Below are 141,393 nucleotides of genomic sequence, written 5' to 3' on the forward strand. Positions count from 1 at the left end.
GTTACTGTTAGTTACTCACTTAGTTAACGAGAACCCATTAAATAAACTCGACACGTTTCAGAAATATATTGACTTATCAGGGAATATTTCAATACTTCTTAAGGAAAATCCACGACGAAGCATTAAAGTAAGCATTGACACATTACAACTACGATCAGTATAATTGCTACCTAGAGTCTTCATCCTCATTTCCCGACTTCCCATAATAACCAGTGAGGTGTGCCAGGGGCTCACCTGTGCAGGTGTACCAGGTCTGGATGAGGCCCCATATGATGGCGCTGCACTTGTCGCAGGTCTGCTTCACGCTCTTGCTCTTCTCCTTGGAGAAGCGGTGCTCCAGCAGCACCCGGAGGTTAGGCTCCTCCTCCTCTGGCTCCTAGAGAGGGCCAGGCCACCGCCCACACAAGTCAGACACGCGGGAGACTAGCCTGGAGACCGCCCGGATCACGCCACCCCACACATGTTTCTTTGGCTACGCGGTTCAGTCTGGACCGCTGGCTGGAGCCGATGTCAGTGGGCGGGAGTACTTGCATTGACAGACAAGCCCCTTAGCCAATCAGCGTAAGATTACAGGTCAGAAGAAGAGCCAAAAGGTATTTTCCACAGAGAAACTCTGCTTGTGCTGCTCTTGATTCTGTTTAATAAATAATAGCTTGGTTTACTCTACTAAAGGTTTTGTTTCGGGAGCCGCCGTTACTGTTTTGTCAGATCAACTACGATGCTGTCCCTGATTGTCCCAGTTAAGTCATCAACTACCACTCAGTCCTTGCTTGGCCCCGATTACATTGTTATTTCAGGAAATAGATGAGTGTCTCGAGAACCATAGTGGTTCGTGGGGCAGAACAGAATGTGATGTCACGTGATCAGATGGTCTCCTGTCATTCCTAAGACACCCATTGGCCAGAACCAAAAAGTATAGTCCCAGTTTCAAAGATGATGCCTTCGTACATGCAGCATTTTGTCATTATTCTGTATCCGTTTTCTTTGAACTTTGGAGGCAATAAGATCACGTTCTTTAACTTTGGCCTTGGGCAGTTTGACTATTTCACGTGATATCTGTGTATGGTTAAACTGTTAACAAGTTCCATGAAGAGATTTGGGATGAAGGAACAAATAACGGCCAAAGAAGGACTATCAAGACCAGTGATCAATTTAGTGTACTCGCATTATTACAGTGAGCTTCAGAACCAAGAACAAACCCTTGTTTCGTTCATTTAGACCACATAGGATGATGGGCTCATATAACAGGCTTTTTGAACGTTTCCCCAGGGCCTGCAGGTGGAGCCGACATTTGCCTGGTCCGACAAATGCATAAATAACATTGCTTTGAAGCATAGCCAAGAGCTATTAAAAGGCTCCTAGACTCAACATCTCACTAGCAAAGTGGATCCGATAGCACTAAACTCGATTTCCCCCAGCAATAAAAATGTGCTTCAAAAAATAAATGTTTAAACCCTGCTCTACCTACATATCATTTCTTGATTCACAGCTTCTCCTATTCGGTTACTCTTTAACCGAGGAGCTGCGAGTTCCCCCAGGTGGGGGGCGTGTGAGGAACAAGAGGTTCCTCACATGGGCATCACAGCTCAGTCACCCGTACTACTCCTCCTTCTCCTCCGCACCTTGAGCTCCTGAAGCTTGAGCCGCAGGTGGATGAGCTTGACCACCGTGTCCTTCTGTCGCTCGGAGTGCTCGGGCAGCTCCAGGATCAGCCGCTTGCACTCCTCGATGGCCTGCTCTAGGTGCTCCACGTCGCAGGCCACCAAGGAACCCTGGGAACAGGGTGGGGGGGGGGGGGGGGGGGTCAGCTGGTCACACACGCAGTTAGACTGGGTACCCCCAGCCCATTCTGCCGGCGATTTGAATTCGCCCTGTAGAAGGGTCTGCAGAGGTGCAATACATTTCTTTCCGCCTCCGATACGCTTTTGCGGAAGCCAATCACCAAGCTGGCTTTTCCCCTTGGCACTCCTTTGGCTGGTTCATTACGGCAAGCAGCCAATTTGCATACAGAGTCGTTTGTACAAGACCAATGACAACAGCCTCCCCACACCAACCTGCAATCGACGATTGAGCTTGGTCTGGCAACAGCCAGGCTCACACGCAGTCACTCAAGCACCGCTTTATACGTTCACCGCGCTCAGTAGAGGACAATGAACGGCACTGCTTACCACGGGCCTGGAGAAGTGGTCCTCGGCTAAGCCCAGGTCCATGGCGCGCTCCGAGCCGTGCGTCCGAGCCTCAGAGCAGTACAGCTCCGACTTGGCCTCTGAAAGTGGAGCAGAACGCAAGCCTCACGCACCGCTCTCAGGAGGCACAACTGGGGAGAGCGGTCGGCCGGGCAAAGTGTAACTCCTGCCACGTGACTGCGGTTGCTCAAGAGTGGACTGCGACAAATCACAGAGGAGGTTGGAGAGGAAGGCCACTAATTACATAAGGCTGTTGGGGGAGGGATTAGAGGTGCTTAATGCACACCCATAAGGAAGGACGACCCACAGGTTCCTCTCTGTGCTTTGTTTTCCGACTGCATTACCGGTAGGATCTGCTGCTAGGCAAGGCAAGGCAACTTTATTTATATAGCAGTTTTCATACACAAGGCAGACTCAAAGTGCTTCCCATATAAACATTGTCATACAATAAAATAATAGATAAGTAAAAGAAAACGCATGCAAAGAAATGGGTCAAATAGAAAGTTAAAAAGGCATTTTAGTATTAAAATAGAAAATAAAGGCAAAGTTAAAAAAGCTTTTTAGAAAGTGCAATGTATTTAAGATTTAGCAGAAAGCTAAAGCAAACATAAAAGTCTTCAGTCTTGTTTTAAAGGTGCTCAGAGTTGCGGCAAGTCTTAAATCCTCTGGGAGTATATTCCAGCTATTTGTTGCATAGTAACTAAATCCTGCTTTCCCATGTTTTGTGTTTACTCTGGGGATAATGAACAGATTGGTCTCAGAGGATCTTAGTGGTCTAGAAGGCTTATGTAGTGGAAGCATATCAGTTAAATATTTTGGGCCTAAACCATGTAGGGATTTATAAGTTAGCAACATGATTTTAAAATCAATTCTCTGACCTACAGGAAGCCAATGTAACGATTTCAGAATTGGTGTAATATGTTCAATTTTTTTGGATTTTGTTAGAACTCTAGCAGCAGCATTCTGAACAAGCTGAAGATTCCTCTGAGTTTGTTTTCAGAGACCTGTAGTTTAAAATGATGTAGGACTACTTTCAGTTGTATGTAAACTATTTACCTTAAGATCTTTTCTGCCTTAATCTTAAACACATTATGTTTAAAATATTATCAGGAATACACAAAAAAGGCACCTCTCTCTCTCTTCTTAGACCTCTCCAAGAAAGATTGCTTGAACCAATCAGAGGAGAGAAGCCCTTATTGGTCAGTAATGAGTCGGGAGCAAAGCGGCAAAACAAAATCTGTTTCACACAGATAGGCACAGTCAAGCAGAACAGATAGCATCTCCGATAGCCAACAGATTCAATAGTGCTATTGAAAGTGCAATTTTAGATTTCCAACTGTATTGATTTCGCTCTATAATGCCATAAAGTGAATACTTCCGAGTCCACTACAAGCCAATCAAATAAAGAATAATAAAAGTATAAAAGTATCTTACTTTGAAAAGGTATACAATTGTGTGTCGCTATACCTGTATACAGCTCTACAGAAAACATGTCGAGAGATTACAGTTCCTCAGTGATACTCCAGCCGACTGACAAGTAGAGCGAGAGATTCAGACCTTTTCATCTCTTTCACTTCCCCCCCTCGCAACATTCCACTTCTGCCTCCAATTTGTTGCCACAAACACGAGTCAACAGATGATCGCTAGACATTAGCTCTAAGGTCGAATCCAAGTCTATATTTTTAGATCAGATCCACCATTTTAGCAATAAATATGCTGATGCACGGAAAGGGCAATTAACAATAATCACCAAATATATGGAGTATTCTCCATTCAGCTATTCAGCAATGTATATTGCAATGAGAAAATCTGGATTCATGGTATGAAAAGTGCTTGGACAAATTTAAATAATGTAACATCTATTTCACATCCCGTTTAGCATTTATCTCGCTAATTGTGTTGTGTTGAGAGATAGTCCGAGTTAACCCAGGGGGACTTCTTTCGATAAGTAGAACTACAATTTCAGAGCAGCACAAAGTAAAGCTGAAACCATGGTTGAAGCCATCTTAAATGGGTTAATCATGGTCTGACTTAATCGGGGCGCAACATCAGTTGAAACCATGGTTCAAACACAGGACAACTGGGTCCAATGACAATGTCAGGTTTTCACAGAAGAAAAGACAGGAAGAGCAGGATAGGATAATTAGGCTTATTTTATCTAAATTCCCCATTAAGATGCTTTTCATAAAAGCGGCTTCCAAATAGTGAAAGTAAAATGAACACTCAGAGTAAAAGTGGAGGCTTGCTTGATTTAAAGGGCATGATTCAGGCCCGGTTCACATGAAGGCGTAGGCAGTATTAAAGCTGGAGGGTGCTTCTCCCTGTGCTTCCCACTAGAGGGCGCTAACGAGTCTCACCCAGGCGTGGAGGTATCTTGCCGTCCTCGGCTCCATCCTCTTCCTCACCACGGTCAAAGGGGTTGAGGCGGGCTTGTCGAAAACTGGCGAGTTTCTCGTCATACGCCATCTCAATGACTACATCTTGAAGAGAAACACAGACAAACAGTTATAGATGTAGGGCTGCGACCGTTACTGTTGATCAATGGAGGTTATTATCAGGTTGTCGGCCACTAAAGGGCTCCCGCATCTATCCAGGAAACCCCTTCACAGACTGTATAGTTGGATGACAGTGGAATAACAGTTTTGTATAATGTAAGTCCTTGTTTGTAATGTCTGCAACACAAAATAAAACTATGATATTAAAGTATGATTACATTAGGTTATCCATTTGAGGTGTGTGTGCCCCATGACCCTGGTCTTCTCTCTGTTCCAGGATCCCTGTTCCATAGTGTGTGAAAGAATTCGCCACCTCTGCAGCCAGTGAAATGCCTCGCTCTGCACTTGTCTTGAACAGCTGACCCACTTATTTAGACAGGTTTATATATATGTCTGACTGTGCAGCGTTTGTGGTCAGTTTTAATGTACGGTTGCCCGGGCGCATGTCCAGGGGTTGGTTTGGTCCAAATCGTTATTAATAAGGTATCAACCTTAAGCAAGTTACTTCTTATATTTAAAGGTTAGCAGGGTTAGTTATTATCAACGCCATTGGAATTAGACTAATATCTATCTAGGTGTATTGATTAAGCTTGCTTTGATGGAAGACCATTTTCTTATCACTCTTTTGATTAAGCCTCTTGATGCTTTATGATCCAAATTGTTATTGGATTGGTTTAATTTAAATCAATCCCTTAACCCGTTGCTGGTATCTCCTAACTCGTTCAACAACCTCAATTAACCACCCAAGTGGGAATATTAGGTAATCATCAGGTCATATCTAACCTATAGATCAGGTCCAGATGTTGATAATCTAATACGCCAAGAGGTTTCCCTTCACGAGTCTCACCAACTAACAAATGTCCCACTATTGAATAACAGGACCCTGCCTTATCGATCCAGCAGGCTGCCTTATCGATCCAGCAGGCTTGAGTCTCGGCCATCGAACCACTGACCTCAACCAATCAGATCCCAGGGTTCTCCGGCGATGCTGGACTTTGTCATGCTAGTGCTACTAGCATTTAGCACCGAACATCACCAATTAATGCTTGCCATTGCATACCAATGTTACACTTAGATTTCCCCAAAAAATAACCGCATGATAGGCGGTAGAAAAATCAGAAGCGAGATAAAAACAGACAGCAGCTAACGCTAACTAGCCGGGGCTAGCCGTGGCTCTGTGTTGATAACGTTGGGAGCTAACGTGACCACTGGTTCACCACAGCAGTCCCATCTTACCGTAGGGTGGCTCTCACTCAGCACAAAGCATGTCGACGGTGTCCTTTCGGATATGTTTCCGTGTGGACTACACCAGTGTACCAACAGCGAGCACTGTCAAGACGGCGTTTTGTCATTTGACATCTGCAACATCACTATCTTCTCGACCACGGTTTGTTTTTCCTTCGGGAAAGAAGATGGCGAACCAGCGCCATCTGGTGGACATGAGGCGCAAGGAGAAATGGAGATGTGGACATGAGGCCGTACTTGATCACTTTAGCAAACAAATATGCATTGGTACTTATGTGCCACAATTCGGAATGAATAGTACTGCATAAAAGGCGTAAACCATATGCCTTTGGAGGAGGTGCGTGTGAGCATTTGGATGTGAGTGCAGATTTTCAAGTAGGCTATAGTTAGTGTGTTAGAAAAAGGACTATTTTGTGGAACAGGTTGAAACATTGGCACACAACGCAATGTTTCCTGTGGCTATACAAAAGGATTTCTTATCGACACCCTGTCAATCCCTCTAGGTCTAGGAAACAGAAATGATTCTGTTTGTTCCTATGTCATTCTGCCAAACTCTCAACGTGCTTCTTGTTTGCTGAAGTCTACAGTGCAGTGCCTCTATGGGCCTATTCTGCATAGCCTAGTACAAGAGGATGCACCTAAGACAACTTGATTGAAAGATGCCGTCGCATCTTATTAGATTTAATAAAAAGAATAACGATCTATTAAACAAATTAACATGAGGATGACAACGTCCTATGTCCAAATACTGGGGAAAGATATCGAGTAAGTAACGTAGGACCACTTCGAAGTCAATACGGTCTAACAATATATCCTAAGGCAGGAAGATAAGGGGAAATGAACACTGAGGTTAAGTTCACATGTTTATATTTGTAGAAACAAGAATTGAAAAAGGGGTGTCATGTAAGCTTTGATACAGAGCAAATACTTTTACACATGTGAGTCTGTGAAAGGGATGGTGTGTTGAGCTCCATAAAGGCCTTCTGTTCCGTTGTGTTCTCGCTCTGCTCTCGGTCGGTCCCGCAGCAGCATGTGACTGATCTCCTAGCCCGAGGGGAGCGCATGATAATAACTTGTATTTTGAAAGCATTTCCTACGCTGTCATATCCGAACCGGGCCCTGGTATAAGGGTGTCTTTGAGCGCAAAGGCGATTGCTTGCTCCTTTATCGTCCTTATTTTGAGACTGCGGATATTCATCAAGAATAGCTCTACCAAGTCATCTTTCCGGGGTTATGTTTACAACTTCACGGGGGTCCAGTGTTTATCCTGGCGTCCGGGAATATTATACCTGTCCCGGGATAGAGTGATGTCCAGGTTTCTTCACAGCAATTCACTTGCCGTAGCGAGACCTGCCATATAAAAATAACACACACGAGTTTCTAATACCTCAGATACAGAAGTTTGGCCTTTCGGATGTAGATTCAGTTAGATCACTTGCCTTTGAGTTTACAGTCTTGGCATCACAACCTCTTTATCCAGGGGTTGGTGCTGTTTCACATACGTAGAACACCTCACATGAGGTCGTAAATCACCAGGCCTACAATGTTGTCCATAGATGCTGCCTTGAAAGCATGCATACTTAAGTTAAGGTATTGGCTGTGTCTAAATAGTAAAGGCCTTATTGTGGGAGTGGAATGCGTTTAACATAGCTGACCTGCACATCATAACACGCTCATCCAGAACGCATCCCTGACATGGCCTTCAGGGAGAAAATCATTGTTTTAAAATAGTCTAGACCATTAGTAATAAATCTTGTTTCAAAATAAGGCTTAGCAACTGCTGCAAAGTATTTAGGCCCATCAGGCTTTTTGCAATATTTAACCTATTCCAAATATTGATGTTGGTGTTATAGTCCTAAACCAAAATATGTTTCCTAGGTAACAACATAATAACAACCCATTTGCCTGGTCCGGACCTAAGCTACGACTTGGCAATGGGAGGTATTCTAGTCCGCTCAGCTATGAGCCAGAGAGCTAACGTCAGGCATTATACATATTTATAATTCGAAATCCGTCCCAGCCTTTATACCTTAGATACCAGAGGGACTATAGCATTTAGCCGCGTTTTCGGATTACAGTTGCATTTTTCACAATATACGAGCTCTCGTTTTGAAGGCTGAACAGACAATTTGACTGGAACTACTTAGCAGGTGTCCGTATATCAGGGGTTAATGCACACCCTGCAGCCAATCAGAATCGAGTATTCCCCCAGACCATGGAATAATTGGGGGTATCTGATGTTAGTGCTTTGACCGCACTAGTCTGTGCCGCTTTAAATAAGTCACAGCGTGCTATGGTTTGAGTTGCTTTACGAAAGTCAGAGTGAATAGCATGCTATGATCTGTTCTGCTTTACATAAGTCACAGTGCATGTCTGTTGCTTATCAAGTAACCTGATGGAAATAGTGGTGTGGAGGAATTCTCAATTTCTCCAAATCTGTAAAATTGAAAATCAGGATAAATGATGTACAGTGTACATTACACAAATAAGTAGGCCTAGGCCTATACACATAAGTACACCCATGAAATACCGAAATATATCGGCATATATTCCAAAGTAATCGAAAAAATAAAATAAATTATAGAATATAATTATTTTTTGCTGAATGTAATGTACTGTTTCATTTACCTAGAATGGTAACCATTCTATGTAATGAAGTTATTAAGCCTTTTCAAAATGTATATCACACATTTCTATCAATCTTTATTATATTGACATGAATTATTGCCAATCTGTAATGCAATGAATGCTCAATTAAATAATAATTGACTAAATTATAGGGGGAAATGTTGCGTGATAACGTTATAAAATACATAATTGTGTTTGATTACATAAGGGACTTTATTACATTTCCTCACTGGTCCAAAATTACATTTTGGGCCATGACAGGGGATCTATTTGAAGCAGAAAGAGGCCGATAGGTTTTAGAAAACAGACCTTTTTATAAACACACACACATACACACACGTGGAAAAAATAGTGTGTGTGTGTGTGTGTGTGTGTGTGTGTGTGTGTGTGTGTGTGTGTGTGTGTGTGTGTGTGTGTGTGTGTGTGTGTGTGTGTGTGTGTGTGTGTGTGTGTGTGTAGTTGTGTGTGTGTGTGTAGTTGTGTGTGTGTAGTTGTGAATGATTTGTTCTTAGTGCAGAGATAAGGATCCAAGATGCCTCGAAGCATTGTCTAGGTCTAAAAACAGTTCAACTAGTGCCCCTGTTTCATAGAATCAAAGATGCTTCTGTTTTGCAACTCAAATTTGCTACAGCTAGTTTAAGTCTCATGACCGGATTCATCATTCCATTTTTTCTTTCAAGCAGACCTAAGGCATTTAATTAAGCCATAATTAAGTGCAACTGCCAAACGGTTTTGATTGCAGGGCTTTTGCTTGAGTGAGGGAAGGAGGAATGCAATTCCTCCTTCAAACAACATATACAGTAGCAATAAATTCATATCCCATCACATTTTCCTCTTCTACACTTTGCTTTTCCCTTTCTTATTTCCCTTTCCATATGCTATGCCTGACATATTATCAATTGAAAATAAAATGATTACAACTTCAGCTTATCTTGATGAGCTTTATTATCTATACCACCCCATAAAAGATATGGGGGGGTAGTGAGTTGTTATAAAGGTTTTGTTATAGGTATTAATCCTTTAGGTTTCAACAGATAAAACGTGAGAAACTAACATTTATTGTTTAGATGCTATAAACAGGCTAATCCATCCTTGTATATGATCATCCAATCATTGAGCATGACACAAAATAAGACTGTTCCATTGATATTATAGCAAACAGCAAACACAACAGTGATTCATACAGTATTAGGCTCGTCATATTGTCTCATCAATAAATATCAGACCATTCCTGCGTACTTCAAATATACAGTTACTGTACAGAAGATATGCCTACTTTACAGGGAGTCACAACAAAAACAATATGCTCCTGTTAGTCATGTCAACGTTGTTTGGTTTAAAAAGCAGCTTATGGAAAACTGGCTGGGGACGGTGAAACGAGAACAATAACAGTCTTGTTCATCGTTCTATATTGTACACATTTATTATTTGATCCTTAAATCGCATTTTGGAATTAAATTACAGTTGCCACCTAATAACGATCATTGCTGTGCAGTTCTACAAGTGTTTTACACTCTGATATATATATATATATATGTATGTATATATATATATATATATATATATATATATATATATATATATATATATATATATAGATAGATTGACTGATAGAATGAAAGATAGACAAAGATGTATCTATCTATATATCTGTCTGTAGATCTACATTTCTATACAGACAGATCTTTCTTTTAGTGGTTAGATAGATGCATATATATAGGGATGGATGGATGGATAGATAGATTGATTAACAGACAGACAGACAGACAGACAGACAGACAGACAGACAGACAGACAGACAGACAGACAGACAGACAGACAGACAGACAGACGGAGAGGTTGGTGTTTAATTTACACTGCCATTTGCATTAATTTGCAAATGGCAGTGACAGCTTTGCCTCAACTGGTGATCATTGAACAGTGTTCATACGAGTGTTTACAAAAGAAGGGATTCGAAATAGTATGGTGCTTTATGCAAATAAATGTTGTTACACGCCAAAATACCAAGAACAGAGAACCAGCTCTTTTAACGTTTTCCTAAGCTCTTGGCTCCGATAGGCGTATATAAGGGGGTCGATGAGAGAATTGCATATTATAAGAATGAGGAAAAGATTAAAATTTCTAAAGAAGCAATTGCAGAAGGGGCGCGTGGGGCAGGTTAGGATGAGGATGAGGTGGAGGAAGAAAGGGCCCCAGCACAGGAGAAACACCCCGAGCAGGATGGTGAGCGTGATCGCTCCCTTCATGCTCGTGGCCTGCCGGCGACTCTTGTGGAAGGTCACGATGCGGCGCGAGTGGAAGTAGGCCAGGATGAACATGTGCAGGTAGAGCCCCGCCGTGAACACCAAGGTGATGCAGAAGAACGTGATGAGGCACACGATCACGGCGTTGTCCGTGTGGTACACGATGAAGAGGATGCTCGAGGTGATGCTGGCCAGCCACACCAGCACGATGATGGCCACCGCGCGCTGACTGGTCATGATGCTGTGGTAGCGCAGCGCGTAGAAGATGGTGATGTAACGGTCCGCCGCGATGGCGCACAGGAACGACAGCGAGGACACCACCGAGCTGCAGATCATGACGTCGATGACGTTGTCCAGGTGTCGCAGCATGCCCGGGTGGACGTCCAGCAGCCCGTGGTCGTTAAGTAGCATGAAGATTGTCTCCACCACGTTGCTGACGCTCACGAGCATGTCGGACACGGCGAGGCAGCAGATGAAGTAGTACATGGGCGAGTGCAGGTTGCGGTTCTTGAAGATGGCCAGCACCACCAGGATGTTCTCGACTAGGCTGATGAGCCCGAGGGTGAGGAACAGTTCCTGGGGGATGCGGATCTGCACGCAGCCCAGGGAGTTGGACTCCGCGTCCGTGGCGTTGGTGAAGTTGCCGTTCTCCATGTACGTGGACTGGCTCAGCTCAATGTGGTGCAGAGTCAGGAGATTGTGCGAATGGTTGCCCATGATTGTCTCCGAAATCTTGTTGGTGACTGCCTGCTTTCTTTGACTGGATACAACTTATTTTCTTTCCAGTCCGAGATAGTGCGCCTCTGAACTGGTCAAATGTACACGATCAGTTGTGCCACACGGGCTAATTTGTTAATTAGAGGATGGCTCCGTATAGAACACTCAACTGAGAACATAGAATATAAGCAACACACTGTACCTTAAGGCTCCGCAAAGAGATAGGCTGTGTAGAATAAATACATGATGTCTCATATGGTGAAGGAATCAGTCCTGATATGAGTTGGTTGAGGAGCAGTTTGGGCTCCTGGGGTGTCAACAAGCTTCTCGCAGATCAATTAACACTAAAAACATGAACATAGTCAGTCCAAAATGTGGCCAAATAAGTCCCCTCAGGGTGCATCCACTAGGAAAAAAGGTAAATCCCATCCAACCCCATAACTCCTTTAGAGGGTATTCTTCATTGAGGTGGGGATGTGTGAATAGTCTCGTATCAAAGGAAGCGTCCGTTTCCATGTACTTGTTCTAAAGCGGACAAAGTAGCAGTTTCTGCTTTAGTACTTTATATGGCCCCTCCTCTCAAGCGCACAGCCAACTTATTGCTTTGCAGACCGATTACTGCAAACATTGTAATTAATTTACGAAGCCCAGAGTCTCCGTATCAAACTTAGACCATGAAACCGTAGCCCGATAGGCTTAATGTGTGTGTGGTGATTAATCTGGAATAGTCTGCGCTCTCAAGGCATTGTGACCGATTGTTTTACGCAAGGTTTGGCGCAACGCATTCTGAAACCAGACTGTTCAAAAAGGACATAGTTCGCTAGATCATTTTCCCATTAATTAACAGAGCAATATAATGTTGCATCATTATTGACACAATGTCATTTCTTAAGCCCTTTAGAATCCAAAATGAGGGGGACATGTTCGTGACAAGGGCTGCATAGCAATTCGATTAATGAAGTGAAATAATAGGTTGAATATAAAATGTATACAATATTTTCCCCACCCCCAAATTATGATAAACGTCTATGAAATGCGCCATTTGCTTTCAGGCCTATTTATAATTTTTTTGCAAGATTGTCTGAGACTAAGAAATGAATAGGCGTGTGCGTTTGTTCTTTTTTCATTTATTTGTTGTGTGTGTGTGTGTGTGTGTGTGTGTGTGTGTGTGTGTGTGTGTGTGTGTGTGTGTGTGTGTGTGTGTGTGTGTGTGTGTGTGTGTGTGTGTGTGTGTGTGTGTGGGTGTGGGTGTGGGTGTGTGTGCGTGTGTGGCTTTGCTTATCTCATCAGCATTTTGAACCCTGTGACTTTGTTATTCATATTACCAAATTAAAAGAGTAAACCAAACATGTGATAGCCTTAATATAAAGGAATTGAATCAGATATTATCTGAATAAAGTTATTATACATTTGGCGGTTTTGAAGGCGAAATACCAAAACAGAGATGTAAACTCAGTAAGAACATCATAAGACCACTGAAAAGGTACCGCAGTCTCCCCGCCTGACAGGTAAGCTACACATCATCCAATAAGCCTTTCACTATAAAACTGCAGTCGAATAACTTAACATTTACATTTGCATTTACTTTTAACTGACGCTTTTATCCAAAGCGACTTACAATAAGTACATTTGTCAGAAGAATCAGGATTCGTGTTTCAATTCCGAAGTGAGTTTAGGTCAAGTTTTTTCAGGTGGCATGAACGTGGTCCAGGCCGGGCCCAATCTCCCAGAGGCGGTCCCCCAGAGGCGGTCCCCCAGAGGCGGTCCCCCAGAGGCGGTCCCCCAGAGGCCGGTCCCTCAGAGGCGGTCCCCAAGAGGCGGTCCCCCAGAGGCGGTCCCCAAGAGGCGGTCCCCCAGAGGCGGGCCCCCAGAGGCGGTCCCCCAGAGGCGGTCCCCCAGAGGCCGGTCCCTCAGAGGCGGTCCCCCAGAGGCGGGCCCCCAGAGGCGGGCCCCCAGAGGCGGTCCCCCAGAGGCGGTCCCCCAGAGGCGGGCCCCCAGAGGCGGGCCCCCAGAGGCGGTCCCCCAGAGGCGGGCCCCCAGAGGCCGGTCCCCCAGAGAAGGGCCCCCAGAGGCCAGTCCCTCAGAGGCGGTCCCCCAGAGGCGGTCCTTCAGAGGCGGGCCCCCAGAGGCCGGTCCCTCAGAGGCGGGCCCCCAGAGGCGGTCCCCCAGAGGCCGGTCCCTCAGAGGCGGGCCCCCAGAGGCGGTCCCCCAGAGGCTGGTCCCTCAGAGGCGGGCCTTCAGAGGCGGTCCCCCAGAGGGTGGTCCCCAAGAGGCGGGCCCCCAGAGGCGGTCCCCCAGAGGGCGGTCCCCAAGAGGCGGGCCCCCAGAGGCCGGTCCTTCAGAGGCCGGTCCCCGAAAGGCGGTCCTTCAGAGGCGGTCCCCCAGAGGGCGGTCCCCCAGAGGCTGGTCCCTCAGAGGCCGGCCCCCCAGAGGGCGGTCCCCAAGAGGGCGGTCCTTCAGAGGCCGGTCCCCCAGAGGCGGGGCCCCCAGTTAACATGTACCTCAGAGTGCTGCTGCTGCCTCTGGGTTACTTTGAGGCGTTGTTCCTCCGGTTGTCTCTATTCTAGGGCAGTGATATGTCTTATGTTATCTGGGCTGAACGACATGCATTTGAGCTTTCAACAGCAGATGTGATATTGGCATTGAGAACACATCACACCTGTACTCCCTGAACTCCATTGGCTTCATATCAAACGAATCAACTTCAAAATCTTACTCATCACCTACAAGGCCCTCAACAGCCTAGCCCCCCACTACCTTGCTGACCTCCTCCATCACCACGCCCCCTCCCGATTCCTGGAGGTCCATCTCTGCAAACCTGCTACAAGTTCCACGGACTGAGCGCCGGACTTGGGGTGATCGGGCCTTCTCAGCTGCTGCCCCCACCCTTTGGAATTCACTCCCCTCCCACATCAAAGTCTCTCCAACCCTCTCTTCTTTCAAATCTGCCCTCAAAACATACCTTTTTCGTTTTTACACTAGCCTTCCCCACCTAACTCCCACCTTATTCTTCATGTTTAACCTGTTTTTCTTTATCCTAGTCTGTCTTATTAAATGTCTGTTACATAGTTTTGATAGGGCAATATGTAAAGCGTCTTAGAGTACCATATTAAGCGCTATATCAATTTAATTTATTATTATTATTATTGTTAGATTGACATAGTGCTGAATGTTGACGTATTGTTGACACTGTGCGACCTCATACCGATCCACCCCCATCAACCTAAAATCACAGATGTTGAAGACCTGTTCTTAAAAGTATTTTTCATCTTAACCCTCATGTCCACCACTTTCCACACCAAGTGATTGTGTGTTTTTGTCTTTGTGTGCGTGTCCCCGTGACGTGTCTGCAGCTGGTCAGCATCTCAGTTGTCACTGCGCTTGAAAGGCACTTGGAATTCACCTTGACTGAAAATGAGTTGCCAGGGAGAGTGGCTTTCGAGGAGTCTGTAGGACGCCTTTACAAGGAAACCCAGCTGTGTGCTTTCTTTGTGATGCGTAAAATGCGTAAAGCATAGGTGTACATAAGGAGCTGGTAAACCCATGGCAGCATCACTCTGGATTGTGACGTGAATGAAGGCGCGTAGACCAGAACTATAGCCGAAAGCTTCATAAAGCACTCATGACCTGGAAAATTGCTTCAGCTAGTAAAACAGTCCAAAAAAAACAAAACAGTGGTCTAAAATACATAATCACACAATAATCACATCACAACCGAGACCCCATATTCATCAGAAAAACAAAAACCACCACGGAGAACGTTGAGAGCGCAGTTTTATTTATTTTGCTTTTTGATACGTGTGATGATTAGAGGGAAAACAAAACAACACCCCATCGCGGTGCTCATAATTAGGTCTGTTCTATATAAAAGCTTGATCGGTTCCCCTTCATCCAGGTGTAGTGCCCTCCTCCTTCCTCGCCCCTTATTGCAGGTCAGTTCCACTCCTCCTCGTCCCGGTCGGGGTGGTCGTCCCGGGGCGGCTCCTGGAACTGGATGTTGGCCAGCACGTCCCTCATGGCCACCATGAGGCGGTTCACCTCTGGGTACAGCTCCCGGCCCGCCTGGGCCACCTCCTGCTCCTCCTCGGGCCTGGGCCCACCCTACTCACGCACACACGCACGCACGCACGCACACACGCACAATCACACAACATTACATGCATGAACATGCACGCATAATCACATGCATGACCATGAACATGCACACACACACACACACGATCACATGCTCCAGATGAACATGCACACACACACACACACACACACACACAATCACATGCATGAACATGTACATGCATGCACGCACACACGCACACACGTCGCGCGCACACACACACACACACACACACACACACACACACACACACCAACGCTTGAATGCATTCGAATACAACCGCCATCGTTATTCTGTCATTTTATGACTCTTTTGTGAGAAATGCAATACAGATATACAAAAACAAAAATATGACCAATTTGTCCATCTAACCGAATTCTCCTGAGCCATATTGGCGTGGGGGAGAAACGTTTAAGGCTGAAACACTGCTGCTTAGTGTTTGGGTTGAATCAAACTCTCACAACATGGATCATATCAGCCGCCTAATTTCACTTGCTTGGACTCAAAATCCCAGAGAATTGGATCATTGTATCTGATGAAAAAACATCAAGACATCTCTTCCGTTACATAAAGTTATTTGCTACATCTTCCTCCCTATAATTGGATAACGAAATGAAGAGGCCGGTCAGAACGCTGGTGCATTATGGACCGCCCGTGGGTCTCCTACATACTGGGCATCCAGAAGAACACTGGCTCTGGGATTGTGGGGCACCAATGAGTGGCCTTGCTGGCTCAGTGAATCAGTGCACAGCTGGAATTGTTATTGCATCAGATTTGCCAGGTGCCTTTGCAATGAATCACATGAATAAGTAAGGCATGCTCCGAGTTTTAACGTGATTCTGAGATAAAGATAGTCTACACTTTTGTAACCTTTAATAAAACTCTACATTTAGAGCACAAGACAGTCAGTAACACTGGCAAGTACACAACCAGCCTATGCATTTTCATTCTGTTGGGCCCTTTGCTATGCCACTGGCAGATCCAAAGTAAGCCTGTATCCCACATGGTTCTGTGTGTCGGGATGAGTCGAGGTCATAATGCTAACGGCTGCTAGTTAAACATAGATTTAAACAGTCACGCTGATGTGTGATGTTTTCCTTCGCTTGTGTTGTGCTTTTGTTATATTTCTACCACACATTCACAGTTTTGTCATAGCAACAAGTGGAGTACGGTAATCGGTTTCTTTAACTATTAAAGAGGGGAATGGAGCGCTGGACGTCTTTAGAGGTCCTTTGCACTTCACCATATGTGCCTGTGCTCTGTGGAGCCGGTCCCCTCGACAGGATAGGAGGTGACACGCAGTGTTGGAATGACGTGGGGTAATGGTGCGCACACTGCAAAGAAAATTCATTTGTTGCCCAGGAGGTGCCCTTTCTGTTTCTTCAGGAACACGCTGGTCCGATTCGAGAGAGAGCAGTACACGTTTAATCCACAGAGAGCGCCAGATAAGAGCAGTGATCAGAAGGCTACCTGAGAAAAGGTGTGACCCTTGACGATTTAAAATAACCTTATTTTACCCAGGCTGTTGCATTCTCGGTAGTTTGAGCTTTACAGTTGGTTATTGTTCCCTACAGTTGGTTATTGTTTTTCCTGATCAAAATTGAGACTGTAGATTAATTTCTTCATGGGCCATGAATGTTATCATTGTCTGCCTGGGCTATGTATAAGGAGATCACGTTGCTTCAAAGCTCCGCTATTCACCATTTTGACGCCGCCTGGGGGAAACCGAGGGGGATTCGGAGCAAACATCTCTTGGCAAAACAGAAAAGCCTCAACGCCCTAATTAGCATTATCCCTTATTCATTAAGTAAATAATCGGAATGTCGTATCCAACCTCGAATCAGTTCTACAGCCTCTGTGATTAACCACAACAACCACCGGATAAACATCTGCCCTAAATCAAGCGGTCGATCTCAGTCCTGTGTGTATCCACGGCAACCTCGCAAACGTAATCTCCTTTATCTTCTTCACTAGGCGCTTTATTGCATCTCTTTTTCTTCACAAGAGCCCCTTCTAGGGACGGTTGTTGCAAATTAGCATCCGCTATTAGCACTATGATCCTTACATTGGACATCTGTTCTCGGTGTGTCTGTGTACACTGTATCAGTCTACATCAAATTAACCCGAAATAAATACATCAGACGATCAATGATAACATTTGATAAAGGAGAAGAAAAACAAAATCTGGAGAATGTCACAACGCAACATGACTTGACGCAGGGATCACAGCGCTGGCTTTGTGCGAGGAGTACCTTCAAAGCCTTCCCCTGGGATCTCTACACACCATGCGCCCCCCCCCTCCCTCCCTCCCTCCCCGCCACTCACCTGGAGGTTGAAGCTGGGCAGCAGAGAGCGGAAGAAGAGCGACAGCGTGCTCGTGTCTGTAGCGCCCACCTGAGGCCTGGAGCCGCATGGACCACACACGCAGACGCACGCACGCACACACACACACACACACACACACACACACACACACACACACACACACACACACACACACACACACACACACACACACACACACACACACACACACACACACACACACACACACACACACACAGAAAAAGTAAAAAATACTGTAGAGAGGGACTAGACACACTTACAATTGTATTCTTCTTTTTCAGGATTAATAAAGAGAAGTCAAACATTGATGTAACTAATATAAACACACATATACAAACATATATATACTGTATATATGAAATGTATATTTTGTAGGACCTACCTTTCCGGGCGTGTGTACGAGGTGACCGAGTCCAGGGGAGGCAGAGGGTCGAAGCCCATCCCAGGCTGCGTGGTCACGTCCTGAGGGACAAGGGGAGAAGCGTGAGGAGCCCCTCTCCTACTGTACCATGCTCCTTGGGAGACAACCTTGAGGCAAATGTGAATCCATCCCTCAGGATCTAATAGGACCGGGCCAAAGTGACAGATCACACGATGCATACCAATGTTGGACAGCATGGAACATGCTGACATGGAAACATGTTGATATTATGGTTGAGACAAATTCAAAGGCTCCCTTTTTAAAACATTGACCACTAATGTGGCTTTATGTAGTTTTCAGGTACATATGAACAGTTTATAGGGAGTATATATCAACGAGAAATGCATCAGTGGTGCTGGTCGGAGGACGAGAAGAATAATACTTCCCCCTCCTTCAACACATGATACAATGCATGGAATCGATTAGGAGTTTCATTCCACGTTATCTCACAAATGATGGTTAATGATACCAGTGCCATGATTGCACTACCACATTACTACACAACAATAAAGCCATTGTAAAAATATATGGGCGCTCTTCAAAGGGGTAGTTGTAAAAACATAGAGACACTGTTGAAGAGCACCCGTGGGACAAAGGACATGCCAAGAGCAGAGTGAGCTCATTAAATGACTCCAATGAACCAATGTAATCCGGACAACACTACCTCAGTCATAAGCAGCGTCATAAATTGAGTCATTAAGGCATTAAAACCATGAAAATACTTTTTTTGTAGACCCACAGAAGAATTCAAGGAGAGCGGTTTCACCAACAATCAAAACCCCTTTGGTGGTGTTTTAGTGTGAGCGGTGGAATGAAGGTTTGAACGCGGTGGTGGACCATGAGGACAGCGAGTTCGACTCCCTGCCCAGAGGTTGCAGGGTCCGACCGGTGGGCCCGGTGACCAGCAGCAGAGGCAGGAGCGCTCACCAGAGGCAGGAAGGAGGTGGCTTCCTTGATCTCAGACAGCAGAACATGGCGATGGATCGCCCGTGGAGCACTCTGGTATCGTTGCTTTCTCCTGGCGAAACAAAGCCAATATATACATCACTATTTAGTCACACATATCGAGGCTATGAACATAACGGAAACTATTTAGATTTAGACTCCTCTCGTCATTAAGATTCTAAAATACGTTATTAAATAATAATGAAATGATAATAATGATAATAAAAACGATTGAATGGATTTTCCGTGCAATGCCTTTGATATTCAACTCAAGGAGAAGGGTAGACGAATCAATTGAGACACAAGGGGGATTCAAACTCAGAAACCAGCGGCACGGAATATCTGGAGACACGCGACGCACAGCACTTCTCCTTTCATCTTCAAATGATGCTGTGCTTTATCACACGCAACGAAGGTCTTTCATAAGTACTGAGAAGTGAAAAGCCTGAACTGTTTTGCTTTGAACAATAAAGTGTGATGTAACAATATATGACTATGTGTGAAAATATGCCTATGCCCCCCCCCCTGTCTGTCAATGGATGTATACATGTTTTTCCTCTCTGTTGTCATCTATGTGAAATGTATTAAGTGTTTGTTAAGTGTTGTAAGTGTTTTTGTCTTTGTATGTTCTTTATTTGCCTATGACTATGAATATGAAATGACAAAAAGGAAAATGTGAAAAGGAATCTCCCTAAGTGGACAACTAATACAACTAAATAACTAACTAACCCACCAAGCTCGAAGATAGTGTGACGGCTCACGGCAAGAATAGACTTCCGTTGCCTTGCGGTTGAGTTTGTATACAACTGGCCGGATGCCCAGCGAAGTCACATGAAGCTACAAAGAATCTCATTCAAATAATACCCAGTAAAGACACCCTGCATAGTCTCCCCCCCCCCCCACACACACCTAAGAACCCCCTTCTTGAGGGCTGATTATGGATCCACGTTCATGCAACGCATTGACCGCGCAGACGTGAACCTGTTTTCGTTCTGCATCGGGTTTTCGTAAGGGAACCAATCACAGCCATTGCTGCTGCGTCGCCTCGACAGAAGGTTACAATATTTGGGAGTCGCACATCAGGAACTTGCGGTAGACGCCAGGAGGGCCCGCAAGGACGTAAATGGTCTGTAACCCCTTTGCGTTGCGTGAACGTGGGACCAAAATCAGCCCTTGACGTACTTATTGTATGTTGTACGTCATGGCACTGAATGTGTGCACTTATTGTATGTTGTACGTCCTGGGTTTTCCCCTAAATGCATATCCTAGCTTTATATCACCCTAACCCTTATTGTATTACAAAGAAATCCATGACATGGACATAAAACCTATAGGATGCCTTGAGGGAACCCCATGGTGACTGCACATGAGTCTTGTGTGTGAGATGTTCCATGTAGGTCATGCTGTACATGCTGTACAAACATATTTATGACACCAGCCAGAGAAGAACTCTGTGTGTAAATACGTGTTAGAACATCGAGCACTGCACATAAAGTGCTCACACGGTGCGTGAGGCTTAAGGCTGCTCCACACCGGCCCAACTGTTGGCCATCTGAAACGGACGGGGTGACTCGGACGAGTTCGGGATTCAACTTGAAACTAGCGCCAAAACCAATGTCAAGGAGACTTATTGGGGTGGAGGGGGGGGGGGGGTCAGTGGCTCACTTGTTCAGGCCGTCCTCCACCAGAGGGTCTTTGGCATCGACTCGGAGCAACACCTCCTTGACACATTCCTCCAGCCAGAGCAGCACCCCGCCCTCCCTCCACAGCAGGTGGGTCCTCCCCACGTACAGACTGGTCAGCTCCGCCAGCGCCGGGGACTGCCTGTGGACAGACGGGGGGGGGGGGGGGGGGTAACATGTGACATGGTCGCCTCCCATTTGAAGTAGCGCACCAGACCCCGCCGAGGTCATCGTTGTCCCCTTTGTTGTTGTTGTTGTGGTCCTTTGTTATTGTTGTCAATGCCGTTGTATAATGTTGTGTAAGGATTCTTTCGTTGTGCGTTACCCGATTTGGCTTTTAGGGCCGAAGAAGGCGTGTGCCGCGACGGCCGCGTCGGGCTGCACGGTGCACAGGTCCAACAACGGCGTCAGCACTGGAACCAAAGCACACACACGTTCATACCGTCATACAAACACATCAGGCACAAGAGGGACTGCAAGGGGACCCCGTCCCCCAGAGAGTGTGTGTGTTCGGAACGCACGTCCGGGGAACATGATGAGGGCGTGCTGCAGGAGGCGGTCGGCGCTCTGCCGGTGCTTCTCCCTCTCCTCCTGCTTCGTCTCGTCCTCCTGGCTGAGGTGGAAGTGACACAGCGCCGCCGAGAACGCAAAGTTGGGCAGCTGGGACAGGTTCCTGTGCTCCTGCGACACACACGTGGACGGACACAGACACACACACACACACACACAAGGTTTTTTGTTTTGAAGTTTCTCACCGGATGATACACATGATACACATGAACGCAAACAAACATAGCCAAGGCAAGTCACTTGTTCCTGCTCCTTGACAACAAACCTAGAGGGGGAATCCATCCTTCTAGGGAGGGGTTAGGAGTGCAATGGGTGACATAATTGACACCCATAATAGGATCTTCAGAAGCAAACGTTTGAAAACCAACTTGAATAGTATTGTAACAAAAAATTCTCCATGGCGATTACATGCATACATATATCGGAAAATCACACACCGATGTAGATGTGCAAAACAAAGCAGGGAAGACAACCACAACCACTACAACGAAACTCACCTCCCAGTCCTGATACAATCGGATTATGGAATGATATTCCCTGGAGCGCAGTGCCAAAAAGTCGATGAGCAACAGCATGCAGAACGGGTCGGACTCTGGATCCAGGCTGGGTGGCGGAACACAGGAAAGAAAAGAGGAGCAAACCAAGGTTCAGGTGAACACGTTCCACCAATGAGAAGAATGTGGGTGCAACAACCATCCAATATTATGTGACCCCCATCCTTGACCTCTGAGACTTGTATGCGTATAGTGCCGCAGGGGATTCAAGACTTATAATAATAATAAATTGTGTTGTTGTATGGGGCGGCATGTGGCTAAGGAGGTAAAGCGGGTTGGCTGGTGACCGGAAGGTTGCTAGTTCGATCCCCGGACACTCCTAGCCGAGTGTCGATGTGACCCTGAGCGTGAATGTTAGGCAATATTGTAACGTGCTTTGAGTGGCCCCTGGTTAGAAAAGCGCTATACAAATGCAGTTAAATTACCATTTACATTATTGATTATTACACTTTGTGATGACCAAAACGGTAAAAAACAAGCGAAATACCAAATGCCTCAAATTTAAATTTGTAGAGGTGTCTTGCCTCTGTGATTTACACAGATACTCTCAGTAAGGAGACAGCGGTCTTACTTAGCGAGAGCACCAGAACCCAGCTGTCCCTACATGAGGAAGTCAGTGTATGGTATGATGATGACATGCTCTCTCATCATCATCATCAGATAACGTAGAGCGTGATCGCTGCTTAGATAGATAGCATACACTTAAGACAGTGTATGGTACATACAGCAGATGCTGTACAGCGTGATCGCTGATCAGATAGGTACGCTGCGAGCCTTACATATAGGACGGACGTACATGGCCCCTATTAGGTCCACAAGACCTTAGATTTACGATCTCTGATGACATTACAGCCCTGTGATGGGGCGCTTCTGGTGTGCTGACCTATATCAGTGCCGTCTTTGTCGTATTAAATGACGTTTTTACGATACGACGTCCACTTGATGGACTACATATGTTGCCATGACTGGGGGACTTGTTTGTCCTTACAGGGGAAAACAACGTTGTGGGGCTAGTTAGTTTGATTAAGCGTTGTGTTTTGAGAAAGCATTAAACACTGGTTGGATATTTTTATCTTTGAAAGTAACAATGGTCACTCTGTAAATATATATAAACAGTGTTTTTTTGCAGGCTAGAAAATGGTCAATCACTTTTCATTCTATAGTCATTAGCATTAGAACTGGTCAGTGATTTATGTTAATTAAAAAAACAACCTTAATTTTACTTTAATCAGCTTGTTTACTACTGCATTTACTACAGCAGGTGGCTTTTCTGCGAGTTAAAATACTCGCTACAAAGCAGGGCTTCAACATAAGGCCCCCTTCTTTTTGTATGACTTTAAGTATGACTTTTATTTTGGTAGGTTGCTTATCTTCATCCAAGGGGCCTTGTTGTCCTCTGAATGTGAGGACAACAAACTACCAAAATAAAAGTCACACAATGAAAGGATGACCTCATCCTTTCATTGTGTGACTTTTATTTTGGTAGTTTGTTGACCGTGAGCGTCCCTTTGCCGTGAGCCGCTTACCTCAGGATGAGCTTGCAGTACTCCAGTGCGGTCCGTGGGCATCCCCGGTTCTCCAAGAACATCATGTGCTTATAAAGGGCCAAATAAAACGCCCTGTCAACACACAACACAAAACACAACATGCTATGAGAAAAACATGTACATCTCTCCAGAATAACAACCAACAGAAGTGGATGGGCGGAGTGAGGCGGAGTGAGGCGGAGTGAGGTGGAGTGAGGCAGAGTGAGGCAGAGGGAGGTGGAATGAGGTGGACTGAGGTGGAATTTGGTGGACTGAGGTGGAGTGAGGTGGAGTGAGGTGTGAGGTGGAGTGAGGTGGAGTGAGGTGTGAGGTGGAGTGAGGTGTGAGGTGGAATGAGGCTGAATGAGGAGTGAGGCAGACCTACCTGTTCTCCGGCCTGAGGAAGTCGAGCCTGCAGGTCCCTGAGGTCAGGCTGAACAGCGGGTGGAAGGAACATTCAAAGCTGTACAAGGCCCTCTCTGCAAGGGAACCAACACACAGTGCAACATGTGGGACCGGGACCTGGGTAGGATGGGGTTCCCTCAAAAGGGGGTACTAGTTCCCCTAGCGGTGTTTTGGAGGATTGAAGGGGAGTACTTGGAATATTTTCCAGTCGTTTTTATATATTTTATGTAAAATAACGGCAGCATAATACAATTAGTTGAATCTGAAAACCACTGTCATAAAAATTATAATTAAATGACACCAGAGGGTAAGCTAGAAGGGACGTTCATCTTTCTCATTTAAAACATCCATCTATATCAGGCATTGATTGCTTTTTCTTAAGAGACTCTCACTACTGCTACCATCTGGTAGCCCTTTCAACCTTAATGCCCCTGTGGTGAGGGTAAACAACGCCACATGGCCACGTTGTCCTTAACTGACTCTTGATCAAGAAAAGGTCTATTAGATAAGCAGGGACCAGGAAGTGAAGCGACAAATTATTGTATTTAGTTAAGTGGGAAGCCAAGTCACATGTTTGTGGATCAATGCCTTGAGCTTAATGTGATTAAAATCTGTAAATGAAAGGGGTTTATACACAGTAGGGATGGGTCATTGTGATCTCTGAAGAATAGTTGACTAGTTCCAATGATTATTGAATAGTATTTGCGCAGCTCAATCAATCTTTTGTCTTTTTGTGGACCACTCCCATCTTTGAGTTTGTATTTATGCCTTTTAATCCTTGAAAGGGTGACTTTATACGACAAGCGAGCTAACAACCACAGAATTTCCAAGCTACTGCCCACGCACAATGCCAAAATCTGCCTTCTGATGGACTGGTATCCAGTTGGAAACCTTCTAAAATAAATAAATATATATATATTTTGGACACTATTCAGTGTTTCCCCTACCATTGTTCAGGCCTGGCGGGCCGCCAGGCCAACGAGCGCCCCCGCCAGGCCAACAACAGCCCAAAAAAAAAAAATGAAAAAATAAAGAAAATGAAAAAAAAAAAAAAAAATGAAAAAAAAAAAAATGAAAAAATGAAAAAAATAATAATAATGCGGTGTCGCGCGTGCGCAGATTATGCCCCATCATAACGGACAATCTGACACCATTAATATCATCATTAGCATGGCACTGTCACACTAAATTTGTACCGGCTGACAAATTTGTACCGGGCGCGTCATCAATACGTAATCCATTCCAAACCTGCCCGGCAACAGATGATCAGATGATTAGAACCTTTCGAATGACGTGAAAGGTTCACGAACATTTGCGAACCTTCTATCTAGCGATCCGTTATCTGTATTGTGCTATTTCGTCCTTGACCTGCTTTAAACACTCAATTTACTTGCTAAATTTGATTAAACAATGAAATACAATACAAATATAAAGTAAAAACAAGTGTTATCTAGCGATCCGTTTTCTGTATTATGTTATTTCGTCTTTGGCAACATGAGCGCGAATGTTTTTTGAAACCTGCCCGGCAACGGACAACGCGATCATCTGTTGCAGGCAGGTTTGGAATGGATTACATATGGATGACGCGCCCGGTACAAATTTAGTGTGACAGCACCACCAAAAATTGTATTGTAAATAAAATTAGTTTATTGTTAATAACGTGTTTATTGAATCATTATCAACTTGTGATGGCTAAGCAAATGTTTTACATGGAAATAACCAACAAATACTCTGGCATCCCGTGAAAAATGTATAAAAAAATCACACTATCAGCTCTTACCACCGGGCCTAAAAAAAATTCTAGGGGAAACACTGCTATTGGATGGCATCATTCAATTTGGACAATATTTTAATGAAACACAAATGGCCCAACACAAAAGGCTCACCAATAAGTTCCCTGGCCATTTCTGGATCCTCATGTATTCGACACACATCCGAAAGCTGCAGCAGGGAGTCGATGTGATAGGGGTTTGTGAGAAGCAGGGTCTGGAGAGAGAGAGAGAGAGAGAGAGAGAGAGAGAGAGAGAGAGAGAGAGAGAGAGAGAGAGAGAGAGAGAGAGAGAGAGAGAGAGAATATAAAACATACTTTCTAATCAAGTATATTTGAAGATATTTTAGTTGTGAAACTCTTACCAAAATGTTGTTGTTATTCATGGAGTCAACAGCATCCATGAACTTGAACTGTACTTGCTGGTAGTCCCGGCTGTGCTCAAAGGTAAAGTAATGAAGGCCCTCCTTTGATTGGACAAGGGACATGGAAATTCCTGCAGACCGATCACATTAAATCAAATTAATGTAGTAAAGGGCCAAATGCAGGAAATATGATCCCTTCCCTTTCTCCTTAGATAATTCCACAAGTAAAATAAATAAGATATTTAGGTTTCTAAAGCCCAGTTCAGACCAAAGATTCACCTTGCAACGGCTTGCAACTCGCAACTCCTTGCGACTCCTTGCGACGAGACGGGCTGCGACGTTCTAAAACTGGGCCGTTCACACTGGCTGCAACGCGCTGCAACCGGCTGCGACGCTAGGTGGTTTCCCTAGCAACTGTGAACGCTCTGGCACAGCTGAGAGCCGCAACAGCATCATTTGCGTAGGTTAGGTTGGATTAGTTAGGTTTGCGATTAGTTAGGTTTGCAATTAGTTAGGTTTGCAATTAGTTTTATTTTTATTTTGCTTGAGAGTAGGCTAGAGTTACTGTGTTTTGTCATTCTCCGGATATCGGATATTTCAATCGGATATTTTTATGCTGGAGTGGACAGTACGGTACCGGGACGGAGTAAGGCCGTGACGTACAAGTTGTTCTGTGCTGTGATTGGCTGAAGAGAAATAGTTAAATCGCCGCGTTCTAAAACTGGACCTTGCGATTTGACATGTTCAATCTCTGGCGACTCCTTGCGACTCCTTGCAAGGACCCGTTCACACCGCCCCTGCAACGTTCTAAAACCGTCTCGTTGCAAGCCGTTGCAAGGTGAATCTTTGGTCTGAACTGGGCTTTAGGGATGCAATGCACACAATCATTAGTATACATTGGATAGCATCAAGCTCATCCCGATCTAATACTTTTACTGAATGTTATGCACATGATTTGAAAACATAACTTCATAGCCAATGGTATGAAATCTCTTTCCTTCTAAAAATTAACATATCCCCATGTGATAAATCATCAAGAAAGCAATGTACACTGCTCCTCTAGACCTTTCAGCCAATCGAAAGGGAGGACATTATTCAACATTCAGCTGGAATGTTAGCTTAAATAGATTATATGCAGCAATTCTTGGAAAATTATTTCAAATGAATAGGGTTAGAAAAAGGGTAATCTTTCAAAAAATTCCATATTGCTGTGAGTTACATTATCTTTTAACCACCTTCTGGACAGATAACATTGATCCTAAGCAGAACCAAGTATCAAAAGTGTCTTTGAGTTTGTATCAAAGTGCAGAACTTTGCAGAATTTGATCAATTTGATTGTGCCACATTAGCTATCTCATATAGTAAAATATCATGGGACAAATAATACATATTTCCCTGGCACTAGACTTGACCCCATCCACAGCCTTTCTTTGATTTCTCAGAAGTGTTCTTGAATAATTTTGTCTACATATCCATCGCCAAATAAGCAATGAAAGAAGTCCATATTTTTCGGATGTCACATGCGTTATACCCAGAGGGATTTTTGCCAACATAACATTGGCTTGTGTAATAGGAAATCAATTAGCATCATTTTGATTAAACTTTCCTTGCAGCAATAGAGAAAAAATTATATGCCATCAACCACTCACATGCTAGTTGCCCCCCCATCAAAACGGGCAGTATGACTACAAGGAAAGCAGGAGTTACCTGGGCGACTGAAGCGAGGCCATGGTTCTTTAGGAACAGTCATCCAGGTGGTGCGGTGGTACTGCCTCTGTCTCTGTCGAGGCCTGCAATACACAAACGATCAATAAAGAAAATAGAAAAAAAAATATATATATATATATATATATATATATATATATATATATATATATATATATATACACACACACACGTGTACACACACACAGACACACAGACTTAATTGCAAAAAGATTTATGTATATACATACACACGTACTTACGTATGTACACACACACACACATATATATGCATTTGTGTATGTATGCATATATTTATTAGGGCCCGACCGATATAAATAAAACATAGTTTTTGATACCTTAAATATACTTTAAACACTTTTGACGAATATGTGAATTGAATGCAGAACCTTTGAGTGTTTTACAATACATTTACAGTCAAAAATGAATGTAATGTAAAATGTAAAATAAATAACTAACTCCCAATGTGCTGCGCTCGTCAGCAGTGACTAACACGTGCGTGCTGAGCAGTATGGTCTCACCGTTAGAGTCTACAGTATAACAAATTAACATGGCCTGGGACTAAAGAAAAACAGGCACAAAATGCTCAAACAACGCGTCTTGTGTACATTGGTGAGGTGAGCGCGCAGCTGCCTGAGCGAGCGTGCTTTCATGTTGTACGGTAAAATTCAATCTCCTCTTTTTTACTCCAGCTAAAGTTGTTAGTTAGCAAGGCGAGTAGGAGCGCAATCTGCAGGATACTAAGCGCAATAACATTTCTAATAAATTTTTTTTAAAAATTTAAAAAAATCGGTTGTAATCGGCCTCTTTTTGGCAGATGTTGATTATTTTCAAAAAGGCTATAATCGGCCGATTAAATCGGCAGGCCGATGAATCGGTCGGGCCCTAATATTTATATATATGTATACACACACACACACACACACACACACACACACACACACACACACACACACACACACACACACACACACACACACACACACACACACACACACACACACACACACACACACACACGCCACTTTAAAGAAAACCCTTATTTAAGGAAGAGGCGAATACCGTTGATCTCCGAGAACTGCTCGCGCCCCAAAGTATCTCTTCAGCTCCGTTTCTGGATTCAGATTCCTGATGAATAAACAACCATTTTATAATGCACAGTAGTAATAGTACTAGTCTTTCATTATTTGATGAGGCAGAAGTGGGACCATAAAACATCTCCAGCCATGTCTCTCCTTACCTGTGCTCTACATATATGGGGGACCTTCCATCTGAGCCTCCTGAATGCTCACTCTGCAGGGTCTGGCCGTTGGTGTCCTCTATGGTCTTCAGCAGTGCATCGATGTCATCGTCTGCAACATCCTCCTTTAAACAGAGCAAAGCTAACTGTAGTAGTTGTTGTAGTAAGCCAGGTAATCCGTGGAGTATGATGAGATACATGTTTCTAGGAAAGCTAAATATTGATATAACAGGAAATATTAATTGTTTTACTGCCTCAAAAAAAATAACTGCTTGACATTTTCAGTTTGACGAAACAAAGAGGGAATTTGGACTCTACCTGTGTACCTGACGTTGCACCCTTTTTATTTTTCTTCTTTTTCTTCTTCTTTACTCTAGCTCCACTCAGAGACTGGTGAAGAGAGAACATGTCATTATCATCAACATCACTGTCTAGTCAAACGAGCCGCAGGAGAGATCCCGCCTTGTCGATACTTACATTGGCAGAGTTTTGGTCCTGCGGCTGATCATCAATGTGTTCAGTGTCTTTGTCATCATGCGTCTCGTCGGTGTCTTCTGCTTTCTCAGCATCGTCCTCTAGCGAGGACTTCTCCGCATCACATATCTGTCAGGTCGAATCGAATGTTCAACCACACGTTTATCGGACAGTGGAAGGGGCAGTCGATGTTCAAGTCAAGTCAGAAAGGTCATATGAACTAAAAATACATTGTGAATCCAATTATTCTCATGTGTTTATTTGAAGTTGGTCATTCAATTATAAACACCACCATTGCTTTGAGCTAACAGTAGCCATCAGATAGAGAACTTCAGCGTATTGTTTAGCTGACAGGTTGACATGTCGTGCAAAACGTCCACGTATCTTGACAAATATAAACCTTACCAATTCATAAATGTTACTCAGATTCTTCTGAGTCTTGTTCTTCTTTGCCTTGCGATTGACACTATTTTTTGACGGGGGACCAACATCCTCCAGTGGTTCTTCATCCTCGGCAGCCTGGCCAAGCTCTTCACCCAGATCCCCCAGGTCCAGAGCCTCTTGGCCCCGCTGCTTCCCTTTTAACCTCCGCAAAGCCCGGCTTGACATTATTCTTCTTATCCTTCTTCTTGCCCGGACATGGGGCTAGGGTTAGGCTACTTGTTGCCTGGGTGGGAAGCTAGCAGGTACGTACCCAGCACAGTCAGCAGATTAGTGGCTGCCGCCGACGTCAAGTCACACGCAGTAAGCACCGCTCATCCGGTGAAACGCGGGACAGAATCCCCGGTACCTTACGCCACTAAAACCCAACCTGTCACCTTTCTAAGTAGGTAAATACATTGTGTGTATAATTTGTGTATTGGGAATTTAGCATTTTGGGAATTTACAATAGATTTTCACATGGGCTTACATAAATGTGTAACACATTTGGGTTCCTATTTTCTACGATTTAGTTCTGTAATTCAGAAGCTCAAGCAAAAAATAATAAAAAACGATAGTGTAATTTTAGGCTTTTATTTTGATGGGAACTTGGTGGATCCAGGGCTTTCTGGCCACTGTCTGCACCTTGATGACGTTCGGCTGCGCCTGAATGTTGACATAACATAAGTGATTCTAATTGGTGCAGAGCGCTTCTTCTACAGATCATGTTTTTGTTATTTTTCTATCTCTTGGTTCGTTGAGGAACAGCGTCCTCAAAGGGTATAACACAGGTACTACTGTACAAAAGGCACATGCATACTGCATGTCCTGTAATGTAAACATGAGTGAAAACTCTCATATATACGTCTCACTCTCATATATGTTATTTTCGACAGAAAGACAGAGATAGATAGATGGATATACAACATTTAGTAACATAACATACAGCTCAACATATAATTAAGTTGTTGAAAAATGTACTATCATAAAATATAATAAAAATGTACGATAGAAAGAAAAAATTGATTTCTGCCAATTAGAGTCATCAAAACTACAATAGTTAAAAGTCATCTGCTGTAACAATTGCTTGTATAATTATACGGATATGAGGAAATCAAGACAAAGGTCGTCTCTTCAGGAAGCAACAGGATATTTCAAAAGGTCAAGATTTCATCAGTCCGTTCTTGAGATTGACAACCACGCTAGATATAGTTTATCATGTTTATAATCGGGATAACAAGTATTACAACTTTCAAGTAATTCCAAATCTTCATCCCTTATATGCATTATAACATCTTTATTTTGTGCCATAATTCATAGTAACAATATGTCTCACCTTCATGTGAGACGTTATTTAATAGTGCATGGGTCTGGGCTAAGCAAGAAGGGGTATAACGTTATTAACTTAAGAAGATTAAATGTACCTTGGAATTTCTCTACAGTTTATATATTTAGAACTCAAGTACTCTTTGGCATAATAACTATCATTACTACCCATTATAGATAGTAATCATTTTAAGGTGTGGAGGGTACATTACAGAGGTTTATTTAACCTAAATAAATTATTCAGAATATAGCTGATACCACCAACTCCTATTTGTTCTGTATGATTGTGCAACGTAAAAAGCACAGAAAATGCAATTGAAAGCGATCAAACTTAACCCTTGAAAGTGCTTCATTCAAATTACCACAGCTAGTGCGAAAGACATAATTTCCCCATGTCTCTTCTTACCCAATTAACCACAAACAGCAGCAAATAATGAAGCAACAGGCAGTAACATTCAGTTCACCTGATCTGATCTACCTGTAAGATAAGGTCCTATCCATGTCCACAAAGATACATCCCTCATTTAAACCCTCTTTACAAATACGTATTCATGTGGTGTCGGTAACCACATTTTGATTTTCTAGCTTCCGGAAATATAAAATATAACCAAACTATAAAATTTCAACTGTACAAGAGTAGGTAAATAGTTCCTCAAAAATTAAACAGCTGAAGGGTAAATATTCCTCATCCCAACACATTCCCTCATTAAAGCAACGATCCCGGTTAGAGTTCCGATCCCAGAAGGAATAGACAGTAGACCCGTCGTTGTGGTGGTGTACAGCACATGGACGCTCTGGGGGAGGGGGGGGGAGGCCAGAGGAAGAGACGGATGGAAAGCTTTTCATTCATCATTGGTGGACACTTTGATGGGGTTATCATAGGCCGCTCCCTCCAGGTCCTCAGCCCGTTTCCTGCGCATCTCTGCTGGTGGTCTCGGAGGGGGGTTCTGAGGGGGCTGCTTGATGCTTTCTCCGACTGCCTTCCGAGTCTCCGTCCGGGGCAGAATGGGCTCCCATTTTTCCCCGCTTATGGCAGCCTGGAGTACGAAAAACGCGGCTCACAAGTTAGTGCTTGTGTTGGCGGGTCTCACTGAATGACATTCAATTAACCTCATATTGAATACGAATTCTACCACCATAATCCCAGGCTTTCTAAAAACATGACAATCTTAATTACTTTCCAAATTATCTTTTTGGTTGGTTTATAATCCAACAATAGCACAATACACCTTCATACCCATGTCGGTGTAGTTTACCAACACCTGACCAATGTCTCAATCATTTCCACTGAAAGATTACAAAGTCCTCTTTACCATTTCCTCGTTTCCATTTCCTTGTTGGTCACTGTTTACTTCATGCCCGGTCTTACGAAACAGCTGACATACGGTTGACCCATCCCATTTCCCGATTCGAGAAGGTGTGTGTTTAAAGTAGATTATCACCCAGGTGTACGTACCCCCAGGTAGATCAGACTGGCGATCCCCAGACACACACAGCCAAGGACGGTAGCGAGCATGAATCCCGCCGGCACAGCTATTCTAAAACAGAGAGGAGGATAGACAGAGAGATCAGAGGAGAAGACAGAGAGACAGTCGACTACCATCGAGCACTGTCAGTGGACTGCACCTAACCTGTGGCCCCTCTGGGCGCTCCGGCCCTCAGGGTAAGGGCCCTTCCCTGGGACTCCTCAACATTTATCTAGGGAGGAGCCGGGGATCAAACCAGACAACCAGCTCTACCACTTGAGCAACACCCAATTCACTAATAATTATCCTTAGCAAACCCATAATCTATGTTAGTTCATATTCAAATACTTGCGAGTGAAACCAAGGTATGGCAGCACGACGGCGACAAAAGAAAAAAGCCTACAAGCCTAAAGATATTCGCACTTAGGGTGGCGGCTCGGGCACATCTGGAGGTGAACAGAAACACAGGGAAACCCCGTGAAACAAATAGTGGAACTCACGCTGCATGTATGAACGCTCTGACATAGTAGTTCCTTGTCAGTGGACCAAACGCTTTCACACATACTGTAAAGCAGTACTGACCCCTGGAAGACAAAAAGTACACATATACATATACGAGTCCTTGAATCATTATTTAAATTGCTCACTTACCATATTAAATTAATTGTGAATATAAATAGACAGCACCACTTACGTTCGCTCCACACTAGTGCCTTTGTTCTTTTTGCCTCTTGGGTATTCTAGCAGGCATACAAACACCCCTGCAGCTCTGACTGTCTGTCAAGGTTATTACCATTCTGGTTGTAGATCATATATATGCATACGTTATATTCCTGGATCTATGTAGTATTATTTATTTAATATTATTATTATTAGCTTATATACCTTTTTATTCCTACGTCTAAAATGCCTAGTCCCATCTGGTACTCTAGTCATTTAGATTATTATCTCAGGATAGGGTCATCTTAGTGCATAGGAAATAGTTCTTCAACTTCTAACCTAGGTCGTTTTTTGGCAATCAATATTTCGGTCGGCCTTTTATCTCCTACACAATTCTTAATGGGATAGGCGGATATGCTCTGATTCCTTGCCTTGCGAAACACAGAAAAATGTTTAGAAAAAAATATTCGTTACAACTTATAAAGGGTACATTCGTTAGGTCTATCAAAGGATACATTGAATAGGCAGCAAACTCCCATCCTCTAAACATTCCGCCCACCCCCACTATACCACCGGTAAGTAGAACTGAAACAAGGAAACAGGAAGAAACAATTATTTGATTAATCTGAAACAAACCCACTCGTATCAATTCAAAAGTGAAACATTGGACATTGTATCGAATCTTCTAAAAATGCAATACTCTAATTACAAAAAAAACGGCTTTAAAGGCTTGACCACTTGGTCATGGAGACATGTCTGCCAATCACTATTAGCATCACTACTGGTTCACAATAATAATTTACTATAATAAAATAAAATGTAAAATATTAAGGCAAAAAATGTACTCACTGAGTCCCGCTGCGAGAGCTTGTTCGTTGGCCCACATGGCCCATTCTATTTTCCCCATCGTTTTCTAAACACTGCGAACCCTGTCAAGCGTCAAGCAGCAACAGTACTCTATTCACGACAAACCAGAAAGTTTGGCCATGCAATGAGGAAGTTTCTCATTTAACAACAATAGCAAGGTATGGTTGGGCGGACCAATGAGTTCGCCACCCCTTCTTTAGCTACGCGTCATTTCCGAATAGGTTGATGATCGCTGTCGAGATAGGAAAAAGAGTTTCATGCCATGGAATTTGTTGGATTTTAACTTAAAGAGCAGAACACACCGTACTGTCATGTTATTTATTTGCGTGGGTGAGAGACCATGCCATACCTTTATGGCAAACGATAAAGGTATGTCTACATGAATGAGTTTTACACAGTTTAAGTGTTACAATACATTATAAAACACTATTCAGATATAATACAAGCATCCACCAACGCAACACATCAGGCAGATTAAATAGAGGACTTAGAAGATGTGGTTTTATTATGCAACAAAATTATTAAAACCTTTTAAAAATGTAAAATGGTTCTACACATTTTTATATCAAAACAAATCCAGAACAATCACTTATTAGACAATTGTGTACAGACTAGTGTTGTAATCATACCATATCTCTATATATTGCTATTGAAGATATAGTTTCTCTTTCAGATCCACAATAAAAGCCAATATCAAAAATCCCTGTCTTTTAAATGTGACTCTAGCTATAGCAGCTTGTGGCCTGGACTCCCAGCTAGGCGTCGGGCTTCGGTAGCCCGTCAGGTCCAAGCAGATGCTGCCCGGGGTCCTCCAAGACACGAGGGCCGGGCCCCGCCTTCGACACACACACAAACAAACAGAGCCCATTACACTTCTGATTTTGAAACAGTGCAGTCCGTGAATACAGACACTAGAACACACGCATTACGTAATTCCAATTCTGTTGAGGGTGTGTCTCTACCTGGGTGCTGATAATGTAGCTGATTCCCTTTGGCATCGGCTCCAGGCAAATGGCATTCTTCAGCTCCTCGGAAATCTCTACTGGTTCTACCTGTAGACCAGTTAAAAACCTGTGGAGGGAGGTCACAGACCAGTATCATTTATTGCTCAGTTATGGTACCACGTCGATGCAACACAATGACCACGTTTTGGTTCTGCGTCCGTTTTTAGTGAGTGGACCAATCACAGCCCTTAATGCTGCGTCATCTTGACACAAAGTTTTTTTGGGAGTCGTACGTCCGGCCCTTGCGGTGGACGCAAGGAGGGTCCGCAAGAACGTAATGGGTCCGTAAATGGGTCCCTTGTGTTGCATCGACGGGATCCATAATTAAGCCTTAACACACGAGGGACGACCTTGTACTAAAGCCAGGTTTAGGTTTTGTGACGGCCTGCTCACGTTTTCCCATTGTTGTTGTCTGGAGGGAAGACGAGGCGAACCACCTGGAGGAACTCGGCCACGTGTTGCTGCAGAGTGTAGATGACCGCGTTCGGGCCAGCATCAAACGTGTAGGCCACCTAGGGAAGTGCACACACACACACACACAAAATATGAAACACTACACTACAATTAATTAAGAGAAACCCCATAAAACAGACATTAGACTTAAAACTGCAAATTTCCTAAAGACATTATTCTCACCCTTGCTTCACCGTAGTGCCGGTTGTACTGATGCACCAAACTGATGACGTGCCGGGACACCGTGTTGAGGTAGAAGATGGGAGGAAAGGTGTCCAGGCAGGTGGCGTGGAACTGATTACTGTCTCTCATGGTCAGCTCCGCAAAGGTAGCAAAGTCCTTCTTATGCACCGCCTCAATCATCTGCTTCATTCTGTCGGGGACCACAGACTCAGCCCGGTGCTACAGAGACACACAAGGGGAAGTGTAACTACACATGGGGGAATTACTGTGTCAAATTGATGGTAATCCTGAAAGTGACTTTTTTTCAGTGGAATGACAGAAGCATTAGTGTTTGAGGGACAATGGAGCACCTTAAGGAGGCTGCTTGTTTCAACGCTGGTTTGCATGCCGGCGGTGCTGCCCACTGGTTTACGTTCAGCACTGGCCTGCAACAAGCAATGTTTTCAGAGAAAAACGTATTGGGTTAACGGGGAGAAATAATCAGTTGTATTGTAATGTATTACGCAGCATGTTCGACATCCTTGCATTTACAACTGCTTGGCCATATGTGCGCACACACACACATACTTACCACCAGTACAAGGACTCTGAGGTCGGGCCAATGGGACTCTGGCTCCACTTGCTGGGCAACACTGTCCTTGCCGTCCTCTCGCTCTCCCATGATCCATTGGACGAATCCTCCGTACATACTCCTACATGCACTGCCAGAGCCCTGTCTGGCGATGCCGGACAACTCCCCATCTACTCCATACACCTTTGCCAATGTGTACACTGGGAGAGAGTAGAGAGAGAGCGATTGAGCGAGAGCGTGGGTAGAATCACATGGGAGGAAGTACATAACATGATAGTTACCATTCAGTCTGGATTGATCATATTGTTAAGTGTGAGTTATCTCTTCAATGTCGTACTGATAACACATTTTCCATGTGTTAAACATACAGATTGTACATCCTACTGTACGAAACCCTCTCTTACCCAGACAGGCGAAGCCAGCGGCAGAGGAGGCCAGGCCAGCAGCCGTGGGAAAGTTGTTGACAGAGCAGATGTGGACTTTATGGGACAAGCAACCCACATCCACACTGGAGTCCCCATCATTGCGCCTCTTCCTTGCTAGCCGTCTAACTGATGAGGAAACACAACAACATTGTAATCATGTTTAGCAGCCAGTCGTTTTTTTGTTTTCATGAAAAGAGGGAACCATCGCCAAGACTTACTTTCCCTTAGACAGGACTGTAGTCTGGGATGGTTAATGTCTTCCTCTTTGCCATTGAGCCAGATACGATCCTCCTGAAATGATCTGCACGATGCTACTGTCGTCGTGGTTTTCAGCTGAAAGAATGGAGGATTAGAATGATCTTCGTTCGCGTTTACCCTACATTTCTACTTCCCAAGAAATGTTTAAGTCACAACTCTACATTTTACACTACACTGAAACTAAACAAAGTTAGTAAGTTGTGGCTTCCATACCTGATCTTGATGAAGTGTGACACTCAGGGATGAATTAATGGGTAAAATCAAGCCCTCATTTCTTTTTCCCCCTGTGTGCAAAAAAAGTGTGATTATTATTATTATGAAGTACAATAATAATCGTTATTTTCTATGAGTGACACAGTTTAAGTTCAAATGCATTTTTACATAAATGCATGGCATCGTTACCATTTCTTTAAAACAGGTTGTATAGAATAGGTTGTTAAGAATACATTTGACACTTACAATATTTGACAACAGCTATATTGACTGGCGCAGTGCAGGTCACGTTTACTGGCTTGACGACAGTGTCCTTAGGCATGGTTATAGATTATTACAGACGATAATAGTTTAACATACAAGTATCTAAAGTAGCCGGTTTAGTCCTCCTCTCATTTAAGCGTTGTAGTACCGAAAAAGTTTAACATCCGCACACAACAGTAGCGCTTTACAAATCTCTCTAACCATTGGTTAGGGTTTGACGTACGGCTTAGCCAAGTACCAATCATTGCAAGGCCGCCTACTTTAGTCGCTGTCTGGGCCAATGGGAGCCATCAGACCACAGTCAGGCGAATGGGGCAAGGTAGAGGACGGTCCAATTTGAGATGTGAATGGTTAACGAAATCTAGTGAGATTTTATCTAAATATAATCTTATACATGAGAAATTCGATTACATTTAAAACATCCAGATGTGAATTATGCTATTTAAAAAAGGAAACAAAAATCGACATTTTAATATTGAAACCCATATTTAAGAAGGCAGCTCACCAATTTTCATTCTCATAGACATCTTCCTATAAGATGAGCAATAGTATCACTGCTTTAATAGCATAGACTGCATCGACGGCAGTAGGCTGTGTTAAACACAAACAATGATTGCATTAGGCTTTTTTATTTATGCAAACCACATGTTACATGAAAAGAAAGAAACAAATATAGGCTATAAAAGTGCTTTATCCATGTTCCATGGAACTGCAGCACTGCTTGACGCACACATGAACAGTATTGACATCCGATCACCATAAATTCTTCAGCAACCGTTTGTTTAAGCATTTCTCGAACTGCGCTGAAAAAAAATAAAAAGAAAGAAAGGCCTAACACAGCAAAATGAACACAAGCAAAAATTGAAGTTCAGGAATCGTTACCAAGAAATATTATGTTCGGTCAAATCAGGAAACAACATATGCTATGGCACTTTTGCTAGCAAGAGACCTCAAAAGGTGAACTTGCCTGTGTTTGCAAAGGTCCTATTTTTGAATCAATCCCACAATATCTCTAGTCCTTCATCTTACTTAGTAATCCATGACCACCCAGCGAAGTGAGAGATCATGATTCAGTGGTGAGAAAATAGTGTGCTAAATAGAACTGCCTATTAACAGAGTCCCACGAAGGCAAAGGTACTCCTGCAAGATGTTCTTCAGAGCTTCTGTCTTCAGTATGGAAAACTCATTAATCTTCCTCCTCGTCGTCAGAATCCATCACCCTCCGCCTGTTGAACTGGAATATGAAAATAGTAAGAACTATTAAAAACAATCAGGTTAAGTCCTGATTTACCTGACCACCATATCGTCCAAAATATTTCAGATCACACCAGGTGTAATTACCGTCACTTTTGTCGTCTTGTCTGTTTGCTGACTGACTTTCTCGAGGATCTCAATCAAGCCCGACTCTGTAATCTGTTATAAGTGGGGATATGCATCATGAGTTACATAGTAACTGGTGAACACCAGGAGGTAAATAACGATAGTTTGTCACTGGTAGGAGTCTGAAGGGGCCTCCCTCTTGATACCAGGTGGGTCAGATAGAGAGTGAACGCTGCAATTGAAAACTCCATCATTGCACTCATAATCACCATTTTTATGACACAATAGCCAAAATAGTTTGTTTAAGAGGAAATGTAAGAATGCTACGAAACCCGGACAGAAGTTTGAACTTTCCACCTTTGACTACTAGGACACCTTTGCAAATTCCAATACAATAAATGCTTCTTCTGCATTGTTCTAAGAAGCAGCTGTCTAAAGCCCCTTTCACACACGCAGTCTTACCCTGCAAAGTTCCGGAACATTTCCTCTATTTGTGAATGGAAACAAAGATCGAGAAATCGGGGAAATCTGCAGCGGCAATTTTTCTGCTCAAGTACAAGACATGCGAGTACTATAGCGACTGGCGTCCGTCAGCGTTGCATTACGGCCGTCTGCTGGAGTAGACGGCCAACGGGCCGTCCAGCAGACGGCCAACGGGCCGTCTGCTGGGCGGCCCGTTGGCCGTCTACTCCGGCATTGCTATGCCATGTGTGAAAGGGCGCAAGACGGAAATCTTCCAGAACGTAGCTGCATGGGTGAATATTGAAAATCACTAGTGGCGCCTTGAAAGAATAACCCAGTAATCTACCGGGAATGTGTAAAAGGGGCTTTAACAGCGCGTGGCAATAACAAACCCACCCATCATCTCACCTTTCCCGCCAACTTGCCATAACGAGCCATTTGGATAAGATAGTTCTCAACCGCTTGGGCCTTGTCCGGCTTCACCATAGCCAGGTTGCTCACTGAAACATAACAATTATAATTCTATTATTTTGTTTCACAAGGATGTTATCACATATCACAAAATTATTTGTGATAATATAAACTGACAATATAAACTGTAAAAATATACATTCATGGAGAATTACAGGTCTTCTGTAAGTCCTTTGAGGCTCATAGATAATTTACATTGAAATATCTTATGTATAAAAAAATATACACATTGAGATGTATACCAATATGACTTAAGACAAGAAGACAAGTAGTTACACCTCACTCAAATTATTCCAGGATATTTTTGAGTTATTGAAGGAAATCATTTACTATATAACACATTACATGACACAAAAAAGCATCTTAACTCTATGATTATCAGACACAACACTAGGTCTAATGAACCTCTGATCTGTTCACCAACTGCGGAAATAACAAAATATCAGCAATTACATCTTCCACGGGCGGCCTGGTCTAGAACTTGGGCCAATATGGAGTTCCTCATCTCTGTATCCCTGTAGGAGAAAGGTGACAACAGCATCATGAAAACAGCCTTTCAGATCTTTCGGGCCCTAATCGAGCATATCAGCACATGCAATCATGGCTTACTGGATGGGATAAAAAAAAAATACCTCTGTTTGGCCTCCTGCTGTCCTTGTTGGTCATTGGAACCATTCTAGAAATAGGTGAAAATAGACGGTCATGATAAAGGTAGATCCAATTAACTATATGATTAAGTGACTTAGTGCATTGTCTGTAGAATGCAGACAGATGTTCAACAATTTAATATAGGCTAGTTACATGCAAATGATACCGTCCACTTAACTTGGGTATGCCAATATGTTGCTGTATCTCTTAACACACGTACGATGCAACAGCAAGGGTATGGGTGATTGATCGAAGTACATATTGAAGATTGGACTAAACCGTCTGAGGGTCAGCAAGTTCATATCTTGCAAAGTAGAAATACTTAACAGTAATGCTGAATAGTTGCATCAAAAAAGGTGTGTCAACGATTTATTACACCAACGCCTTTTCAGCGACATGGATGGATGTGAATACATATATGGACGGATCTGAATACATATAATCGAAGCCCAAAGGCTTAATGCAGGTATTAATGTCGACAAAGAAAATGATCTAACGTTACTATGAGCTAATGCTGTAAGCTGCCCTGCTGGAAGGCGTGTGACTGTGTTCAATGCTTTCATAGCATGAGTCTATCTTCCATGTTTTGGGCAGGACTGGCAGGACTACTAGTGAGTCTACCGGATCTATACGGTATTTAAAACAAGGCACCTAGACACTGCATGACAGCATGGACAACACGGGCATCTCCTTTTATAGGACACGCTAAATGGGGTCGTGTTTCCCTCCTTACCCCGTGTTTCGCCTGCAGCTCGGACATTCTCTGCCTCCTGATTGCTTCCAATTCATCATCTGCCATTTTTAGTTTTAGTTTACACACCGCAGAACAAAAAATGCGTATTGTATAAGGCAATAACTGAACGAAATACACACAGGATGAGTTTGGGATAGGCCCCCTTTCTTCCAGTGATTTCTTTCGTCTGAACAATGGTAGGGTTGTAACAGACGTTCGGGGTACTACCGCCCCCTACTGAGCTGGAGCCAGAAGCACATGCACCATACGAGAACACCAGCATTTGAAATAGATGCGTTTTAATGTTTTTTTGAGGATGTAATGCCATCGTGAATCATCCAAGCAAATGCCTTTTTTTCTTTCATATATTTATTGATCTACCACACTGACAGACACATGATTAACCAACGCATATCTTTGTTTTTCATGTAATCTTCTTATCTTAAGGACATTACATTGACATACAGGCCTACCTCAAACTGACATCCAGTGTAAGTATCACTGTTAGAGTGGAGGCAAAAATAAGCATTGAGGAACAGATTTATGACATGCAACCAAAAAAAGCTGTATCATATCTGGAGTATGTATGTTAATCTTTGCCAATACAATTTGTATCAGAAAGAATAACATAATTGTTTCAATTATTGTTCATATTTGTATTTTATTTCTGCCAGCGTTTAGAAAATTGACCTTTATGCGAATAATATATATATTGTACTCCTATTCAATATACATATGCAACGATACATCGCCTCAGAGAGATTCTTGATGATGAAGAAAGTAGTTGTCCTATAAACATGTCATAATAAATGTAGTATGATCTGCAATTGGGAAAAAACAATATAAGCGGGATTCATCGCAGTTAGCAGAATTGGAAGACTACATCAGAATATATTTCCACCAGCAACCGCATTGAAGTATCCATAACCATAAGAGTCTCTCTGATTCTGATAAGTCAGAGGCATTCACACAGGTCCCTATCGGTGGACTCTAGCTCCCCCTGTAGGTACTGTAGGAGAACCGACTGAGAAGCAGAGGTATATGAAACTTATCCACTGGGTTTCTTATGGTGAAGACAATCTGTAACAAGAAATAAACGGAAATTACATTGATGCCAATCACTCTCAAAATCCACGAGGACATACTGTAAAGCTCGATCAATTATTTGCAATTAATATGATTATAGTTATTTAAATGTCGTAGCACAACCACATGAGAGGTTTTTACCTCGACGTATGGATAAAAGCTTTCTTCACCGAGACAGCCCCAGTACCTATCTGTGTCAAAGTGCAATTTATACACCCCAGGAGTAAACAGTTCCCTGGTAGTGAGACCGGGGCACCGTCCGTCAGAATTAGTTATCCTGTAGGGAAATACATAATTTAGTAGGTTAGGGCCTACTGCTGCTGTATAATGCCGCTCCTGAATGGACTGAGGCCTTTGTTCTTGAGATGTTACCCTGTGGTAATCAGATTCCAGGCAGCAGCAGAAGAGTCCTGTTTATAAAGCAGGATGGTCATGTTGGACCCTGGGACCCCCATCGCAGTGTTCAGCACATGCGTAGTCAAGGGACTGCCAGGTTGTGCCATTGCTCCACACTAAAACAAACAAGGGAAACTAGTTTGGACACTTAAATGATCAGACTATAACTACATCAAGGCTTATAAACCAACCAAATTGCCTATAAGCAAGTATGTTCCCGGTGACCAGACGTCCTATTTAGCCCGGACATGTCTTATTTTTGAGACACTTTAAAAGAAAAAAGTGTCAGGGCGGAATTTCACAATTTTAATTTTAAATTTATTAAAGCCTCATACATGTGTTTACATTATATTTGCGTTAGGTTCCTCTTGGTCGTTCACAAACTAGTTACGCCCATAGTTCCACAATCAGTTCTGTTCGCTTTGCATTGGTGGAAGTGGGTAGCGGGAGTGGTTAAGTAGAGCCTTCAGATTGGACGGCTTGACTTTAGAGTTACCGTCATGTTTTGTATTTTTTTTTTACCATTATTGTTTTAGGGACAAACATTAACACATTTCTCCTACAGGGGATTGATAATGTTCTATCTATTGAACAGAAGTAAACACTTGGTCATACTTTACACACTTTACCACAGCATTGGCCTACTCCTACTGAATGCCACAGATATTTTAAGCTTTGGACTGAATGCCAAAATCCATGTGTTTTCGCACGTTTGCAACGTTTAAAAGTTCAGGGAAAAGTATATGCCTCTACTGTTGTTGCTTAGGCCAATATCCTTTTGAGGCAGTGGTGTTTCTGAATATTAGTGTTAAGGGCCAATAATGCTTACTATCATACTTTAGTCGCCATATCTGTGGACACATATGTGCAGTCACATAGTAGCACTACGCAACGATCCATAGGCCTACTACTAAAAATGTGTGGTACTCAGCGTAGTAGAACTATGAGCACTTCCTTATAATAAAAAATAATAATAATAATTGTGCTTTCAGTTTAATAAAAGCCAGGACTTTTCCCGGCTAAATCTACCGGGTTAACTTCCCACGTCCGTCTGAACTGTACTGTACTCCCAACACACCTCCAACTAACTGGCTTGCATGCCAAAGGAATGCCTCACGAATGTTCTTTCAGTTAACCAGGCATAATAACAATGCTTACCGGATTTGCAGCCACAATCTGATTAGATAAGTTGTGCAGTCTCCGATCAGCGCTCATTTGCACAATTTTAGCTCACGTCAAACCCGCGGAACTGTCTTATCCGAGAGTTGATGGTTCATTTACAACCATTTAGTTTCTGGTCACTAGTGTGCTCTCACGAGTTTGCACTGAGCATGTCATCCAATGGCCACGCCGCTTACCTGCTCTACAAACAACACAATTTTGCGGTTGTGCAAGATCTCAAAGTACGAGTTATTGATTGGTTGGGTAGAAAATGTATAGTTTAGTTTGAGTTACAAGTTTTAAACAACTCCTGCTTCAGGCATCTAGTCGATTCTCCATCTACCAGGTGTCTCTCTATTCTAAATCGCATAGCCTTCAGTATATATTTAACTGGGCCTTTATGTCAAAACTAACCTAATAGTGCCAGCAAAGTAAAACAAATATAAATATATTACACAGGAAGTCATTTTTATGACTGCTCTAAATTAATTGAATAGGTCGTTTTCCATCGATGACAGCTCAGGGCCTCTGCATCCAGCAAACCACCCCTCCATATATATTGAGCATTCGCGGATACTTAATGTCTAGCGTTCAAGCCACCAATGAAATAAATGAAACAGCGTCAATGGTTAATAGTTTATTTTACCAAGGAACAATACAATTGCTTTTTTCATATTTTGAATACACTGTCCTCCATTGCTGTGCTTACCCCCACCCCGCTTTAAAACGATATTTGATGTGCTGATCATCCTGTGTATTTGCCAACATACCATTTACAATTATCTCCACACCTGAACACCAACGTTGATATTTCAAACTATATTTATCCATATTTCACAATTTGTTTCAATGTACATATTGCTAAAAAAAAACATGCTATATTATGTAACTTGATGTACTTATCCTTAATTTGCCTTCATAAGTGTTCGGTATTGCACAAATGTGGAAAGGTTTTTTGTTTTAATAATTAGCAAAGAAAACATGTTGGTCTGATGATCTTATTGATAGCTGTTCTGCCCCCCCAACCAACACCCCCCAAATACAGAAAAAACAACAACGCTTTTTTCTATTTCATTTAGTGTGGCCATTCTACGGTAAGACCCAGTACAAAACACAGGTATGTTGACGTCAGTATGAAAATACCTTTAAGTACTGGTCTATTGAGTGTTTCCTGTGTGTCCGAACACTCACAACACGTGTTACATCTTGATAATTACAATAGAGCATAATGACTTAAAAAAGAGAGAACAAATAAAAACAAACTCCTAAAGCAAACGAGAACACAGCCGAGGAGGTCAGAGGGACGGGTGAAGGGGACAGGAACACACAGGGTAGGATTTGCCCGGAGTGGAAGAGATAATGATATATATATTCAAAGACCTTGAAGCAGGGCTGAAAAAGGTGGAAACGAGGGCCTGGTGTTACTATGAGCCATCTGACGTCAACATGACAGCAAGCAGAAGATGTGATTGTTGTCGATTAATCACCTTCAATCCAATCTCGCGATTCATTCAATATTCAATATGTATGGAGAGAAACACTATTCTATGTTTTTAGAGTAAAACGCACGGTCAAAAAGGTGACCGTGAGTGATGGGTCTAGGGGGGGAAGGGGGATGGGGGGGGGGGTGAAGGTTGTGTGTGAAGGTATGTGGTGTACTTGCACATCCTCCTCTTTATAATAGATTATTTATCACAGCGAGGAACAGAGGAAAGGAGACAGGTTTAACGGGACTATGGGGCTGCACCATAAGAACTTAGTATATTAGGTACGAGAGAGAAGACACTTCCTGGGTGCGTTCTGCTCCGGGTCCGCGTGGTGCACTGGGGAGGCGGGGCCTGTGATGGGGGCGGGGTGGGTGGGGGGGGGGGGCGATGGATGGCAGGATGGCGGTTCTTGCTTCCGGTGTGTTTGGCACACTTGTCTTTCGCTCCAGTCTCACATGTCCTCCTCAAGGTCAGAGCTGTGATTGCTTATCTGTTTTGGGGGGGAGAGACATTTAGAGAGACAGACAGGCATACCATGAGGCAGGCAGGCAGGAAGGTTAGACAGACACACACATCAATTTATTATTACAAGCATTGGATGATATTAAATCCCTCCGCTACTCCAAATGTGATTCACAATGGAGAAGATTAACTACTTTGCAACGATTATTTTCCTCATTATTTACTGTCCTATTTTCACCAATTCATATTTTATAGAACTATTGGAAATCACACAGACAAAGACACACACAGACACTCAGAAGTATATCATGCAGGAACCGGAGATCCTCATATCCCAAAATGCCTCCAGAATCTTGTTATTCAAGTTTAAGTGTTAGTATCTCTTCCGTGATCTTGAACTTTGTAGTCCATGCCATTTTTACTGGTTACCGAAATAAAAACGTAATTTAGAAGAAAACTGGTGGAGAATACAATGCTTTGCCCGTCTCCCCCAACCAGTTTGTTCTACGTTGTCTCGAAACTTAAGTCCCCAAACAAAGGGCCTTTTGGGGGTCCCTTGGCCGTCCCCACGAGGAGACCCCTACGCAGAGAGGTGTGTGCGGAGCTCCGTCTGGCCAGCGGTCGATGTGTCCGAGAGAGAGTTAAACTTCTCGCTCACTTATAGTATAACGCCGCAATCGTTAGACAACATCGCTCCTTTCAAACCTCGCACTAAAGGCTACTCGCATAAAGAAAGGCCTCACAAGACGGCGTTGATCGTAGCCAGGGGCATAACGACTCCCCCGCCAGCTGACATCTCTCAGCCCAAAATTGACCCCTGTAAGTTTGAATTCAACCTGAACCAGGGGAGTCAATTCCAATTTAAGGTGACTGATAATCTGGGGCCCTATGGTGCATGTCCTTCCCTCCATCTCCCATACCTTCCTATCCAACTCATCATAAAGCATGAACATATAATGATAATCCGCCCCTTTTGCCCTCCATGGGTCCCTGAATCAGCAGCCCAGAGGCAGCCCCTGCAGTGTGGAGGCGGGTTTACCGAGTGGTGCTCGTCGTCGGTGGCCTCCCCCAGCTCGGGGCTCTCTCTCTGGACTCTATGGCGGGAGCTGGGGGGAGACAGAGGGGGGAGGGACTGCTCTGGGCTGCTGGCGGAGGGAGGGTACGGGGAGCCGGCCGGACTGTCCTCTCTCAATGGAGACCCTGCAGCGACAAGGGCACACACACACACACACTGTTGGTGAGGTCTGAAGAGCACACACTTACACACACACACGCTGTTGGTGAGGTCTGACGAGCGCACACACACACACACACACACACACACACACACACACACACACACACACACACACACACACACACACACACACACACACACACACACACACACACACACACACACACACACACACACACACACACTGTTGACTGCATAAGGGGGTATATATTTTAGGTAATAAATTGTGTTACTTTTATCATTGGACCTCATGCTACATGGTACATGAAGAAGTGTTGGCGGTCCCAAACAGAGTTTGCGTGCATGCTATGCGTAGGCTGATTCGCAATCGCGTCCAGATTGAAGATAAATTAAATAATTTTAAAACTACTCAAATGATCCCTCTCTGTCAATAAAAAAAAAAATATAAGTATATATATATATATATATATATATATGTTATTATTTTTTTTTTTTATTCAGATTATTAACTCATCTGAATCGAGACGGAATCGTTCTACACAGAATCGCGATGCATCAAGGAATCGATAATTTTTCCCACCCCTAACACACACACGCACTGTCATGATGTCTGAAGGGCACACACACGCACGCTGTTGGGATGTCTGAAGAGCACACACACACACACACACACACACACACACACACACACACACACACACACACACACACACACACACACACACACACACACACACACACACGCAGTCATGATTAGTGATCGACCGATATATCGGTCGATCATCAATTTTATGTGTGTCGTATCGGCCGATATTCTTTTCAGTATCGGACGATATATATATTTTTTATTATATTTTCTTTTTGCCGTGATTTACAGACAGTTCAAGAAATGTTATTTTATTTAAATTGAGACATTGTAACATTTGTTATCATTATCATTGTGTCATTTTTATGATGTAAATTGAGGGATGCTTAGCCTGGAAATCCAGACCCACATCTAGAAAGCTGTAGGGTCTGGCAACGAGTAATGAAAATGGCCCAACTCGAGGGGCGGCACCAAGCATGCATTTGAAAATTTCACTGGATAACACACATTGGATAACACTACGACCAATCAGAAGAATACAAGGGGTGACGTATCCAGACCAGTGGCGAAACCCAATAGATAAGACTCTTGCCGCATCCGGTCGGTAAAACAGCAACGCTTTTGGCCCGCCTATATTGATACATCGATGTGATTGATTAATGTTCTGGGCCAGGGGAGGCCCAGAATATAGACGTGTATATTGCTCGTTCCGACAGTGACTCGCTGAGCAAATTCAAATTGTGCACTCACGAGAACTCTGGATTTCCAGGGTATTATCGGCTCCAAATAACGGCTCAAGAAAATCGGTATCGGCGTATCGGTTAAGGCTGATGAAAAAGAAAAATCTGTATCGGTCCTAGTCATGATGTCTGAAGAGCACACACACACACATACACACACACACACACACACACGATGTCTGAAGAGCTGGCTCCAAAACAATAGCTCACAGTTCGACCATACGCTCCAACAACGGCACAAACAACAGTTATGGTTCTGAGACGACGTGGAACAGATGCAGTGATGAGTAGAAGGACGCAACGAACAGAGTGATGCTGACGATGGATACGGAGAAGAGATTAAGTGAGACTGTGTGGAAAGAAATGGGGGCTTTAAGGATGACTTATCAGTTGGTCAAGGACATTCATTCTAGACATTTATTGTAAATGAGAACCCCCCCACCCCCCACACACACAAATGAGTGGGCAGATGGTGCAGCAGCTTGCATGTTGTCATTTTAATTGTGATCAGTGTGATTAAGAAAGCCAATAAAAGCAGTTTTGTGATGAAGGCCGATAAATCTATCTGGCTCTCGATTCCTCTCTTGGGACTTTTACTTTCTTAACACAGAGGGTGCCACTTCCACATTGGCCACTTGGGGGCAGCACTAGCTCTTGCCACAGAAGTAAATTGAAGATACATATTTTATACCTTACCATCAAAGGTCCAATTCAAGCCTTGGGTTTAATTTTTGTTTTCAGCAAGCCGGTCGTTTCCACCGCATTGTGCATTCAGTATGTTCCCTGCCTTACCGACAACAAGATAGGAGGACAAATACCCCTATTGACCTTATCAGCAATTTGACGTGCTAAAAAAAAATCCCTGAGCAGAGCAAAATAATTGATTTGTCAGGCAGAGCCGTACAGATTGGTTTCTGGCATTTGAAACAGCAAGTGTGGTGCATTACATATTCCAAGTCCCCGGGAGAACAGATTATCCAGAGTCATTGTGACTGCTGAGGCTTATCACGTAGATTTATGAAGGCCTGATGTCACACAGTCTGGGTTTTGGTGTGTTTTGAGGGGTTGGTTAATAGATTATCTATTTTTCCACTCGCGTTGTCTCTCTGTGTGGGAGACGGCTTCCAGAGTTTCCCAGCGAGCATCTCACCTTTGTGGTTGTTTTTCTGGGTGTCCATCTTGTCCAGGCTGTCGAGCAGCCCATCAATTTGTGTCTTAATCAGAGTCAGCTCCCGCTTAATCACCTGCAGCTCCTCCATCCTCACTGCGGGGGCAGGGGAGAGTGACACAGACAGGGGGAGAGGGCGAGGGGGGAGAGGGAAGACAGAGAGAGAGAGAGAGAGAGAGAGAGAGAGAGAGAGAGAGAGAGAGAGAGAGAGAGAGTAGATGGAGAAATACAGAGGAGGAGTGGATGGGGAGAGAGGGAGGTTTCACATCAGAACATTGAAAAGATTTCAGAGATTAAAAAGACTAACTGGGAGACACAACCTCTTTATATTGGTTATCTCTACTCCTAGCTTTTGCAGTGTGGATTCATATATCCAAGTTATAACATAGCGGTTACGTTTCTATATGCTTACGTTTACATTTACATTATTAATGTAGTGTACCATCTCCTGCGTGTGCGCTGCTGTTCATCATTATACCTTCGACTTCACTATTAAAGTACGATTTAAGCATTGGTTCAGAATCAGAATCGCTTTTATTTGCCAAATGCATCATTGGACACAAAGGAATTTAACTTGGCATCCAGCGCGTAACACACACCTAGACAGACCGACAGTAAAATGCACATAGGTCTTCTTTCTTTACGTCGCTACACATGCAGCCTAGAGGGAGGATCTTCCCCACGGGTGAAGCAACGTCCTCGGGGGCGCTTGTCTATACACAAACTGCCCCGCACGCGCGTCCGTCCGTCCGTCCGTGCGTCCGTCCGTGCGTGCGAGTAGTACTCACGCTTGGCCGGGGTTGAACTAGTGGACTTGGCTCTGGAGAGCTTGGAGTGAGTTCTGTCCCGGCTGCGTCTGTGGCCGGAGGAGTGGGAGGAGGAGCGGGGTCTCTTGGCCTGGCTGGGTCCATGGGGGAGCGGGTGCAGGGGGGCGGGCACGCGCTGGTAGTCGTACACCCTACGCAGGACACACACACACACAGATTGGGTTTTGTTATGAGGCTATGCCTCGTTAAGGTTGCAGTGATACCAAGTAATTCTGCATAGATGCTGTTCTTGGTGCTGGATGTCCTTCTGTAACTCAACACAATATTGATATTCAAAACCAAGCTATTTCTAAACATTGCTGGCTCATAGCACACGCTGGCTACATGACCAAAACAGTGCATGGCTGAGGGTTCCATAAACCAAACCTCTATTGCACGGATGGGATGCAAACAAAGGATCTAGACATTAGCTTTATTATGAGATTGATGCGCAGGTTGAAAACATGAGGATTAATAATGAAAAACATGTTTGCCATTGGTGCGCGCCTGGTTTCATAAGAATGCCAAATTAATTATAAAAGAAGTAGCCTGCATTATTATGATTATTATCGTCCATAGTATACTACAGGGGGGTATGTTATTTGTCGGAGATGCAAAGCGAAAGTGAAATAATTTTTTATCTGAATCAGACACACACACAAGGGCAAACAGGCACAAAAACACTATAATTAATAAAAAAAAAAAAAAAAATTGCCGTGACGGGGTCAGAAGAATAGTAAACACAGAAAGCATTCAGAGCAAGACAAAGCCTCAACCACGGAATAGATAAGCACACAAATACCCACTACTAGAAAAAAGAGGGAGAGAATATTTGGTCTTCACAGGGATATAAATATGATTATTTAGACAATAGTTATTTCCATTTCCCCCATTTGGTTTTCATCCTAAATGCCACCCGTTCTTCCATGTGGATAGGGTTCTGTTCTTCCCATCTTCCACAATGTAATTGGTTCTGTCAGGGCCAATCAAAGCTTCTGGGCAGTTCCTCGGGCCTCTGTCCACCCAGAAAAGGCACACTGAGTGAGTGAGTGAGTGAGTGAGTGAGTGAGTGAGTGAGTGCGTGCGTGAAGTTGGGATTGAAAGTGGGTATGATTTTTTCATCACATGGGAAACTAGCGGCGATAGAAAACTACTGCTTGTGAACACAATTATTGTTCAACATTATTTCATTAAATAGATTTATTCTGAACTGAGACGAGTCAACTCTGATATCAACTATTGACATTAAAGGGAATAAATATGCTATATAAAATATACCCAAAAATATAGCAGATAGCACTCTCCCTGATAATCACATTGCACCTTATGACACGTGTAATATTAAATAGACTAAATCTGCAATAACTACTATTAATAATACAAATACTTATGTTAAATAATGGAAGGACAAGCAACACAAAGCCTGGTGCTGAAGCCCTGTCTAAATATGTATGTCCATGTACAGTACAGTATAGTGCAGAAAAACGGTAACCCGTTGACCAAACGTAAACGTAAGAGTGCATTTAGGAGGAACCAGGAGACCACGAAAATGCACAACGTCTCACGAAAGCCAGTGAACGATCTATACGATCCACCAACTGGCCCCGTCTGGTGTTTGTTTGCCTTGTGGATGTAGTTCATAGAATAGAGTGACTACTGGGGATGGAGACGGATGCTTAGAGACACACCCACCAATATGGAGGTGAGTGTGTGCGTGCGTATGTTGGTGTGTGTGTACATCGGTGCGTGCGTGTACATTGGTGAGTGTGTGCGTGCGGGTACGTTGGTTTGTGTGTGTACGTTGGTGTGTGTGTGTATGTGGATGTGTGTGTGCGTGTATGTGCGTGTGTAAGTTGGTGTGTGAACGTGCGCGTGCATTGGCGTGTGTGTGCGCATGTATGTGCGGCCGTGTGTCCGTGTGTGTGGACGTTGGTGTGGTGGGTGGGTGGGTGGCTGGCCATTTGTGTGGACATGCGGGGGCGAGCAGCGCGTGTCCTCTTTCCTAGACAATAATACAAATTCAACATCGCATTCAACTCCTGCCAACTGCATCAGAAAATATTGAACAAGTACTTTGTTCTTTTACTCCTGGCGTCTGTATATATATATATATGTATAAAAAAAAGAAGAAGCAATCTTTTAAAGAATGGCACACGGAGAGACAATGTCTCCCGCCAACTCACAGTCGGCCGTTTGATAGCGGGGATTAGGCGCATTAGCCGGCCATAAACGCGTGAGATTACGGGGGATTTTTACATATTGTAGTGGATGGAGGAGCCGGTCCTTCAGTGACACTGAGGAGTCGGCTCCAAACGTCGCCGCAACAAAGGCTTCCCAGTGGCGGCCAGTGAGAGAGAGGCACTGGAGAGGGCTTAGCAAAGGGTGGACATGATGCAGTGCGTTTGTGTGTGTGTGTACACACCGCAGAGAGAGATAAACTAGAGAAAGAGATACGGCAGGGGGAAGTGGGTGCGCTTGTGCTTATGAGGGAGAAAGTCAGCAGCAGGAAGAGGGGGCGAGGGAGAGTGAGTGAAAGACGGGGAGAGGAAGGGTTTGTCTTTATGGATTAGACCCTGCATGAAAAAGCTTTGTTTTGTCTTGAGCTGTTGCCTGTGTGTTAAGCTACACTTTACCATCCACACACACACACACACACACACACACACACACACACACACACACACACACACACACACACACACACACACACACACACACACACACACACACACACACACACACACACACACACAGCTGAGGGCATAATCATGCAGTGTGTTAAAGGCAAATTGAAAATCACTGGCGTGTTTTCCCCTGAGCACAGACAAAAAAAAAATGCAGAGCAAGGAAAAACAAGACCGAAAGCAGGGAACAGATAACAGCAGAAACTCACGGCCACCGGAGCACTGATATATACGAGGACACGGCACGGAAGGCACATCCAATATTGAGATGTGTTTGTGTGTGTTGTGCTTGTGAAACTGCAGACGGAGACGCGCAGGCTGTAAACCTGGAGGTGGTCCAACTCTGAGCCGATTCTTAGTAATTGGAGACTTTTACGAGTTTAGGTCAGACACCTTACAGAAGAAAACGCAGTGAAGATCACTTAGCATAAATCCATGATGTGCCACATACTGTAGAATATATGTACATTATACAGTAATACATCAATAATACAGGCACGTGTTGGTTTTCTATGTATAAAACTAACCAGCATGTGCCTATGTTATTGACCACATACTTTGATATATATATATATATATATATATATATATATATATATATATAAAGATCAACATGTGCCTGCATTATTGATTGAGTGCATGTGTGTTCTGATGCAGACCAAAGCCTGTCGAGCTGTAACAATGAAGAAAGCATTTGCGTCAGGACGGGTCTGCCACAGGCCAACGCGGAGACAAGCGGCGGTGAGCGCTCTTAGCAGCGGTGCACAGCCAACCTGACAGTACCTGTCATAGTAGTCCTCCTGGTAGCTGTCATACTCCACGTCGAAGTCCGTCCTGCTGGCCCCGCGGATGAGGAAGAGAGGGGGCAGGGGAGAGGAGGGGTGAGAGGGATGGAGGGAGAGAGGGGGGAGGAGAGAGGAGGGGTGAAAGGGATGGAGGGAGAGAGGGGGAAGGAGAGAGGAGGGGTGGAGACGATGGAGAGAAACAGGACAAGAACAGTCAATCAAAATGCATGGCTGTGTGTGCGCTCGCGCTGGTGTATAGTTTTTTGTGTTGAGTGCATTTTTCCTTTTTAAAGATGTTGTTTGACTGTTTTGTTTTAACATTTACGCATGATTAGTTGTTTCGAATATGTTGGTTGGTGATTCAACCGAGAACGAAGGTGTAATAATTGATCGTAGTAAACATATACTAACATTTGATATAATAAAGCCGTAACACAATGGCCGTGTACACGTTTATATATAATGACCTGTTCTGCTTGAATTTATGAAAGCCAACTCGTTTGTACATTAAATATGGCAATGAACATCACTGGGCTGACATTTTGCTATTTGTGTATTAGTGCCTGTCAATTAATAGCAAGAATAATTCACAGCAGTTACTTGGACACAGCCTTCACTTAATGTGCTATAAATGCAACGGCTATAAAGTATTCAACCCCATTTTATACCCTCCACTGTAATTATGTTTATGGGGAGGAATTACATAGACTGGTAAATCTTGGAATATATCCGATCTATCCCATCTCCCCATTATTTTTATTGTAGATCTATATATTTATATAGATGTAAAGATATTCACAATATGCATCAGCACAAACAAGAAATCAGTTGTTACAAAACGTACCGTGCATTAAATATGGTATTACATACATTTCATCAAGGTAAACTACAGCGAATACCACACCCGGAGCCATCCTATCAAGTATTCCTAATAATACATAAATCTAAACACTTATTTATTAATTACACACAGGTCAAACACAGCAATGAGAAATACAACCAAACGTCACCAAGATGATACATCACAATCAATGCATCAGTGTCGGAGACATTAGGGTTTTATCTCATGACATTTGCTCAAACACGTTCACCCTGCCTGTAATGTGATAATTAGCATATAGCTGAATAGCTTTGGTGATATTACGGGCAATGTGCTCATATTCTTCCCATTATTCCGTCGTCAGTGCTGTGGGCATCATTGCCTTTGATTCCATTACATTAGAGGCAGTCATTGTGTTATGGTGGACTATTAACATTTCTGAACCTTTACAATTTCGACCCCCAACAACTCGTAGTGGTGCAGGTGCTCACTTCAAGTCACGCATTAACAAAACTTTACACGAATGGCATTTGATGAAATGCACGGACGATTTAGCACCGCCGCATTTAGTCTTATTTGACATCACAGTTAATCAAGCTTAAATCTCCACCCCCAAAGTGCGAACACACACACAGACAAAAATTCGCAAACACCTGCTCTCGCTTTAATAAATAATGGCCAGCGATCATGTTTAATGCGTAATATTGTGCAACAGCAAAGCGGAGAAGTAATTGTTAATGTCCAGGGAAAACAGAACCAATATACTCTCTAACACAGCAGGCCGTGTACACAACCGTCTAGTCTGCATGTTGACGCGAGTTTGATAGATAAAACGACAGCAGATCTCCCGACATAAGCCCTGATGTGTGTTGACACCTAAGGTTAACGGCCTGTATTTGACTGACTAAATAAAGGCGGCAGAGTGGCACTAATACAGACCATAGGCAGCAGTATGATGTGTCAGACCTCGGCCGCGTTTCTTCCCTAATCCCTGGATGCTAATAATCCTCCTCTGTGGCCCACCGTTCCTATCGCTCCTCTCTTGCTCCCTATTCCTGTCACCGTCTGACACATTGTCTCAGGGCCAGGCCTGCAGTGCAGCAGTTAAAAGAGATATATGCATCCTGGGATTGCACTCTTCCACCATCCCTCAAATGTGGTGCTGCACACGGCAGACGAGCATCTGCTCTCTCTCTCTCTCTCTCCCTCTCTCTCTCTCTCTCACCAGGACTCACACTGCTTCTCTCTCTCACTGTGTATCTCTCCCTCTCTCCCCCACCCCTAGGATGCTTGCTCACTCTCTCTCTGTCTGTCTCAGTGGGACTTGTCACCAGGACCCTCTCTATCTCTCTGTATCTCAGCTGGGAGGAGGAGAAGAATCCATCAGCTAGATAGTGTATTTTAAGGGAACATATGTTTATATATTATGTATATGCTGAGAGCTACACGATGGGGTGCGACAGATTGGATGTGAGAAAAAAAACAGACACACACACACACACACACACGCACACACTTAGTAGTCAAGGCAACAATGAGACAGAAGGAAGAAATCAAGATTTTGTTAAAGTTATTGAAATCAACAGTTTAAAACTACTCAATAAAAACAATTCTTGAACTGCATTCATTGTCGCCCCACCCCACTGCCTCCCCCCCCCCTATTTTCCTCCATCTTTTAATTTCCAGGCTTAAATTTGACTCTGAAGCTTTGTATTTGTCTAGTTGTTATCTGCAACTAACCAGGATTGAAGTTTACAAAAGAGCCAGCCTGTGAAGCCTGTGTGTGTGTGTGTGTGTGTGTGTGTGTGTGTGTGTGTGTGTGTGTGTGTGTGTGTGTGTGTGTGTGTGTGGCAGATAGACAGGAGGGTCAGTAAAGGCTAATTAATTTCTCCTCATAATTTCTCAAGTGCCAAAGCAATCCATTAGATATGGCTAGCTATAAATCATCCCACCATACCACAGCTCATTGCAAGAGCCCTCCTGTGTGTGCGTTTGTGAGCGTGTGAGTGTGTGCGACATTGTAACCGGTATGATTTCAAATGAACATTCTTTCTGTATTTCTTTATCTATATTATATTTCTTCATCAATGTGTAAGTGTTAGGTCCTAGGCTTACGTGAATGAAACATTCATGTGTTTGAAAGGTACAATCCGAGGTTGAAGGGAGTGTGATTCTGATAACTACATTGAGCCTCCATGACCCTTTTTACAGCTGGCATTAACATGCGTTTGGGCTAATGGGATATAAATGTGATATGTTCAGGTGTAACAGGGGTCAATGGTGTGTGTGTGTGTGTGTGTGTGTGTGTGTGTGTGTGTGTGTGTGTGTGTGTGTGTGTGTGTGTGTGTGTGTGTGTGTGTGTGTGTGTGTGTGTGTGTGTGTGTGTGTGTGTGCGCGCACTTAATGCATGCAGTGCTAATAAACATGTTTGCTCTCTCGTACGTAGCTCATCACACACGCACACCTTATTGATTAAATAGTAAAAAATGTTTCAAAGGGACTTTATCCTTAGCACACAAAGAAAACCTGAATGCATAGACCCAAATGAGAGCATATGCTCGACACTTGGCAGTTGGTTTAGTTGGATTTCAAACTCATGCATGGGTAGAATGTCTTCATGTAAAAGCAACCTCCTTTAAAGGAGAAATCCGGTGTAAAATGGATCTGGAATATGATGGAATGTTGGAATGTTCGTTTGGGAGCAATATAGTGCATATAGACGCATTCTTAAATTGGCTGTTTTTAGACGATTCTACCAAAACGCTATAATCTTGGAACGACAGGGGCATGTCTCATGGTATAAGCTAAATCGCTATTTTATACCACTTACAAGGCTAGAAGTAGCCCGACACTTCCTAGGTAGTATAATAAGGGTTTTAAGATATAAAACAAGTCTTAACATATGATAACTTTGCAAGTGTACAGATTGTTTATTAAAAAGGACATTTTATACACACAATACCTTCAGTAGTTCACCCGTCGACGCCATCTTGTCTTTGAGACTCGATAGGTAGATCGGCAAACACAGAGCTTGTGACATCCGTGAACAAGACGCAAGGTCTGGGTTCGCCAATCTACTTATCGAGTCTTAAAGACAAGATGGTGCATGTATCCCGACACACCGTCACAAATCTTGACACATTCAGAGCTTATATGTATGCATTAAGTGAAAATCCCATCGAAAACAGGGCATACAGGAGCATGGGAGAAGGGTTTTTAGTTGTGTACGTCTGCCTCCCCCTGACCACGGTCAACGTGGGCGGGTGTGGGCTGTGCTAATGTGGATTAACAGCCGTCAGAGGACTGATGATGCCTGATGATGCCTGCGCTGTTGGTTTGAATGGAGGGCTCTCTGGTCCGAGGGCCTGATGAGCAGAGCTCCTCAGGCCCAGGGCTGGCAGTAGAAACGGGGACAGAGGGAATGCGTGATTAGGCTTTGGTGACAATGGGGGGGGGGGGCATTTCTTGATTAACTAACAGGCACCTCTTTTCCCCTCGCTCTCCTCTTTGCCTCCCTTTCTGTTTCGTGGCTGTTCTCTAACGACATGACGCATCATGCGCTATTCAATTTAAAGAAGGAATTTCGACGTTCCCATATCCCACGTCGTCGGGATCGCCCCCATTGTTAATAGGTTACCCAGATAACCGAAAAGGATGTGGCTGAAAGCACGGCAGGTAGAAGTACAGCACAGGTTATTAGTGCACAATAAAAACGTTTTATCCGTTTCATCTTACATCTCGCATATAAAATGCAAGAAAAGAGAAACACCTCAACAGGCTTGGCTTTGTGGATCTGCCTGAATTAAAGGCAGAGAGTGGGTCTGAGGGGCGACCGAGATAGAGGGAGCATGGAGTGGCAGAGACAGAGGAAGGGGAGGAGGGCGAGGAGGAGAAGATGGGAAATGAAGGACTGCTGCCAAAGGATGAGGCTTCGACACAGCTTGTTCTTCCTCTCAGACACTCTCTCTAGGGAGCGAGAGCCTCCGAGCTAATCTACTCTCTCGCTCTCCCTCTCTCTCCTTTTCATTTAATCACTGTCGCTCTCATTCTCTCTGTCCTATTCACACTGCCCTCCCCTCCCGCCCCCTGCTTGTTCTCCTTTTTTGGTTTAGCGATGCGTACATCAAGCCGCGCAAACACACACACTTACACACACACACACACACACAGCAGGGGAAATAGCACCGTCTGTCTGCGCCGCACAATCGTAAATGATGAAAATTTGGACACAAAAGAAATGCGTGCTCGGCACGCGTGTAGAGTGCGATAGCCCCTTGTAACCGGTTTGTTAACCGCCGATGGCGAACCACCGACTAAACTACTTGTTTTCGCCCGGTTACGAAAACCTTTACATGGAAGGCGTCTTCATTACGGCCCGTGACAGAAAGGAGTTTAGACCACTTAAAAACACACAGCTCACGCACTTTAAAGATGATTCAATCAATGGCTCCGGGATGGCGCGCGATCGATAACCCATTACCATGTCATTTGGTTTGCAGTCATTGATTACCGTTTGGCTCGCAGGCTGCTCTGTAGGCACCTGCTGCTGACCAGAAGATGGAACGGGGGGGAGCGATGGGACTCACAGAAACTCCATAGACGTATTGCATTCGTGTATCAATGTCGAACCACCGAATCAAGGGCAAATGTGTTCAGGAGTCAGAGAAAGGTTATGGAGCCCTCTCTCACCCCCTCTACCCCTCCCCTTAATTGGCGTTGATGTCCTGCAGACGACAGACTGACAACACCATGGTTTGACTGCAGTCTGGCGGGGTAGAGAGCACGGTATGTCGGAGAGTGCCGCTCCCCCGTGCTACTGCGCCCATGAGGCATGGAGCTCACGGTGGGACCAGGACCACAGCTGGAGCAGAACAACACATGCATCCAGCAGGCGCTTAACTAGAGACTGGAAAAATATGGTGAGCGGGGAATGTAGATCTCTCCCTTTGACCGAGGGCTCCATTTATTCATCCTGGTGCTCAGCCCCGCTCCCCTGCAGATTACCGGGTAAGCGTTGTTCCTGGAGCGGGGCCCGAAATGGCCGGTTAGTGAAATAACTCCCGAGTGGACCCTGGTGTGGAGGAGGACGGGGCGGGCGGGAGAGCGGGAGCGAGAGGCGCTGAAAGCTATCAAGGACAGACATCCACGACGTTAAAAAAAGAATGATGGGGCAGAGAACGAGGTGATGAGTCAGAGTCTCCCCCCAGCTGTCAGCGGGGGGGGGGGGGGGGGGGGGGCATTCCACGTGGACACGCGGCCTTGTGTCCAGTCCACGGGAACGCCACGCGCCCGGAGCGTCTCTATCGTTGGGTTTAGCCAGCTGGGAAAGCGACGACTGAGCCTCGGCTCGAGGTGGCAAGCGTGGCAGGCACTTCTCCAATTTCAGCTCCGAATCAATTTTCATTTTCTGCACCATTGCCAGGGAACAGTCGCCGTACATAAGTGGTGGAAATTGACAATGTCTTTGTTGCGCGCTGAAAGCAAATTATTCGGCAGAACACGTTCCATACTGCTAACCTGTGCCGCGGCGGGCGCTATTAACCGCTCTCACCCCGCAGACAAAGGACGTTTTTGATGAGGCTCTGTAACCGGTAAACTAATGTGTCACCGCGCACAGCCAGGGTTTCAGCGCATGAAGGGCCGGAGGAAAGCGGTTTCATCGCACTCTGGTGAGGCGGGGGGGGGTTGTGGCGGATCCTGAGTAAGGTCAACGGGGGAAAACGGCCGTGTGATACGAGCACGGACGAAAGAACGATGTCCCCTCGCTCTGAAATGTAGCAATGTGTTGTAGAGGTAAGAATCAAAAAGGGGGAGGAGGAGAGGGATGGAAGGAAAGGGGAGGCATGGCAGGGGAGGAAGGAAGAGGGAAGGGGGGGGGGGGGAAGCAGCAGAGCAGGCGTTCTGGCAATGGATGTGAACTGTTTAAACTAAGGATTAGCATAATCTGCCTTTCAAATCAGCCTGGGTTACAGGTGTTGACTGTGATCAGAGGAAAAAAGCTGTTATTCTAATTGCAGCCATAGCCCGAAAGCAGCAGAGAATAGATGAATGAGGTATTGTGCAACGGTGTCAGATCAGATCGCTTATTTAATGTTTCCAACAGAAGACCCAAGGTGAGCATGAGTTAAAGACGCCATTATGAGCCAAACACACACACAATGCTGTGTGTGTGTGTGTGCTTGTGTGTAGAACCGGGAGCAAGGACACATTAACGAAGTATGCCATTATGACAATGTGATCATTCGCAAGGCAAAGCAGGAGTCCGATTTTTCCACATGACCAGAGGTCTTCAGCAGACAACTTTTAGTAGCAGACCAAAACAAACCTAAAAGAGTTTCCCCTCAGGCTAGGATTGTCTTCTGTTTAAAATTGGATAGAATTACCAGCCAGCCACTGTTATAAGAAAGCATTTCCATTTGGCTATATAAAATAATGTGTATATTAAAAAATTCATGTGGACGTTCTTTGTGCATATTCTGATAATCGTTTTTGTGTTGTGTGTTTCTCTCTCTCTCTGTGTGTGTGTGTGTGTGTGTGTGTGTGTGTGTGTGTGTGTGTGTGTGTGTGTGTGTGTGTGTGTGTGTGTGTGTGTGTGTGTGTGTGTGTGTGTGTGTGTGTGTGTGTGTGTGTGTGTGTGTGTGTGTATTTTTCTGTGCAATACATCACACGTTACTTTGCAGAGAAAATAAAGCAGGAGTTTTAGTAGGCGCGGTGTCATCCATTAAATCCGGCCCGCTATAATTAGAAACGTCAGAGATGAAACGTACTCATTAGGATCCTTGCAGCTAATTAACTGCGTGAGCCCGCGTTAAGGTGACAAGCGACGTCCGGGGTGGTCGGCAAAGGTTGCCCCTTCGCCGCCTTTCACAATAGCACCCGGAGCCTCGGCACCAAGACAAGCCCCGCTAACATGGACCTGCGCCTCCCTAAGTCTCCCCTCTGTAGAATGAACATTAAACGCCCACGCTAAGAGGCTGTCAGGGGTGGTGGTGGTGTTGGGAAACACTCAGGGCATTTCCATCCCCTGCTCTTTGGACTGTGTTCTATGGGGAATGATCAAAGAGGTAAATACAAGCCTACCGGAACGGCTCCGGGGTAGCTTACAGTACAGTTTACGCAACCCGCTGAAGACCAAAAGCGGCCACTGAGAGAGAGAGAGAGAGAGAGAGAGAGAGAGAGAGAGAGAGAGAGAGAGAGAGAGAGAGAGAGAGAGAGAGAGAGAGAGAGAGAGAGAGAGAGAGAGAGAGAGAGAGAGAGAGAGAGAGAGAGAGAGAGAGAGAGAGAGAGAGAGAGAGAGAGAGAGAGAGAGAGTGTGTGTGTGTTCCGCCGTTTACAGCTGATTAAGTTGGCCCTACTTTGTTCAGCAGAAGAAAAAAGACAGGGCTGGATATTTGCTTAATGCGTGGCGGGGCCGATAATGAGCTGTCAGAGGGTCCCAGGGGGCCGGCGGGCTAGGGAGGCTGGGCACGGGGGTCCGGTGGTGATGGACAGGACCAGCATTCACAAAGTCAACAGCACACTAGTCTGCTATCCCCACTGGGCAAACACTTGGGTCTACATAAACCCCTCGAGTCCCAGGAGCAACTCCTCTGCAAGCCCTACCAATGGCTTTAACCTCAGTTATACAGAGAGGTTGAGACAGGATACAACCAAGAGGAGGAAGATGGGTGCTTTGGGGAGAAGTGGGGAGATTTCAAACACAGCCATTTTAGCTTTCAAAGGCTGTGTGTGTGTGTGTGTGTGTGTGTGTGTGTGTGTGTGTGTGTGTGTGTGTGTGTGTGTGTGTGTGTGTGTGTGTGTGTGTGTGTGTGTGTGTGTGTGTGTGTGTGTGTGTCGGATCAACCAAGTTATGACACTTATATCTTATATAATTCCACAGCCATTTCTGTTATCAGTACATTTACTTCGCTGCCTTTGAACCCATTTTCTATTTTTACCCCCACAATATGGGGCCGCCGTGTTCAGTCGGTAGGTTGCTGACGTGTTCGCTGCGTGTGCGTTTGTTGCACATGCATGTTCTCTGATCCACCGGACTGGATTGCCTGTTGGCTGTTTGTAACAGCGGCGCGCCAATCTGATGGGGTCAATGATACCCGGGTGCCTGGGGCACACAGTTAATGACACACACACACACACACACACACACACACACACACACACACACACACACACACACACACACACACACACACACACACACACACACACACACACACACACACACACACACACACACACACACACACACACACACACGGCTCCCCTTGCTCACCTCCATTACCGTGGCGCGCTGACGGGGGACTTTCACAGTGCAGGCCAGAAAGTCGCCGCCTCCCGTTCGCTGACAGGCTCAAATGGCCCTCCGCTGTGCTGCTGCTCACACCGTATCCCAACGCCTCCTTGGCGCAAGCCATTTTGCACTTCTTCCCCCGCCACCAGGTTATCAACACACACTCGCTCGCTCTCTGTCTCTGTGTGTCTCTCTGTGTGTGTCTCTCTGTGTGTCTCTCTGTGTGTCTCTCTGTGTGTCTCTGTGTGTCTCGTCCCTGCTTGTGCATTCACATAGCAACCTCCCTCCCCCCCCCCCCCCACCTTCCTCACTTTCAATTGGGTGACCCATAAACGGGGAGATTAGGAAGGAGGGGGGACACTACAAAGTAAACATCTACAGTCCTTCAGAAGGGGGCCTGGGGTGATTGAAAGAGAGAAGGAACAACAGGGTTCACCAAGGGGGGCTAATATGATGAACAGCAGAAGGTTGAAGCTGCCAACGAGCACAGGCAGAGCCTTGAGCAAGTGAAGCAGACAGGCCCAATGCTCTTGTTTTTCTACCCCTGGCCCACCTCCTGCAAGCCTTTTAACGTCCTTCAAAAAGAGTGGGAAATGTCGAATTACAGGTTGTGGCATTGGGCTGATGAATGGAAACAAGCCGCTCAAGGTGTGATGTGGCTGTTCCTGCGTTTCGTAGATGTTCTAGGGTTCCGTAGAGGTTTGTTTTAACATTCCCTATATGTTCTAGTGTTCCGTAGATGTTCTAGCGTTTCGTACACATTCCTGATAGCTGTGCTGGTGCCCGCCTCGTGGGGGGATTCAAGGTGAACGGGCTTTCATCCTGTTGGGAAAGGCTCCCTTTTTTTGATCTAGTGTTATTTTTATTTGTGCAGAGGCTGGTTTACCCCCAAAGCTGTTTGAGTGCAATGCAGTATTAATTGTCCTTCCTTGGGCCTTTTACAGAGCCTCAGTGACAGATTAAATGTGTTATACGTCATGGAAAGCTCCAGGCATCAAATCTCACTTGTCTAACTCTGTATAAAATCAATATCTAGCAATGACTTATTTTCCACACACTGCACACAGATGCCAGGGCTGTGTGTAAGAGCGTCTCTGTGGCTGACAGAAGTTCGACTTTCTTCTGCTGGGACTTTGAGAGTGTGTGTGCGAGTGCGAGTGCGAGTGCGAGTGCGAGTGTGTGTGTGTCTCTCTCTCTCTCTCAGTGCATGGTTATCAAAACAAGCTTCTTTTTTTTTAAGGCAGGTGCATCAGTGTCAACTACAAAGGTTGTATAGTTCCATGTGTGCTGTGTATGTGTATTATGCGTATATAGTGTTTATGTGTATAGTGTGTGTATAGTGTGTGTGTGTGTGTGTGTGTGTGTGTGTGTGTGTGTGTGTGTGTGTGTGTGTGTGTGTGTGTGTGTGTGTGTGTGTACACAGAGCCGACCGGTGCTGGTGAAGCCCTGAAGCCTCAGAGCCTATTTCCCATTGTGTGGCGTGATAAGTTTCCCTGTCAGATCCTCCCAGTACCACTATATTTCTGATAAGCTCCGCTGCTAGTTTTCCAGACCTCTGGCACAGAGATCAATTTGAGATTGATTCAGAATGCCCTGCTGGGCCGAGCTGGAAGATCAGTTTGAGATGGATTGGTCACGCCAGGGGGGCGAGCACCACACAGCGCAGCACCCCTCCCCCTCCCTCTCCCCTTCCTGTCCCCCCCCCCCCCGTCCCCCCGCAAGCTCTGTTCATTCTCTTCTCTCCTTCTGCTTTTATGTCACTATCGGCGCCCGTTTTTTTAAACCGCTGTGAACGTTCTGCGTCCCACCCCCGCGTTTGTTTTACCCTTCTGCAGCGTCTTCCATCCTCCCACCATCTCTCCTCCGGCCCCCCTGGGTTTGTCTCCCTGCTGTCCAGGGGAGAACAGCTCTATCAGCCCAGGTCCAGCCCCTGTAGGGGGGGGGGGGGGGGGGGGGGGGGACCACCATCACATTACACCCCAGTAGTCACACTCACACACACAGCGGACACACCAACACAACACACATTCACAAGCCCAGCTCGGCTCCGAGGTGGGCTAAGAAGATACGCTCCCCCCAGACTCCTGACCTTCATCCGGCCCAGTACATCCAGCCCCCTGACCGCCCTGACCTTTACCTACAGTACAGCCTCCGACCGCCCTGAGAGGAGCGGCCGCCCGGGCAATGAACCGTCCGCACCATCCCCAGCGCAGGCGGTGGGGGCAGATGGCAACGAGCAGAGCAAAAAAATGTCAAATGTGCAGTAACATCGACGCCGGAGCGGTGATGGGATTGACTGATAAAGACTAAAGGACAAAACAAATTAGTTTGCTGTGGGGTTGATTCGAGAGACCGGGGGAATTCACTGACCAGGTTATGCATGAAATGTCTATCGGCCGGAATGCGCCGAGCTGTTACTTCGAGAGGAAAACAAGGTCTATTAGTCAAATGAGCCTGGACCTCTTTTCACACTTCATTTCACTACATCTGAGAGCTCCCCTTCAGCAGAACGCTGCCATTAATCACTGGAAACTAAAAGAGTGGGGGGGGGGGGGGGGGGGGGAATACTCGCCAAGTGTTTACAGTAATGAATGTTTACAGTATGAAATAATTGGACCACGCGATGGGAAGCTAATTGCCTGAACCTTTGCCGATGCATCATTTCCAGTAGCGGCGGGATCAATGCTTCGTTTTACAGCCCTACACGTGTCCTCTGAGGAAGAGTAACCCCGCCGGGAGAACAACCTGCTAGTGTAGGGGCAATTAAGTTAGCCCAGTACTGCGCTGGGGGTTATTGATGACTGGTACTACAAGCTGCCCCTTACTTCCAAGGGAGAACACGCAAAGTCCACCGAATTAGGGACCACCTTGGACAGGCCAGGGGGGACTAAAGAGTAGTTATGTTAATGTTAAGATTTAATACAAGGTGGGGTCAGCGTTCGACACGGACAGAGTTAGCCTGTGATACCCTTTGAGACGAACGGTGATTAAGGGCTATGCCAGGGCTGGGCACTCCGGACGAAAATAAAACCTTCATTTCTTTCATATGAATGGACAATTTCGATTCAAACCTTCGTTCCTTCGGTTTTTCTCTAAACAAACTAAAAATACCAAAATATAGGGTCCATCATTTGCGGCATCTTAATTAACCCCCTTTTCTACTGTTTAAATGGGGAACACATCATTTGCGATGTCATGTCACCGCATCTGTGATCGCCTGCCACCGTGACCCTTTCTTGTCATAAGGAACGACGAAAAAATGTTGCTGCCAAGGTTTGCTGCATTTTGTAGACGCTTTGTTGCTTGAGCTGGCATCTGCTCTCTTGGTGCGACACACACCTGCCTTTCCACCGCATGTCTCTGTCGCAGGGGCTGAAATAATTTGCTTGTAACTGGTCTTACATGATCAACCGGGTAATCTGTGTCATTTTATCGCTGTTCCTGAAATAAGGTCTTAATTTTGCGAAAACAGGAGTAAAGAAAGTTTTTGACAGCCTCCCCAGAACACTATGTGAACGATCCACTCTGCTTTGAACGCAGGTAACGGACTTTGTGTGACGGAAAAGTACCCACTAGTAGCCTATACTCTCGCGAACTAAGAGTTTGTGATGTTTGCGAATGTTTGGAGCTCGTTACTGGAAGCCGTTGATTTTGAAGATCGCGTCCGAGCAAGAGTAGCTTGCTCTTTAAGGCCAAATCTGCGGAGCCGTGAACTTAAAAATAATCTTGTTTATGCGGTACGTACTTGTACAAATGCTAATAAATTAAATCAAAAGCATTTCCGAGCCTTAGGCTATACAAATAACATTGACTGCACTTTAGACCCGTGTCTAAAGCTCTGTGGGAAGAAAAATTAGCAACACGAACACAACACGTGACGGGGAGGGGGGGGTTGATAAATGTTTTGATGGTGCATTGGAGGCTTTTTGTGTGTGTGTGTTATTAGAGTTGGACTCTCGGAGCTGCTTGAGGAGGACGCAGGAGGTTTTCATGAGGCTCAAAGCAAAACATTGCGTTTCAATTTTAACAAGCAGTCTGACTCTAGAACCGGACTTTGAATGAACATCTCTTCGAGTGGTACGGGTTCTAAGCAGGATAACCCGTGAGGTAACCCGGAACCTCCCCCGGTGTGAAATGTAAGCAGTGTTAAGATAGTGGCAATAACTGGGTGTGATGGCCAACTCTGTCTAAATAATTTAATCAGGAAAATGTTTCCGGTGCGTGTTCCTCAAAAATCTTTCAACGGGGGGGCGCCCCGGTGGCTCACCGGATGTGGACCACTAAGGCTCAGTCCTGATCGCAGCGCCCCAGGTTTGAATCCTGCCCGTGGTCATTTGCTGCATGTCCTCCCCTCTATCTGCCACACATTCCTCTCCATCTCTCTCTATAATAAAGCATGAAAATGTAAGTAAATCGTAAAAAATAAATACAATTATTCCATATCCAAAACGAACGGGCAGATTGAATCATGAAAGAAACAAATAACAATATTACGGGCAAAATAAAAACGACATCGGAATGCCCGACCCGACGCAGCCCACCCAATGGTTCCCCTAGCCCGCTCCGAAACTTGGCACCGGCCAGCGCGTGGCCCACCCATTGCTCCTGGCACTTCCCGCCTCATACCATGAAGGCTCCATCGGCCCTGTTGAGCCCATGACAGATGGGTTCACTGTGTTATTACCCCATCGCATGCCAGCCCGGCGGTAATTAAAACAGATGACAGAACACTGGAAGAATGAGGCGCGTGGCTGCCAGCGCGGAAGGCTCCAGATGCCAATCAGAGTCCACACCTAAACCGCCTCTCCGCCCTCCGCCTGCCCCCCCCCCCCTCCCATCTCCCTCCTTCATTACGCCCTCCAATGAGATGTTTAATAGAGTAGACAGTAACAATCGTCATTATGACCTCGACCGACGCAAAGTGGACATTTGCACCGACTCTTAAGACTTCTTGCCCGTGGAGCGAAAGACCCGGAGGCCAATCACGGCAGAGTTAACTCCTCCTCTGCTCCCCCCACCGCCACCCTTGATGGTGGTCAACACGTCAGGGCGGAGGAGACAGGGTTTTGATTAGAATGACGTGACTGCAGAGGCCCACCATCACAAAACATTTTAATTGTGATTGCTTTCTCGTTACATGGGGGTGATTAGGAAGGAGAGGGACAGCGAGAGAGAGAGAGAGAGAGAGAGGGGGACAGCGAGAGGGACACACAGAGAGAGAGAGAGAGAAAGAGATCTTGACAACGTTGTTAACTACAGCTGCCTTTTGTTCGGGTTCACTTCTGCAGATCCATGAGCATCTCGCACACACACACACACACAAACACACACACACACACACACACACACGTACGTACACGCACACACACAGAGAGACAGTCACATCACGTCGTCTGGCGGTGTATTCTTCTGGCACCTGAGTCACGCTCGAAAGACCACACAGTGCACTGAGCTTTTGTAGCGGTGCGATAGAGCACACACAGGGGGTGTGTGGGGGGGGGGGGGGGGGGGGGGGGGGGGGGACAGCAACAGCAGCATCTGTGCTGTCAACGGCCCCCCCCCCCCCCCATCCTCATCCCCATCCCACAGCTGGGCTTTGCCAAACTAGCGTGGGGCCCTGGCAGGCACCGACCGTGGATAACAAATGATGACAAAACTCGTATGCTGTCGGGGGTCAAAACTAAAGCAAATGACCTGGAGGGAAGCGAGGCGAGAGAGTGACGGCGCTCAGGAGGAGGGGAGATGGCGACACGGGGGGCCGGTGTTATTTACAACAGGGAAAAGAAGATTAAAAAAACTCCACTTAAACGATTAATATGTTGACAGAGTCGGACGACAAGGGGGTTTGATTGTACCGCAAATATTTGCCCGGAGAGAGGGAAGGCACAGGGCTGCTCGGTGTACCGAGAATCGATGCATTGAGCTACAGCATCGACTCAAAGTGGCGTTAAACACGCAGAGCCTATACTCATCCCAGCCCCCCGGTTATGATGCACCGCCGGTGGAAGGCTGGAGACGGGGGGGACGCTGTTGTTTTGTGTGTGTGAGCGCCGGTATGGATGGGTTCAGTCGATGGGTTTCAACTGGCTCGGGGCACAGGACAAAAAGCAACCACCCTGGTATTGTGTAATAGAATTCCTTGCAATCTCTATCGTGCGTCAGGCAGACTCTGGCTATATTAAGGTTGATACCGCAGGTGTGATTCGTCCTCAGTCAGGTATGTGTGCTCATGTGTGCCTGTGTGTGCCTGTGTGTGTGCCTGTGTGCGTCTGTGTGTGTGTGTGCGTGTGCCTGTGTCTATGTGTCTGCTTTCGTATCTGCTTGTGTGTCTGCGTCTGTGTGTCTACGCCTGTGTGTGTCTCTGCTTGTTGGGCTGTGTGTGCCTGTGTGTGCGTGTGTGCCTGTGTGTGTGTGTGTGTGCATGACTGTGGGTTCCTGCGTGTGTGCCTTCGTGTGCGTCTTTGTGAGTGCCTGTATGTGTGCCCGAGTGTGACTGCGTGTGTGCCTACGTTTACCTGTGTGTGTCTGTGTATGCCAGAGTGTGCGACTGCGTGTGTGCGACTGCGTGTGTGCGTCTGTGTGTGTCCCTGTGTGTGTGTTCCTCTGTGTGCCTCTGCCTGTGAGCGTGTCTGTGAGTGTTTAATAAACACGTTGTTGCATCGGTGTCTGGCTGTAAGTGCACATGAGTGATTGCATCACAGCGTGTTGGGTGGAGGATTGTGTTTGCATTGACCTGGCTGAAACATCGTAGCACGTTGAAGCGCTACTTGCAGGGTGGAGAGCGAATGCTACTGTGGGTGGGTGGGGGGGTATACAAAAGGAAGGATGCATTTAGTGATACGGGTTCATTTCACCAGAATTGATAGAGCGAAGCTGCTTTGAAAGCGGTTTCAATAGGTGAAACAAAAGATTAGAAAACAGTTTAATAAGAGGAGGGCGGGGGGGGGATTTCAAGCCGTTTCTCCGAAATTTTATGACAATCTGATAATGAAACACATCCATCCGTGTAATCTCTGTCGTCTATTTCACAGAAAATGCAGTTTTACCTTCACCGTAAGCGCTTCATAAAACCCAAGCGTCAACTTTTAGTTTTGCCGAAAACATAAAGTCATCCCCATCATCGATTCACCACGGCAACCCGGTCCACCCAGCCGGTCCCCTGCATCCCAATCGCCTCCCCCCCCCCCCCCCCCCCCCCCCCCCCCCCCCCCCAACTTTGCATCTTTCGGAAAAAAAAATTGACGTGCAGAGAAAAGGCATTTACAGTCCTGTGTCGTGCCGATCTGAAAGGGATGAGACGGGCATACAAAGCACACAGCGGCCCGAAGACTAAACCAAGCCTGTCCGACGCTGGTGTCCCACTCGCTCTGACACACACACACACACACACACACACACACACACAGGTTTGATCGCCATCATGGGAAGATGACGGTTAATCAAAGGAGACGTGGGATGGCTCCCCCACGCTGTAGCGGGCTAGACGGCGTGAGTGGGACCCAGCAGGTGGCCTTAGTAAGAACACGGCTTCCCTTATTATGTTCACGAATGGCCCGAAAGGGGTTATTATAAGTGTTGAATCAACGCTGTGATAAAAGATAACGGTGTTGATGTAGAGGTAGTAGCCCTTGCGTCTAACCTACCACGTCGATATAATTGAACTGCCCGCTTTCACACGCGTCAGCTCTGATCATGTGTGCGCACTACATCAAAAGACAGATGCAAACATTGACAGGTAGAGACAGCGCCGCGGGCTAAAATCAATCGCGGGGTCTATGTACAGCTGGGCCCAGAGCTAATGAAGAATTATACTGCACTGATTGCAATGCAGGGATAATAATAAAGCACATGATTATCTCTCTTTAGTGAAGAGAGGACGGGGGAAGAAGATCAATGAGAAGACAGTGTGTGTGTGTGTGTGTGTGTGTGTGTGTGTGTGTGTGTGTGTGTGTGTGTGTGTGTGTGTGTGTGTGTGTGTGTGTGTGTGTGTGTGTGTGTGTGTGTGTGTGTGTGTGTGAATCTCTATGCTATGGGTCTATGCTTTCAGGTTTTCTTTGTGTCATAAAGTCCCTTTGAAACATGTTTTACTATTTAACCAATAGGGCACAGAGGTGTGTGTGTGTGTGTGTGTGTGTGTGTGTGTGTGTGTGTGTGTGTGTGTGTGTGTGTGTGTGTGTGTGTGTGTGTGTGTGTGTGTGTGTGTGTGTGTGTGTGTGTGTGTGTGTGTGTGTCACTAACCCATAGGAAGTGCTGCTGGCTCGCTTGCCCGCGGTCCTGGGACGAACGGGCTTCAGCTCCCCACTCATGCTCATATCTGAAGTGAAGCAGAACCAGAGTTAAATACAGCAGCAGCACAGCATTAAACATACATACAGGCCTTCGAGTGGGATGCAGTCAGCGATCGGCCCTGCAACATCCAGGCTGTGTTCTTATTTTTCTGTTTCAAACGAGCACCACTAAGCGGTCGGAGTCAATTTGTAGAATTAGCCTTCACCACAGTAGAGGGTTTTAATAAGTATGTAATGTAACTGATTCAGTGCCGGAGGCCGGTCCATCCCTGTGTGTCTTACTGTCAGTACCACCCCCCCTGCCGGTTCTAATCCAGCTGCCAACCTACATTTCTATCATCACACTGCCAGCTTACATCCAAACCCAGCAAAGCTTTAGACTGTAGCCAAGAGCTTACAGATACTTAAACACAATTTAGCTGTCTCAAGCGCGCCCTCTCCCTCCCTTGCCCTCTCCCTCCCCTACATAAGCAAACACAGAGTGGCAGAGGCGAGAGTGACACAAAAGAGGACACACAGAAATTGTAACAATGCTTGAAACTGCAAGGGACAGGGAGGAGGGGACGAGGAGAGAGAGAGGAGAGGGGAGGAGAGGAAGGGGAGGAGAGAAAGGTAGAGGATAGGAAAGTCGAGGAAGGAGAGGCAAGTGACCACTAGAATATGGACAGATAGGGAGGGGTGAATGGAGTGTGACTGGACCAGCTGCATCACACTCACAGTGACTTTTGAATCGCTGGCATCCAAATTAATTAATATGAGTTAATGCAAACTAAACACGAACACACACACACACACACACACACACACACACACACACACACACACACCACACACACACACACACACACACACACACACACACACACACACACACACACACACACACACACACACACACACATTGCTGCTCTACATTTTGACAATCTTGGCAGATCACACTGAAACTAATCCTTTACACTCTTGCGTTTCCCATGCATCACTATCAACATGTAGGTGTTAAATCGGATTCGCTGTCAGTCCCTCATTTTTCCGGTGATCAGTATGCAGCAAATAACTGCAAACAGCCATGAAGGCAGAGCATAACCCAACCGCCTTGTACATGACAGACCTACGTGGAAACAGTTGCTCCGTTGCTATGGACAACCAGATTTGGGCTAGTGGCAACCCGTTTCTTGGGTGTCTGGTTGCGGCGTGGTATCCAGCAGTGAGCCCCCTCAAGAAGGCAGAATGTCAGTTACAATGGTTCTTCAAAAGAACAGACCCCGTTCATATTCAAGTTTATTAGACTGACGGCAATTACAACGGTAGTTATAATCTGTTCAAATAAGGGGACAAGTTTGGCCACTTTGGAACACAGAAGCTGTTATTTTGGTTTGATGCACAGTCAAGATGTAATGAACAGATGAGTTCTTTAAAAGCATAGGGCTCGGTGTTGTTACGGACCCTAACGGTGTTCTCAAGTCGATTCAGAAGCTTGACGCTTCGGTTGAAGTGTCTACAGACGCAACGGTAGGAGGTAGCAGTACAACACTGTGGACAAAAACCAGGTCACGTGAATCCAGCTATAATCATAACCGCCCAGATTATGACAAAGCTCAGACCGCAGCAGTCGGCTACAGTTTGCCATTGTTCTTTGTCTGAAGGAAGGACAGACTGCATGAGAGATTGGGGTTTAGGCTAATGGGCAGCTTTAGTGATTGCCTTAGTGCTGAGCGTCTATCTAAAATCTGACCAGGAGGATTTAATAACCCTCTTCAACAAAATGTTACAACATTCACAGGGCTCATTATTTTAAAATTAATTACATTTAAAAATTGTATTAGATATAATCTTTATATAAATTGGCCCATAAATGTTAGCATTGAAGCGTTAATTAGTTGAGACTCCTTTCTTTTGCAATCTTATCCAAATGAGGCTTCAGCGTCCACACGCAGACTTCCGACAATCTATATGGAAATAGGTTTTATTCAATTTGAAAATACATATAATTTCTAGGTTGCCATGTTTAGTAGGGGTGGGAATCTCTTCGAAGTTCGCACCTCACGATTCGATTCAGATTCAGAGGTCAACAATATAATTTTTTTTTATAGAAATATGTCTGAATTTGCTACTCAGAGTTTGCTAATCCTACTTTTGTGATGATCATTAAAGAAATCAACAGATTAATTACCTTATCTAATACTTCATTTGAGAAAAAGCTTTTGTCACAACTATGACTTTCTATGAACAATGCAATAATCAATGCATCTTGCATTACAACACACTATGGAAGTAGGTAAAAAATAAACAGATTTAGTTTTCTTTTCTTTCTAATCTTTCTTTTCTATGTCATCATAGAAAAAGCTGCTCTTAGTCAATTATAAGAATAATAACTTGTGTGTCGTTCTTGTGTCTGGCTGTGAGTTTGCGTGCATGCTATGCGTAGGCTGATTCGCAATCGCGTCCAGACAAATCGGATTGGCCAATACACATTGAAGATAAATTTAATAATTTTAAAACTACTCAAATTATCCCTCTCTGTCGAACAGAATGTTGCAGGAGGCAAACAAATTTAAATATATATATATATATATATATCATTTTCAAAAAATAATAAATTGATTCAGATTATTAACTTATCTGAATCGAGACGGAATCGTTCTACACAGAATCGCGATGCATTCAAGAATCAATTATTTTTCCCACCCCTAATGTTTAGCTAATCCCTCAAACACATTTCAGAAATGTGCCAGGAATGACTGCCCCCGTCTAATCTAATGGACTTTAACTCACTATCCCAAAACCCCCAAATATCTCTCACCTCCCGGGTTAGGATGATTTATAGGGGTAAAAAAACGATTGCCGATTAGCAGTTTTCCCATTTCTAACATTCTTTCCATTTATAGATATAGAACACATGTATGGATGTCAATACTGTCAACCAAAATACCTTCTGATGTTATCTGGGTGTGCCTCTGACTTGGTGTGCCAAACTAGTTACCTTGCTCCTCCAATGAGGTCACAGGGGTGGATAACTACAGTGGGAGCTGAGCCCAGAGATGCATTTAATTTACCATCCCTGACTCAACTTCTCCTGGGGACGAAGAAGCAGTGGGGGGATCCTACGTCCGAGCTGATAAGATATTGCTGCCTTCCTGCTTACCAGAGTGTGCCCTGCCATATTCCTGCCCCCCACCTTAATGACATTATTATTGGTTATATACATATTTAATAAACACATATTCAGCAGCCCACCTCCCATTTATATTTATACATTTTTGTATTCATATTCTGTGTTGGTTTATATCCACAAGGATAAATATTAGATTTTATTTTTACATTCGCTGGAAAATTGCTAGTGTTTTTTTCTTTGTCCATCAGTGTTTGTGTATGTTTTTTGCTAGTCTTGCCATGTTTCCTGAAATAGTTTTGCACTGTTCAGATTCAGAATGACCCTGTGTTAAACTGTGCTTATGACAAATAAAAAAAATTGACTTTGGGGAGGTAAACTAGCCTGGCACAGCTGGCAACTAAAATAAAAAATAATGAGCACAACCGTCGCCTTGTCAAACACATCAAGATGAGGTTGCAATCCCTGCACTGGCCCTTTAAGATATGATGCTGACTAGTTACCAAACGGCAAAGGCAAACCACTAAACATAGCGGTGGGAGAAGGCGGGGGGTGAATCCCACTTGCTTACATACGCACATTTGCGTGTTCATTGACCAAGGCGGGAGCATTACTGTGCGGAAAGCACAGCATTTTTCTCCAGCTGCGTTAATGTTAAGTCTGCACCTTTGCACAAATCCACCGCTGCCAAATGCGTAGTGAAACTAGCACCTCCGACGGTGTGAAACAGGCTGCTTATTATGAACCATTAGGGGTCGATTCTGCTGTGCATCCTCGATTTCTGCAGCTCTGTGAGGGGCGCCAACTGAGGGGAGGTGGTGACGGACGAGAGGGTATACTAGTGGTTGAACTGTGGGTGTCAAGGGGTGGGAGGATTAGCTCCGTACTGAGGCACAAATTAATTAAAGATAAGGGTCAGCCCCGGTGCACTAAGCAGCTCCGCAGGGACGCGGTCCGGTGGTTTACGGTTCAAAGTCACCGGGTCCACCTTTCCAAGAGGGTTTGACGACCACCATCGGACCGATATAGGGCCTCAGAGTCCCCTACAAATAAACAGGACATACTAAAAATGCAAGTAAAGACCCCCACGGGTTCCTACAGGTGTGTCACTGATAGAAACAGCCTTCTAGCGGACGCAAGACGGCCATTGGGAACAGAGGAGCGGTCCCCTTCCTGAATCAACCCCATCACAGGGATGATGAGGGATCCCAGTCTGTTAACCCCTCCAAGAACATTACCCCAGCACATTGTCCCGGGAACGGGAGGAGACGATGGGAGCCAAGGGGGGAAATTAGCTCATAATTAAAATGAGAAGCGGGGCACTAAGTGGTATGAGAGCGATAAAACCAAATGTTTGTAACATAGCATTGACAGGGGGAGGGGGGGAGGGGGGGCGAGGGCATAACGGCCTCCCCGAGTGGAGCCGCGCTGCAGGGAAACACAGTGCGATTATCAAGTAATGACGAGCCCATACGGTCTTACTACTCATTTATTGAAATCCTTTAAAGCCTCCTCCTGATTGCCTCTACCACACACAGTCCTATACAAATGTGTCTACCCGAACACTAACACTAACACATACACACACACACACACAAACACACTCACTTCCACCCCCATACACAAACACACTTCCACCCCCATACACACATACACAGTATACCTACCCACTATCCTGGAGGCACTTGGCCAGAACATCACAACACAGTGTGATAATACAGAGATAATAGGAGAGCAGCAGTGTAAACTCTCCCAGGTCTCGCCTCAAATGTACCTGCACTCAGGGGCTATTCACTCCATCGCTTTTAACAGCGGCTTGGCGGCACGGCATGCACTGCTGTGTTGCCTCTCAATGACGGGGGTTTCTGTGCGATCCAGAGATGCTGGGTTGTAGCCCTTCCGGCATAAAATTAGGTATTCATCATAAAACTTCAATCTTTTATTTTTACTTTGTGTCCCGGACCGGTGGAAGACACCCCAGTATGTGTGGTGTGATGTGAAACCAATATCCACGACAGGGGTTGCAAAGCATTCATGTAGAATAGGAGGAGAATCTAACCCTGGAGCTTACATTTTAAATGGCTAAGGGAACTGGATCTGAACCAACAGAGCCTCTGTCTGCATCAAACTAGCAGGCTGGAACATGTCCCCCACTCGGACCGCCTGAGGCTGGCCTCTGCTCCAGTGAGAGGTCCGGTGAGAGCCGGCTGGGCCCAGGCTGTTATATTCTGCCCGTGTTGGCGGCAGGTCAAGCTACCAGGGCTGTTGTTACAGACCATTTCACACCTCTCCAGCAATGGCTGAGAAGTTGTCGCCACACATGTCGCCTTACTATATGATTATCTTGGTCACACACAGATAAACACAAAGCACACTTTGCGCTTGTCATCTATATCTGGGCTTCTTCAGAAGTGTCACACTTTGTATTCCGACCCATGAATGTTAATATGGAGAACAACCGGGGAGAGGGAGGGTTTGCCTGAGAGAATTACCAACAGACTGGAAGATGATTGTGGTGGGGGATAATGGCAGGGATAGGGCTAAGTGGACGAGGAGGGAGTGCATAATAATGAGAAGGGGGAAAATACAGACGCTTGAGACAAAAACATGGGGCTCAAAAATGATTTTGTCTGAAACAAAGTGCGACAGGCAAACACCAAGGGGCGCGCGCGCACGCGCACACACACACACACACACACACACACACACACACACACACACACACACACACACACACACACACACACACACACACACACCTGCCCAGGCATACTCACATCTTGGACTGCGGTGTTCACTCTTAAACAGGGTCATATCAGGGACGCCAAACAAAGGAAGGCAACTGGGCGCGGAGAAAACAGCAGCGTAATTCCTTGTTTTTCTCTCTCGTCCGGGCTTTTCCACTACCTATGTGACTGCTTGTTAGTCTCTTTCTATTGTTTGTTTATTTGTAACTCTTCTCGACAGACCTCGTTCAAGCTAATGTTAGGCTGACTGTTATGCTACTACTGAATTGGTGACATACTAGCTACAGCAGCAACAAACGGAATGTACCAAGTCCTCGCTCCGAGCAGGGGGGAGTAAAGGACGGTAATCGGCAGTTCCATTCACAGTACTGGCAGGGGTACTGGATGAGTGTGCAGCTTGTTTTCGCTCAGCAACAGGAGTAGGCTGTGTAAAAAAATATCTATGTTTTAAATAAAAACAATAATACTGTTTTATGTATAAAAAATATAAATATATCTGTTAACAAAATATAAGAATAATTAATGTTTTTTTAAAAAGTAAATATTTTTTTGTATAACATAAATATGAACATACATGACCTGTAATATATATATATATATATACACATAATTGCTGTTCAGTTTAGAGTTTTCTCGTTTGTGTAAGTATGTCAATCGGATTCATAATTTCCAAATCAGTCTGCAATCACTCCAAATAACCTCAAACAAAGACACTTCAAATTGCATCCCGGACTTAAGGAGAGTGTCTGGGCCGGAGCCAGAGAGTGAGAGGGAGACTCACCTTGCTTCAGCACAAGAATCATTAAAGCTTTAATGAACACTTATCTGGAAGAGTGGTACTCAGGAGATAACGCTGCAACCAAAGTGTATATAGAGCTGAAAACACTCAGGGGGCTTTGAAAGCAAATGCCCAATACCGACAAAGTATAGCGTGGGTGATTTTTCAAAACATTTCGGTACTTTATTTCTAGGGCAGATCAAACATGGTCAGGTATTATTGTTCTCCCACTCATGGTGATACTACCCAATAGCCCATACATTCAGATTAAAAAATCCAGTGCTTACAACAACGTAACTTAATTTACGGCATTGACTCAACTAGAATTTAATTGAACTTTACAAATCGCTCCACAATAACCAGCATATGTCCCAAATCCATATTGACCCCTTAATCAAGTCATGATTGATTGTAAGCAAAGTTAGGGCTGCTCTGAAACAGCCCAGAAGGACACCCCGCCACCTGAATATAACATGCAATGCTTTCAGGTTATTGGTAGTTATTTCTATTCATGGTCAGGTCATACAAAGGCCCAATCCCATTTCTACCCCTTACCCCTTCCCTTTACTCCTCCCCCTTGTTTTGAAGGGGTAAGGGGAAGGGGGAAGGGAAGGGGGGGAGGGGAAGGGGGAAGGGGGAAGGGGGGAAGGGCCTTAGGCCCAATGGGATTGGGCCTAAGGCCCAATCCCATTTCTACCCTTACCCCTTCCCCCCCCTTCAAAACAATTGGGCCTAAGGCCCAATCCCATTTCTACCCTTACCCCTTCCCCCCCCTTCAAAACAATGGGGAGGGGTAAGGGGAAGGGGAAGGGGAAGGGGTAAGGGGTAGAAATGGGATTGGGCCAAAGGCAGTGGCGAGGAAGAATAGAACTCCCTGCAGAGCTCAGAGTCACCAGACAGAAGAACACATGAAAACACCTGATATGCACAAGAGGACCTATGGCACACTGGCTGTTGAGAAAAGCACACTTTTAAATTGAAAAGTGTCTACGTGTGCTCACGGAGGAATCTTTGAATCTGGACATGATAATCTTCTTTTCACATGCACCGCTGCTCTTTTTGCCAATATGTAACAGAGAAGACAGGTCATATATCATCATTGAGTGCCTTTTCACTACCAGCATCCGTCTCCAAACCCCTATCTCACTCTCTATAGCTGGAGTGTCTCTATAGCTGGAGTGTCTTCTATAGCTGGAGTGTCTCTATAGCTGGAGTGTCTCTATAGCTGGAGTGTCTCTATAGCTGAGTGTCTCTATAGCTGGAGTGTGTGGAGTGTCCGTGTGGAGTGTCTCTATAGCTGGAGTGTCTGTATAGCTGGAGTATGTGGAGTGTCTCTATAGCTGGGGTGTCTTTATAGCTGTAGTGTCTCCACAGCTGGAGTGTAATGTTTTGATTAGGAGCATGCCATCTCATTCCGACAGGGCACCAAAAACACACACACGTGTGCGTGTGTTGTGTGTGTGTGTGTGTGTGTGTGTGTGTGTGTGTGTGTGTGTCTGTGTGTGTGTATGTTTGAGTGTGTGTGTGTGTGTGTGTGTGTGTGTGTGTGTGTGTGTGTGTGTGTGTGTGTGTGTGTGTGCGTGTGTGTGTGAGTGTGAGTGTGTGTGTGTGTGTGTGTGTGTGTGTGTGTGTGTGTGTGTGTGTGTGTGCGTGTGTGTGTGTGTGTGTATGTATGCGTGAGTGAGTGTGGGTGTGTGTGTGTCATGTGGACTTGTCTGCATGCACGCAGGTGTCTGTGAATGTCAGTAAATGTTTGGCTGTGTGATGGCGTCTCTGTCTGTGTTAGTGGTTGGACCCCCACCTAACCCATGCTGATGGTTCCCAGAAGGGGAAAACGTCCCCTGTTCACTGGGTATCCCTGGCAGCAGTGTGAGATGACAGGATGATGGAAAGAGACCTTAGGCCATCGCGTATTTCAGCGCACTGCAAATAACTGACAACCTCCCAACTACCCCCAGCCATCACACTGAGCACACTCATCTGCCTAGCTCCGTGATGCTCCCCAAAAGCCAACATTCACAGTGGAAACAACACTTCCCCCCGTTCTTGAATGAGCATAATAGTCCTAAATGTGATTATTATTCTGCTAACGAGGTTGAAGATCCAACATGTGTGACCTGGGGCTCAACCAAGTCTTGAATCTGTGAGGGTACAACTTCCACACAGGGTGATCCATAGGAGTGCTATTGAGCAAGCTGTCACTCGCATTGACATCAGCATCCTCGGTGTCTTTGTGGCTGTGATCAGGCATCTTAGATTGGAGTTGGAACAAACATGGTGCTCACTGGCCTGTTTGGTCAGCTCTGTACACGGCAATCAGGGAACTCTCTACCCCAGTTACGCTACTCTTCATTCAGAGTTAAACTTGTCACGGAGAAGAGGGGAAAACACCCAGCCCACCGACAAGACGGTGATATTTATATATTCGATTATTTACCGGCTGGCGTATTTAGACGGACGTCGGACAGCCAACTAAATTATGTTTTGAGGTGCGAGGAAAAATTGAAAAAATAAGGCACAGTTAACTTTACATAAGCAGCTTGCTTATCATCGACGGTGCGGGGTCGGTCAGTGGGTAATAAGACAGATGCATTCGAAATTCTGGTTAAACTCAGAAGCATTCACAAACAAGCCCATTCATCATCGCCGCCGCCTCCCTGTCTCTTTGAGTATCGGGGAGACTTGTTCATTTATGTTGCCTGGCTGCAGTGATAAAGCTCCGCACCAAGACGTTCCTGCATCGGCCTGACAGCACGGCTGGAATCAAAGCGGAAGGCAAAAGCCCAGGAAAGATCTGAATGAGAGAGAGCTGGAGGCAATTTGGTTGGTAAGTCATGAAGGTTTGGGGGCATATGCTCATTTAAAGATAGCGATGAGATTTACATGAATTCATAAACACATACTGCAAAACAGCCCACAAATGCTGACGCACAAGTTTTTTCTTCATCCTTGTGAAGCCGGTATCTCAGACAACATAATCTAACTCAAACTAAAGGTGATACATCGGGATCTGGTTCATCGCCGGGGCTCTCCCCGCGCGGAGACGGAGGTGATGGAAGGAGATTGCACAGTGAGTTATTATTTTTGGTTTAAAGTGCACATTACTTTCAGAGTATTGAACTGGTCTTGGAGATCATGGATCACTTGCTCCTTCTTGGGGGAGTTCTGCTATCCTGGTATCGTTAGAAGGAGATGCTCAATGTTTCCAGAGGAAAAAGAGAAGGAAAAAATCTGTTGCTGGGAAATATAGTTTTTATCAAAGAAACGTTTTCGATTCTTGAAGCAACTGCAAAGTCGTCACATATCGAGACATTTGTTCAAGCAATATGTGGATTCACATTTCATGTGTTTGAGAAATGGTCCTAATTGTGTCACCTCTTTATATTAATACATAGTTGAATTGTTGTGGCAACATGCATACAACTAAGGTGTTATATAAAAATAAAACCAATACCAGGCAATTGAAAAACACTTTATCTGATTGTGGCAAGGGAAGAACCCCATTACAGGAATATAACTAGCAACTCTAAGCAGGTAAAGAGGTGTTTAGTCGTTTCCAAAACAGAGATCACAAGGGATTAATTATGGGCTACGTGCTACAAACACACCGCAGAAACAAAAAGAGCCGACAAGGGACTGAAACGAAGGAAATTTCCATAACAACAACAAAGTTAAACATTATCAGTAATGAACACACAGTTAGTGTCAGGCAACAGACATCTAGAATTCCTCCATCAATATCCTTGAAGGGCAACATTTAAATATGCAAGGTACACAAGGAAAAAGACAAGGTACACAAGGAAAAACACAAGGTATACAAGGAAAAACAAGGTACACAAGGTATACACGGAAAAACCACAAGGTTTAGAAAGAAAAACACAAGGTATACAAGGAAACACAAGGACAAGGGACACAACGTATACAAGGAAAACCACAAGGTTTAAAAGGAAAAACACAAGGTGCCCAAGGAAAAACACAAGGAAAATGACTAGGTAAGCAAAGTAAGTGATGAAAATAGATGCTAACTCATTCACTGCAAGGAAAAAAAGAGTAGGCCAAACATGTACTACATATATAAATACCTATATAAGTGCTCATATACATAAATATATTGTGGCGAGCAGCACGGGAAGGATGAGACGGAAGCCCATGTTCAGCAGTAATACAACTCGGACACAGTAACTGAGTAACAAAAGTACACTACAATGCACATAACACAAAAAACGGAAGAACACAACACAATTACAACCCCCACAACAACCAACCACAAAGTAACCCAGGATGGCCCCGAAAATATTCAAACTCCCAGGATAATTGAACCCCCAGAATCAACTGCGCCTCAGAACCGAACAACCACACCCATGGTCACTCCAATATGTTACATTTGATGTCAACTTGTCGTCAGTTGCCATAAGCCTATAGCCACAGCTAGAATTTGGAAGGAAAACTGCTAACGTAATGGAAGTTCTGCTGTGTTTTCTTAATCAACATTTCAACTTTACTGCCTTGTCCTACGGCCTTCTAAGACTCCATTCCCTCGATAAATGTGACGGAGAGCAGCAGGGTTGGGGGAGTGGGGAGGGGGTATCCGAGCCTTGAAGAGTGTAAACTAGAGCAGTCATACTCAAGTAGCGGCCCGCGGGCCTTTTGTGGCCCGCGGGGTGTCTATTAATGGCCCTCGAGCTGTTTGAAAAGTTTTTTTAATTATTAAAAAAAAAAAAAAAAAAAAAAAAAAAAAAAAATCGTGTTGGGCGCTCTTATTTTGAAACCGCGCGCCGCGATCTCAATACGAGGCTGGGGGTTGCAACGATAAACAGATAGCACTCCAGCCCACAGACCGCTCCAGCCCTCCCAAACTCGAGGCAGACAGTCCATCTCAGCGAGCAGTCAAGGCCGATTTAGGGTCGTTTTAGACGCAGAGACCGTAAGCACGTAATTTACACAAGGGACTTGTTTTAGACAAGTTTTGATTTACGGTTCTTTAGGTTCCTTAAGGATTGCCGCGTGTTGCAAGGGGATTCTCCGCCAGAACAGTAGGGGGAGCAACGAATGAATTCTGTGGGCGTGGAAGTGGAAATCGCTGGCTTGTTTATATTTATAATTATCATAATTCGTTCTTGTGTTTCTTCTTCTCTTCTTCAAAATTCTTCATTCGCTTCTGTCACGGCCTTTTAAAAAATGGCGCTATTATGCTGTAAAACCGGAAATGTGAGACTCCTGAAAGGATGTGGTTAGCTGGCCAATCACAGTCTTTGCGAGCTGCGTAGGGTGTGTTTCAGTCGCATTGTCAGGAATTTTGGCCGACGCACTTAAGCAAGTAAGGGGGATATTTTACTGCGCAAGGGGGGGTTATGTATCTTACGTGCTTACGCGTTACGTCTAAAACTGAGCATATATCGGCCTCAGTCACACGTATACCGACCGGCCCCTTGAGTCACTGAAAAAAATTTTTGTGGCCCCTCATCATTTCTACTTGAGTACCCCTGAACTAGAGGTTTCAATTAACAGGACCATGTAGCAGGCTAATCCAGGAATGAAAATCTCATGAGGTCAGCAAGGCAGCACAATGACTTTAAGCACAAAGCCAATGGCACAAATAATGACTTTAAAACAAAACATTCAGGGGGGGCCAGTGGTAGAGCTCTGGGGACCAGGAATTATTTATAGTAGTTGCTGTGGTTACCCAGCAATTACAGAAGAAAGAACAAAAAATCATCTTGTCTACACAAGATGATGGTGAAGAAGAAGAAGAAGAAGAAGAAGAAGAAGAAGAAGAAGAAGAAGAAGAAGAAGAAGAAGAAGAAGAAGATGATGATGATGATGATGATGATGGTGATGATGATTACATCAAGTCCATTGTAGGCGGCTTCATTCTATTGACTCATCTCCACATAAAGATCTGTTATACTTTAATCACATGGTTTGTGAGCATTAACATTCTCTTTTACTGGAATGATAAGAAAGGGGCTGTAGGTAAGATTTAAGAGCTATGATGTGAGTGCAATTTGTTAGAAATGCCAGAGCCATCCATCAGCTATTAGTGAGTGAGATGCTACGAGACTATGCTTTTCAAGTTGACTGCGTCTGTACGAGACAATTTATATTTTAGACAGCTTGTGAAACGTGTGAGTGAAACCTGACACTTCTCCATGGCGGACAGCCAGAATTTAATTCTTGGTTGTTTACTTTCAAAATTGAGCGCTCTCTCCGTCCAACTCTCCAATCTCACCTACAGCGTTTCTAACTGTGTGTATTTCGGAGGTAGGGTCGATTCAATGTGAACTTGGAGAGAGAGAGAGAGAACACACCAATTCTGAAATTCTCCAGTTGAGTTAAATGCCGTTGGCTAGGATGAAACAGCAAGTCACCAACGAACAGAAAAGCACACAGCCACCATGGAAATAACACCATCAATGGGCTGTAAAAAAGGCATTTAATATGGTGGAAAAGCTTTCTATCTGCCGTTGTCCAGTAACTCCTGATAACACTTGTTTATTCACAGTATTAGTTATCTTAATTCAAATGAATGCCACCCCTGGCTGGGGGATAAAGTTGTTATCTTAATGACTATTTCATCTGCTTTGTTGCTTGATATGTTAAGCGGTTGGGTGTTTGTGCGGCTGTCGACTCAAAATACTTTATATTAAAGTAGAAAGTAAACGATTTTAGCAAGTTTTAGTTTTTTTTTAGTTTTGGTACAACGCCGATAATCACAAAGCCATTTGCCAAGATTGCCACTTGAAAATGTAGACCTCCCCTTTGCTTTAGGCCTAACAGCACTGGCAGTGATAATGAAAAATCTGATTGCTTCTCAGTTAGCCCGGCTTCATCAACCACTCCTCTGCTCATCAAGATACCCGTCCCTCTCCTCTTTCTCCCTCTCTCCCTCTCTCTCTCTCTCTCTCCCCCTTTCTCCCTCTCTCTCTATCTCCCCCCCTCTCTCTCTCTCTCTCTCTCTCTCTCTCTCTCTCTCTCTCTCTCTCTCTCTCTCTCTCTCTCACCCCCTCTCTCTCTCTCTCTCACCCTCTCTCTCCCCCTTTCTCCCTCTCTCCTCTATCGCTTAACTTTCTCTCTCTCTCCCTCTCTCTCCCATTCCTTCTTTCTCTCCATCCCTCTCTCCCTCTCTCTCTCTCTCTCTCTCTCTCTCTCTCCCTCTCTCTCTCTCCGTCCCCCTTTCTCCCACACTCTCACTGAGGCCTAGAGCAGATTTTCCGCCTCGTTCTCTTACAGCAAGTCTTTCCTCCACCTCATTTGCTCCACATTGCTCCTGCGTGTTTCCCCACACCGCTCCGTTCGGCAAACGATAAACTCCGGTCCTGTCAGGCTGTGCCACTCTTTGAAGCTAATGAGCAAAAACTATCAGTCGTTTTGCTTTTAATTAGAAAATGGACTGAATGATTACATTTTTAATTGAAGCTGTCATTTTCAATTAAGATATGGCACCCTCCAAAAAAAAAAAAAAGCCCTCTCACGACTCTCATTATTTATCGGCACGCTTCTCAAGACGCTCTCCCGCTTTGCGCGCCTTTCCCGTTAAAGTCTGGCGTCGCACACACACCATCAATCAATGTAATGGAACGTCCATTCGTTGCAAATGACTTACCTTCCCCGTTACCTTCTTCGATGTATCTTTGAAATCCTCTTCAATAAACACTCCTGTGAAGCCCACTGTCTCTGTCTCCTGGCTCTCTTGAACCCCACAATGTCCTATTATCTAACTTATCTCTTTCGCTCTCCTCCCTGTTTGTCTGTTATCACTCAACCCCCCCCCCCCATCCTCAATCCCCCATTTCCCTCTCTCCCCCCCCCATATCTCACTCCTGTGAAATCCACTTTCCTGACTCTTTATCTTGGTTTCATCTCCTCCTTTCCTTAACACCCCGGTTCCAGGGGGGAACCACTTCCCCTTCCTTTGCCTCTTACCCCTCCCCCCCCCCCCACACACACACCGCCCCCTCTCCCCCGCACTCGTATCCTTTCATCGTCCCACTTACGTCGTCTGAATGCTCCCAATCAGCGTCTTGAAGAGCCGCATAAATATCTCTCATGTTTTAGAGATGAGTGCCACCAATTCACCGCGCCAATTAAACCCAGGCCCGACCAGCCGCAGACTTAGCAGCGATTTGTAGACGCACAGACTCGGAAGGCTTTATAAAACATACGCTGATTGAGAGTCACATGTGAACACCGTCATATGCTAGGCCTGGCTAGACATGGCCCGGTCGTGGAAGGAACTCTGACACTTACCCGGAGACGGTTTTTGACTGTCAATATCACAAACAAAAGAGCTGGTGTTAAAGAATTTACAAAGTAAACGGTTCTGAGGAAAGATTTCAGAGTATCCTTGGAGGAAAAAACCCAATGCCATTTGTAGATTGGTTTGCATTAGGTGACTCCCTCTCTTTGGTGAACACATGCTACTGCAGGGCTTACTTCTTAATGGCGGACATGGTGACCCGGTCACTTGAAAACAGAATCTAAAACAACTTTAAAGGCGTTGATTCTCCCTTTATCTATTTCTAACTGCTTTTGATGATGTGTCACCACGGGTAAACGTCTGTAACGTCGTCCGGAGCGAACAAATGACCACAGCTGAGTAACTAAGGCGCCGGTGAAGCAATCCCTGGGACTTTGTTTCAGCCTTGTATAAACAAGGGTAATAGGAAAAGCCTTCCGGTGTGTGGGAGAGAGTAATGAGCACAGACATCATTTAAACTCAATATTGTGTTTCTCCAAATGATTCAAACTGTTAATTTAAAGCCAGCATAATGCGACCCGACAATGCTGCACTATCCCACGTTTGTCTGCTTCGTTCCCTATCTCTCTTCATCCTTGTCCCCCCCCCCCCCACACACACACACTCCACCTCCTCCTCTCCTCTCCCCCCTCTCCTCTCGTCCTCTGAGTGGGAGTCTGCTCTTTACGGTCCATTTCCTGTTGAGGACGCTCTGAAGTGTAGCCAGGGCCAATTCTTCTCCTGCGCCCCCCCCCCCCCCCCCCCCCCCCCCATACACGCACACACACACACACGCACACACACACACACACGCACACACACATACACACACACACACACACACACATACACCCCCCACACACGCACACACAATGCCACTTTCTCATTAACTCTTATCAAAGTTCATCTTGCATCCAAATGCTCTGGGCTGCTCAATGCAGTGTGTGTGTGTGTGTGTGTGTGTGTGTGTGTGTGTGTGTGTGTGTGTGTGTGTGTGTGTGTGTGTGTGTGTGTGTGTCTGTGTGTGTGTGTGTGTGTGTGTGTGTGTGTGTGTGTGTGTGTGTGTGTGTGTGTGTGTGTGTGTGTGTGTGAGGAGAAAATGAAAGACAAAAGCAAGGAGAGAGAGACAGAGGGAGAGACAGAGAGAGGAAAAGGGATTGCGAGAGAGAGAGAAAGAGAGAGAGAGAGAGAGAGAGAGAGAGAGAGAGAGAGAGAGAGAGAGAGAGAGAGAGAGAGAGAGAGAGAGAGAGAGAGAGAGGGGGGGGGGGGGGGGAGAGAGAGGGGAGGTGAATACAGGGTAAGGCAGAGAGAGAATTGTGAGCAAGACAAAAAGGGAGAAAGGGAGAGACACTTCATTCTGATAAGGGCCCGGGAGTTATTGAGTTCATGGTGTGAAGACTAGTATAATACTAACCATTGCATTGTGTGTATAGGCTGAATATTTGTTTGAAATGAAATTTTGCTTGGTTCACACTGGACAGATATGGCTATCAAGTCATTCTGTTTCTCGGTCTGTGTGTCTAAGAGTTAAATAAATAACTGATAACCTTAAGATCTGTTAAATAAGGTCTAACCTACCCAAAGACTGTCCATCTGGATGCTTCTTTTTCAGTGATTTGAACAGCTGTTAAGTAATAAATCAGACGAACCAAGCCAAATACACAGAATATGTGTGTGGTCTCAAATTATGTTGGACAGGAGGTGATCGAATTTTGCAATACGTATTTTAGATAGTTTTGCTTATATTTGACTTCAGCTCATAGTAACATTCAGCATTCTGAACCATCCTCCCACAATGCAGCAGGGGCCCTGATTTAGAAGTGGAGTGCTTTAGTTTTCTGCTGATTGCAGCCTTGGGCGACAGCTTTAAGGTGGATAAATCCCTTTATGTTGGTTATGTCGAGAGGCAAAAAGATTTGTTTATACGTTTGATAAAAGCGTACACAGATTTCTTTTGCGCTATAAATAGAATGCACCGTTTGGAAATCTGTGTTTTTATAGATGTTCCAAGTATATGATGGAAATAAAGATGTGCAGCAGAGAAATCCTTCAGCATGAGAGAGCCATTCGAGTTTTGGGTTTTCTGTGGGGAGAGAAACGCCACGTAATTGGTGGCATTGTCGTGCGCTATTATCAGCGCGGTGCACTGAACGAACCCATCTTGCTACGGCTCTTCAGCGGAAAGGCCACAGTGCCGCACAGCACAACAGCAACATGCCCGACACTTTTACAAACCTTCCCGTTCACCAAGAGTCAGCCGACAGACGGCAAAATACTGAAGGAGAGTCTGTCCACATCAGTGGTTGGTGTTTTAAAAAGGTTAAAAGAAACCGAGGACTATTAGTAGCATCCCTGAGTCTCCCCAGTGCGGTTCTAGCTCAGCCCGTTCAGTAAAGTGTCTGGGAGCAGCTCTTTAAATAGTGTGCTTAAGATGACTCTTGAGCTTGTTCAAACACACTCAGTGTTTGCTAAAACTGAAGCTGCTCTGTTGCACAAAATATTGTTGGATTTTGTGGGTCTGTGTGTTGTGTGTGTATGTGCATACATATATGTCTGCGTGTAGGTGATTCTGTTCCTAGTGTGAATGTGTTTGAGTTCATGCATGTAGGGTTGTCCATCTAAAGTGTGTGTTCTGTAAGTGCGCGCGTGTGTGTGTGTGTGTGTGTAGCCTGTGTTTGTTCATGCATGTTTGTGTGTGTGCATATGCTTGAGTGTCCGTGTGTACGTGTGCATGTGTATGTAAGCATTTGTCTGTCTGTGTGTGTGTGTGTGTGCATTTGTGTATCCATCCAAGTGTGTGTGTGTCTGTGTATACAAATGCATTTGTATCTAAGCATGTGTCTGATCCATCCGTGTGTGTGTGTGTGTGTGTGTGTGTGTGTGTGTGTGTGTGTGTGTGTGTGTGTGTGTGTGTGTGTGTGTGTGTGTGTGTGTGTGTGTGTGTGTGTGTGTGTGTGAAATCTGTAACGTGTCTATTGAGAGTCCGCCCGGGGCCTTAAGAGGAGCCGCCGTTCAGACCCTCCCCCTTTAATTGGCTGCCGGCCCCTCGGCCCCGACTGAAAGGAGAGTCATTCGGGGTCCGGCCCCTCTTTGCGGGGATTGTCGTGTGGCTTCCATTCGCCGCCGCAAAGGAGAAATTGCATTCCTGTTTGGGCACAATGGCGGGCCTGAGTCGGACGGGGCAGGAGTATCACTGTCATTACCATGACAATGGGAGCTAATTCCACCGGCGCTCCCTCCGTTCTGGAGCCATCAGCGAGGCCGGCTTATCAGAGGGCACCATGAGACCAGCATGGAGCCACACCGCGGGCCGCAGCGGGGCTCTGACGCCCGTGCACGCGGCGCACACACGGTGTGAGTGTGGACGTACATGTGCAGGCACGCGCGTGCACGCAAACACACACTCATGCGGGCACACAGGCGCGCGCACACACACACACACACACACACACACACACACACACACACACACACACACACAAACAAACAAGCGCCTATTGTTGACTGCATAAGGAGATGACTATTAGGTAATATATTGTGTTACTGTTATCATCGGACCTCATGCTACATGGCACACGGACAATAGGTTTGAAAACAATTCACCTGCCAAGATTCCAAAGGTTGGCACACACGTTGATGGAAACCTTCAAACACGTGCACGTGTGTGTGTGACCTGTTCTGGTGAATTTTTGCATACACCGCCTTTTCCTTTAGAGGGATTTGAAGTGAGTCCTGCTTCGCTGAGTTGGCAGCCCGAGAAAGAATTATAAAATCAGCAACCATGTTTTGCCCTGCAATCTCCAAAGAAGCCTATTTGGTACAATCAGTAACACATAATGTCCACAATGAAACTCACACTAACTACATGAAGAGCAGCAATTACGTCACATTCACAGTCCATTTATAACATCTAAAGGGCACAGTGCTGTAGGGGCTCAGCATAGCACAATGCCTGGTTTCTGGGGAGATGAATGGATGGATGTAGTGTTGTCGCGACATTTCTGGCGTATTTCAGCAACAAAGCGGTGCTTTTCTTTTCTTTTTTTACGAAAAGCATTCTTTCCATCAGGACCATTTTGGTTCTGTGGGCAGTGTTGTCTGGGGTCTGGGTTAGATTGCGAGTGACCGGTCACCATGTCAAGACGCATCATTTCAGTGATCCCAGCAAACCGCGGGACTCAAGTCCTGATGCCACTCATCAGCCCCCCCAGCGTGGAGGACTCACACCATCCAAGGGCAAAGCGTACTCAGTGGATGAGCCACTAAGCAATGGAAATATTTGGGGTGGGATATTTGGGGGAAGGATAATGTCGCCACGGCTACGGTTTTCGATGACTCCCAGATAATAGGTACTGGGTTCGATCCCTGATGTCCGCTAAGTCTACCAAGCCACCCTTGAGCAAGACGCCCTAATCCCTAACATACAGTATATCTGTGCAGCTCAAGCCACTATGGAGGAAATCTGAAAGACTAAACATTAAAATGGTCCAACAAATGGATTAAAATGCACGCTTGAGGGGGTTTGAAGGCTCAAAGGACATTTGAACATCTTGAACTGTCCACTAGTGTGACCTTGTGACCCCCGTTCTGGTCCTGCCAAACAGTGAGCTGCTCTTCTTACTAGCCCACCCTTGACCCATTGCAGTCACCCGCCCCCTCACACATCAAAGTGATTGGCTGTGCTTCTGGGTGAACAGGGTGGAGGACCCGGTAAATATATGGCTGCACTGCAGAGAAGAGAGTAATCAACTGGGTCAAATCTCATGCATCCAAATCACAAATCACGTAATTTACAAATCCACAAACATAAAAAATGTCTATATGGTAATTTGTGTACAAATACTAACATCGAAAGAACATCATACGAAGAGTTTTAAACGTTTAACGTCTTTTATTCTTCATGATAAAAAAAGGCATTTTAAACAAGCAATGATTGCTGAATTTCCAACAATATATCTTATTACAATAAGCGCACTCGGTGCACTGATCAGTGATCACTCATCAATAAGTGGTTGAATCTTGGCCGGTATAACAGTGAAAACACAGGTTTAGGAGAAGTTACCGCAGGTGGCTCATGGGTTACGTCACGTGGTTCCAGAGCGTCTCTGCGCCTTGTTTATCCACCAACGTTCCACAGGGTGACATGATGAGGACCTGCACAAGCACACATGCACACACACGTGCAGAAATAATTTAGATGCCTGCTAACCTTCACCAGCAGATTGTGAATAATGTAAGGATAGCAAGGCTTTACATTACACGCATGGAAGTCATTATGTACACATACCCTGATGTACCTGCACAATCTTGCTCACAAACACACACACACACATACACACACAAATGCACACACACACACATACAAAGACACACACAAAAACACACACACACAAAAACACACAGAACAGCACACAGGAGCATATTTATAATAGCGTTCGCCTCAGGCTGTTGACTTTCAACTTAACATTTTATAAATGGTCAGAACACAGCCACGCAGGCTGGAAATGACTCCAGTGAGTTCTGCGTCTGGTGTTGGGGGGGTCTGCTGGTGTCACAAGTTATTTCATGTGATTATTTAGGGGCTGGAAAACACAATGGCTTCAAGACTTTTGCTTTTCTCCCTTGCGCCCTGAAACGATATTTTGGAACTATTTACAAAGAGTGCAATTTTAAACCAAACAAATGAAACAATTTGCACAGAGAGAGTGCTATCCACACTTTTAATCCTGACAATACTGACCACGTTGAGACAGCTATAGGCAATCAATACAAGATGGCACACCTGGGACTAGTTGACACGCACACACACACACACACACACACACACACACACACACACACACACACACACACACACACACACACACACACACACACACACACACACACACACACACACACACACAGACACACACACAGAAACACACAGACTACAAAACAAAGAGCTGCCAGAAATCCAGCCAATCAATCTAAGTAGAAGGTATTTGTCTAAATGCTGCCGAGCGTTCTGAAGCGGACGTTTATTGATCCCTAAAAGGCTTTTTATTGTATGCCCCGTGTGTGCCATTGATTTTGAAAGTGCGATGTTTAAAAGTGTAGGCAGGGTCACACTGAAATAACAAACACAGATGTAAATGATGTTACCATCGCTCCAGGGGTGGATTAGATAAGCATTGGGCACTTTGCCATAGAATCAATGATATATATATATATATATATATAACATTGATTCTACGTGTTGTTCTTCCTTCAGAACCTATTCTGTTTATGTCCAAATAACAAAAATTCGAACACTTTCCTATTGACATTTTCTACTCAAAAAATCCTAACTATGGCCAATGTTCATCTAATTCACCCCTTGACTGATGGTCACATCATTTACATCTGTGTTGGTTATTTCAGTTGAACTATCCTTAACAATGGCAGGAACACCACATTCAAAACCAGCAGCCTTGTTCAGAACATGGCCCCTATGATAACGACGTCATCGCTAATCACATCTGATAATCAGTTGGTAATCGATGAAATGGTCGGCCAATAGCGTCGCAGCGCTGCGCTCCGGGCAGGCTCACCTTTGAATCCTCTTGACCGCCGTGGATCTGGATAGCAGCGAGGCAGCAACACCACCCGGTAACTAAACCCTCTTTCATGGTTTCCTTCCCTCCCTCCCTCCCTCCCTCCCTCCCTCCCTCCCGGAGCTGGTCCTCACCGTATTGACAGATGTAGCGGTTCCGTGTTTTACAGCGCTGGTCGTTCCAGTTGAAGCCGCTGGACACCTGCAGCTCCACACAGTTCCCAAACCTAGGGGGGGGACAGAGGGGCAGGGGTAATGAGAGCAGAGGGGGGAATAGTAGCCGCTTGGGCAGTTCAAAAACATTTGACATGTATGATAGAAGGAAGAAACTGTGTTGCAAAGGTCTATTGATTAAACGTCATACACCGTGAACGAAGGGGTGACATTTATTCGTTCTCAATTCTCTATTTATACATTTCCTCAAGGCCTGCACTTCAATCTGGAACATTCTATTTCTGTTATATGTCGAGAAAGAAAGAAAGTGAAGGAAAGAAAGAAAGAAAGAAAGAAAGAAAGAAAGAAAGAAAGAAAGAAAGAAAGAAAGAAAGAAAGAAAGAAAGAAAGAAAGAAAGAAAGAAAGAAAGAAAGAAAGAAAGAAAGAAAGAAAGAAAGAAAGAAAAAAAAGAAAGAAAGAACGAAAGAAAGAACGAAAGAAAGCAAGCAACTGAGACACCTACTGGCCATCCTTATAAGCGCAACTAAAAGAAAAACATGAAAATAATAATAGAAAAAATAATTAGAAAAAATAGGTTAAATAACGACAAATCAATAAGGAGGAGACAGTGTAAGCCCTGTTACATTTAATAGACCATGGCGCGTAGTATTGGGTGATATTAGGTCATATAATGTTAGCACGTACTTGAGCATGTCCAACAAAGACAGGCTCCTTACCCCTGGTTGTCCGGCTGTCCGAAGGCGAAGCTGTTGAAAACCAGCGGCTCTCCGGTGTCCCAGCGGAAAGAGTCCTTCAGAGATTTATACGTCAGACCTGCAGTGGAAATGGTATTTTTAACGGATGATATACTTCACAATACACGTTTATTCTCCCATTAAACATACTGGCCAGAAAAACGGTACCGCCCATCTTGTTTGTGATAGAGCGCTTTGTGTACAGAGACGAATGACTGCAGCCATCCAGACATTAACAACACCTTGCGATCAGATGGGTGGTGTGTGTATTTTACGTGTCATTTGTGTACTTTGTGTGTTCGGAGATGACATGTACGGACTTATTGTGTGTTGTACATCCTGCACTTAAAAATGGTTCGTCTGCTAAATGCCCTAAATGTAAATGACATGGGACCACACCTATCCAGAAGTTTCGCGTCTCAAAGTCCAAGTGGGTGACGTCATTGCTGGTCTCCAGCTGTTCCAGATAAAAGGCCAGGATATCCTGGACCTTCTGGTTGTGGATCTGAGCGAGCATCCCTCCACGTTCCTGGCAACTCAGAGGAGAACAAACAGGGACACCCGCACACATAAACACCTTCACGGGTAAACGTTAGACGCTTTTGGGGATGTTTTTTACACAATTGTGCATTTGTGTGCGTGAGGGTGTATTTGGCCGGGAAGGGACGGGTAGATGTTAGACAGTCTATGTCTGTGTCCCACATTGTATACCCTGTATGAGATTGTGTATGTGTGAGAGAGAGAGAGAGAGAGAGAGAGAGAGAGAGAGAGAGAGAGAGAGAGAGAGAGAGAGAGAGAGGAGAGAGAGAGAGAGAGAGAGAGAGAGAGAGAGAGAGAGAGAGAGAGAGAGAGAGAGAGAGAGAGAGAGAGAGAGAGAGCGAGAGGTATGCAGGGGAAGTATTTGTACTGTATTTGTTGCATATCTTATACTATATATACTATTTCTTCTTCTTTTTAAAGCACTGATCAGGAGTGGCACCTTCAATTTCGTTGCATTAATACACGGTATTCAATGCAATGACAATAAAGCTTCTATTCTGTTCTATTCTATTCTTTGAGTTGCCCTGTCTCTCGTCTCACCTGGCAGTGGCCTTTGGCAGCGTAGTAGGTGTCTGCCCCTGGGGACACCATGAAGCAGTCTCCGTCTATCCGGACACTGCAGCTGCGCAGAGGGAACTGCAGCTTCTCTGCAGGGACAGCGGCAGCAATACGCGGTGAGGCTCAGACGATAGCGAAGGCAATAACAGTGGACTTTATTTTACCCTGGGTTTTCGCCGGGTCACCAGTTGGATAAATAGATCCTGACAGCATGCTTACAATGTTAATGCGCTGTCGGTGCCTGATGGAATTCGACGACCACAAGCTTATGTTGATAACAAATTCAATCCGTGATATTTTGGGGGAAATATTCTATATGTAATAAACAATATTTAGAAATATGGAAAGGATATGAATAAATGTTTTGATTATAAACCTTTCTATTTTAGAGGTGATCTATTAGATTGGGTTTTTCCAATTTGGGGCTTTCTGCTGGGTCCCCCATCCGGTTGGAATTGCAACGCCTCCAAATTCACATGCACCTTTCAGGTTAGCCTCTCTAGATTTTAAAACATAAACTTCCCAGCCCAATTATTCTAGCTTCATGTAAAAAAAAAAGAGGGCAAACCCACCTGCACACTCGGGGCCGCCGTAGCCCAGGTCGCACTGACATGAGCACTCCTCCTTCCTGTAGCGGCCGTGCACGCACTGAACACTGCAGCGCACTGGAGACACATCGGAGGCGACACCCTCGCATTAAAGGGGACATATTATACCACCGGGCGTGAGTGTGATTAGCCGTTACAAGCCGCTTGCTGCAGTCCACCGGGTAGGCTGGTAGACTGATCTATCCAGCACACATCGAGGCGGACACGTTCGCTTGTGATGTCAAAAGAGGCTGATTTCCAAAACGGCTTGTAACGGCTAATCACCCTCACACCTGGTGGTATAATGGGTCCCCTTTGTGGGTATCGATGGGCCCCCCGCTGGCTCTCCCAGGCTGCTGAGGCGCGCGTTACCCTGGCAGAAGATCCCCGTGAAGCCGGGGTCACAGCGGCACTTGCAGGACGAGACGTTCAGGTGGCCGTGTTGACCGCAGCTCATTCGACACGGGTTCTTAGGGACCTCTGGGAGTAGGACACACACACACACACACACACACACACACACACACACACACACACACACACACACACAGAGCATGAAAGCACACACACACACAAACATGGGCATGAACACACAAAATACATAAACATGCACAGGACCACACACACACAAACATACACATGAACAGACACACACACACACACACACACACATACACATGAACACACACACACACACACACACACACACACACACACACACACACACACACACACACACACACACACACAAATATGGGCATGAAAACACATACAAATACACACACACACAAAAAAAAACATGTGCATGAAACCACACACACACACGATCCCACACATTTCAACTAGAAATGGTATGCCATAGAATACTGTGTTAATTGCGTCTATTAAAATAAGGACAGCTTTGTCCGTCCTTTACCCATCTCTTAACCCTTTTAAACAGATAATAGCGGGCTCATCCCCCCCCCAGTCTTTGTCCTCCAGAGCGAGCTGCGGTGACTCACCACACAGTCCTCCTCCGTGGTCCCACAGCCTGAAGCAGCCTGACATGGGCGAGGTGCAGAGGGAGCAGGGCTCCCCCGCCCTGTAGGGGACCAGCGCCACGCCGTTCACCTCCCAGTTCCCCCTGCGACAAGCATCACCACGCACATGTTCACGCATAAACACACACGGTAGGCAGTGACACACATCACATAAATACACACTAGGCAGTGACACACAACACATAAACACACACTAGGCAGTGACACACAACACATAAACACACAGTAGGCAGTGACACATGTACACCCAGATAAACACATGGTAGGCAGTGACGCACATCACATAAAAACACATTAGGCAGTGACAAGCATGTAAAAACACACATAAACACACAGTACGCAGTGACACACAACACATAAACACACGGTACGCAGTGATACACAACACATAAATACACACTAGACACACATGTTGACACATAAACACACGCTAGGCAGTGACAAACATGTACCCACACATATACACGTGTTAGGCAATGACACACATGTACAGACATAAACACAAAGTAGAAGGTGACACACAACAGATGAACACACACTAGGCAGTGACACATATGTTCACACAAACACAATCAAGGCAGTGCATTTACACACACCAGGCAGTGAAACACAACACATAACGCAGACTAGGCAGTGACACACAACACATAACGCACACTAGTGACACACATGCTAATGTATGGCTGTTCATCAACGACCTTTGCCTTGTGTTGTCACACACAGCCAGGAAGGTGAAGTTTGATAGTGTTACGATGGGCTTGTATGGATTTGGAATTTTGTGTATTTGTAAGGTATTTGTGTATTCAGTTATTCACACAATATTTATTTGTGTTGCACCAAAAAAATTGCACGTTCCTCCACTTCCTCACCCAGGGGAGTATGAGCAGACGTAGAAGTCCCAGCTACGGTCCTGCTCTCTCACACAAACTTGTCTGGCACAGCCCAGCTGACTAGAAGTGGCCCACACCAACTAAACAACACAGACACAGTGACACCAGCAAAAAACGTTATACATATTTCTATTTCACCTTTATAAACCAGAGAGAAAAAAGTGAGATTAAAAATTGCTTTTTCAAACCTCAGCCAACACACACACGTATCAAAGAGCCAACAATCAACATTCAATTTCGCACAATCGATACTAAGTGAACGAGGGCGCCACCTGTTTGTAGTGCTGGCAGGTGGCGTTCTCTCCACACCGTGCCCCCAGGTAGGCATACCGCAGCCCCTCCTCGAACCAGCGGAGGATGACCTCAGAGAAGGAGGTGGCTCCGTGCGCGCTGACGTGCGTGTTCCACCCCGTGTGGTGGAAGGGCGGCGAGACGTAACGGGAGGCGTTGAGTTGGCAGGACGACGCCCTCTGGCTCGCCAATAAGGCCAGCCTCTCGTTCCACTCCTGGATGCGACGATCAAAGCGTTTGTGTTTTTCTTTGGTTACGCAAAAACACTATGCGGGTGCCCCCACTCAGACGCAAGCTGTGTTCAGCAGCACGTGAAATGCATTTTCGATTGCGTGAAGTCAGCTGGGAGCGGCGACAGGAGGCTACGGGGCCTACCGTGGTGCCCAACTCTAACAGCAGACAGACCCGAAGGAAAAGACAGGGCGGAGATGTCAAGCGCATTTAGCCATCAAGCCAGAAACACATTTCACTGTTGTCGATGTTGACTGGGTCTTGAGCATGTGCGTGTGTCTGTGGATGTGCGCGTTTGTCGTTTGTGTGCGTGTGTGTGAGTATGTGTCTTTGTGTCTTTGTGTGTGTGTGCGTGTGTGTGTATGTGTCTGTGTGTGTGCGTGAGTGTGTATATGTGTGCGTGTGTGTCTGTGCGTATGCATGTGAATATGTGTGTCTGTGCCTGCGTGTGTGTGATTCACACTTCTAGGGCGTGACCTGTCAATAAATAATTTGTCTCCTGGCGCGACTGGGAATAAATTGGTGAAAAGAAATGTGATGAATCGTCTCATTATTTACATTGTTCAGCCCACAGCCCTATTTGTCTCTCTCATCAATCCTGTCACCTTTTTTTCCATGTAGTTTGTTTTGCATGGAGCGCTCTCCTTTACGACCAAGAACATAATCGTAGTCAGGGCCGCTGAGAGGGGTCTGCGATCATGTTCGGTGGGGTCAGATGGAAGACATGGTGGAGTGGCCGTGAGCTGACACACACACGAGTCAGACGGAGCTTAGAGGGACAAGCTGTCTCAGACAACACACTAAACCCCCTATTACCCCCACCGCCCCGCCCACCTAGTGTTGTCATCACATCAGAGTCCACCTCGACACTGCATAGCCACCCTCCAGCTTCTGGCCCCCATTGGACACTGTATTGTATTGTGTTGTATTGTATTGTGTTGTATTATAGTACTTAACTGTGTAGCAACTGCAGTAGCTGCTATCATTGCTGCGACACAGGGAATTGGTTAGCCTAGCGATTGCTGTACTTGCACTTGGTTCTATGAACATCCTTTCTGTACCGACAGCGATATATCGATGCACTTCTTATGACAAATGTACTTATTGTAAGTCGCTTTGGATAAAAGCGTCTGCTAAATGCCCTAAATGTAAATGTCATCAACACGCCAGTAAACATCTGGCTGTGGCGCCACCCAGAGGTGCAGGGGGTCGCCAGGCAATGGGGCGTTTTCCGTTGCCATCTTGGTTCTAAACACTAGCTGGGTAGGGGGAACTGGTCCGCATTCAGTTACCCCCCCTACCCAGCAGGTGTTCAGAACCAAACTGGTTGCAAGGTGATAATACCTTACCTTCTCCAACACATCAACACATTCCAGGCGAATACATGTCATGCCTGTTGTGAACTCCCGGCCCGTGTGTTTTAAGTCTTAAATCTATACCTTGGCAATCTTTGTGACAGTTTTTACACAGACATAGTCCACGACAAAGCAATATGGCTCACTGTTTAACACCTATCTAATATCTGGCTGGCTTTTTAAAACAACCTAGGTCTACAGGGAGCATTGAGGATGTGGTGGGAGAAACCTATAGTGATAAATATCAATCTCAAAACATATTTTGATATAAGCATGAGTAGGAAAATTAGGTAGTAGAAGTTCATGATTAAATAATGCATCTGAATGCAGTACGAGAACGCCTTGGTTGACCTTATGACCTCCTGGATTATAAAAAATAAAAGCAGGGAGCTCATTACTTTCAATCCCGTGAAATCAGTATTCATCTCCATCAGTAAGAAACCCTGAATTAGCATATTATAATCATTCCACTACCACCGCAAACACTTACCTTTTTACAGCTGTGCTGGGAAGAAAAGGTGGAGATAATCAAAATCTTAAGCTCTGAGCCGTTTACAGCGTTTATCTGCAAAGCTCTCCCGCGCCTCGAAAGTGCACTAAGGCTTCTAGTGGGGGATTTCACCAAGAAAATTAAAGTAAAACTACCTGTCGCCCCGCAGTTGTTAGCGCGGAATAATTATGCCCCTACTGTCTTTGTAATTACCACCTAATCGACAGAGAGTGAGTTTTTGGCGAGGCGGTTTTAAATTGGAGCGTAGTGAGATTACTTTAGCGATGTTATCTACGAGAAAGATTACAGTATGGTTTGTACAGAGCATCCTATTTTACACTTAAGTCAAATACGCTGAATATATTATACAACAGATAACCCGGTGAGCATATCTCACAAAGATATAAGCGGGAAGAGATCCATTTGGCCAAGCAGAGGAGCAGATGAGCGCTGGAGATTGGTTCTGAATCAAAGCAAGGCATTTGTGTGGTTGAATCCATCTCTGCGTGTTGTTGGACTAATCCGAACAACACACAGTAAACCACCATCAAGGTAGCCTTTATAATCCTGCCTGTTTTTCAACTCTGGGTATATACTATATCATTAATGTGGTATTTTGGAGGAGTTTGCTTTATTTGAGGGAATCAGTTACCAAGGTCACAGAGCTGTTTAAAACACCGGATTGATATACAAGAGGATCTGCTTCTGCTCCCCTTCCAGTGTTTCCCTTAACTGAAAGACTGGCAGAGTAGAAGAATACTGAATGTCTGTACAAAAGGAGGTAACAAAAACAATTGGACAATATTAACCTCTTGACACTCGTGCGCGCACACATACATACACGCGCACACACACACACACAAACACAAAGCAGAGAATAGCCACAAACCATTTTCTGCATGTTAGCTGCCATGGGTTGAACCCTGCTACGTAGCCTATTGTGCTGGGCAACAATCCGAGTGTGCTCCTTCACCTCCAGCCCTGCAAAGAAACACAAGCAGAGGAGTATTTAACCATCTAATGGATCAATGGTAACGAATGATTTGTGCGTGGATGGGAGCAGTGATTGGATGAATAGCTTAAATGGTTTATAATTCAATTGACCGATGAAAAGCGGATCTAAAACTGCATGCTCGTTACATGGGTAAAATGGAAATTAAAACAATAACTTTTTTTTCTTCGTCTAAAACATCTCCATTCGATTTTTCTCTTATATAAATGTGGTTGAAACTGTGATTGGCCACTTCCTTGTCCCTTTTACAAATGTCATGCCAGTAAACCATGCGTCATAAAACATACTATTAGACTGTCAATTGAGCGGCTTACCGTCTGAGGTCGCCTCCATCTCTGCAGCGTTACCACACAGCAGCAGCGTCAGCAGCAGGCCCATTGGGACTGCAACCGGAGGGAAACGTTGGGGACCCGTTAGAGACCTCATGATGAGTGGCTCAAATGGGACCGAGTAACTATACACTTCCCTTTTACTTCCTTCCTCCTCACAAATACGACCCTCGCTCTACCAACCACACCGGGGAGTCTGGGTAGTGGATCTCATGGGTTGATAACGCGGAGATGGAGGGCTTAAGTTTCTCCAAGGTCCATGTGTGTATTACAATGGGCCTTTTCCTCCTCTAGAAACGTCTTGTCATGCTGCTGAATGGGCTGGAGAACTGGGACCTTTATAGTAATTTCCGCGTATGACCTCCCCCCCCCCCCCCCCCTCCCCACCCCTATTAAACTGTTGTACCGGACGAGGGACGTCAGCTCAATGTTTCCTCTCTACTGCGTCTTCAAAGCGTTATTGTCCCGTGGATGACTGGCCATCTCACTGGGTCAACCAGACTGGTGACGGTGGCCCACTGGTTACTCAGCTCCATTGTTTTATTAAGGGAGACACCTCCAAAAAACCTAAACGCTGTATATTATTTAGATCTATTGACATTTATTCGGCATTTTTATCTTGTTGTTTAATAAATCACCAACGTCATGAAAGACTGTCACTTGGTTGAAAAAAAAAAATTCAAATTATATAGGCCTAAGGTGAATTTTGCTGTTTACGTGCAAAACCTCGTCACCCCCCTTCATAGTAGGCCGAGGCAAGAAAAAACACATTCTATAGTAGAACGTTTTTTGTGTTAAGTCCCGTTCCCATTTTCTGCTGAACTAAACCCATCCCAAAAATCAGCTCAACTACACAAACTATCCGTCCAGGATAGTTTATGAGGACCTACTGTGGATATGCCTTGTCTGTCCCCCCAAAGTGCACATGGTCGCTATGTTCTCATGATGATTGATGATGATGATGACGCGCCTGCACATCCATGTTTGCGCAAAGTTACACTTTTGCGTCAAGATTGCAGGGAAATATTATTGTTAATTGTCTGGCACGTCCATTACAAAATAAATACAGACTCAGGCAAGCTGGGTCTTAAGGCTAAAATAGTCCACATAACATAACAGTATACAACGTTGTTTGTTTGTTTTTTCAACTGCGTCTATAACAGACAAACAAGGTGGAGTGAAATTGGGGTACAGCCTCACGCCCAACCTCTCAGCAAACCCTGGTCCCGAATTATAGCACCGTCTAAAATATAAAAAGATTTGGTTATTTTCCTTCCCGAAAGTCTGTGATTGGCTATGGAGGGATAAACCCCCCAGCACTGCAGCCGGGCTTCAGTCGCTGGTCTTCAGCGCATGAAGTTCCCACTCCATAGCCCCAGACCTCTGAGATCTTCTGGAATATTCTTAACCTGCTCTAGGGCTGAACTTTGGAAAATGTTTGTCGTCGTGATCCTATGCTTCTGTCCGATCTTATTTTCGTCTGGACAGGTGAGTGGCTGTTCAATTGATAGTGCGCGCACATGTCATGATTGGCTACTTGTGGTTTGGGGTCCTGCCAATCACAAGAGACGGCGAGACATAAAATGTTTTTTTCCCAGGCTGCTGTAATGGGTAGGCTACAATATGGGGAAGGAAATCGGAAATCGTTCGTGCACATTATCCCTGCCATAATGGTAAATAAGAATTTAAATCAATATATAATCTTGCATAGGCTTGCATAAAATGACTAGATTACTTTTTTTTATGAATATCATTGATCTTCTTTGTTAAATATATTAGGGTAATTCATTTATTGACTACCTGGAATACACAGGGTAGACTACCACACCATCAGATAATTTATGAGTAAAAAATCATAACCTATGTTATGTAGGCACATCTTTATGAGTCACATATCATGAGAAAATGCAGCCATTGCACTGGTCCACATTTTCACTCCATCCTTTCTCTCAGGTAAACATCTCGTCTATGAATAGAGTTCAAGCACATGTCACGTGATTTAACACAAAACTGCCAAATATCTTTTGAAATAGCAAGGCCGTTTGACCTAAAATATGTGTTTGTGTGTTTATGTGTGTGTGTGTGTGTGTGTGTGTGTGTGTGTGTGTGTGTGTGTGTGTGTGTGTGTGTGTGTGTGTGTGTGTGTGTGTGTGTGTGTGTGTGTGTGTGTGTGTGTGTGTGTGTGTGGGTGCATGTGTGTGTTTGTGTGCGCACAAGTGCATGCGTGTGTGTGATTTTAAGTTAGTTTGATAGAAACATGTCCATATATGTATTTTGTTTGTGGCCTCAATAGCCTATTAGAACATAAATAACAACGCCATAAAAACATCTATGAACATCAACAATCACATCCAGACTTAATATTCACCACCAACCATCCAAATAGAAAAGTTGAAAAACTCACATAACATTCTGTTCAGACGCATAAAGATGGCTTTGAGGGCATGGTAAACATCTGTGTTCCCACTTCCCACGCACTGACATAAGCTTCTCCAAAAGCTACTTCGGACCAAATCTGAAACTTTTTTTTCGAAGCCAAATGTTTACTTTTCTTACACAACTCGCAGGATGAAAAAAACACAAATTGGCTGCTCTGAAAGCACGTGTGTGGGAACAGTAAAGGTCGGCTGAATGAAAGAGAGCAAAGAACGTCTGCCCCCCCCCCCCCCCCAAAAAAAAAATAAAAAAAATAACACATATTGGTACCACTCCCTTCTGCTCTCAGCCAATGGGAGCCGTGGCTCTAAAGAGGATTGATGTTTACGCTGCGACTGCGTGTAGTGTACAGGTTAACTCGACCCGCCGGGTTTCTTCAAAGAGCCCGCAGAACTGATCGTTTATCACGGGGGGGATGGGGGGGGGGTAGACGGTGTGGGCGATTCATTCACATCCCCTGAAATATCCACTTTGCGCAATGGTTACTTGAAAACCTGACCACTGGTTCCTCGTATGTGTGTGTGTGTGTGTGTGTGTGTGTGTGTGTGTGTGTGTGTGTGTGTGTGTATGTGTGTGTGTGTGTGTGTGTGTGTGTGTGTGTGTGTGTGTGTGTGTGTGTGTGTGTGTGTGTGTGTGTGTGTGTGCGTGCGTGCGTGCGTGTGTGCGTGTGCGTGTGCGTGTGTGTGTGTGTGTGTGTGTGTTGGTAGACGGATTAGACGATTTCGATTACTGGAAGGCGAATGTAAGAAGACGAAGGCGGGGGGCGTCGTGTGTGCCGCGGCTCAGGGCTACCGTCTCCTACGCAGTTATTAATGCAACGTTTAGCAGAGGCTTTTCATAATACTGACACCGTCGCCCCTAGACTTAAGCTACATGTGTAAACATTTCTTTGCCAGAAAGTTTTTTGCCAAGTAAACATGTATTGGGACTGGAATAGGGCAAATAGTAGGTCAAGCAGTTTTGTTTGTGCAATTCGTTAAACCTCTAATGTTGGTCCACTGTGCATTAATTTAATAACCAGGCATATTTTTCCCGCTCGGGTGGAATGTCAATGCTCATACTTGATTAAAAGGAAGGGAAGAAAAAATATTACATTCAGCAACCTAAATGGCATGACTCATTTAATTAAACTAATTTACCAAACGGAAATTGAGTTTTCTTATCTTTAGATTATTCTAAATATTTGCAACCAATTCTTCTCTCTCTCTCTCTCTCTCTCTCTCTCTCTCTCTCTCTCTCTCTCTCTCTCTCTCTCTCTGCCTGTGCCTCTCCCCCCTCTCGCTATCTCCTCCCCTCTCCCCCCCTCTCTCTCTCCACCCTCCAGGAGTGCTCCACCCGTGCTGAGCTGCAGAGCTCTCTGAAGCAGGTCCACAAGCTGCTCTCCGCCCACGAGGCGTCCTACACCCAGAGCTTGCGTGCCCTCCGCAAGAAGATCAACCTGCTGCAGCAGACCACCGCCAAGCACGCCTCCCGGACCACCAACAGTGAGCCCCCGGCCCACGCAATGCCTGGACCAAGCAGTCCTCTTAAGGCCGATCCATACCTCCGGATCCGGACGGAATTCGTCCGTCGCCCCAAACGTTGCCCCCGGAACTACCCTTCATACCTCCGTCTGGTTTCAGCGTTTTTATGGATGTTACGCAATAAATCCTCTAGAGGGCAGTAACTGTCGTTTCACAAATTAACGGCATCGACAATCGCAAACATGATGATTAGAGATGATTTTGCTTTGGGTCATCCGAAATCGGCAAAAAAAAGTGCAAAAAGTGTGCGGTGGCATGTGACACCCCTCACCAACCAGCAGATTATTTTCTCAAAATGTTGTTAAATTACCAGTTACAACTCATTGCCAAAGCCGGGGAAAAATGAAATAAAAAGGTCAGGTTTATTGTATAATATAAGTATAAATTGTTAAATACAATATATAAATATCAGATATTATACTACTCTATCTGTTTTCGCGAATGGTCTGACTTTTGACTCTATACTGCCGCCTCGATTTCCTGTGGTATTGCTCCGGTTCTCCCGGAGCACTCCGGATTCGTAAGCTCAGAGGCGACGGACCCATTTACGGACGAAACACCTCCGGGACCGGACGAAACGGTCCGTATCCGTATTTACCGTAGGGTGTGAATAGGCCTTTAGGCCCCGTCCACACGAAGCCGAAACGGGCGAAACCGTTTATGGTTTCGATCTATCCGGTTTCGGAGTATCTCCGTAAAGACGGAGTCAAGCGAAACCGAGTAGATCTGTAGAAACGCTGTAGTACACATTCCAGGCCCATAAGAGGCGCTGCTTCTGCTACAGAAATCCAAAAGAAAAGTAAATAAGAATAGGAGGCGAGCATGCGCATAAAGGGTGAGACTCCGCGGGCTCAACAGTCATTTGCTAGAGTGTCGAGGGGTGGGGCGATGACGTTATGGTTTACGGTTTCAGTCGGTTTCAGGCGTCCACATGAATCCAAAACGAAACCGGGTAGCCTCGGAAATAAGCCGATTTCATAGTGAAACCGCAAAGGTCTTGTACGGTTCGGCCTTCCGTCCACACGAAGCCGGCGAATCCGCTGACCGAAACCGTAAACTTCTGAAAACACCCTCGGAGGTGGTTTCAAATCTAACCGGTTTCGTTTTGGATTCGTGTGGACGCCTGAAACCGACTGAAACCGTAAACCATGACGTCATCGCCCCACCCCTCGACCCTCCAGCCAATGACAAAGATGATGGTGGACCACAGGCTTGTAATTGTTCTGCAGCAGATCATGTCCCTTGTTGGGTTGCTAAGCCATTATTTATTGAGACTGTTGACTGACTGTTTGTTTGTGTTGTTAGTGGTTCGGGAAGCAGCCTTTATGCGCATGCTCGCCTCTTCTTCTTATTTAATTTTCTTCTGGATTTCTGTAGCAGAACCAGCGCCCCTTATGGGCCTGGAATGTGTACTACAGATTTCTACAGATCTACCCGGTTTGGCTTGACTCCGTCTTTACGGAGATGCTCCGAAACCGGATAGATCGAAACCGCAACGGTTTCGCCCGTTTCGGCTTCGTGTGGACTAGGGCTGCACGATATGGGCAAAATATGATATCCCGATATTTTTGGGCTGAATGGCGATATACGATATATATCTCGATATTTTCTTTAGAGTGGGTTAGATGTTTTTTTTCTAAGTCAAAAGCCACATGTGAGATGTTGCAAGCACTTTTATTAAAACATAGGTCAGTATGACTGCAACATGTGATTTTGTATCGTTATTTTCAACAGAATTTAATGAACATGTTAAAAAAAAGGGACGTTTTTCACCTTCTTCACAAAATAATCACCTATGCAAAACATTATAAAGCTGTAGGTTACACACATTAGCTACCAATAAGAGCATTGGCTTCGTCGCATTGTCCTGTGTACTACGGTGAGGGTTTCAGTGCGCCGTAACTTTAATCCCCCGCCCCCTCCCTTCTCCGTTCCATTTGGGAACATGTTTGGTTTCATTTCGCTTGTTTCGTATATTTTAATTAATTAATTAAGAGCGTCACCAGAGGGCGCCCCCAACACATTTGCCGAGCGCCGGCCCTGGTTTCGGGGCAGAAGAAACTGTCGCGGCCGGTGATGCAGCAGCACAGCCACGGAGTATTACGCATTCATTATACTGCACTTTGTACCGCTGCTGTAAATGGTGGAACAGATTTGTCGTGCTTCCACTTTTAGTCGCAACGGTTTTGCTACACTCTCTACAGATGACCTGCAGCTGCTGCTCATCTGTTTTTTTTTAAACCCGAACTATTTCCACATTATGGAGCCGTTGTTTCTCCTCTTTGAAACAATTTCGTCTACCGCTGCTGTCTCGTTTTCTTTACGGGTATAATCCATGCTTGTTGTGTTGTGAGGGGGCGGCGGGGGCGGGAATGAGGCGTCTTTGCACACGGCACGTTCGGAAAGACAGAGTGGGAGGGGTCGCGCTCACAGTCTCCAAGGCAAGCGCTGTAGACGCTTGAGGGGGAAACTGACCATTTTAACGCATATCGATATAAACGATATTGTCAAATCTTGTATCCCCATGGAAATTATATCGATATATCGTACATAGCCGATATATCCTGCAGCCCTAGTGTGGACGGGGCCTTAAGGTACGGCCACACCAAGCGCGTTACTCGCGTTAGGGGCGTTGAAAATCGGCATTTTTGCATAGGGAACCTTTACATGATTATTCTGACTGATCTTGCATTTTTGACACATGATTCCCTATTAGTGGGAATTATCATTTTTGCATTAAAAAAATTCTAAGGATTTTTTTTTTTCAAAAACATGATTTGACATTTGTTTGTGGTCATTGCCAAACAAACATTTTTTTCTGAAATCTGGAGAATAACTTCAAATTTGTAGGCCCTACATGTAGGACCCTACTCCCTTTATAAGTTATAACAGTGTAACATATCTGCATCGACCCATTTGACCATTATCACAAAATTGAAAAAGATTTTGATGTTGCACTTGATCCCTTATTTGTATTTTTGTAACGTTGGGATGAACTGTCCCGCCCTACTGTATGTGTTGATGTGTGGCCATGATTCCCCCAGGTTCCTGTCCAAAGCTGGACGTCCCGGTCAACGGCCGGAGGCTGGGCAAGGCCCAGGCGGTGGGCCACGAGGTCCACTTCACCTGCGACCCTGGGTACACCCTGGGGGGCCCGGAGACACGGGTCTGCCAGGAGAACCTGACCTGGAGCGGCCAGGGGGCCGTCTGCCGAGGTGAGCCCCCCTGAACCCTGAGGCCTTAACCGCACGAGGAGAACAGTAAAGAGCCTCCTACTGCAGGAAGTACCCGGTGGTAACCCCCCTGGTGAGAACACTAAAGACCCGCCCACTCCAGGAAGTACCCGGTGGTAAACCCCCTGAAAAACACACTAAAGACCCTCCCACTGCAGGAAGTACCCGGTAGTAACCCCCCTGGTGAGAACACTAAAGACCCGCCCACTCCAGGAAGTACCCGGTGGTAAACCCCCTGAAAAACACACTAAAGACCCTCCCACTCCCGGAAGTTACCTGTTTAATTCCCTGATAAGAAAACTAAACCCTAACCCTAACCCTAACCCTCACACTATCGGTAGTACCCGGTTTCATGATAAGAACACTAACTAGTAGTACCTGGTTTCCAGGTAAGAACATTATAAACCCTCCCACTCCCAGTAGTACTGGTTTCATGATAAGAACACTATAAACCCTCCCACTCCCAGTGCACCCGTCTGAATCCCTCCTGCGGATAAAGCTCACCCCGCCCTGTCTCCTCCTCCCCCATCCTCCTGCCCCGTCTCCTCCTCCCCTCCTCCTCCTCCCTCCCCCCTCCTCTCCCATCAATCATCCCTGTATCTTATCCACTGATTTCTGGAACAACCCTGTCACCGTGCTCTTTAGGTCACCTACGCCTCCTAACCCCTCCATCTCCCCCCACTCTCCCTCTCTCTCTGACTCTCTCTCTCTCTTTCTCTGTCCCCCCCCCCCCTCCCTCTCTCTCTCTCTCTCTGTACGTCTAGATAAGATACATTTCATAAATGTCTCATGATCATGTTTCCTTTTGTGTCATGTGGGGTTTTTTTTTGGGGGGGGGGGTAGGGTTGTGTTGCTGGGGGGGGGAAGGGGGGGGGGGGTTGTTATTGAACACAGTTGATATTTCAGGCAGGGGGTTCCTCTGAATGTCAGCCAACGTTAAGATAATGTTTCAAAGGCTTTCTGATAAAAAGCGGAGCATTCTGTCAACTTAGCCCCTGCTCATTTAAATCCTTTGTATCTCTCTCCCATCTCTTACTCTCTTTCCAGCTTTATCCCTCTCTCCTTTTCTCCCTCCCTCTCTCTCTCTCTCTCTCTCTTTTTCTCCCCCCAATCGCTTTTTTTTATTTCTTCCACTGTCACACACACACACACGTATGTATGTACACAAACACGTACGCACACCACACACAAAGACAAGAAGCTGCAGTGATGTCATATTCTTATATTTTCTACGTGATTTTGTATATATTGCTGCTCTTCATTCATCCCTCCATCCATCCGTTCGTTCACCCATCCATTAATCCGTGCATCCATTCATTCAATCGTTCCATGTTCGTCTGCAGACGTCAACGAGTGTGCGTCGTCCCCCTGCCTCAACGGAGGGTCTTGCTCGGATGAGGTGAACCAGTTTTCGTGCACGTGTGCCAAAGGCTGGACCGGAGCGTCCTGCCAGAATGCGGCTCCGTCATGTGAGTAGGCCTACGTCTGAGAACCTCACACACACTCCACACTCACTCATACACAGAGGTTAAGAGTAACAGCTAGCAGCTAGTGCTGCTTTATTCTCGGCTACAGCACGACAGGATTTCTCTTTGCCTTGATGCCAGTATGTCACAGTCACTAGTCCTCGACGCCTTCAAACCTCAAAAAGCCATGGTAAAACATTCCCCTTGTATATACCTTTAAAATCCTCTCTCCGTCAAATACTTGGGCTATTTATTATTTATGGCAGTACTGTCATTTTCCCAGAACACACTTAATTGCATCTCCAAAAAACAATCAATAGAACATGAAGTATTTAATTAACACTGAATCCAAGCCTCGTCCCAAATTCGAGCGGTAAGATGTAAGCACGGAAAAAACAAGTATCCCCAAAGTGCTGCTGAAACAAATTGCTGACGAACACAGAAAGTCAGTCACGGCGCCCTGCTCAAAGGTGAGACTGCTATTTTTATGGACTTAAAAGCTCAGCCCATGCAGGCTGGCTGATGCAGGGTGGGTTCTGTTTGGTCTCTGGTCAGCCCAAACACTGGACGCTCTGTGCGAGTTTCCTTTTCAACAGTCTTCAGTTCAGCGGGTCGTACCCTTTGCAGTGTTCCCCTGTTTGGCGCCTTTAGAAGAGTTCATTAATCCCCCGCTGCAAAACACGACCGGCAAATGGGTGGCGGAGAGTTCAGCAACGCCATGTTTTGTAGCTTCATATTTAACTTTGTTGTGGTGCCAGTGTTAGACGAAAGTCGTGCGATGAATAGGCCTATGTTGGTTGAATAGAGGCATCTACCCCTACAGATAAACAACACTCTTTAATTATCGCTTTAAATGTATTTACCTCAGCAGTATTTCTGCCAAATGCATGCAAACAAATAAACAAACACAAATGTGACATGCTGTTTATCCATGAAGATATCAACTGACTAGATTTAACATCGTATCAGAAACAAAACTCGAACATCATTCATACTAAATGGATATGTTATGCTTATCCTAGTCCCGCATTGGCAACACCTTTCACGGATCAAAATAGAAGACATCATTTTATGTGTTTGACTGAGAATAAATGGGAAGCAAAAACAGCAGAGAGGGTTGTGAGAGGCGGTAAATGGGGATGTTGTCTGGATTCTTGAGCTGGAATCATTACCACTTAGATGTAAAAAAACAGCTACAACTCAATCGATGCACAAATTGTTACGTCTCGTAGTGAATTGCAATTGTAACTATCCCGGGGCCATACCATCACAGATTAGCTGAATTGAATCCATTCGACGTGATTCCATCTGTTGTTTTTAGAAAGCTGAACGATCACGCAGACAGGATGACACTCCCATCCACGGCCCACTGCTCTCTCTTCTTCTTCAGTCGTCAGCTCCGTGACGAACGTGACCGCGGGCTCCTCCCCCACCGCCGCTGCTGCTGCCCCCTCTCTGCCGGCGGACGCCAGTGCGGCGCATACGCGTCCGTTACGCTGCACCCAGGTCCAGGGGACCACCCACTGCACCTGCGAGCCGGGGTACACCATCTCTGGGCGGGACAGCAGCACCTGCACAGGTAGCCGGCTGGGTTCGCGTCAGGAGGACACGAGACACAAGTCACGCTCAAGCACACACACGCACATGCACCCACGCGCCCACACGAACATGCACGCACTCAGACATGCGCACACATGAACACACACACAAGGACACACGCAGAAAAACAAAAACCAACACATGCACACAGAGCCGGCGCTGGCTGTTTCGGCGCCCTAGGCAACTCGAAATCAACATGCGCCGGGGGGGGGGGGGGCTAGGCGGTCGCCTAGCTCGCCTATGCCGAGCGCCGGCCCTGCATGCACACGGTACGCAAATTTGCACAGACACACACAAACACACACTCACAGACATATGGGGAGGGGCCCATTTGGCTGTGAAGATAAATCACTGCAACGTTGGTACATGTGTTTGTCTTTCTGTGTTTGTGTGTGTGTGTGTGTGTGTGTGTGTGTGTGTGTGTGTGTGTGTGTGTGTGTGTGTGTGTGTGTGTGTGTGTGTGTGTGTGTGTGTGTGTGTGTGTGTGTGTGTGTGTGTGTGTGTGTTCCTGTGTGATGTGTTTCAGATATTGACGTGCGTGTGTCCCCGTGTATCCCGTGTGTGTTGTGTTCCAGATATTGACGTGCGTGTGTCCCCGCGTGTCCCTGTGTGTTGCGTTCCAGATATTGATGAGTGTGAGGTGTTCCATAACGGGCAGGCGGGAAGGATCTGTCACCACGCCTGCATCAACACACCTGGAGGCTACCGCTGCGTCTGTCCCGCCGGCTACGAGCTGACGCGCGACGGACGCAGCTGCAAAGGTCTGCTGCCGTCCTCCAGGCGCTGTGTTCTCATCAAGACACCAGACACAAGTCGCACACACACGCCCACACACGCACATGCACGCACTGAGACACAAGCATGGAAGCACACACAAGGACAAACACATGAGCATGCCCATACGCACGTGCAAGCGCACACACACACGCACACATAAAAACAAACACATGCATACGTATGGATGTTGATGCACAGACTCACACAAACACACACACACACACAGACAGAGAAGAGTACACTTGGAAATGATCCCAGTTACACGCTAGAATACGGGAACATCATTCAACCATTCACTGAAATTAGTTAATGCAGTAATATGCATTGTTAGCATTAGCAAAGGAGGTAAGGGTTAATGGGTTAGTGGGTTAGTGGGTAAATGGGTTAGGTCTACATGTAATGTATAAATGAATTATTTTTTTAACATGAACACCATTAGAAAATATAAACAACAACATTGACCGTTAATGAACTTTAGCAAATGCTTATTACTGCCCTTTTTGGAACGTTTTACCAGAATAATAAATACTATTGCCTTTTTTTGCTTAACCCTTTTTCTTGCTATCATTCCCCGTTTCCTTCTTTCTGTCTGTCTTCCTTTTGCTGGACCTCTCTCTCTCTCCCTCTGCCTCTCTCTCTCTCTCTCTCTCTCTCTCTCTCTCTCTCTCTCTCTCTCTCTCTCTCTCTCTCTCTCTCTCTCTTGCCCTCTCGCTCTCTCGCTCTCTCTCTCTCTCTCTCTCTCTCTCTCTCTCTCTCTCTCTCTCTCTCTCTCTCGCCCTCTCTCTCTCTCTCTCTCTCTCTCGCCCTCTCTCTCTCTCTCTCTCTCTCTCTCTCTCTCGCCCTCTCTCTCTCTCTCTCTCTCTCTCGCCCTCTCGCTCACTCTCTCTCGCCCTCTCTCTCTCTCTCTCTCTCTCTCTCTCGCTCGCTCTCTCTCTCTCTCTCTCTCTCTCTCTCTCTCTCTCTCTCTCTCTCTCTCTCTCGCCCTCTCTCTCTCTCTCTCTCTGTCTCTCACTCTTTCTCTCTTCCTCTTTCTCTCACTCACTCTCGCTTGCTTTCTTTTTCTCTTTCTCTTTCTCACTCGCTCCCCCCCCCTCCCCCTCTCTCTCTCTCTCTCTTCCTCTTTCTCTCTCTCCCCCCCTCTCTCTCTCCCTCTCTTACTCTCTCTATCCCTCCCATACTTACTTTCTTACATATTTACAATTCTTCAGTGTATCTACTTCCTCTTTGTTCATTCTTTGTTGCTATTGACTGTCCCCTCCCGTCCCCCTCTCTCTCTCCCAGACATGGACGAGTGTGCCATCAGGCAGAACAACTGCACCAGGGAGCAGGTGTGTGTGAACACGTACGGAGGTTTCCAGTGCGTCCGCGTGGAGTGTCCTCGCATGCGCAATGCCACCTACGTCAAAACTGCCCCGATGTAAGTACAACCATGACCACGTCCTGTCCTGTATCCCTGACCCCATGCGTGAACATGACAGGTCAGAGGTCAACGTACAGGATCGTCGCTTTGAAGAGATGATGGCGACAATCAGAACCGCAGATATAAATATATCATCTAAAAGGATATATATTTGAAATATGATCATACACACAATAATATTAGACCAAATGAAAAGGTAATAACCAGAAGGTTAAACAATCTGATCAGTTGTATTAAAAAAATTTCATCATTTTCTCAGGGTTAAAAAAATATTTCTTTCTTCAAAATAAATCCCATATAAATGCAAATCCAAAACCCATTCAAAGAACCAAGGGGATCCACTCCTCATCTCTGATCGATGACCACTTCCTTCCGGCCAGGCGCTGCGAGCGGAACCCGTGTCCCGTGGACAACAAGGCGTGTCCCCTGGCGCCCAACTCCTTCTCCTACCACTTCCTGTCCGTGGTGTCCAACCTGTCGGCGCCGCGCGTCATGTTCCGCGTGTCGGCCATGAGGCCCATGGGCGACGCCCTACGCTTCTCCCTGCTGGGGGGCAAACTGGCCCGCCGCCACTTCACCGTGCAGCGGTCGGACCGCCAGACGGGTCAGCTGATGCTGGTCACGCCGCTGGCCGGTCCCGTCACCATGGAGGCGGAGATGGAGATGACGGAGCTGGAGAGACGCGTGGTGCTGGGCCGATACATCACCAGGGTGACCGTGTTCGTGTCCCAGTACGACTTCTAGGGGGAGGTAGAGGAGGAGGGGGAGGTGGGGGAGGAGGAGGAGTTGGTGGTGGGGGAGGATGAGGAGGTGGAGGAGGAGGGGGAGGAAGAGGTGGGGAGGTTGAGGAGTAGGAGGTACCATGGGGGGATAGATTGGCTCCACCACAGATTGTTAATCATGTTGCATGAAATTCCAAAAGTGAATACCAAAAATTGCAAATGGAAATTTCTGAAATAATACCTCTAGAATGATATTTATAAAGGCAGAAAATTAGCAAGGAACCAGCTGTCAATATTCTATAATTGTATTGTAGATCAATAGATGGATACATTAACAGTGAAAAGACGACCAAGATGGCGGATTTGAGCGTGCACACATCATGTGAAACACCTCCAGCAAATTTTTTTTTCCTAATAGTGAATGGACCCTCAAAAGCTGATGAGCCACAGAATACGGGCCTTGGTGATTAGTTCCCCACACGCTAATGTCCAGTGATTTAGGAAGCATTACTGAGATCCTAATGTGTTGTGATGTAGACCCATAGGAAACAGGACATAGCTTCTAATGTCTCAAAATATAGACCAATAGGAAACAGGACATAGCTTCTAATGTCTCAAAATATAGACCAATAGGAAACAAGACATTCTTAAGTCTCGAGATATAGACCAATAGACAGCAGGACATAACTTCTTATGTCTCGAGATATACAGTAGATCAATAGGAAGCAAAACTTCTTCTTGCAAACCAACGATGAAAAGATGGCAGCTGTTCGCTGTGACATAGAGAGCATGAAGGATAAATTGTTCATGTAAGTAGATAAGTTAGTAACTGAACATGTCCTGTGTTACTTTAACCTGTCAGGTATAAACATAAATAGGTTAGGTGAAGTAACATGCACTAAATGGCTTTAGTTGGAAGTTTACAGTTACAAAATAAAGCAGAGGAAATATATATACCAGCCAGTATCTGACAATATTTAAGTGATTAAGACTGTATATTTGATATTGATGTGCAACAATTTTCTACTCTTCCTTGCAGTCCGACTTTAAAATAAAACTAAATTAAATATATGTGACTGTTTATTTATTTCTATATCAACCCATTCATCTTGTAGGTGCTACAAGCAATGCAAATATGCCTGAACACTGTTTTAAAATACAAATCAACAACCTAATATTTGCCATATTTGAACAAAGTGGCAGATGTGTGCGTGCTGTGTGCAATAGGACCTGCACTGTATGTAGCAGGAGCCTGAGTAGTGGTGCAAAAGACTTCAGGGTTTGTGGCTGTACAGAGCAGTGCTGTTCCCCACACACTGCGAGCCAAAGACACGCTGTGTTCAAAGAGCTACTTGTATTCTTACAGGGAATGTTAAAACACACAAACCGGTCAAAAAACACATGCTGAATGCCCCAGACACACTGGCATCCTACAAGTGAGGTTTGGAAGGATAAAAGCTGCCTGATTTTATTTGAAATGTATGTGTGTGTGTGTGTGTGTGTGTGTGTGTGTGTGTGTGTGTGTGTGTGTGTGTGTGTGTGTGTGTGTGTGTGTGTGTGTGTGTGTGTGTGTGTGTGTGTGTGTGTGTGTGAGAGAGAGAGAGAGAGGGAGAGAGAGAGAGAGAGTGAGAAAGAAAAAGAAAAAGCAAGCAAGCAAGAGAGCGAAAGAGAAAGAGCAAGAGAAAGGGGGAGAGAATGAGAAAGAAAAAGCGACAGAGAAAGAGAAAAAGAAAGCAAACAAGAGGGAAAGAGAAAGAGAAAGCAAACGAGAGCGAGAGAGAGAGAGACAGAGAGAGAGATTCAAAGTACATGGCTTTTTGAGAACATAAATTAAACCATCAGGTCTAGTAGTCCAACTTCAACTTGCCCGTCCAAGTCTGACACATAATGGGAGCTGTGTGTATGGCCTAGGCGGGGGAAGGCAGAGTCACAGCGTGTGTGTTTCTTCTTGGAAGACGAAAGAAATACGTAGATGAATAAGTATTCCCAATAAGACCCGCCAAAGCATCGTGTGAGCACGGACACATGCATAGCAGGGACGCTCCCCCGGAGGGGAAGTGAAACGAGTGAGGGGACCCCATGCAGAGAGATGGCTATGCATGAGGACATTCAGGGGCTGTCGGAAGATACGCAGTGCCGGTCGGAAGATATTCAGGGAACGTCAAACGGAGGTGACTCTGTAGCAAACACTTATCTCCCGCCAGAGGAGCGCAGAATGATTTTCGGAAAACACAGGGAGAGTGGTTCCACCACCATTATAGACCTTTCTGTTCCGAGCCTCCATCTCCTCATCTTGTGTCTGTAGTGGAAGAATACGAATAAGCTCCAGGTGTCCTCCCCCCCCCCCCCATCCCCCCCACCCACTCGGTCCACCCACGAGCGATTGACCCCCCTGTTAGGAATCAGTGTCCCTTCTTAAGCTCTCAATTGCTTTTTCTTTTCTTAATCGGTTAACCATCCCTGCAGGGGCCGATCTAAACGGGGGGCAACAGGGTGGCACCGCCTCCCCATCAAGCCCATTGGGCTTGAGAACTGTCAATCTGACAATGCCCAACGCCATTAGACCAGACCGCTGTCAATCGCTGTTAAGCTCTAGAATATTGAGGTGGAACAAAACAACGTCATTTTGGGATGGGGTGGGAGAAATTAAGAGTCATTCAAGGTATTTGATCTATTGGCATGTATCCAAATACATATATATTCATATAAACACATATTCACATGTACATATGTAATTATTCCTTATAGAATTTCCCAGGGGCCTGGCCCCCTTGACTGCAACTCAGTCCAATCCGAAGCCTATCCCATAACAACCCACTGGAGTCTGTTTTCTAGAGATCAGACAAAGCCCGACAGTCAGGATACCCTCCCGTGAAGTATGTTCATTTCTTCCTCGTCTTTTCTCTTTGTAAGCCCCTCACTGTCACTACCCCCCTATACTTCTACCCTCTCGCATTACACAGCCCTGTTCTCCGCTCCTTCTCCCCTCTCCCATCTCTTATCTCCTTATCTCCTCCTCCAGCTGGACGGCCGTCCTCTGGGGCGGGCCGCTCTCCACGACGAGGTGGGGGCAGATAAAGCACAGCGACCAGTCGGTGAGCACCGGCACTGACTCACACTGACTGAAATCAATAGCATTCAGAACGAGCCTGGCGCCTAACTAAGAGTCTTAAGATCGCCCCCACCACCACCACCAACATCACCACCACCCCCAACATCACCACCACCACCAACATCACCACCACCACCAACATCACCACCACCACCACCCCCACCACCACCACCACCACCACCACTACCTCCACCACCACCGCAACCCCCACCACCAACATCACAACCACCACCGCCACCCCCACCACCACCACCACCACCTCCTCCACCAGCACCACCCCCACCAGAACCACCCCCACCCCCACCACCACCACCACCAGCACAACCCCCACCCCCAACACCACCACCACCCGCACCACCACCCCCACCACCCCCACCCGCACCACCACCCCCACCACCCCCACCCCCACCACCAGCACCAGCATCACCCCCACCACCACCACCAGCACCACCCCCGGCCCCACCACCACCAGCACCACCACCATCGCCCCCCCCACCGCCGCCGCCCCCGCCACCCCCACCACCTCCCCCACCACCACCCACCTTCTGTCCGAGATGGCGACTCTAGTGGCGGCCAGTGGGTGCAGGCAGGGGAAAGAGAATACCAGGATCTGGTCCGTTCAAAGGAACCAGGAGTGTGTGACCACTTCCCCCGAGGGCCGAAGCCCAAGGAGGGGGGTGGGGGGGGGGGGGGGGGGGGGGGGGGGTGGGGGTGGTCCGGTCGGGTGGGGTGGGGAGGAGTGCATGGCGCAGGCCCAGTGCAGTAAGTACAAGCAGGTGAGGGAGGCGGGAAAGGAGTGAGGATAAACGCCAGCAGTGCCCACTTGTTACAATGATAGGTCTGTGTGAGGTATGGAGGTACGCTCAGGGTAAATAAACACGGCCGGAGCCTGGTGCTACGAGGCCCCTTGCCTGCAAAGCCGATTCATGCGGTGGTTCAATCTTTTTGTTGTAATTTAAAACAGGAACTGTTGTTTTCTTTGTAGTCCATTTGGTAGTGGTGGTGTAGGGTAAAAATGTGTTTCTTTGTGTGTGTGCGTGCGTGTGTGTGTGTGTGTGTATGTGTGTGTGTGTGTGTGTGTGTGTGTGTGTGTGTGTGTGTGTGTGTGTGTGTGTGTGTGTGTGTGTGTGTATGTGTGTGTGTGTGTGTGTGTGTGTGTGTGTGTGTGTCAGACCGGTGTATAATAATAAAAAATGGTTTTATATAGCGCCTTTCAGGATACTCAAGGTCGCTTCCAAGAGTGGGAGGTGAGGGTGTATATGTAAAAAAGTGAGTGAGAGTGCAAAATGCGCAAGGCCCTGGATGCGGTCGTGAGTCAGAGGCCATAGGCCTCAGAGAAAAGGTGTGCTTTTGTGTACTTTTTGAAAGTCTCCACGGAAGGTTCACAGCGGATGTGTGGGTGGAGCTGGTACCACAGGTGTCTTTCGTTGTGTGTGTTTGTGTGAACGGAGCGTTAATAATATAAATAATAATTAATAACACGCGCTCGCGCCTGCGTGCGTGCGTGTCTGCTTGCCAGGCCACAGATCTTTGCATGCATGACTTTTGATATACTGGTTGACCTCAAGTTATTTTTCCACTATAATAATTATAGATAGGCTATGTGTGGGATGGTATCGTTTTCGTTGAAAGAGACCAAGTGCATGGGTTTTGATTTTTCGATAGGCCATTACAGACGATTAAAAATACATAGGGCTATCCTATCTAATATTACATTTAACCTCGATACTCTAATGGTGATGTTTTATTGCCCTCTAGTGACTGCAAACGGGTTCGTTTTTTGTGTACCGAAAAAAACGTACTAAAAAAAGTATGGCGTCTCTAACAAACAGTCGGATGGCATAATAATTAAAAAATGTCTATCAATCATATCCTGTTCAATAACATCACCTGCTAAAGCCAAATACACGCTAAATATATCAAGTGATTCGGTTTAACCACAGACCTGTTTCCATTCTATGGGGTTTTCAGAACAAAATGCAACAAATCAGACAATGTCAGTGGGTGTAATCCGTGTTAAGATGGTGTTATAATATATATAAAAACACGTGGTTTCTATACATAGTCCATAGAGCGGTTTATATTTTCAATGACGTATTTTTGGTGTTGTTTGTTGGTGGTTTTCCTACCGTTTAAAGGTGCTTTTGTATCAGCATGAAATCATATTTTTTATTCTATATATTATGGTGAGGCGGTGTAAAACCTGACAGCAATCTATTGAGGCCCGACCTATTCCTTGGTCTGAGAGGCCTAATTCCTCTTACATGCGTCCATACTCAAGCAAAGTCTGCACATCCATGCATGGTGGCAGGCCCGTCGCTATGGGGGGCCGGGCACCGCCGCCCCCCACAATGCTTGTGCCCCCTCACTTGAGGCACAGATCTCAAACAAAAAATATATTTTATTTTATATTATTACTAGGTCCTACTAATACTTCTTCTACTACTACTACTCCTAATACTACTTGTAATACTAATGATACTACGACTACTTCTACTACTAGTAATACTACTACTACTTCTCCTACTCCTATGACTAAAAATAATAATAGCCTACTATACAATCAATAATAATCATCATCATAATTACAAAGACCAATGAAGGGAGTCATTATGTTGTTGTCTCTAATGTTCATAGTTATTTATTGTTGTACAATGATAGAAGCCATTATAAATGACAAATAGAGGCTAATCCAATCCTCCGGGGTAGCCTACCTGTCATAATTTATACTTGAATAGAGTGAAGCAAATTTCATTAGGGCAAACTACATTTGTCTTGTTTGCCTTTGCTTAGCAGATTCATCATTGTTTCCTTCTAGAAGGATCCCTCTGGAAATACTACTGAAATATCACCCATTGCACCACATAATTGAACCATCTGTGCGCTGTTTCTCCCTCAACCCAATGATTTACAGCATGTGCGTCACCTGCAAGCTAAAACGGCGAACCGCTCAAGTAAACAAGACCTACGCTAACGGTAATGCATCGCGTCACTTGGGTGATGTCACTGATTTTGAACACACAAACGAACTGATAATTCCATCCTGCTTTTTTCTTTTCTTAACTAAACAACCAATTGGCAACCTAAACATCCAACTGAACCCAACATGCATTTGAATCTCCCACTAAAACCTATTGATCAGCCTCTCTAAACATATTGTTCCCAATTCGATTTGAGACCATGTGGCCAGCCGGGCAAGAGCCCGAGATGCTCAGCCAATCAATGAGCGGTATTGGTGCCATGCGACGCCTGGCTTGATTGTTTCTGTAGCATTACTACTAGATCGATGCTGAAATACAGATGTGCAAACATAAACACACACACACACACACATGCATAGACGCACACACACACACACACACACACACACACACACACACACACACACACACACACACACACACACACACACACACACACACACACACACACACACACACACACACACACACACAAATTATAAATCACTTTGGTTAACACAAAGAAATATGTGTTTCATGTGGTGTGTGTTTCATTAAACAAAGAAGCCTGAGGTATTCCATCAAAAGATGGAACGGAGCCCCATAGGCCTCTTGGTTCCATCCTTTAATGGAATGGAGCCATAGAGCCTATTCTTTAGGTGTGTATTGATAATGACATCCGCTCTAACACAGTACAGAGCGGCTGGGGCACACCGACCTCGTTACGATGCTTCACTCAAGGGCACATATGTGTCATTATTATTATATATTATTCAAGACTGTATCTTATACTGCCAGCACAGTACACGTTCACATACACTTAGATCTATGAAGGGAATTTGTGCTCAGGATCATTCGTGAAATATACAGAATACAAAAGTAATATTGCAGCAAATGTTCTACCAGTATCAGTCTACTTGATCAGGTTCTTGAGTGTATAAGTATAAATATGCCTACACTGATACAGTATGAAGGGTTGACCATGTCACTCATTGAGGTTAAGGCTGTTGGACTAGAAGGCTAAACCCATCTGTTAATATGTGAACACAAAATGAACCTATCATCTCTTTAAAACCTGTATTTGTGTGAATTTGAGTGTATTTCAATACTATTTGGAACCTAACTTCGGAACCAAAACAGAAATTGTACTGTAAAAATAACTTGATCGACCATTGTGTTGTCTAAACGGATAGCCCATGTGACGAAATGTTCTGTAAACGACTCATAACCTATAATATGTTAACATTAATAACAAATAGGATGGGTGTCTGGCCTTCAGAGCAGTCCGATCATCCACTTAGGATGCCAGTGTATTTGGCTGCGCCCCCTGGCAGTGGGTCCTATGTCTCACAGGAGATACACTGGTACATATTTGCAAGGCCAACCACATGTTGGTTTAAACTCTGTTGTTCGCCCTCGGAGGCAGGCTTGAAACTCACTATTGTGCCACAGAGGGAAGCAGAGGGGGGATTTAAGGCTAATGCAGGTTGTCATGGAAACAACCCACCAAGGAGGGAAAGAGAAGGAGAAGGGATTTGAATAGGGAAAGAAGGCCTCAAATGAAATGACGTGTCCTTGTCCTGCAAGCATGCTATCGTAATTGTAGGTGAAATAGGCCTGTATGACATCAACTGTGTGAACGCTTGTGTGTGTCTGTGTGTGTGTGTGTGTGTGTGTGTGTGTTTGTTTGTGTGTGTACAATAGTGAGCGTGTCTGTGTGTGTTTGTTGGGTTGTATTTTCTCTGAATGTGTGTTTGTGTATTTGATATTCATGCGTCTTTGTTTGATGGATTGTCGGTTCAATCAAGTACAGACAAATCGAGGTCTGCGTCTGCTATGAAATAACCATTTGGAAAAACATCTTAAATTACCATATTCATTACTTATTTTGATTTATTATTTGTTGTGGGTTAAATTGCCTTCTTTCATGATTTGAGACAGTCCAGCCGTAGGCAACCACAGGGCTCTCAAGTTTTGAACTGAGTTCAGAGTGACATTTTGTCAGAGGGGGGGGTATAATAACATGTGACTGCATACAAATGTTTCCACAGACATGGTGACTAATGTATGGTAGTAAGTGTCGCGCATTATTGGCCCTTAACACTAATATTCAGAAACAACACTGCCTGAAAAGGTTATTGGCTTAAGCAACACCAGTAGAGGCATATACTTTCCCCTGAACTTTTAAATGTATTTATGTGGCATTCAGTCCAATGCGTATCGCTGGTAGGTAACTAAAGTTTTATTACAGAAATGTCATCTATAGGCCTTGTGGATGAGTTAAATTAAAATCGTTGAAAAACTAAACTTCATTATGATGTAAAGGATCCTCAGTTAAGTCAATGTAAGAAGAAGAAGAAGAGAAAAAACACAGGTCTTAACGTCTTAATGGAACTGGAAAAGCAAGGTATTGGTGCAGTGATGTAAAAATATTCACCGTATGGAAGTGCTTCTTAACATCAGTGAATTATTGTAATGTGATGTAGCCTAATGTTGTCTGTCATATTGTACACCATGGGGTAGCCAACTGGCCTGCTTTGCCTGGCCTGTCAGATCATTTTGACTTTTTGCTTTCTGTCAACTTATTAAGCATATTAACAAGATTAGATTTGAGTATTCATCTCCTTTTCCCCCTGCATTGTCTACTCGCTCAGGCTCATCCCCCATGCTGACCTCTGTTGTAGAGTCTTGATGTAACCCTTAACTCTATGTACATCTTCTGTTTGTCATAGGATCATGTCAGCTGAACTCAATTAATGAAACCAGGAATGAAGTAAGATCCACTAATGCAATAAACTGTCTGCACTTATTTCCTAACTCTATAGTATAGGGATAGATACAGCAATATATTCCTGTAATCTATCAGCTGTAAGCTTTGTACCCTCTAACTGGCTTCTGTAGGTATTTGCCCAGGTGTATGTGAGTCAGTTTTGTTTTTTTAATGGAATTCTTATTTTCAGTGCCATCTTGTGAGCTGCCACCCATCTTGTGAGCTGTTGAGGGAGAACAAGCACAGGCTGCAGAGGGAAAATGATTCTCTCAAGGCAAAAATAGCAACATTGAAATGTAATGCTATTGTTGAAAACATTGTTGTTTTTTTACACAAGGGTTTTTCTGTTTTACAGGTTAGCTAAAAAGCTATTATGAATCCTTTGCTCAGTGCTGCCAGACGTTTTGCAGAAGATGGAGGAGTTTCTTCGCTCAGCACCAAGACCAACGACAACACCAATACCAACACCAACACCAAGACCAAGACCAAGACCAAGACCAGAACCAACACTATCACCAGCACCAACAGCAGTTCCACCACCAGCAACAGAAGACCCATCACCAGCACCAGGTCCATCATCAGCATCAGCAACAGAGGCCCTGGGCCACTATGTAAGAATCAGTTTGACTTTATTTGTATAGGTTAAGTTACTTAGTTTCAGTTGCACTGTTTTTCTAAATGCATCAGCCGTACACTCGGGTAATCTAAATGCATATATATATCATTGAGGTAAGACGCTAGTCTGCTGTCTGTTGAAGTAGATTTGTGGTAATGTTATCTACTTGCATTAAAGGTCATTCCAAAAGGACTTGTGGAGCGCTGCTCCTTCCAAAGCCCCCAGAAGTTCATAAATGATCTCCTACATGGGATGTATACCAGGGAATATATGGCAGGCCATTCAGTGACTGACCAGTCATCCAGCAGCTGCACAGAAGGAAAACCTGGCCTAGCCAAACATGACCTTGTTGAAATAACAAGTAGGTATGTAGAAATGAGAAAAGATGTTGGTTGAGTGATACCCTCATTCTCATGCTCATCTTTCTTGTATGTGTTTGTGTGTGTCTGTGTATTCCCATTCCCTCTGTAGAAAACACTGTGTTAATGGTGGTTGTAAGCCTAATTTATGTGCAGTGAATTATTGTTACAGCACTATGGTTAATAATGTCAACAACAAAAAGTGATACAGTTGAAAATATCCATTAGGTAAAGTACAATGACATAGTTAAAAGAACAACAAAATACTGCATAATGCAGTTATTGTAATGCAGTATATATAGTACTATGGTATCGTAATTGTAGTATTCTATAGCAAAAAAAAAGTATAATAAAAGTTCTGTAATTTACTTCAGTATATGAAGTAAACTGTAGTAGTATATAATGTAGTATACTGTAGTAATAAAACTGCAGTTTTCTGTGGTATTCTATAGTTTACAGTAGTAGTATAGTATACTGTAGTAATAAAACTGCAGTTTTCTGTAGTATACTATAGTTTACTGTAGTAGTATATAGTTGGTATACTGTAGTAATAAAACTGCAGTTTTCTGTAGTATACTATAGTTTACTGTAGTAAAACTACTATGGTAAGGTTCAAAAACACTACAATATTAACTATAGTATATATAGGGTGTACTGTAGTTTATTTACTATAGTAAACTATAGAATTATCTGTAGTATACTATAGTTTACTATAGTAAGGTTCAAAACACTACGATATTTACTATATTATATATAGGGTATACTATAGTTTATTTACTATAGTAAACTATAGATTTTTTTCATGTGGGCAGAAAGTCAGCGGACACGGAGTTGAATGGCAACAGTGTTTGCTAGCCTACCTGATATGCAAGATTTACGGTTGGCATTAAATTACTCGACTTAACCGAAGAGGCTGCTGTGAGTGCTGTGACTGATAAATATATTTTTCAAAAAATAATTACAAATAATATTAATTACTCGCTGAAAGCAGGCAGGCACGCATCATGGCGCAACATTACTGCCAAAGTCATATTAAGTAATATAACTCAGGTGCGCAAGGCAGCCACAGGAGACGCCAACATTGTTTTCAACCGCTCGGTACCGCGCTGTATTAATTCCCAAGTTATGAAAAGAAAAAGTATTTGAAGCGAATAACGACTCTGTTTTTGATTTGTTTATTTGGTTTTGAACAGAAAGTTTTGGATGCATGCATCGGCTTTGAGTTTGTTTGTTTGTTTGTTACTTTAAAATTACATTCGCTCGCAACACACACGCACACACACGTTCATTCACGTTCACCCACTACAACCTGCCGATCTTCAATCAAAACAACATCAAGTAAGCGATGCCGCAGCGCGTTGACAAGTCCGTCCCGAGTCTCGAGGCGCCCACAGGCTTTATGGTTTATATGTTTGAAAGCCGTGACACACTTTTTTACCAGTTGGCCTGAAATACCACGCCTCGCAGTCATGGACCTTTAAAGAAAGTCATAGTCGTACCATGCGTGTTTAGCAAGATTCACACCGTTATTCAGTGTGAATCGGTATAGAGCCCAGAGCCCTGTTTCAGGTAGCTGGTTTTGCGGCAACCCCGAGTTTGTTCGCTCTGAGTTAGTGGAAACTCTGGGTTTTCCGTTTCAGGTAGCAGGTTCAGCGCAACCGAGAGTTAGTTGCTGCGGCAACATACGCCGTGGACCTAACCTGCTCGGGAGGTGGTTAGACCTACTCTGAGTTTGTTGTCTATAAGGCTGAAGGCAGCTCTCCGACAGAAGGAAGTGTTAGAAATGGCATGTCCTTTTCTACGAGAGCCTGTGGACGTAGAGGCTGCGATCCTCAGAAGGAATCTCCGTGAGGAACGATTATTAAGACCCCGGTTGGATATACTTTATTTTCCTGATAATTTTCTTCACGAGCGCTATCGTTTTTCAGCGCAATCTATCATTTATTTAGACCACCTTCTCAGCCCCCATGTTAACTGTCAAACGCACCGGGGGCATGCTTTAAGTTTTTTTTTATTTTTTTTATCGCAATTAACGCATGTGCAGAATGATCCGCCCCGTGCATCCCACCTGCTCTGTACTACAGTCACTTCAACGTTGTGGCTTTCCCATGATCAGAGTAGCTGACTAACCACGGACCTATAACTGCTGCAAGTCAAGAAACTCATTTTAAGAATGCAAGGCAGAAAATACCCTGGTACTGCTTTTAACCAGATGCTGTTCTTCTCTACATGCACATGCTCAGCATAATCGTCTGCATTGTTCACTGAAGTAAAACCCTTTGAGTAAACTGTTCAACAAAATAACTTGTCTCACCACAGCCCGTGTTCTAATAAAGACAATCTACTTATTATGAGGATTTTTATATTTCCTGAAAGCACAAAAAAAGAAAAAGTCATTTATATTGGGTATGTTTTTAGAGCAGGGAACAGTAGCCTATCCCAGTTTGCACCTCACCCACCTATAACTTATGTTCCAAAATTTGGATCTCCAAAGCATCCTTTTGCATCTTTTGAATTGTTACAATTGCATGGAGGTTGGTGAGGGCATCTGGTTCAAGTAGGGCGATGACGCCATCAGTAACTGGAAGAAGATGATTAGACAGTGCAATTATTACTTGAGCCAGAATATTGCCCCATCTAATTTGCAACGCGCTGGGTTGCGTGTACATATTTAATTATTTTGAATAACCAACCTCTTATACTGTAAAGGCACTTCTATCCTGGGGGGTGGGGGGATCAGAGGAGCTCCCCCCAGGGATGCCCTCAGCCACAGGACGCATACTCTGTTGGCTGAGGGCCATCTCCTCAGCCTCTGTGAGGGCTGCAGGTGGTGGACCCCCTCCAGTCTGCCGGGCCTCTGCATTTTTTCGATTTGCTAACATGGAGGAAAATGTTACCCTAATATTCAGTAAGCGCTATTTTGAAGACACATATATATTTATAATGCATTTTGCCTAGGTATAGCCTTCTAATATATCTAAATCCTATTAAATATTGGCAGTGTTGGGGTGGCTGGGAAATGTAGGCCTACTACTTACATTTACTGCTTAAATATAGTATACAAATATATAGCCTAATACATGTTGAACATAGCTGTTAAATTAGGTAGAGCAGGCAAAACAGCACAATTGATTTGATTTCAATTAAACATTAGTTTACCTGTTTAAACTATATTTTTGTACTTCATTTGCTGCCAAGTCCTCGTGGGGCAACTCGGGGTTGCGTAAATTGACACACACACACACACACACACACACACACACACACACACACACACACACACACACACACACACACACACACACACACACACACACACACACACACACACACACACAATTTACATATTGAATAAGTGGAAGATATTAAACTTTCCTCTTATTTTATTTTACTAATGACTCACGCATTGACTTGTTCAGCTATTTCCTGCCAAGCTCTCTCTCGCGCTCTCGCTGCCGCGGCGGTATTGCTTTTTTTTGTTAAAATCGGTAACTGCTCGGCATACACGTTCATTAGAATTTCCAATTCCGTGGGGGAAAAGTAAGTGGATCTACGCTTTTGGTCCATGTTTGATCATGTTATCAGAGATCCATTGATGATGGCTCTTCATAGTCAACAGGCACGCCCTCAACCCAGAATGAACATACTCAGAGTTGATTAACCCAACGCTGATCACCTGTTCTGAAACCGAAAACCCAGAGTTGCTTTTCAACCCTGAACTCTGAGTCAACCAACTCAGAGCGCAGGATTAAACTCAGAGTATGTTAAACCAGCTACCTGAAACAGGCCTCTGCACTAACGCAAGTTGACGCCGCAACACCATGGGGGCGGGGCAGGGGGCGTTAAAAAACGCCAGGCACCGTTATGAGGAACCGAAATGTGGGTTCTTATTCGATCTCGTTACCACCGTTTACGTCGGAACCGGTTCCCTACTGGAACCGAGTTTCGGTGCTCAACGATATGATATGATATGAACTTTATTCGTCAGCAGTGCTGAAATTTGTCTTGCGACCCAGCAGCCGTTGCATGTAAAAACAGAAAACATGAATTGCACACATTGACGTGACACATTGAAACACAACAAATGTACATACATGGGTACAGATAGTCGAGAGCACATTGTCCACCACTTCGCCTATCTCCGGTTTAGCATCAAAGTCGATTGATGGACAAAATACTTTTTTAGTCTAACCTTCTTGAAAAGTGGTGCCTCGTATCTCCTTCCTGAGGGCAATAACCTGTATTCTCTATACAAAACATGACTAGTGTTTGAGGTGATGTTTTTTGCCAACCTCAGCATGCTGTTGTCATACGTGGAAGTATACAGCTCCTGAAGTGGTTGTCCAACAATCTTTGAACAAATGTTTAGTTGTTGTAACATTTGTGACTTTAGGGCTACAGACAGACATCCATACCAGGTGGTACTGCAGTACTGAAGAACACTCATAATGACAGAAGTGAAAAACAAAAGAAGAATCCTTCTACTGGCACCAAAAGATCTTAAACGGCGAAGGAAATAGATTATTTGCTTTGTTTTCTTACACACTGATTCAATGTCATCTTTCCAGGAAAGAAGATGGTCTATTACTACTCCTAGGTATGTGTATGAACATACCTGATCGATCTGTTCACTATGAATAGTAATAGGACATTTGCATATCTCCAGTGGTGCACCAAAAACAATCTCTTCTGTCTTTTTTGTGTTTATGATGAGAGCGTTGTTATCACTCCATTCAACCACCTTATTTACTCTCTGCAGGTGCAGTCCAGGGTCACTGAAACTATTTAATAGAGAAATTAAAACTGTGTCGTCAGAGTACTTTAGAATGTACTGATCTGGTCCTTTGCTCCTACCCTCAGACAGACATTCTTCAGTACGACAACTGTCAGTATAAAGAGTGAAGAGTACAGCTGAGCTTACACAACCCTGTGGAGCGCCAACATTTGTAGTTAATGCTGAGGAAAGGGTTCTGTTCACCTTTACTCTCTGTACTCTGTTGGTTAAGAAACATGCATACCAGTGAATCAAATATGGATTCAGTTCTAACTGGACCATCTTTGACACCAATATATCAGACTGTATCGTGTTGAAGGCTGAAGAAAAGTCCAAGAACAGCACCCTTGCATAGTTGTCTTTAGACTGATCTAGATGTTTTGTAATCAGGTGGACCAGTGTGGCGACCGCATCCTCTGTACCGCAGCCCTTTTTATAAGCAAACTGACAGGGGTCAAGTTTCTCTTTGGTTAAACTAACAAGATATTGTAGCAGTATTCTTTCAAGTGATTTCATGATCACTGAAGTGAGGGCTATGGGTCTATAATCCTTATGCTCTTTTGGACATCGGATTTTTGGTAGTGGTTTTATGTAGGAGGTTTTCCAAGACAGAGGGATTGTGTGTGTGTCTACAGAGGTTTGGAATATAGGTTGCAACACTGGAGCGGAAAACGGCCAGTTAAGTTTTATATTATTTGATCCTTCTCAAAGCAAAGATTTGTTATGAGAATATATGCATGAAAGGAGACTGTATTTGTGTTATTTTTTATAATATATGTTATTTTTTATAATATATTGCCAGTGGATATCAAGCTAGTAATCTAGCTTGCTTTACTCTGTGCTGGACATCCTGGTTAGGCAAGGCACAATGGATAGCTTAAAAAAGTGTTTAACACTAACATTATGCATCCCTGGGCATTGTAAGTGGGTATACTCATCATGCCTTCAGTGTGTCTTGAACAACCACACATAAAAGGATGCCCATATTATATTGATATTTTATTGTATTTGTCTAAATGCATACTTGACTGTAGATAGATTTATGAGTGAAGTTACCAACACAATAGATAAAAAACAGTGTTTAACTAACACTAACATTATGCATTCCTGCCCATTTTAAGTAGGTATGCAGACATCTTTTTACTGGATAACGTATGAACATGTGCATCATGTAGACTACAGTACTGTACACAGCCTAACAAACACATTATTGGTTTGTTTGCATTCAGACTCTGACCAGCTGCAAGAGCCATCAGGAACCGACAGACCGAGGACGGCTTTGACAGAAGAGGCGAAGCATAGGCTGTCTGAAATGGTCAGCGACACCATCCTGGCCCACAACAAAGCGAGGTTCACTGGCCACCTTGTGAGTGCTACCTTAGTACAAGGAACTATGTTTGAAAGGTACTGCCATTAATTTCCTGCTGATGCTCTGAATGCCACTGTGAAGGCATATCCCACGCCCAACAAGGCAAAGCTCAAGACGGAACTGTCTCTGGTAGGGATGGGCATTCGATGAAGTTGTCTTAGTCGATCGTCAACGATCAACGATCAATTAGTCGATTAATCGTTAATATTTTCAATTAAAATTAAAAAAAAATTATATTCAAAATGAAATGAAAATACAAATGCAGCGTGTTTTCCTCATTGGGATCTTTATTATAAGATGAACAACTCAGTTAAACCAGATCCGTTCAATAATTATGCGCTATCCGTTCAATAGTTCAGCTCTGCTCTAAGCAACGGAGCATGCAGCTCGAAGCCGGTGCTCATAAACGTAACTAAAAGTAAACACAACCCTAGTTTCTTCCCAAAATAATAACAATAATAATATCAAAAAAACAATCATGTTATAACTTAACCAACCAGTCTACGGATTTTTGTTCGAGAAAGATGAGCATGTTGACATGCTCTGGGGTCAGACGCGACCGCAGCCTGGTGACCATCAGTCCAGCCGCCGAAAACACCCGCTCTGAGGGGACCGACGTTGCCGTGATGCACAAATACCTCCGTGCTAACTTGGCAAGGCGGGGAACAACTTTCCACAATCCAGGGGCTCAGAAAGTTCTTTATTTCTGCTTCAATGCCAACCTCGCCTTGAGTGGTAGGCCTATAGTGCTCCCCAATAAGTCATTTTATAAATCATAATGGTCCCACACCAGACTTCGCCGTGGCCTCGTCCGCTTCATGATTACATCGCCGTGTTCCAATATAGATAGATAGATAGATAGATAGATAGATAGATAGATAGATAGATAGATAGATAGATAGATAGATAGACAGATAGATAGATACTTTAATAATCCCAGAGGGAAATTATTTATATTATTTTTATTATTAATTAATTATTATTAATAATTATTATTATTACCATTTATTTATATCCATACTATCCGTACTTACTAGTCTAAGTTTGAATACGTAGGGCGTTCCGACTCAGATCGGGCGAAAATAAGTTTACTGAAAACGGTCAAATCGCGAAGTGTGTGGCGATGTACACTTTTCGTACTCAACGGCAGCGATCTTAGCTACGTAGCGGAAGAGGGCGGAGCCAGGCTGAGCCAAAGTCGGTGCATTTTTTCCACATAGCCTATATTTATAGTCATTTTGTAGTTTTTATAGTTTTTATAGCTGCTAGGAGTAAAGAGTTCACCGTTCAAAGCGGGATATTGCGGGGGAGGAGCCGCAAATTTAAATATTGCACCTGTGTGGTAAAATGTTTAATTGCACACTGCATTAGTTTAATCGATGAAAAATTTACGTAATCTACGAAATTCTTAAAGGGGACCTATTATGCTTTTCGACTTTTATGACCTATAAACGTAGTTATAATGATTGATAGTCATGTTTAACCATACACAAAAAACGATGTAGATTTTCGAGAAACTATTCCTCTCATCTGGGCGCTTTCAGCCTTCTCTGTCAACGCTCGATTTCGTCCTTCTCCGCCCCCTCGCCCCCCTCCTGCCAACCCAACTCCGTTGTGATTGGTTACCTTCCTTGGAGCGCGCGCGGGCAGATTTGACCAGGCATATGGGGGCGTGGCAGGAGTACGTCTACGTAGATGTTTCCCGGAATTGAATCGCAAGTGAATCGCACTCGCTGTCCTGAGTGTTTAGCACTCTGCACAGCCACCCCAGATTGTCGGCAGGGAATACGTCGAAATGCATGTACGTCATTATTTGACACTTTAGTATGGTTAAACGTGACCATCAATCATTATAACAACGTTTATAGGTCATAAAAGTCGAAAAAGCTTAATAGGTCCCCTTTAACGATCAATTAGGCGATCGTCGATTAATCATGCCCATCCCTAGTCTCTGATCTATGAGAATCCTGAATCAAGGCTTGCTGTGGTGCACTGGCACTGTACCAGGATATCATGAACTACAACCTCCAGGAGACATTCTCTGAGACTGTGAGTTTGTTGAACATTCTCACTACTCCTATGACAACAGCTGAAGCTGAGAGATTTTTCTCAACTTTGAAAATAATTAAGACATTAAGAGGATGGACACTGGGTTACAGCGGCCCTCACAACCCCCCCACCCCCCCTTCCGGTGAGAATGGACACTGGGTTACAGCGGCCCTCACAACCCCACACCACCACCCCACCCCTTTCAAGTGTATATTGTATATAGTTCTCTGCAAACCTATGGTGGCATCATGCCTTCAGTGTGTATATTGTATGTAGTTCTCTGCAAACCTATGGTGGCATCATGCCTTCAGTGTGCATATTGTATATAGTTCTCTGCAAACCTATGGTGGCATCATGCCTTCAGTGTGCATATTGTATAGTTCTCTGCAAACCTATGGTGGCATCATGCCTTCAGTGTGTCTTGAACAACCACGCATAAAAGGTTGCACATATTATATTGATATTCATCATATTTGTCTAAATGCATACTTGACTGTAGATAGATTTATGGGTGAAGTTACCAACACAATAGATTGGCCGTAACACACTCAACCCTTAGAATCACATTCTCTCTCTCACTCTCACTCTCACTCTCCCTCTCTCACAAACACACATACAGATAGAGACAGAGAGAGATTGTTAACTTGTGTATAATTCCCAATTATTATTGATGTATTTGCACTTTTAATCTTGCTGAATTCTACAAGGCAAATAAATTAAGTTAAAACTCAGTTCCCCGGCTCCATTCGGAAATTTTCTATTTTGTCTTTATTATTTTCTGAAAATCACAAAAATATCTTCGGGGGGAGGATGCCCCCAGACCCCCCTACAGGGGTTTGGTTTACAAACTTTCAGACCCCCCCCCTAAAATAAAATTCACCAGCCGCCACTGATTGAGAGGTTAAAAAAGTTCTTAACGTGTTTTAAGTTATGCAAATAAGTTTAACCCATACATTTGCCAAAATGGTCTTAAAACTTGTCATTTTACTTTAAACTGTCAAAAGTAAATTGTAGACTGTAGTCTAGCCAATAAATGCGTCAATGGAGTTCAACTCCCATTGTCAGGAATATAAATATACATAATATTTCAATATAAAACTTGGGAGCAAATTTTGGCTAGGAGTACAGACCAAGGACATGAAGGTTCACACTTAAAATGATGTTGTGTACATAATTCAAGCCAGGTGGGACCTTGTTTAACCACTCCCTAGGGAAGCACTCTGTTTTGTCTCCCGTCTCTTGTCAATGCTCTATTTACCCATAACTGCCGAAAAACCACAGCTGCAAGCATATCAACGTATACATTTGGGCTCTTTCGACTTCTCTGATTAGAAAACAAACACAGAATGACCCATGCATCCATTGAATAAGTATTGCATATATCCGCATACCAGTAGGCCTATGTATATACATGTGTCAAATTGCTCTTCAAACTATTGCAAATGACAGATAACTCCATGCCTCCAACCCGGTTTTCTTACATTAAGCCATATGGTATATTTACATTTAGGCCATTTAGCAGACGCTTTTATCCAAAGTGACTTACAATTAGTACATTTTTCTGAAGAAAGAGAAACAGTGGGTGACTGTCTGTACAGTAAGGATGTTCATATAACCAAGTGCCAAGCACTAACAATTTTTAGGGGCTTACATCTCTTGTTCTGTCAAGCACTTAGTAAGAAAAGTTGTGTCCGGTTAAAAACCATATACCTTTGACCCAAGAACAACTTGGCTTGGGATAGGATAGTCCACCCTCCACCATCTAATACCATCCGAAAGCTAAAGTCGTCTTTGGTCGTTTAAGGAAATCCAGTAATTCAGCAACAGCACTAGTGGGCGCTGTTGTGTCGTCTCTGTCTAATGTTTGCTCAAGGCTGATGTTAGAGGCCTAACATCTAGATATTTGTATTGCACTCCCTTTGCACACTAAAAACAATATATACACACACACACCAGGGAGATTATACATTTGATAGTGAAATCAGGAAGTACATCCCCCCTAACAAAGTCCCAGGGAAGTCCCCATCCCAGGAAAGTCATTGAACACTCAAAATGTGTTAAGGGCAGAGGTTTTATGCCGAAAGCAGAGATCCTGTATGCTTGTATAGGACAGTCCTTTCCTGTAATATTCTCTGTAGACTGTAACCCTGATGCACCGTTTGATGCCCCATAGCTGCAAGGAGATTCTTGCAAAAAGATTTGACTCTTGACGAGTCTCATCTGGTTAATAAATAGATAACAAATTAAAAGTAAAAAAAAAAGGAAGGCGTTTCGGCTTGACAAGCAGCCAGGCAGGCTGCTGGAGGATTGCGAGCCTGTGAGCGTCCCCTGAGCTGTAGGCCTGCCCCGACAGGCCCACGTTGGACGGCTTGCTTTATTATTGTAGCATTGATGTCAACATACCAGCAGTTGAAACGAAACAGCACCTGCCCGCGTAGACTCTTACCCGCCGACGGCGTCGGTTCTTTATTCACCACGACTCGGTTTTGATTTGTTTATCAATTTTTTATTGTTTTATTAAAAAAAGAAAATTATAAATCAGAGTGAAAAATAAATAGAAAGAAAAGAATGAAAAAATATGTTTCAGAAATGCTGTAGAGGATTTTCCAAAGCCACTGAATTTGGGTTACATGGTTTCAATTGGAGATTGGTCCCTGGTTTTACGAGAAAGAATGTATATTTTAGCACCAACGTCTTGTTTGTCCACACTGGAGATATTCGGAAGAAAAATGTGGCAACCAACAAAACCCCAGATTTGATAAGAGTCCACAATATACTACGAATTAGAAAACAATGGAATCTGTCAGATCCGAAAACGGCCAGTTAAGTTTTATTTTATATAAATATAATATATTAATTTATACGTTGTACACTTGAATGGGTCTAAACCACAAGGGAAAAAAATGCAGCAAACACAAAATTAGGACAAAACTGGTGATGTTTCTGAAAACTGAAATGTAAAGCCCAGTAGCTGCACAGCCAAAAATACAAACTTTAAGAGCAACCTCCTGCAGAAACCCGCACTTTAAAAACTAACTTGTCAGGGGATCTGCAAACCGAGTGTTTACCCTATCCTTTCTGAAGGCATCGAGATCTTTTATTACAATCATTAGGAGCTAAAGACACCAGGCCGCTGAAGCTTGACGTGGGGGTTTAGGCCCCAAGGTCAGTGGACTAGGCTCAGAACCCCAAACTCTGCATGTCAAAGAACAAATTGGTGACATGTCTCCCTAACTGTGTGATATGAACTCTACCATGTGGTTTCAGACGGGAACGCCGGCTAGCGCACCAAAAGGAACGTCAGGCCTGCGATGCCCACCCCGGCGGCCGCGAACAGCGCCGTCTTCATCGAAGACTCTTGGTTCACCTCTCGGGCGATCCTGGAGAACTTACAAAACCCTTCCTACGAGAGACACAAAAGAAACAAAGTTAGACAGGAGACGGCCAACAGGGAGGTGGGTAGCTCATAAAAACCTGACAATATTACCCTCTTTAACGGCCCTGAATAGACAGTCCCAACAAAAGCCTGCTCAGAGCCAAAGCAGGCAGGTGCCGGAGACTGAATCATGAAGTTATTATTATATGCGAGTTATTATTTATATCGGTTAGATTGCATCTTGTGGATGAGGTGGGAAACCCCCCACCCACATACTCAAAACTGGAAACCTGAACATGTAAATGCAGTAAATGATATGCATATGATCTCTTCTTGTTTCCCCGTCATGTGTCATGGCTGCAGGTGGCCCGTCAACCACAACATGAGGAACACCTGCTCTCTGGACCAGGTGCCTGCTGTACAGCCACTTGTTTTTCTGGTAATGCCACTGAAGCCCTTTTAGCAGAGAAGCTTTGACTTGTTGCTACGAAGTCCATCTGGCTGGGCTACTGCGGTGGCTGTTGGAGCCAGCTGCCGGTTGAAAAGGAGGGTGTGTGTGTGTGTGTGTGTGTGTGTGTGTGTGTGTGTGTGTGTGTGTGTGTGTGTGTGTGTGTCCATTGACAAATCCATTCATAAAGTGAGCATTCAGCTCTAGGTATGTCTGGGTGGTGTGGCACACAGACAATGTTTGGCTGGATTGGCATAATGTTCTCTTTAGGGATAGTAAGGGAATCCTAGGCTAGTTATTCAGAACAATCAAATTTAAGTCCACGAGTAATATTTAAGGTCTAAATCGCCCTAAACTATGGATAACTAGCGAAGTGTTGATCTTAAACGAGTCTCATATCTATAGGACTATTTTTAGAGCAAATCATTGATATTATTAGGCCTCTTCCTTGCATTCTAGAAAGATGACTCCATGAGGAGCCTCATTTCTGCCGAGGCCTCAACAACGCCTTACAGAAGTATACATTCTCCGGTTGGTTGATGTAATCAGTAGGGGAAACAAACAGGTCTGTCTAGCAGCAGTAAGAATTAAAAAGGTATGACTGCAACGTGCTAGTATGCAGACGTGCATGCTCAATGACACAGGGAAACTGAAGCTGGGCCTGAACAGACTTGCGTTCATCTACACAGGGAAACGGAAGCTGAACTATGCCCAGGCAAGTTGTAAGCAAGCCATATTTAATAATACAAATCCCATATTCAGTTTGATTTGTCATTTATGGTAAAAGGTGGCATTCCCTGTGGTAGGAAATTAAAAAAATAAAAGAATTACCACTTTTTTTTTTTTTTTACATTAATCTGGTTTCGATAAGCATTTAAAAAACAAAACCCACAGCACACACATGTTATCAACTATGACACGTCCAGTTCAATCAGTGACCTGACCTGAATGGAACAGGTCAACACTGTGTTCAATAGCTTGTCGTTGATAAGCAGATGTCATGCATTGCAGTGGAGCCATGATGACCAACACTCACCCAGCCCCCGTTCTCCAGCAGCCAGTCCCTCTTCTCCTCCCCTAGGTAGTCCGCTATCGTCTCCGCCAGCCCCCTGCAGCTCCCGCCGGGAACCTGTCCCAGTGCCCTGCCCGTCCCGGGGTCCTGCCCCAGTTGTACCCCCTTCTTCTCCTGCAGTTGTCTGGCCAGCACCCCGGTAAAGGTGAAGAGGGAAACTACCCTCCCCCAGTTCAACTGTCCGTCTCCCACCAGCTCCTCCATCACCTTGCGGAGGCCGGCGCATGCGTCGGCCTCGCACTGGGCCAGGAAGCTCTGGGCCAGAGCCTGGAAGCGAGCGTAGTGCTGCCGCTCCATGTCCTGGGCCAGTCCCCTCATGGCCGCGGCTGACTCGCTGGGAGGCGGCGGGGCTGTGCCTGTGCTTGCAGTGCAGGACAACAGGTAGTCCTCTGACAGGGCCAGGGTCTCTTTCCACAGCCTACACGACATGTTTCTGGAAGAGATGGCCATTTTGATGCAGGTTAGACAACTGGCCATCATTCGAGTTTGTGACTTAGTTACTGTTTACATGTAGACATTAACTACGAAAGACGATTGAACACCATCAAATTAGTTTTTTCCACAGATCCTGGCAAACCCTAAATTGTGTTTAGTTGAACACTTTGAACTTAGCCATTGGTATCACTAAAGTCGTTGGATGAGCTTAAACTTTGTTAAACGGACCACTTAAAGAGCCAATGTACCCAAAATAAATAAAACATTTAAACGTGGCAATTGTCTTATATGATCTGACCCATTTTAATCACTTTTACTGAAATAAGTCCCCAATTTAGAGAATAGATTTTTTAATTTTGAATAGACATTCTTCCAAAAACACAATGTTCCACTCTGCTGGCGTACTTTTTGCTACATTTTCAAGCAGTCATGTCCAGGGGGCACCGGCGGCGCGGTGTGTGTGGACGTGTGGAGCTCTGTCTCGGCAGCGGTTTACTCCGGTGTCCGCGAGAAAGTTAGGCTTTTGGGACCCTTGTCGCCACGGTGTGTGTGAGAGTGGATGGTGAATACCCCTTTCTGAGCAGCGAACACGCGTCACAGGGGCTTCCCGGACACACACACACAGACACAGTATCCGGTGTGTGCCTTCTGGTTCGCTCACTGGCTCTTTAATAGTTTTAAAACAAGCTGTAACGTTAGGCCAATCTCCAAGCACTCCAATCTGTGTTGCCAATCCCTCAGTTCTGGTAGAATTGACCTCAATCATTACATGCGAGTGATTACTCAAAGGAGGCAAACCCGGTTGAAAAATGTCGACTATTATGGGTACAAACTGAACAAGGAAATCCAATTCTCCGTTCGCGGAGCTCAACGTCAGCTAACCGGTGAGCTTATGCTATATACAGCTAGCCCGCAGCTAACCGTATCATCAAGAGTATTACTAGGCAACGAATACCCGCTGGTTGGATCTTACGAGTAAGACCAAAGCACTATATTATAACAGTAAACTAAACCTAAAAGACATAAGAGGCCAACAGGCAGCAGCTGTCGGCTCCGGGTTCCGGGGTTACTGTCATCAGAGCGGAGCACAAAGAACCCAGCGGAGCACCGCGGAGAGCCTACTAACGTCAAACCTAGGGCTGTCTTCTACACAGCAGTGATGCACACAAGAGGAGACCAAGTTTTAGTTTTGATGTATAAAATGTTACAAACGCATAGTTGTATGGAATTCAATAAAATGTTAAACAAAGCTCACCCTCCCAGCGATATCTGACTGATCTCTTCACGTACAAGGGCGGAAGGACACCGTCGCAACGGCACACGACACAATGTTGGCTGACTCCGCCTCGACGGACTATTTAATATTCGTTGCGGGCAAGCCCCAGGAATCTCCCTCTTCCGGCTCCATGTAAGCGAACCAAACTAATTCACAAGAAGCGTTCATGCGAATCTAGCATTAAAGGTACATTTAAGGTAGTTCTCGCCAGTCAGGCTGAAAGTAGTTCGCTAGTAGTAGCGCTTTAATATGCAGTGTCAGAGAATTATGAGAAATCTGAATGCTGACTAAATTCTCAGAATTCTGACACTGCAAATTATTGCGCGCTACGACTAGTGAACTACTTAAAAAAAATAAAAACAAACCTCTGATAATGTAATTATCAGAATTCGGATTTTATCCAAGTATTCTGACTTTATTATCAGAATGCTGAATTTTATCTCACAATTCAGACTTTATTAGCATATTCGATTTCTGAATTAAAATTCTTGTAATGACTAATCTACATTTGTACAGTCGATGTGCAGCACTTTAATTCCCGTCATCTTATTTTTCTAACACCATCACTTCCACAACTATGCCCAAACCCATGTTCCTGACTGCTATATACAAAACCATTTATAGCGCATCTATTTTTCGGCTGGTGATAGTCGCCCTAAAAGCAGCTTTTATGTGGGCTCTGATTCTGAATGAATGCCGCTGCTGAACTGTGTGAATAAATAAAGGGAACTGAAATCTAAAGAAGACACGTGGTTTTGATGTACCGGTGAATTCCAGCTGAAAGTGGAACATTGCTGCCATCATGGGAAATGAATGTAGCCTAGGCCTTTTGCAAGTAGATTTCAATTTCCTTGTTCTTGTGTTGAACATATCCATTTGGTGTGACAATAGAAACTGAATATTTCGTCATGGGGAGAACCGCTCTAGATTCCCCCACCCCCACACATATTTTGTCCTGTAGAAACCTATGTTGGAAACCGATACACCCTCTCAACCACAAAATGTTTGAGTCACTTCTATGGAAGTAAATCTGTGCCATCGGATTTAACGGATGAAAATAAAAAGCCATTGGACTCTAAGCACTGAATATTTATGCATTGAAATAACGTATCTGGATTTGAATTTAACTCCTATTCGGCAAATATTCAACGATAAAAAATTAAACGTAATCAACGTCCCCAATGGTAATCAACGTCAACTTCCCCATTGGGGACTCATGGTGCGTTTTAATATCCATCCGTCTCGGAGTCCGAGGACGTTGCCTAGCGACACGCACAAACACGCCCCTTACCCTGCGTTCACACCAAAAGATGCATTTGCTGCCCGAACGCGTTGACGCCTGAGTTTTGCGGCGCGTCAAATCAAGTTTTGCATGTTTTAAATGTGCTATATAAATACACTTGACTTGACTATGGCCTATAGCCTACTTATATTGGATCGCCTGGTCCTCTGCCAATGCTACCGCGAAAACAGCTTTCTGGGTGGCGTCCATATTTTCCTCCGACGACCGAGCGAAATAATAAAACGCTTGAAGTGTGGGCGTGGCGTCAGATCCGAGATCCGAGTCGGTTCGCAGAGAATACTCGAACGCACCAAAAGTCGATTACGTTGAAATTCAAATCCAGATACGTTATTTCAATGCATAAATATTCAGTGCTTAGAATTCAATGGCTTTTTATTTTCTAAATCCGATGGCACATATTTACTTCCATACACTTCTCCTTCGTCATGCTTAACTGATAATATACCTCTCTCTCGTTGGTTACACAAATCTTACCATTGACACTCCCAGAACCCCTCTCAAATTTCAGCCAGCCAGCTTTGCGCGCGATTTCCTTTCGCACTGCGAGGCAGCCTAGATTCCATGGATCCGATTTTCGCCTGAGATGGGGAACCAATCACAGAACGGGGAAGGACGGCAAGACGATGACGACGTCTATGCGACACACCCATGGTCTTTTGCCCAAGCCCCCCGGGAAGAGTAGGGTCTGTCTGACGGCTCCGTGGCCTGCGTCAAAAAGTTGAGAAATGTTCAACTTTTCAGGCAGCGCCTGATCCGTCGCCCAATCAGATCGCAGTTATGCAAATACACTCCACGCGTTTCCTGGGTCCATTTTGCAATAACAAGCAGGAAGAAGCAGGAAAAATCCGCCGGTTCTATTTTTTAAAGAAATGTGGAATGATAGCATTGTTTTTAGTCATCTGTTGTTTGTGTGATCTTTTGTATTTATATCCAGAGTCCCACAGAGTATGTCCCACAAACATTTCCCTGCAAATCCTGTATGAAACTAGACATAACCACGATCGGTAATATAATAACATCATTTAAAGAGACGTTGGAAAAAAAAGAGTCCTGAAGTTGGCTTTTGTAGGTCATGAGAATATCAGCAGTTTGAACCATGCGCTGATCAAGCTGGTTCTGATCGAATCACCCCCTTTACACACACACACACACCAACCCCCCCCCCCCCCCACAAACACACAGAAAGACACACACACACACACACCACCCCCCCACCCCACACACACACAGAAAGACAGACAGACAGACAGACAGACAGACAGACAGACAGAC

The 141,393-nt window shown here is 44.9% G+C and overlaps 12 protein-coding genes and 1 long non-coding RNA gene across 23 annotated transcripts in view; 3 read left to right on the forward strand and 10 right to left on the reverse strand.

The window, feature by feature from the left end:
* Positions 1 to 6,109, reverse strand: part of def8 (differentially expressed in FDCP 8 homolog) — a 14,889-nt gene extending 8,780 nt beyond the window's left edge. The window contains exons 1-5 of one of the 3 annotated variants that reach the window (XM_030377243.1): positions 5,918 to 6,109; positions 4,544 to 4,666; positions 2,169 to 2,266; positions 1,623 to 1,772; positions 235 to 376 (exon numbers count right to left, since the gene is read on the reverse strand). In XM_030377243.1, coding sequence (XP_030233103.1) covers positions 235 to 376; positions 1,623 to 1,772; positions 2,169 to 2,266; positions 4,544 to 4,652 — 499 coding nt within the window. In that variant the 5' untranslated portion in view covers positions 4,653 to 4,666; positions 5,918 to 6,109. Of the gene's footprint in view, positions 1 to 234; positions 377 to 1,622; positions 1,773 to 2,168; positions 2,267 to 3,653; positions 3,699 to 4,543; positions 4,667 to 5,917 lie in introns of those variants that run through there. The other 2 variants (XM_030377242.1, XM_030377244.1) reach the window with 2 other exon arrangements.
* Positions 6,110 to 10,170: 4,061 nt separating this feature from the next.
* mc1r (melanocortin 1 receptor) lies at positions 10,171 to 12,094 on the reverse strand. The gene has a single exon (XM_030376063.1). It carries the CDS (start codon positions 11,512 to 11,514, stop codon positions 10,543 to 10,545), a length of 972 nt encoding a protein of 323 aa, XP_030231923.1. The 5' UTR covers positions 11,515 to 12,094; the 3' UTR covers positions 10,171 to 10,542.
* Positions 12,095 to 13,210: 1,116 nt separating this feature from the next.
* On the forward strand, positions 13,211 to 14,008 carry LOC115558946 (proline-rich proteoglycan 2-like). The gene has a single exon (XM_030377495.1). It carries the CDS (start codon positions 13,211 to 13,213, stop codon positions 14,006 to 14,008), a length of 798 nt encoding a protein of 265 aa, XP_030233355.1.
* Positions 14,009 to 15,271: 1,263 nt separating this feature from the next.
* Positions 15,272 to 30,992, reverse strand: tcf25 (TCF25 ribosome quality control complex subunit). Of its 2 annotated transcripts, none has more exons than XM_030376216.1 (18): positions 30,055 to 30,992; positions 29,653 to 29,778; positions 29,494 to 29,565; positions 29,176 to 29,297; positions 28,998 to 29,063; positions 27,918 to 28,000; positions 26,211 to 26,341; positions 25,964 to 26,063; positions 24,058 to 24,151; positions 23,673 to 23,765; positions 22,090 to 22,195; positions 21,544 to 21,703; positions 21,348 to 21,435; positions 21,006 to 21,164; positions 19,323 to 19,413; positions 18,357 to 18,436; positions 17,954 to 18,029; positions 15,272 to 15,615 (listed from the first exon to the last, which is right to left on the reverse strand). In XM_030376216.1, exons 1-18 carry the CDS (start codon positions 30,256 to 30,258, stop codon positions 15,448 to 15,450), a joined length of 2,019 nt encoding a protein of 672 aa, XP_030232076.1. In that variant the 5' UTR covers positions 30,259 to 30,992; the 3' UTR covers positions 15,272 to 15,447. The 2 variants fall into 2 exon arrangements, with proteins under 2 accessions (XP_030232076.1, XP_030232075.1); XM_030376215.1 differs by having other exon boundaries at positions 29,176 to 29,300.
* A 261-nt stretch (positions 30,993 to 31,253) lies between these two features.
* Positions 31,254 to 34,541, reverse strand: cyba (cytochrome b-245, alpha polypeptide). Its single transcript, XM_030376218.1, has 6 exons — positions 34,371 to 34,541; positions 34,037 to 34,106; positions 33,556 to 33,630; positions 33,362 to 33,445; positions 32,852 to 32,933; positions 31,254 to 32,432 (listed from the first exon to the last, which is right to left on the reverse strand). Exons 1-6 carry the CDS (start codon positions 34,426 to 34,428, stop codon positions 32,238 to 32,240), a joined length of 564 nt encoding a protein of 187 aa, XP_030232078.1. The 5' UTR covers positions 34,429 to 34,541; the 3' UTR covers positions 31,254 to 32,237.
* A 321-nt stretch (positions 34,542 to 34,862) lies between these two features.
* Positions 34,863 to 37,970, reverse strand: mvda (mevalonate (diphospho) decarboxylase a). Its single transcript, XM_030376217.1, has 10 exons — positions 37,742 to 37,970; positions 37,496 to 37,566; positions 37,243 to 37,357; positions 37,004 to 37,150; positions 36,600 to 36,799; positions 36,379 to 36,453; positions 36,029 to 36,247; positions 35,786 to 35,904; positions 35,351 to 35,459; positions 34,863 to 35,224 (listed from the first exon to the last, which is right to left on the reverse strand). The coding sequence occupies exons 1-10, from the start codon at positions 37,815 to 37,817 to the stop codon at positions 35,144 to 35,146; spliced, it is 1,212 nt and encodes a 403-aa protein (XP_030232077.1). The 5' UTR covers positions 37,818 to 37,970; the 3' UTR covers positions 34,863 to 35,143.
* Positions 37,971 to 38,372: 402 nt separating this feature from the next.
* pdcd5 (programmed cell death 5) lies at positions 38,373 to 41,621 on the reverse strand. Its single transcript, XM_030376221.1, has 6 exons — positions 41,394 to 41,621; positions 40,645 to 40,688; positions 40,466 to 40,527; positions 39,950 to 40,041; positions 39,101 to 39,172; positions 38,373 to 38,993 (listed from the first exon to the last, which is right to left on the reverse strand). Exons 1-6 carry the CDS (start codon positions 41,457 to 41,459, stop codon positions 38,946 to 38,948), a joined length of 384 nt encoding a protein of 127 aa, XP_030232081.1. The 5' UTR covers positions 41,460 to 41,621; the 3' UTR covers positions 38,373 to 38,945.
* Positions 41,622 to 41,744: 123 nt separating this feature from the next.
* uraha (urate (5-hydroxyiso-) hydrolase a) lies at positions 41,745 to 44,232 on the reverse strand. Its single transcript, XM_030376219.1, has 4 exons — positions 44,034 to 44,232; positions 42,852 to 42,991; positions 42,621 to 42,756; positions 41,745 to 42,473 (listed from the first exon to the last, which is right to left on the reverse strand). Exons 1-4 carry the CDS (start codon positions 44,088 to 44,090, stop codon positions 42,384 to 42,386), a joined length of 423 nt encoding a protein of 140 aa, XP_030232079.1. The 5' UTR covers positions 44,091 to 44,232; the 3' UTR covers positions 41,745 to 42,383.
* Positions 44,233 to 44,660: 428 nt separating this feature from the next.
* On the reverse strand, positions 44,661 to 77,527 carry LOC115558691 (RNA-binding Raly-like protein). 4 transcript variants are annotated; one of them, XM_030377047.1, is made up of 8 exons: positions 77,237 to 77,527; positions 71,301 to 71,376; positions 64,888 to 64,992; positions 53,951 to 54,001; positions 50,466 to 50,635; positions 49,660 to 49,773; positions 47,025 to 47,185; positions 44,661 to 46,013 (listed from the first exon to the last, which is right to left on the reverse strand). In XM_030377047.1, the coding sequence occupies exons 1-8, from the start codon at positions 77,271 to 77,273 to the stop codon at positions 45,975 to 45,977; spliced, it is 753 nt and encodes a 250-aa protein (XP_030232907.1). In that variant the 5' UTR covers positions 77,274 to 77,527; the 3' UTR covers positions 44,661 to 45,974. The 4 variants fall into 4 exon arrangements, with proteins under 4 accessions (XP_030232907.1, XP_030232906.1, XP_030232909.1 ...); XM_030377046.1 differs by having other exon boundaries at positions 53,951 to 54,004; XM_030377049.1 differs by lacking the exon at positions 64,888 to 64,992.
* Positions 77,528 to 91,102: 13,575 nt separating this feature from the next.
* Positions 91,103 to 103,677, reverse strand: LOC115559244 (C-type lectin domain family 18 member A-like). Of its 2 annotated transcripts, XM_030378026.1 has the most exons (13): positions 103,431 to 103,677; positions 101,012 to 101,080; positions 100,575 to 100,666; positions 97,591 to 97,824; positions 97,298 to 97,398; positions 96,390 to 96,511; positions 95,761 to 95,868; positions 95,374 to 95,466; positions 94,784 to 94,890; positions 94,103 to 94,232; positions 93,686 to 93,782; positions 92,930 to 93,021; positions 91,103 to 91,374 (listed from the first exon to the last, which is right to left on the reverse strand). In XM_030378026.1, the coding sequence occupies exons 1-13, from the start codon at positions 103,450 to 103,452 to the stop codon at positions 91,337 to 91,339; spliced, it is 1,305 nt and encodes a 434-aa protein (XP_030233886.1). In that variant the 5' UTR covers positions 103,453 to 103,677; the 3' UTR covers positions 91,103 to 91,336. The 2 variants fall into 2 exon arrangements, with proteins under 2 accessions (XP_030233886.1, XP_030233885.1); XM_030378025.1 differs by lacking the exon at positions 103,431 to 103,677 and having other exon boundaries at positions 101,012 to 101,345.
* On the forward strand, positions 102,319 to 114,247 carry LOC115559243 (fibulin-7). Of its 2 annotated transcripts, none has more exons than XM_030378023.1 (8): positions 102,319 to 102,514; positions 104,787 to 104,946; positions 108,030 to 108,200; positions 109,562 to 109,687; positions 111,075 to 111,263; positions 111,907 to 112,044; positions 113,342 to 113,477; positions 113,861 to 114,247. In XM_030378023.1, the coding sequence occupies exons 1-8, from the start codon at positions 102,380 to 102,382 to the stop codon at positions 114,222 to 114,224; spliced, it is 1,419 nt and encodes a 472-aa protein (XP_030233883.1). In that variant the 5' UTR covers positions 102,319 to 102,379; the 3' UTR covers positions 114,225 to 114,247. The 2 variants fall into 2 exon arrangements, with proteins under 2 accessions (XP_030233883.1, XP_030233884.1); XM_030378024.1 differs by lacking the exon at positions 102,319 to 102,514 and adding an exon at positions 102,628 to 102,699.
* Positions 114,248 to 123,252: 9,005 nt separating this feature from the next.
* LOC115558618 (uncharacterized) lies at positions 123,253 to 124,015 on the forward strand. Its single transcript, XR_003979359.1, has 3 exons — positions 123,253 to 123,340; positions 123,435 to 123,614; positions 123,838 to 124,015. It is a non-coding gene; the product is annotated as an uncharacterized LOC115558618 (long non-coding RNA).
* A 10,680-nt stretch (positions 124,016 to 134,695) lies between these two features.
* On the reverse strand, positions 134,696 to 140,617 carry bcl2l10 (BCL2 like 10). 3 transcript variants are annotated; one of them, XM_030376885.1, is made up of 3 exons: positions 140,596 to 140,617; positions 137,072 to 137,540; positions 134,696 to 135,614 (listed from the first exon to the last, which is right to left on the reverse strand). In XM_030376885.1, the coding sequence occupies exons 2-3, from the start codon at positions 137,534 to 137,536 to the stop codon at positions 135,492 to 135,494; spliced, it is 588 nt and encodes a 195-aa protein (XP_030232745.1). In that variant the 5' UTR covers positions 137,537 to 137,540; positions 140,596 to 140,617; the 3' UTR covers positions 134,696 to 135,491. The 3 variants fall into 3 exon arrangements, with proteins under 3 accessions (XP_030232745.1, XP_030232743.1, XP_030232744.1); XM_030376883.1 differs by lacking the exon at positions 140,596 to 140,617 and adding an exon at positions 138,798 to 139,058; XM_030376884.1 differs by lacking the exon at positions 140,596 to 140,617 and adding an exon at positions 137,948 to 138,778.
* Between the last annotated feature and the right edge of the window lie 776 nt (positions 140,618 to 141,393).

This window comes from Gadus morhua, chromosome 14 (genome assembly GCF_902167405.1).
Source record: "Gadus morhua chromosome 14, gadMor3.0, whole genome shotgun sequence".
In the NCBI taxonomy this organism is placed as follows: domain Eukaryota; kingdom Metazoa; phylum Chordata; class Actinopteri; order Gadiformes; family Gadidae; genus Gadus; species Gadus morhua.

Coding starts and splice junctions, on each gene's coding strand:
- mc1r (XM_030376063.1), bottom strand. CDS start 11,514: ATGGGCAACCATTCGCACAATCTCCTGACTCTGCACCACATTGAGCTG.
- tcf25 (XM_030376215.1), bottom strand. CDS start 30,258: ATGTCAAGCCGGGCTTTGCGGAGGTTAAAAGGGAAGCAGCGGGGCCAA. Junction 26,342..27,917: donor GCCTCGCTTCAGTCGCCCAG/GTAACTCCTGCT, acceptor ATCGGTCTGCAG/GAATTTCCATGTCCCTTGTC. Junction 19,414..21,005: donor GTGGAGGACGGCCTGAACAA/GTGAGCCACTGA, acceptor TTGTTTCGCCAG/GAGAAAGCAACGATACCAGA.
- bcl2l10 (XM_030376885.1), bottom strand. CDS start 137,536: ATGTCGTGTAGGCTGTGGAAAGAGACCCTGGCCCTGTCAGAGGACTAC. Junction 135,615..137,071: donor TGCTGGAGAACGGGGGCTGG/GTGAGTGTTGGT, acceptor TGTCTCTCGTAG/GAAGGGTTTTGTAAGTTCTC.
- LOC115558691 (XM_030377046.1), bottom strand. CDS start 77,273: ATGACCCTGTTTAAGAGTGAACACCGCAGTCCAAGAT. Junction 71,377..77,236: donor TGAACACCGCAGTCCAAGAT/GTGAGTATGCCT, acceptor GCTTCACTTCAG/ATATGAGCATGAGTGGGGAG. Junction 47,186..49,659: donor CCAGAAAAACAACCACAAAG/GTGAGATGCTCG, acceptor TTGTCGCTGCAG/GGTCTCCATTGAGAGAGGAC.
- pdcd5 (XM_030376221.1), bottom strand. CDS start 41,459: ATGGCAGATGATGAATTGGAAGCAATCAGGAGGCAGAGAATGTCCGAG. Junction 40,528..40,644: donor CAGCAGGAGGCCAAACAGAG/GTATTTTTTTTT, acceptor TTTCTCCTACAG/GGATACAGAGATGAGGAACT. Junction 39,173..39,949: donor ATGGCAAGTTGGCGGGAAAG/GTGAGATGATGG, acceptor CACTTATAACAG/ATTACAGAGTCGGGCTTGAT.
- cyba (XM_030376218.1), bottom strand. CDS start 34,428: ATGGGGAAAATAGAATGGGCCATGTGGGCCAACGAACAAGCTCTCGCA. Junction 33,631..34,036: donor GAGTTTGCTGCCTATTCAAT/GTATCCTTTGAT, acceptor ACAGACAGTCAG/AGCTGCAGGGGTGTTTGTAT. Junction 32,433..32,851: donor CCAGTCTGATCTACCTGGGG/GTACGTACACCT, acceptor TTCGTACTCCAG/GCTGCCATAAGCGGGGAAAA.
- LOC115559244 (XM_030378025.1), bottom strand. CDS start 101,123: ATGAGGTCTCTAACGGGTCCCCAACGTTTCCCTCCGGTTGCAGTCCCA. Junction 95,869..96,389: donor CCACGGAGGAGGACTGTGTG/GTGAGTCACCGC, acceptor TCCTACTCCCAG/AGGTCCCTAAGAACCCGTGT. Junction 94,891..95,373: donor CGGCGGCCCCGAGTGTGCAG/GTGGGTTTGCCC, acceptor CTGTCCCTGCAG/AGAAGCTGCAGTTCCCTCTG.
- mvda (XM_030376217.1), bottom strand. CDS start 37,817: ATGCCTAAGGACACTGTCGTCAAGCCAGTAAACGTGACCTGCACTGCG. Junction 36,248..36,378: donor AAACAAGCAGCCTCCTTAAG/GTGCTCCATTGT, acceptor GTGTCTCTGTAG/CACCGGGCTGAGTCTGTGGT. Junction 35,460..35,785: donor GACAACAACAATGGGAAAAC/GTGAGCAGGCCG, acceptor CTCCCTCCACAG/GTTTTTAACTGGTCTACAGG.
- LOC115558946 (XM_030377495.1), top strand. CDS start 13,211: ATGAACGTGGTCCAGGCCGGGCCCAATCTCCCAGAGGCGGTCCCCCAG.
- uraha (XM_030376219.1), bottom strand. CDS start 44,090: ATGAGCGCTGATCGGAGACTGCACAACTTATCTAATCAGATTGTGGCT. Junction 42,992..44,033: donor AGATTGTGGCTGCAAATCCG/GTAAGCATTGTT, acceptor TGTTTGTTTTAG/TGTGGAGCAATGGCACAACC. Junction 42,474..42,620: donor GCTTTTATCCATACGTCGAG/GTAAAAACCTCT, acceptor TTCTTGTTACAG/ATTGTCTTCACCATAAGAAA.
- LOC115559243 (XM_030378023.1), top strand. CDS start 102,380: ATGAAGTTCCCACTCCATAGCCCCAGACCTCTGAGATCTTCTGGAATA. Junction 102,515..104,786: donor TCTTATTTTCGTCTGGACAG/GTGAGTGGCTGT, acceptor TCCACCCTCCAG/GAGTGCTCCACCCGTGCTGA. Junction 104,947..108,029: donor CGCCTCCCGGACCACCAACA/GTGAGCCCCCGG, acceptor TGATTCCCCCAG/GTTCCTGTCCAAAGCTGGAC.